The sequence below is a fragment of the Cyprinodon tularosa genome, unplaced genomic scaffold (assembly GCF_016077235.1).
Source record: "Cyprinodon tularosa strain WSP-4 unplaced genomic scaffold, ASM1607723v1 ctg431, whole genome shotgun sequence".
NCBI classification, from domain to species: Eukaryota; Metazoa; Chordata; class Actinopteri; order Cyprinodontiformes; family Cyprinodontidae; genus Cyprinodon; species Cyprinodon tularosa.
Window position 1 is genome coordinate 486,048 of NW_024039154.1, and position 144,179 is coordinate 630,226.

Genomic DNA, 144,179 nt, shown 5'->3' on the forward strand with positions numbered 1-144,179 from the left:
AATGTATCAAAACTGCAAGCAGCAAAACAGACTCTCAGAGACTTAGCAGCCTTCTTAGATTTAAAAGTGTTATCTTGACTCCTTTAAATGACATTAAACAAAGCTAAATACATATCTGACCATAAAAACACAGAGCAAGTGTTTTCTTGTGGTCTCGGTCAAAAAGCGATGTAAAACTTGTGGGACGGAAGACAGTGATGTTTTTAAAGTTTAGCCTTGATTTCCAAAACATTTCTGACTACCCCAACCAATATTCTCCAGATACACAGTATTTATATTGTAAAAACACTGGACAGTACAGTATTTTTATTTGTTTGTTTTCTTAAAAGTGTCACTTATTCTGTTATTTTTATACACTTTTCTGAGGTCCACATTGTGTGACCACGCTTGCTGTAACCTTTTGCTGCTGCTGTAACGCCACCATTTCCCCATTGTGGGACAATGGAGGGATTTTCTATTCTAATCTCTAATTTTTAGAGCTTGGGCAATTCATGAGATTGAGGCATAGTACCAACGCTTACAAAAAACTTTTACAGATAGTTGTTTGAATCTATTGTCATTTGATAGACAATTAAAGAATGTTAACGTTAACTTTTACAGTTCCTGTAGTTTAATCTCTTCTGAGTTTCTGGACTTTCCTACTTTCATGGTTAATGGCTCAGTTAGCACTATTGATTACACCATTTACTTCACTCTGTGTGATGAATTTACAGGATATTAAAGTTTCACTTCCTGAAAAACGGTAAGTAAAAAAAATCATATCATGGCATTCTAATGTTTGGACATGACATTGTCTAAAATCTTTTAAAACGATTATTTAAAAAAACCTGCAGACTGTAGCAGGCAACATTCAGCTTATGGTAAACTTAGAGTAGCACAATATATTAATCCACAGTGATCGCCACAATATAAACATTAATAACACCGTACCAAACTGATTTGATTTAATAATTGGAAGACTTTTGTTTTTTTAGGTTACCTTGGCTTATGCTTTGCATGCAAATAAAGTACTTGTCAGTTTGCATGGACTCTCTGTGCCCTTGATCTCCACAACTGCTATAGATTTTAGAGAACAAGTTGCTAAAGCTCACAGAGTGATATAGACAGCATCTTAATTGAAAATAAAGAACAGAGGAACAATGCTAGATCATTTCTACCATAATCTTCAATAATCTTCATATTGCATAGTTCCTAATGCTGTGCATCACCATTTTTACTACCCACATACTTATTTTTTTCTATTTAATCAACGCAGGTTGTTTGCTGCATTGTTGAACACATATAGGAATCTGAATTATACGGTCATAGCATCTTACTAGATTTAACGTTTTGAAAATCCACTGCCTGAGAGTCTGTTCGTATTGATTTAACCTTCTCTGTCCACTTCTCTTACATTTTATAAATGGGAGAAACAACAGTTCTCTAAATCTTTGCTAAATTCCCTTCAGTCACTGTTGTGATAGCAAATGTTTGAGTTTTTTTGTTTCATCTGTGTAATCGATGCCTTGGCTCATTATGTGTGCATCAAGGAGACGAACAAAGTCAGTGGTTATTTGGGGAAATGTACCTGCAATCAAAACATTCTTTCTTATCCAGATTTTCTGCAGCTCAGGCAATCTACGCCGTCAATCTCCAGTCCCGATTTGACTAAAGGTTAAACAGCGAAGACGGCACAGATTTCTGCTGCCAGCTGAACAGACTGCACATCGGTGGAGCATAATTATGTAATCAGGAGAGTACATCAGAGCCTCTGGCAAACTGACTTGTCAGCGTGTGACCTCTGAACATGGATAAATAAAAAAAGCCTATTTTGGGATTTCATCTGATACTTAAAATTATATTTTCTCATTATTTGTTTCAAGCTTGGAGGAGGAACAGGAGAGGCTATTATTTCAATAGGTCAAAATAACTTAGCTTAACCTTAAAAGCCCATATGCTGTTAAAGCTGTTTGGAGACGCAAAGCCACCTTTTATCCAATTGTTAAGGTCAAGATGTTAATGTAGAAAGCCTCTCTCTGGTGCAACAGTTAATAGCTGCCCCCCCGCTTGCCTCACCCCCTTTACCAAACAGTGCCTTTGTGAGCCTGTTCGCCAAATAGCTGAACTATCGGGGTCTCTTGACTGGAGTTATTTTCTTCAGCACCCCTCAGTGAAACCTTTGCACCAAGAGGTCAGGAGAAGCTGCTCACCTCTAAGGCCTTACCGGGAATTATTAGCGTCCACTCAATTTTTGCCCTTTTCAAAAGTCAGCTGGAGGCTCTCAGATGAGTTCGAGCTGACAGCAGGAGAACAGCCTCGATCTTAAAAATGAGTAGCTCAGGAGTTTCAAGCTGCCCACGAGAGAATGGCAACAAATGACCAAATAGATAGGCCATTTCTGATTCCAGTCAGGTTTTTTTGTTATCCTCTTCATTTCCTTCTTTGCTCATCCTTTAGACTTTCTGTTTTAGATTCCTTCCTTTCAGATGTTAGTATAGGAGCTCTATTGATCAGCTCTCTGCCAAAGCATGGCAGACAGATTAAATCATCTGACCCCAGCTTGGTCTATGCCAGCATTGAGGACTCTTAGACAGGTGCATCTTCCCCCTCCTAAACTAATGCTGAGATTCATCTAGAGCTGTGAATGCTCATCACGTTTTTGCCTTCCTACCAACAGCCTAATAGATGCTTTAGTTAAACTGTTGGACCATCCACTTCAAGCATAACATTAATTCTGAAAGGCGAGTTTTTCCTCCACAGTGTTGCCCACATGTACTCAGAAAGAGAAGAAAGTAAAGATTTGTTGTTATTTTTATACATAGAAAACTAAAAAACAAAATGTACTTAATACACTAGATTGGTATTAAACTGAATTTTCTCTTTGCTGCAACTGATTGATAAATTAGAGAAGGAGCAAAATCTTTTCAATGCTTTGGTTGGCATATTTTAAAAAGATTTCTATCAAGGAAAATATACAAGCAGCTTTCAGATAGTTAAATTAGGCTTTCATGATTAACAGTTTCCCTATCAAAATGTTTGCCAATATTTAGAGCATCTGTATGATCTGGATACAATATAGTCAAAGAGCAACTTGATGTTTTTTAGTTTAAATACACAAAGTGAAAACTTTATCAATTTATATTTACTTTCCCTGAAAACCTCATTGCATAACATGAAAAGATAATTGTAACAAAAACATGTTTAGATATAAACAGTCACGCTAAATGTACTTGAAATTTGTTTAACTCTTGTCTTTGACACCCTCAGATGGGGGAGTGAGAACAAAGGATCATTGTTAAGGACGCTGTATGTTCACAGAGCGCTGAATCTCAGCAAAGTAATGGAAAGTTAGGAGGAAGGAAAGGTATGGCATAAAAAAGGTGCACAAACAACTTGGATAGCTACAGCAGAAGACTAAAGAACAAAAGATCAAAGGTAGGAGGGATGCTGATGAGTCTGGGACTGGAGATGGACTCTGTGATTCAAGATAGATCCGATGAAATGTGCCTCTTCCGGACCAGGACGAAAGAGACTTGCATTGTTGGTTGTGTAAAGTTTTTTTTTTTTTTTTTTTTTTTAAAGAAGGTTTGTGTATTTTCCTATGAAATCAAGGTACTAGAGTTAAAAGGGAGAAGAGATACAGAACCCCAGCTGCTTAATGGTCCAATGAAGATTCCATCTGCTGCTGTTGGTCCACTGTCTTACCAAGTCCATATTCAGCAGAGCCATCTATCCAGATATTTTACATCACTTTATGCCTTCTCTGCTAACAAACTTCAGGGAATTGTTGATTTCATAATTTTTTGCAGGACTTGGCACATCCTCAGAATGTTGAAAGGATCAGTATCCACATTAAATATTTTTTCTTTTTTCCTATAGATTTCTAAACTGCTAAATAAAAAAAATGTATTATTGTATGTGTTATCCATTTATGCAAGTTTAAACCACCTGAATAAACTATTTGATTATATTTTATTTTATTCAGATGTAGCAAAAGATGTTTTGCTTTCATTTACTTTAAGATAAAAATCTGGTTAATTCTGCTTTCCAACACTGCTAATGTAAAACTATTGGTTTTAGGAACTGATGTAAAATTCCTCGTCATGTCTAAGGCATAAGCATGGGATATAGTTTTCTATCAGAAACCCATAAACAGGATGGCATATGAAATCTGTGGCTGCAGACTGTCTACTTATGTGACACACGCTTACAAAGAATGATTACACAATTAACCAAGCACAGCACGCTCCATCGAGCAAAATAAAAACCATGATTTGTATATGACTCATTGTGACTCATGACTATGATTGTTCCCTGGGAAATAAAAAAAGGAGGAGGATACTACACAATTCTGCAAATTATTTTTAGTCTAATAGGAAAATATCACCAGCTGCTTTCACAGAGACTCACTCAAACTGCTTTTCACCCTCTTTACAATTTTAATAAAATGTCTAACTGGCATCATCAAGGCCTTGCCAAGAAATTGAACAAATGCCATATTGTTCCTTTAACAATACTTGTTCTTCTGTGCTGTGTTCAGAATTGAATTATTCAAAGCAGGCGTGAAATAAGGATGATAAATCACCAAGTATTTCCTCCTCTTGACCAAATTCGGAATCAGAATGTAGCAGACTCCCGTTTGTTTCCCTGCAAATGCCCCAAGGCCAGCACAGAGTGGCTGAGTCTAGCGATATGTCAAACAACCCACAATGGCATTTAGAAATCTAACTTTGTTTTTCCCCAATCATTTTTTTTTTCTTCTTCACTGAACCATTTTGTTTGCATGGTTCTGGACATGTAACCACCAGGCTGGGTCCAATCAGCCTGACAGGATAGAAGCTGCAGCTGTGCTTCTCTCCACCTGAGCGCTAGGAACCAAAATCCCTAAGAAACATGACTGCCGGCGGTGCCATCGATTTCTAACCATCCTATGAGGTGCATTAAACCCCTGAGTGTGCTCCCAGGTCACAGCTCAGAAAGCTCCCACTGGTTTCCCTTTCATTGCAGGATGAACAAGGGAGCCTAATGCCAGCTGGCTTGCCTGCCTGAAGCTTTTTACCCACATACTCCATCAAAGTGTGGTGTGGTAATTAGACAGGGTTAATGCCAAGCCAAGTCACAGGTGCCTATTCATTATCTGATAGCTTGATTAGAACGTGTCCCACAGGAAGTACAAATGAAAGGGTTCAGGTGTCATTCTCAGGTATTTGGCTTTTCACGATTCTCTGCCTCATCAGTGGTGCGTTTTAAACAGCACATCCCTCCCCGTCTTTGGGAGCCAGCTTATTCTCTTTTAGAATCACGTGCTGGACACATCACACATGGCTCATTGTTCTGCACAGTCCACTGATCAGAAAAAGGATGGACTAAACAGTCTGGAGGAATTGCATTGATCATCAGTCCAATTCCTCTGATATTGGCCTCAAGTCGATGAAGAGAGAATGGGGCAGCCCGAAAATCTATTCTTTAAGGTCAGGATTCCCGTTTGGGAAATAGGTTACAATATAAGTGGGGGTGGGTAAGTAAATGGAAAAACAAATTAAGAAAGTGATCCATTAATATTTGCGACTGCCATGCGTTTAGAAGTACAAGATGACTCAATTACAGTGAAGTGGGTTTGAATGAGTTTCTTGAGCTGTTGAAAAAAAAAAAAAGTATCAGGGAAGCTTAGAGCGGGCAAAATTGTTTCACAATAAGAAGATTTGCGGCTCAAAGTTGTGATTCATTCTTCCTGCAAACATAAAAAGATAAACTTGCTGCTTTTTTTTTTTCTTCATTCTACTGTGTATAATATTTTTTCTCTAAACAGTCGTAAGGGAATTCAATTACATCAGAAATAAGGAATAAATGGTCAAAAATGGAACAGTTATTATAAAACTGCAATATAAATGGAAGAAGAAGTTTCCCATTAAAGAATATATCTCCTGCTATGCATTGCCTTGCATAAGTATTCATAGGTCTTAAACTTTGTCACAACTTGGCCCATAACTTCAATTAATTGTGAACAAACACAACAAAGTAGTACATAACAGTGAAAGGTAAAGCACACAAATTGTTTAAAGTAGATGTTTTTTTTTATACTAATAAGAATATTTTCATAGTGAATTCCAAAAAGTCAGTTTTTATCACTTTCAATATTCTGTTGTTAGCTGAGCTTTTGTGCACCAGTCTCAGCCCTCTATAGCCTCTAACTAGTTTTCTTCCCAGGTGTGCCTGTGTTTAGCTCCTTTAATCATCTGATGAATTCTAAACAGCTCCAATATCCTTGCAAAACAAAGGCTTTAACTTGCTGTGATGCTTCTTGAGTGTAGTGTACTATGGGGATGATGTTTTCAGAGTGATGTGCAGTGTTTGTGCTCTGGAACACATTTGGTTTGGGAGCTAAAAAAATGATTTATTGGTCCGATTTGATCAGTCAACCATATTGTACATGTTTGCTCCCAAATTGTTTTGAAAAACATTAAATAAGATGCATCTTAGCTTTATTCACACAACAGCTCTGATCTTTGAGTAAGACCAGCAGAACCTACTCCCTTACCTTTCTGCTGGGTTTTTTGGTGACAAGGATGTGGATTTACAATAGGGAGCTTCCAAAAATAATATGTTGCAAGACTATAGTTACCCTTAATTTGAGAAGGTAAGATGATTTGCCAATAGAATTAATATTTTTACATTTGGATATTATGCACTTGAAATAAGACAATCTTATTCCATTGGTACAGCATCTCACCTACTTAATTCGACAAAGAAAATGCACAAATTTTAAGAAAAATTGGTTTATTTCAATTTTTTGCAGTGTGAAGTTAGAGTAATAGAGCTCGACAGACATTAAGTGTTTCTGTATTTTATGTGCCAATGAAATTTGTGGTTATAAATTGATAGATTGTAAAAAGTTATAACTGATAGGAGTGTTTTTGTAGGGAACTGCAAATCATCGAATTTTATTTTTTCCTTCAACATTTCTAAAACATCTTCGAGGAGTGCTTCATAAGATATATATATATATATATATAAAAAAAAAAAAAAAAAAAAAAAAAAAAAAACTACTTCCCTGCACACTTTTGCTAGAAAAGCTACCTGGAGATGCGAGCAGAAACCTGCTTACCATTTTTTTGACTAATCCTGAGCTTGTACTAAAATGACTCATTATAGCCATTGACTGATATATAAGTGAAAACAGCGGCTCAGGATGCTTCTGGTGAGCATCCTGCTGCAAACACACAGATGAATACTGATGAACAGTGCAGTATATCAAATGAGAAAAATGAAGCACAGCGAACAGGGGAGGAGCTGTATTCCTAGCACGCATTTGCAGAGTGAAGACTTCAAGTGCTTGTCATGTTTAGTTTAAACTGAATACGTCACAATCAGAGTTAATCAGTAATTCTGCAACAATAAAGGACTAATTCATACAGTGGCAAAGAATAAACAGCTACACCAGACACACAGCCTGATGTGTAAATATACAACACCTGAAACATCAGTATGGTAATAGATGCACTGCTGGATGCATTAGCATATTAATGAGAATTTGGTTTCAGGAGGCAATGGGTCTCAGCAAATGTGAGTGCTTACGTGGAACTTGAGCTTTAGTTGGTGTGCAGAATTGAATCATTGTGAAATGGTTTGTTTGGGATATCTCAAAAAAAAAGAAGGAAAAAAAAAAAAGGCTTGTGTTTGCTTCCCCGTCACAGGTGAGTTATTATTCAAGCATCCTTATCTGTAAGTTAAGCCCCTTCGGGCCAAACATAATGAGGTGCTCCACAACATGATCGCAGTAACGCAGCATGGGGAGAGCTTATAAGGGAGTTCAAGTTGATTTCTAATCAGCATCAGCAAAGTAGAGGTATGTAAAGAAAGAGGGGACCAATGCCAGTGCTGCCATTTTCAAGAAAGACAAACCTCTAGATAAAGGATTTTTTTGAACAACTGAACAAAAAAAAGACAAAATCTCTTCTTATTTGAGCATAAGTGTCCTGTTGAATGGTGACTACACCTCTCTCCTCTGTGTGTTTGCCTTATCAATTAACATGACGACAGGTGCACAAACGAGACAATTACCAATCCTTTCATATCCTGGGTTTTCATCACAACCTGTCCCTTGCCATTTCTCTCCTAATACTCTCTTAATACCCCCACCACCTTTTTTTTTTTATTTATTTTTTTACCTCATCTGGATTTTCAACCTCTCCTCAGAACACGTCCTTTCCATCTCCTCTCTGCTTCACTGCAGCAGAGTGACAGGCTGAAGGGGGAAAAAAAAAGGGAAGAGGCATGTCAAACTGTGTGGCTTCTTCCTGCCTTACACTTGGATACACAATGCATAACCAGTTATAATACTACAACAGGTAGCAGCAAGCCTGAAGAAAGTAACATTATTGCTGCAGAGATTTGTGTGGGATCCTTCTCTTCTTGCTGTGAGGGGTAATAAGATATTTAGATGTTGCTGGGGCCAATGATTTCCCAAACTAGAGTGAAATGTGTTTGGAAAATCAAAAAGGCACCCTGGGTTATTTAAAACACTGATGTCACTGCAGGTTTTGGGGTGGGTCTTGCTTATAGAAGAGTTTAATGGTGGAAGTTTGCCACCTGCTGGTAATGAGCATCACCTTCTCTGCCTTCCTTCCTTGAAGTGGCTGAATATTTTCTCAGAAGTGCTTCATTTATCTGACATGGGTAAACATGAGGAAGTTCCTGTTTGATGTCAATAAACAGGCTGTCAAAGTTACAAAAATGAAGCTTCAAACGTAAAAAAACAAACAAAGATTACTTATCTGTCATCCAGTTTACTCTTACTGATCTGATTATAACAGCTTAAAGAAAATGTTCACATCGTTTTAAGTATAAAACGAAAGCTAATTTAAACTTATTTTAAATAACCAATCAAAAAACTAAATGTTACTATATGGATTTAAACAGATTAAACTCCTAAAATGAGTCCCATGCATTTGCGTGGTTAGAAATCTACTTTTTTCTATTAAACTTGAATATGACATAAAGATCAATAACAAAAAAAATTAAAAATCTATTGCAGAAATGTGGGCAGAGGAGCCGAGTTGACAATTGTCCAACAGACTGTCATCAACCCTCATAATATCATTTGTAAAGAAGCTGGCTTTGCAGAAATTGCTGCAACATGTTGTCGTTTTCTTAAGTTAATGGGAAGTAAACGACATGGAAGGTTCTATCTCTTGAGTTTCTGTACAAATTGATGTCATTTTCACAAGTAAGATTGGTTTAAGCTCCAGACCAATGAAGGTAGTGTCATCTGCAAACTTCAGGGGTTTCCGCTGGGAATCAGCCAGATGCATACTGGGACAGAGGAAAAGGAGAGGCTACATTGCATTGTGCTGATGGTTCTTGGTTGGGGGAAGAAAGCTGTTGATGTAATGATAGGGGAAGGCTGGAGGTGGAGGATGTGTGTGAGGATATTTGTTGTTGAAGTCCCAAACCAAAGGCATCACCTGCTAATCCGCTTGCCTGCTAAGCAATCTGCAGGGGCTCCAGTATGGAGCCTGGTATGTACTTCAGATGCTTCAGCACCAGAACCGTCATTACCAAAGACGTCATCATGACAGGCCAGTAGCCCTTCCAACCCAATGCAACCTTACACAGCTCAGGATGACTGGGTCATCGTAAAAGCCATTTGCTCAGTACAGGTTCTTATGCATTAGAGAGAGAAATCAGCCTGTAGGAGGCTATTTACATTTTTCTCTGTAATCTTACACCCAGGCAAAGACGGGGAGTATGGGGTTCACCAAGTAGAGAGCTTTATTTGCGCATAAGATATGGAAAAGTTGGTGGGATATGTGAAAAGCTAGTTTTCAAACTTGTAGAATAAGCTGTCAACATAATCAGTTCATATAGCTAGTGATGCCTTATGACCATTTCAAGCTGATTTCATGTAACCTGCTCAGAATCCATTTTCTAGCTTTTTCAGCCCAAAAGACTAATGTAGATTCTGGTTTGGTTCCAGCAGAACAAGGCAATTGGCCACATTTCCATTAGGACCATTATCTACGTTAAAGACCATGGAATCACTGTGCTACATAGACTGGAGTTTATAACTGACCCAGACGCCACAGAAAATCTATTGAGAATTTTAAGAGGTGCAGAAGAGACCAGACCAGCCTGAGGTCCCTGAACGCCTCAGCCTAACCCTTAGGCTCAGCTCCTTCATGTAACGGCGCACTGCTACAGCAGAATGGATTATACAGCACAAGGTCATACTTCACTATGGCCAAGATATTTGTATTTCATTTTGGAATTCTCTCACAAAATGTATTCCTTTTTACCATTTGTTGAATGATAAAATAAAAATGTAGAAAATTGCTTGAAAACAATTGGTGTTAAATAATCTGAATGTTTCAGTTTTTTTATTCAGTTACGTAAATATCTTTGCTTTTATGCTCCAATATACTGAAGTGAACCAGTACAGAACGTGGAAAAAAACAGATGGAGTCCAGAAAAAGTCATTCTGTTCAAATGATATGCCATACCTACTTCAATTACCCTATATGCCTCTGAAGAGCTGAAGTCAAGTCTGCAGTGAATAGAAAATATATACCATCTTCTATTTGCCTTACACCGAAATGTAATAACTGTAAAATTCAATCTCAAGTAAGATGATTTGACTGCTCAATCGAGATTGTAGGAACAGTCAAACTCAGATATATCAGCTTTGGAATATAAAGTCTAATACATACCTAGGATATTTTAAAATGGCATATAATAAAATAAGTCATGTGAGAATATATATAAAAAAAAACAGGTTCTTACTGAGGAAAATATGATGGTGGCTGCTATGTGTGAAGAATTGTAGTATTGTTAAAATACCTACTAATATTACATGTGAGGGAAATGTTCTTACCTCAGAATTGACTCCAGGGGAGTAAGCTTGATACAACTGCTGTTTCTCTGCTCAAACACACCTGAATGAAACAGCATATCAAGTTCTGCAGCTATGCTAATGGAACATTTATTACATTCAGGTGTGATGAAGCAGGGCAACAAAGAGATGGTAAAAACAAAGAATTCCCTCTGCAGCAGTTTTAACAATCAAAGTTCTGGAACTATTGAATCTAAACTAAGAGGACAAAACCGCACAAACCAAACAACACAGGAAAAATACAAAAATTTAAGGCAAAATTAAGTGAATTATTAAAAAAACAAAACCTATATGCTTTATTTAGAAAGGCCATGTACTTTCCTTGTTCCATAACTGGACATGTTTCCCTTCTTTGTGGAATAATTTAACCCAATCAACACACAGAAATTAAGATGGACTGAGAGCAAAGAAAACCAGCAGTGACTCTTAAAGGTCCAGTGTCCTTCATCTTTTACATTTTCATCATGTTTGCTCAGCTGTCAAAAACTTTGCAAGAGCCTGCTAATGACCAGCTAGGCTAGGGCGGCACTCCTGTGTTAAAGCAGGGAGATGTGAAAAAGACAAATTTAAAATATACAGTTTGCATCTATCAGGTAGCTAGTTAGCAGAAAAATCTAACTGTACCATAAAAATTGACCCAAAATACCTCAATTATTAAAAACTTAACCATTTTTTTTGGTTTGTTTTTTTCCCCCAATCCACTGGGTGTAATAAATGGATCAAAATACTTACTTGCCAGATCCTTACATTTTGTTTTCCAAAGTATAATTTGACTGTGAAAAGACATAACCCAGATAAGATCAACTGTTTTTTTATATTCTTTTTTGTTTCTGCATTTTTTTTAATTCTTTTCCTTTATTTTAATCATGTAAAGCACTTTGCATTGTCTTTGTACTGAATTGTGCTATACAAATAAATTTGCCTTGCCTTACTATATTTAAATTGATCTATCTATAGATTTAAAAGAAAAAAAACTTCAAATAAAGGGAAATTTTGTTATAAGAAAACAGAATTTTGAAGTGGAGATTTATAGATGTGCACAGGATAGAGGAAAGAGCATGCTATACCAGTGTGTTATAAACTAGTGGACATTTAAGGGTGATACGGTAAAACATGGTGTCAGATGAAGCTATGGGAATGCAGGGATAATTATTAACTCCCTATAGTCCAAGCTGGTTTAAAAACTAAAACCATTAATCATCTGCTAAGCACACAGCAGAGAAGAAACTAAATTTCTGCAGTTAGAGACATCAGTTTAAAATTACCGAGAATATTGGATTTAACATTCCTCATAGGAAGACAACTAATGTGGCTTCCCTCTTACTGAGTGTAAAGAGATAATGCTTTTTAATTTACTACCTTTCCTGCTGAACAGATATAGATGAGCTCGTTTCCAGCTCTAACAAAGTGGCTAAACAATTAAAAAGAAATCGTTCAGCTAAATATGCTCATTTGAGCATAAATAACTGAATGGTAGGACTGTTGCATAGCAGCAAGCAGGTCTCCGTTTTAAACCACTCAACATGTTCCCCCTGTGCATGGGCTGGGCTCCAGTTCTCAAAGCCCCAAAACATCGCTGTTAACGGCTGTTTGAATGAGTTTCTGTTCCCCCACTGATGGACAGATGATAGGTTGAGGGTGCACCGCATCTCTCACCCAATTACTGCTGGAAAATGTACAGACAATAAGGAAATCTAATCTGATATCACTATAGATATTTGGCCACGTGACTGTTATATGAAGAAGTCGACATGAAGAAATTTACATATAATATGACTTATCTGCGTTATCTCATACATAATATACAAAAACACAGCAGATAAAACACGTACTGATACGTTATAACTTGTAACCATATGTTTTACACTAGTGTCAAACCCCATGTGAGCGAGGGAAACTATATCATCAACCTGACAAACCAGACAAAGCAGCCCGCAGTAATTATAGCTTGTCTCTGTAATTTAAATTTGATTAGCTTATCTGAATGTTTCCTGATAACTTTGCATATAATTCAAAAATGTTTGACAGTGGTGTCTTTATAAAGACAGCTACCCAGTACATCATAATTACTTTCTCACGATTGATTATTTTCCCATTAGTAAAGGTGTCATTCTAAAATAATCCAACAAATAAAATCTATCAGTAACAATGAGTGAAACATGTACTTGAAATATGAAATCAATTTAGTGGCTGAAAAGTATTCAGATCCCTTGTAGCTTTACATGTTTTGAACATAAACTTTTATACATTTTGATCGGCCTCTTTGTGAAACAAATCTGGAAAAAGAGAGTAATTAGTTTGAAGCAGCTTCTCTTATGATTTTATAATAAAGAATACGAAGTTGTCTGATTTGTATATAAATAATTTAAGTTTAAACCTGGGCTATGTAAGAAAAAACATAGTAGGAGCATTGTAGGAGATGCAGAAAATGTGAAAGATGACTTAATAAGACAAGACTAGTGGACTTATTAAAAAACGATACCATTAACATAAAAATAGTTCCGCAAATTGTACTATAAAGCATGGTAGTTGCAGCTTAATGCTGCGGGTCCACTTTTTTTTAGCAGTAATTGGTCAATGAGAGCTGATGGGAAGGTAGTTATACATATAGCAGGATTCTGACCATTAAAAAGACTTGATAATGTGGCATCGGCTTTCAGTGAAAACAGGAAAATTATCACTAAACAGAGATATATATAGGGTTTTCAAAATATTAGAGCAGCCTTTTCAAATCCACACCTTTATGGACTTAAAGATATGTGGCAAGACATGAAAAATTATCCCAAATACTATTTCAAGATGCAGAAAGCTGGTAGAGACCAACCAGAAGTGTTGAAGCTACAATTAAAATGAAAGAATCAACGCTTTGTCTTCAACTCTACCATTATACAATACTCTGCTGGTTAGTAACACATCTCCCAATAAAATTCAACACCATTTGTAACTAATGTGACAAAATGTGAAAAATAAAACCACATATTACTACATTATCACACCAATATAAGGCAGTTCTGATGAAAAAATAAATATTTAGACAATTTTTGTCATCGTTTCATGGCATTTTTTACTTTATTTTGTAAAGTTATGCATAACCTTCCAACTTGATCATTGTACGCTATATGTTGAACTTCATGACATTATTAGAATTTAGGGCAGTCAGATCAGTATCTCCAACAGAAGCAGAGAGAAAGCAGCATTTCTATCAGGAGCTGATACAAAGAGGGCATGACTGCTCCTTGTAAGAGAGGGTAGCAGGGCGAGATATTCAGAGGCACAACAGGAAGCATGACATATAGATTGTAGGAAGGGAGAAATAAGCAGGAAAGCCACTGGAAGAAGAAAGTAATGACACCCAAAGAAGTTTACAGGGGTGGGGGGATGGAGTAATATGCAAAAAAAGAGAAAAGGATGAGGGGAACGAGAAAGAAGTCAGTACAGAAATGCAAAAGGACCAGATCAGAGCCTACAGACTCTTCATTCTAGTTAACATCAAACCAGAATTTCTATTAAATATTAAGTTTTTAACAATGTTCATGAGTTTTAATACACTGGATTTATCCATCACTAGTGCAACTCTGGCCTCTATCAGTCTGAATATAGTGCTGCCACTCATCCAGATACACTAGAGTGCTGGTATGCGAGCGTGCACTCACGCCAACCATGTGTAACCAAAGCAGGAGAAGCAGCTGAAACGGTAACACCATGGTCAAAAGCATGCACGCAATCTGAAACACTTAAAAAAGAAAAATAAAAGAACAAAAAAAAATAAAATAAATACATCTTGGGAATAAAAAAAAAAATCTTAATACATTATCTTAAAATTTTCCTTTTCTTGTTCGCGTTTCATATATATATATTCTAAACACACATCTTTGTACATTTTGGTATAAGTTCTCTCTTGCCGGGAGTTTAGAGGGGAAAGATGGGTGTTCAACGATAGAAGGGGGTTGAGGTTTTTTCTTTTTTTAGGGGGGGTAGGGCAATCCCACTTCCCTGATTGCCTTGTGCTGAGAAAGGAATGGCATGGCACCGCACAGATGAATTCTCCCTTCGAAAACGTTCGCTCCACATTTAAGTCTATCATTCCCCGTAGGGACTGTGGGTGATGGGAAAAAAACAAAACAACAAGAGCTCAGCAGTCGATGGACAAGCTTATAGGACGTCCAGAAAGTCCAGGACTGGAGGAGAGAGAACAGACGGCGAGCCGGTATTTCTTCCATGGAACCAGAGCCAAACGCTGCGCCGCTCACGTCCACACTATCTTTTATCTGATTAAAAAAAGATTAAAAAAACATAAAACAAAATTAAGAAAATGGAAAAACAAAATAATGAATAGAAGTGAAGGATTTACAGATAAATGCAAATACCTTTGTTTCCATCTGTGTCTGATCTCTCTGTCCTTTGGTGTATTAGATTATTGTACTTGGTCTCGACCTCCTGTAAGAGGGGGAAAGATTGCTATGTCAGTCAATGTTTGTGTTCGTCTTTAAGCCTGCTGTTAAAACAGCCTTCCTATAGTTATCAGCTAATTTCTGAGGTCGAAAAAGACTGAATAATTAATAAATGAATGATTGACTGATAAATGAATAAAGGAAAGGAGGGCTATCTTCATCAATGGATGAATTAAATTGTTAGGCAGATTAGTGGGAAACAAAAATGGGTGGAAAGATAAGATTATAGAAATACTTTTTTTTATTGGGGTACTTTTTAATACCCACATAAACAAACGCTCACATTTATTAGGCAGACCCAAAGGATAGATTTTTTAATCTTTGAAAGAGCCCGGATTAAAATAATGAGTTAAGGATTTGGAGATAATGTAATGAGGTGTATTATTAAGTACCTTTAAATAGCTGAGGTTGGTCTGAAGATTTCTAAGGTGAGACAACACCTGTCTGCTGAAAGTGGAGAGACTGCCGAACTGTGATGTGGAAGAAAATCTCAAATTGATGCCAGAGTCGGCAGCACAGCCTTGGGAGGTTCTCAGCTGTTTCCCTGGGGTTGATCCCAGCATGTCGTCATCAGTGTTGCTCTCCCCTTGGCCGCCGTAACCCTCCAGGACTAAACATGCTGCAGGCGGAATCAAAAGAAGGGATTAGAAAGATCTTTCCGGCACACTTGAAATGTTGCTCCAATTTCCTGCCCGTACCATCCTCTTCAGGAGAATCAAAGAATCCAGTGTCTCCTGATCCCAGGTCCTGAGCCAGGTCTTCTGCTTTAGAGCTGCTGTTTTCAGAGCCGTTGTGAACCATCACCTTTGTGCGGTTATCTGTCGGGGTCCTCAAAGAGGTGGTCCTGAGGAGACGGACTCCTGTGGAACGTTTGGTTTGCTGTGCAGCTTCCTGGGACATCAACTGGTTCACCAGGACTTGTTTTAATGCAGCCACTGAGGAAACAGGGAATAATTAATAACTCAATCTTTATAGTTATGTGCTTGTACACAATGAATTCGATACACTTACGTGTTTTTAGTGCTTCGTCAGCCCTTGAGGGAAACACGTCAAATGAGTCTCCTTCTCTGTCAGCTTCCGATACTTGAAAAGGGATCTCTGGTTCCAAAAAACCTTCTTCTTCCTCTTCCTCCCCATCTGCCCTCAATTCCTCAAATGGGTTACCACCAGGCAGGGTACTCTGCAGTGCACTTCTAGAAGCTGGGCTGCTCTCTATGTCTAAAAATGAAGGAATCCAGTTATCGGGGGGAAATCCAAACATCTGGAGGTGCACTAGAGCCAAGCGGGTTGAGTTACCTGTGGACTGCGTGCTGCCAGTGGATGTGCGGTCTCGTTCTCTGCTCAGTCTGGAAACGCCTGCTGTAATGATCTCCACTCCGTCTCTCTCTCCACTAACAAAAGCATAGAAAAGTAACTTAGAGACAAGCTGAAACCTTGAGCCATGACTATATTATAGAGCAATGAAGCCTACTCAGTCTGAGGTAACGGTATGATGCTGTGAGGTTTGACTTTCATATGATCCGCTCTTTGTGAGATCAGAGCTTGCCATCTTGTGTAGAAGAAGAAAAAACAAACAGCTTTAGTTCGATAAACAACTGGTGCAAAAAAGTCAACTTGATCAACAGGAAGGAAACTGTTCTCACGTTTTTTGATCTGAGACCGTGGGCGCCATTAACTCGTAGATTTGTGCGCCGTTGTCAGACATGGAGAGAACGAAGAAGGACTTGTTGTCTGCCAGGAAAGAGAAAGACTTTAAGGAGAGGGTTTTAACCTCTTAACATCCACCTCATTTTGGGTATCTTCACCTATTTAGCATACCCAAATGGAAAAGCAAATAACTTAGGAACTGTAAGCCCAAATAAAATGTGCAATACATTATTTGAAAGCCAACACCCTCTAGTTTCCCTTATATATAAATTAAAATTGGGTGACTAGAACACAGACCAACCTGCATTAGTTCAAACATGACTCAAAGTTGTTGTTTTTTTATTCTCGGAAATTATAGGTATTTTTTGTACAGCAGTAATAAAGACATTCTTGAGAAAATGCAGGTTTTATTGTATTAAATTTGTTCTACATCATGTCAACCACCAATGCAGACAATTTCAGACCTCTAGCTATAACAGTTCCAGAGCTGTGGGGTATGGAACTTTTGGTGTCAGCTTGCAGCTGCGTGCAATGGCTCTACCTGCTGGTAAAAATTTTACCGGTGGAATTGTATTCTTTTTATGCCGGCGACCAGGTGGGTTTTAAGAGGTTAATGTACATACCTAAGAACCTTAAGTAAATCATTTTTTTTCAACCACAAGCCTCAATATATTGCAACAGGATTGCTTTAAAATATGCTTTTACAATTAGCCCCATTACCTCCAATTAAATAAAATCAAACTTCTTTTTAAAGTTACCCGAAAACTTGATTTAGTAAATAAAATGACCTTGTTTGTAATATGAATTTAAACGTAAAAATAAATAGATGCAAACCGCTCCCTTGTAAGGGCACGAGGAACCAGGCAGACATGAACATATCCTGGCCTAAAGGCAAGATACTATACCAACACTAAGACTAGCCCCATTTACACTAGCCTTTTGAAACCATGCCAACAACAGGCCGAGCACGGTAACCAAGATAACTGATAAATGTAAATGGAAAGCAATTGAATTGAACCATGGCAAACACAACTGAACAACTCTAAATCTAGTAGTTCAACAGTAGGGCTCACAATCGGGCTCGGTACGATTCAGTTGTGGCTCCATTCTCTGATAACAAAGAGTGCATGAGCAGACCGTCATCTCCCATTTACAATCAGCTGAATCATTTGCGGGTTTTCTGGCATGTCCAGCTTTGCAACTCACAGCTCTCTTCACCTGTTCACAACACAAACCTCTTCTCAGCCTATTAACAATAAATGGCATCAAAAGAGTGTGGTGCGGCATGGGATGATGCCAAGACTGAGGCTATCATTGAAATTTCGGCGGAGGACACTGTAAGGCACATGAGTTCCTAAATGTTATGGGCACAGCCATTTTGTTTGCTTAATTCCCGCCTTTAGAGTTGTAGTATAGTGGACCGCCGATAGGAGGCGAGGAACCGTGCTAGCGTGAATGGTCGTAAGGACCAAGCACAGCACGGCTAACCGATCCAAGCTCGATCCGCTCGATATATATATATATATATATATATATATATATATATATTAGTGGTGTCAAAATTATTGCGTTATTATCGCCTTAACGCGAGGCCATTTTAACGGCGATAATTTTTTTAACGTGAGATTAACGCTATGGGGTTTTATGGTACAATTTTCCAAGTACATCCCGCTGCAGCCTGCGGGAAGGCGGGGCTATTTTCCCCCAGTCTATGCATTTCTCATAGGCTTCAAGAGCGGAGCTCCTCAAGGAAAAAAGACGCTCATACACTGGGTGACGCTAGTGCCTTTTCTTTAAGCCCCACCACCAACAAACAAGTTGAGTGTCTGGTGCCTAGTAGCAACCTGAAATACGCTGAGAAAACAGATTACTGAGGTGAAATGGAATCTGCTACGGCACGCTTGCTGTCTGTGTACGCAACAGGTCGGTATCGGGTGTGTGTGTGTGTGTGTGTGTGGGTGGGTGGGTGTGTGTGTGTTCTCATTTTTGTTAAGAGTCTGAAAAGTAACTTTCATAGACTACCTCCATCTAGTGATGTCGGTCTATTGATTTTGATGTATTGATTGAAAATTGTTCATTATTATCTTGGTTAATTAACATCTAATGTTAACTGTACTGCATTTTATAGCAGCAGGGTAAAATGCTTGTCTTTGTTCAAAAGACTGTATTAACTGTAAAGACTGTCTTTTACATCAGCCTGTTTTCAGGGCCTTTTTTTGGCTACATATTTGTTATTTTTTGCTACATGCCTCCCCATCTTCTTGCCATATGTTTCTATGGCATAAATCAGTATCTGTGACCTGTTCTCATTTAAAAAAAAAGAACATTGGCACAAACCTAGCCTGTATGTATTTTTTGTATGTCATCCAGAGTATTTAAATGATTTTCAATCAGAAAAAAAATTTGCGATTAAAATGCGATTAATCGCGAGTTAACTCAGGCATTGATGCGATTAATCGCGATTAAAAAAATTTAATCGATTGACAGCACTAATATATATATATATATATATTCATACATACTTCAATCAAGCAAAAATACTCAAAAATAGTCCCAATAACATACATTATTACGAAAAGGTTCAACCGACATAAGCCAAAGCCAGTAGATGATGATCTCTAAAGACAGGGTCCAATACTAAATCAGAGAACTATACCTTCAGGTTTCAGTAGCAGAAATTGTAAACTGACCTGTGGCCACAGAGCGCACCAGAACAGTGTTGAGCTTAATGATGGGGCTGAAGATATGTTTTGTATCTGAGGTGCCCGCCAGGATTTTGCTGTGGCACTTGAGGATCAGACGCTCATCTTGTTTCTGTAGCAGAACAAGAATATCCTCCAGGAGGAGCGTGTACAGCTCTAAAAGTAAAAGAAAGGATCACTTTCAAACACAAGCAATGGTGAACAGAAGATGTGATCTATGAGGGATACATTAATATTTATATCTCAAGAAAGCAATCAGAGCAGACCAATAGTCTTGTCCTTATTCATTTTCCATGTTAGAGAGCCCTCGTGAATCAGCGTCTTCTTGGTCAAATCCAGGTTCTGATGGATGAAAAGCAGGAAAAAGAAAGAGATCTTAGGAATGAGTTCTGAGTACTTTACAGTGCAAATGTTCTAGAGAGCGCATGTAGGTGGACAGCAAACAAATGCATATAAAGTGAAGCGAATGCTCACCTTTAGCTCAAGGATCATAGGGTTATCTGTCTGCTTTAGAGAGGAGAGGTCCAATCTCCTCTGATAGTCCTCTAATCTCTATAGGAAAAAAAACAAACAAAAACGGGATAAAATAAGAGAAAGAAACAAAAATAGAGAAAATATTATTTCTAAGACGGATGCTGCTTCTGCTGCAGAATCTAAAAGGCTTCAAGGACACCTAACATGATAATAATAACTAAACAACCCACCTGTTTGTCCTCAGACTCTTTTAAAGCCTGGTTGACGTGACTGAGGATCTTTCTACAGCAATCAGCTGCCTGCTTAACTTTATACTTCTCCACTGGATCATCTGAAAAATATTAAGACATCAAGGAGTGAGGATTCTGGTTCCTGGGGGAGCTGTCGGACAAATTGATACTTCCTGTGTCCATTAACGCCCTATAATTCTTAAAAATTATGATAAAGCATGGGAGGCATTATGCTCCTGTAAGAGCTGGTCATCCTTTATCATTAAGGCTTTCTCCTGGTGTGAGACCCGAGCTCCTGTTAAGAATAGAGGACAGCTTAAATAATGAGTGCCACATTTCCGGAAATGTGAACTCACTCTCCAGAACCATTAAAATAATAATCTTCCCATTAGTCTCAGTAATTCATTAATAGTCAGTATGTTGCAGCACACAGTATTATCTATTGCTGATCCTCTGAAGGTCTAGAGCTGGTTCTCAATATTAATGGTGTTTTAAACACTAATTTCTTTTGCGCTTATTTTTGTGAGTTATTCAAATAGGATGAGACATAAAATAGGACATTTAAATAAACTTATATGCAAAGAGAAAGTACAATAAACACATTCATGAGTGGTCAAACTTTAAATATTAAACCCTGCTTGGTGATTTATTAAAATCGGGATCAGTCATAAATAATTTCAGATGTTTACTTCTATCAGTATTAATTGGATTTCTCTGGATTTATTATCTTAAGTAACATTTAGTGTGATTTTTAATCTTGGAAATTCTTAGCAGATCTCAAATAACACCTTTTTCTTGTGCCAATTTATATATATTTTACATATACAGTCTAGTGATTTGTGTGTGCTGTGTTGACTTGATATAAAATATTGAAGTCAAACTTATCAAAGAAAAAAAACAGCTGTAATCAGGTAAACCAACTCATTAAAGCAACCTGAGTGAGGAAAATTGCCTCACAAACACACAGGACTTGGAAAAAAAAGCTGGCTCGTTGGTCAGCAGTACTCCACCTGTGTACTTGACTATGTTGTCTAGCAGCAGGGGGTACTTGGTGAGCCGCAACATTTCTACAGGAATGATGTCCTTTAGCTGCAGTCGGCGACACTGTCTGTTACTCTCAGCCTCCTAAAAACAAAAATACTAAAAGTCAGGGATCCCTACCCAGTTAAATGTATTCCATAGTAGCGATATGATGGGAAATATCACACGTACCTGAATGAATGAGGTGAACCTTGAGTCTTTCTTCTGCTTGGTCTTGATGATCTCCAGTGCAAACGGCTGGTTACTGCAAAACGTCCCCACTGCCTGCTTGATCTTCTCCTCTTCGGCACCGCTGAACTGTTAACACCATAATCCAACACAGGAGAGCAGAGATGGAGACTGGTGGTCAGAACGATTTGTACTGGAAATCTCTTCCATGAGTAGCTGACTCCAAAGCATGACTTTTATGCTCTCTTTGCACAGACAGCTTAAGTTCTAATGTGGACTAGATCAATGCTCAGACCTTGGGGGACCATTTAGCTTCCTTATCTCCCCAGAGAGAGGATTCAAACAAGCCTGCCATTGGATATTTGGTTACCTCACATCAAATTTGTCTGAGCATGATACTGAGCTGTGTAGATGTCAGCCAAATCTAGGGCATCTTCTGACATGCCCATTTACTGTGAAATGAGGCAGTTCCTTTTGACTTATGGGTTTGTTTCTGTTGGAGTTGTTTGAGAGAATTTTTTTTCACAGTCCCTTAATGAACTTTACTATGACAGAACAACACAAAGTAGAAGATATTTGCAAAGCTGAAGGGTTTCTATGTTGTAAATCTGGGTTGCATCTATATTTACCCCACTTTTCTCTTTATATTACCCCGTTTACACTACCCTTAAAAAACTGAGCCGAGACCGGTCCGAGCTCAGTAACTGAGATAACTTGTCGTGTGTGAACGGAAACAACCTGAACTGAACCGAGATAGACATAACCGGACCGCGCTAACTGCAGACCAGTTCCCGAGGTGGGTTCGGCTCGGTTTTTTCCTGGCTCGGTTCTCTGATAACAAGAGCGCATGAGCAGAACGCGTCATCGCCGACTGGCTGAACATGCCGATTCCCACTCCATTGAAGTACATCTGCGCAAGGTTGCCGTCTTCGCCTGACCCACCGCAAACACGGAAGTACAGCAATAATAATCAAGCATAACTTTCTGAATGTGACGGGCGCCGCCATTTTGATTTGCTTGATTCCCTCCTCCTTCGTCTTCTTCTTCTTGGGTTTTACGGCGGTTGACAAACAGCGTTTGGTGCATTACCGCCACCAGCTGCTTGAGTCCCTCCTTCAATCCTAGCAGTAATACCGCACATCGTCACTATGAGGCGAGGAGTCGAGATAACCGAGATAAGTGTGACGTGTGAACGGTCGTCAAAACTGAGCTTGGCCTGGTTACCGATCCAAGCTCGGACCGGTCTGGGCCTGGATCGGTTTTTCAAGGGTAGTGTAAATGGGGCTTATGTAAATCAGAGACTTAGCCCAGAGGCAGGCCATGGAAGATCTGTTGAGATCAACAGCTCATGTTTTTCTAAGGGCCAACATTAGTCATGCATCTGGTGGTGGAAGTATCATGATTGGAGGATGTATTTCTTTAGCAGGGACAGGAGGCCTGTGATCCTGAGATAAGATTGTTCTTCCAACAGGACAACTACCCTAAAGTTACAACCAGAGCAACAACGGTCTGTTCTACAGTGAAGCACACTTAAGTCAAGACAGAGTCAAAATCCAAACCTAAGGCAACCTAAGGCATAGCATATAAACAGCATGAAAAAACAGGCAGAGTTGGCTTGCATATGCAAATACTCCAGTGTCTAGATGGTCCATATGTAGTGGATATTGCAGCTGTGTCATTATATTGGTACCTCTAACCTAACCAGAACCTTTTGGAATACATTGCTCTGCCTAGATATGACCTAAATCAAATGTGTCATAACAGATGCTAAAGGTTAAAATGATGCCATAACAACACCTAAAAACTTTCAAATATATAAAGTGAATGTTTACATGGTATAAACAAGAATTTCAATGAGGATGAATAAAGACAACATAGTTCTAACTTAATTTCTGTACTCACCCATGAGAGCAAGTCATCGCCTTTCAGATCAATTACTGAAGACTCATTTCTCTTTCGAACGGCCATCATTCGCTCAAATATTGAAACTGAAATTCAAAGACAATCAGCTAAGTGGGATTCTTTATAAATCAAAGTGATAATACAGCAGGTGTTTCTATTTTAGAGCGTACCATGCAGCTGTAGAACCTCTTCCAGGTTAGTGAAGATGTTCTTGATGTCAGCAGGAGGAAGGATTGCATCTTTGGAAAGCTTCTGGTAGAAAACATGGTCCAAAACTCTCAGCATCCGTACATGTGCACGCTCTGTGTAAAACAACTCTGTGGAGAGAAAGACAGGAGTTAGGCGGATGATGGCATAGACACTTCAACGTAATGCTTTGGTGGGTAATTAGGAGTAAATGTGCACCATTTTCATATTCAATGTCTTAAAATGACTCCCAGAAGTATTTATACCTCTTGAGCTTACATTTTGTTGCAATGCTAACACAAACTTAGAAAAGTGTTAGGTGGAAGATAAATTATAAATCAGATAATGCATAAGTCCAAGGAACAATGGCAACAGGTCCGACTTAATGTCGGCAATGCCAGCCAAATTCCTGATCCGTACAGAGGTGGTATGTAAACTTGGAACGCCCTGACCATCATGCAATGGTGAAAGTGCATGTCAGCCAAAACAGTCCAAAAACATCCAGAGACCTGGCGTAGTCAAGGCGGATCTCATTCAACCCCAAAGCCTTTCTGCCATGGAGTTTTCTGGCCACCTCGGTGACCTCAGCCCGGGTGAGTCCTACTCCAAGCACCCAGTCTCTGCCTCTGCCAGGTAAGGCATGTCAACTGCACTGAGGAAATCCTCAAAGTATTCCCTCTACAGTCCAACAATGTCCTCAGTCAAGGTCAGCAGCTTCTGCTTCCACTTAAAGTGTTAGGGAAGCTCTACTTCCCCTTTGCCAGAATTGCTTTAAGGCTGAAGTTCTCAGCAGTGGCATGCTTGGCTTCACGACACATGCTTGCTGCCTCAGGAGTCCCACAAGCAACAGGCACTGCAGCCCAAATGACCACAGCTATAGGCAGTCGAATCGACAATGGAGGCAGAGAAGATGGTTCACTCGAATTTAATGTCCCAAGCCTTTCCTAAGGGAAGCTATCCTGGAGTTGGTAGGTGAATAGGTCCCCAACCAAGGGCTCCACCAGATTTACCCAGCAGACCCTAGCTATTTGCTTGGATTTGCCGATTCTGTCCAGCTTCCTCCTCTTTCAGCCTATCCAACTCACCGCTAGATGGTATTGGAGAACAGCTCCGCCCCTCTCCACCCAAATGTCCAAGACACACAGCAAAGGTCAGAAGATACAACTATAAAGTCATTCATCAACCTCTGGCCTAGGGTGCCCTGGTGCAAAGTGCTTCAATGGACATTCTTATGCCTGAACATGCTGTTTATTATAGAAAATCCATGACTTTCACAGAGAACCAATGATAAAACGCAACATAGGTTATAACTGGGGGTCTGTTCCTCATTATCTCACCCCTTTGAGTGTCACTGTGATTTCCGATATGGATGTTGAAGTCCCCCAGCAAAATGCTTAAAAACCCCAAGAGGGGATTCCCCTCTTCCTGAAAGTGCAGGGAATGTGACTCTTTCCTCCACAAGGTTGAACTCCATTTGACGGCCAAGTTGGGGAGATGGATATAAACCATCCCCATTATATAATATTTATTAGAGAATAAAAATTTATGTAATGACATTTTAAAAGAAAATGGAACCCCTCTGTTGAGATTTTCTGAATATCCCCCCATTATTGCCTTAATAATAGAATAAACTCATTGTTTATGTAACGGCCATAGAGGAAGGTGGTTTTAGAGCTGCAGGTTTGGGAGGCCTTAGTGTAATAAATGAAAACCAAATAAAATGCATCAAAGTTTGTTAACCAAATATGAACAGGGCCACATGATATAAATACTTCTGTAAAAGCACTTAATGTACCCACCATTTATAACTTCCTGTCTCTTAATCTCTTGAGGCTGGAGCCCTGCAAGGATCTCTCGTCCCACCAGCTGCTGCCAGTTGGGGGGATCAAGTTCTGAGTCGGTACCCTGATCATCCTCACTCTGGACATCACCCACACCCAAACCCTCAAGCCTAGAAGAAAGCGGTATATTTTTATTTCTCTCTTTAATTTTCAGATTAATTCAAGGCACAAAAGTCATACAGATCTGCTACACTCACCTTCTAACTGCCTTTGGTGTTCCGTCATGAGCTCTAAGGAACAAGTAATTAAATAAATCAGTGACAAAAAAAAAACATCTATAATTCTTTCTTAATTCTTACACATGTTAACATACCTATCATTTTCTCTGTCATCCTCTTGTAACTGCTCCAAGCTATAAGGCTCCATGTGTAAAGCAGAATATGCTAATCGATCCAGAGGATCCGGCTGTAGGCCATCACTCAACCGGGAGGGGGCTGATGTTGGAGTCCCACCTAAAACACACATTTAATCTCATTAATAAACCAGCAAAATGTTAGAGTCCATACTAAAACCACTTTCTGAAATCTATTAAACAAATTAGCTTTTCCTTAACTTGGACTTTTCAAGGCGCTCACATGGAAAGGTAACTTAAACAACAAAAAGGTTGCTGACACTGTTTAAAAAACATTAAACATAAAAAAACAATCACTGATGATGACATTATTTAACCAAATTTTCATACGAACCCATTTCTTACTTTTCAGCTAACCTCGGTGAAAATATTAATTCTGTCAATTACATTCAGCATTGACTTCCCTGTAAAAGGAACAACATACAACTGAGATTACCTAAAGCTCTTTCTCACAGGCATAAACTCCTGGAGTTATGAGGCTCATTACACAGTAGTAACATTATTTCATTTAAAGTGTTTAACTAATTTTAATTAATCACAAACAGGGACACATAACCAGAGATGTACATTCCCCCAGCTACATGCAGGAGCACTCTCTGTCAGCAAACTCCATAACAGTGTTCCATAATGTTTGGACTGACTCAACATAAACAGTTACGTGTAATGGCTTTAGCAGTTGAACAATTGCTTGCTGAAAATGATGCTATATAACTTTACCACTTACATTTCTTTCAACTGTCCTCTAAACAGAAGTAATCAGAACAGTAAACTTGAAATCTGTTCTAGTCATGCAGGTCCACCCATCTAAGTACATTTAATTTGCTTTTAAAAACTATACATGCTATGAAACAAACACTGATATTATAAATGAGACTTCATTTTTTATTGCACTCTGTACTCTAACTTCGACAAAATTTATATTCAAACTATTGAATCGGAAGGTGAAAATATCCCGCTAGGGACAAAGCCTCCCTGCGTTCATTGATGTCAATTAAGAATTATTTTTCAAACCCACAGTGGATCCGCAAAAAAGAAAGACAGAAGCACTGGGTTAAAACATTAGGTGGGATAGAGCCTGTGTGTATCAAAGGAGAGACTTTAGAAGAGATGCGTGGAGGGCCGGAGTCAAACTGCTCCCTAGGACTACAAAGAAGAAAGACTGGTGGCTAACATGAACTCAAATTACTATCATTAACTGCTGTCGTCAAAGGGTTTTAAGTATTTTAGTAGAATTGTTAATATGCCAGCTTTTGATTTGTTTTCATTAGAATAGGACAACTTATTTATATTTTATAAAAGACAGAGAGCAGAGGGGCACCAGAAGGTTGTAAGATAGATATAAAGCTTAAATGTATTATTTTGTTTTACATTGCAATCTCTACTACACCTTTAAGCTAATCCTGTTAAATCACCAGAAAACAGCTGTATAAACATGTTAAAATGTGTTGAATAAACAGTCTAGTGTTAATCCAGCAGAACACTTTTTTAAAGGTAGAAGAATATGTTCACACCTCTAAAAGTCTTTCATAATATTTCCTAAAGTCTAATAGAGGGATGCAAGAAGAGGACCGATACAATGATTAACAATGAAGTGGATGAAGACTTTTTTTTTTTATAAACTGATACAGCTAAATCAATGTTTTGAGCATCTCATAGAGATCAGGCCGATAGCTCAACCAGAAGACTGAGTACACTATTCCTACAATAAATGGTAAAAAGCTATCCCCACATTGTGCTGGGAGGATAAATCTTCAGAAAATAAGCTAGTGAGACTTGATAAGAAGTGGATGGAGTTAAATACAAATCAAAACAGAATAGAATGGCAACGATAAAGTAGAGACCTAAATCTAAAGCAAAATCTGTGGCAGCTCATGCTGGTCAATTCATGAACTATAGAAAACCTTATATCTTTGTCTCACTTACAATTATGTTTGTGATGTTCATCGAGACTAAACAAATCTAAGATACTTAAAGAAGCACCATATATTACTCACATTCAAGTTTTTGATTATTTTTAATGACTAATTTATTATGTGGTTTTCAAATCATGATAGTGTCTTTCTTCTAAAGATTGTAAAATGTAGCTTTATTGTGAGTAATAAAAATATTTATTAGTGTTGGACAGTGGTGTCAAAAATACACATTTGTTACATAAGTAGCAGTATAGATAGTGTAGATTAAAAACACTCTGGTAAAAGTTGAAGTATTAACTTGACCTCTTTACTCAAGTAAAAGTGAAAAAGTATGTGCTCCAAAAACTACTTAAATTATAAAATTATAAAGTAACCTTTAAAAAAAACAGCCAGATGCCACTATATGAATTGAAAGCTAAATTTTTTCAACTATTTCGTAAAATTCCTTTGAGATAGGGCCAAAGATGAGGGAGGTCCTGTTGGTCTCCGCCTCCATTTCCGAAACGCTCTCGCCTGTGTCCGACCTTTCAGACATTTTGGCATCTTTTTCTGAATCCAACATTGTAGCATGGCATTCACGTTTGCAGTTTGAAGAACACCTGCTTGCTTCTGATGATTTCCTTTAGCCAACCAATGAGTGTTTGCCTTATATGACTCATCCAATTACACTAGTTTTCACTAGATGTGACTTCACTAGATGATGGCCAACATGACATGAAATAAATATTTATAAACATTAAACCGAAGCAAGACTAACAAGTAAGATTTGTTTTAAAAATGTAAGGAAAAGAAAGTATGGATACTTGTGTGAAAATGTAATGAGTAGAAGTCAGAAGTAGGACGAAAAATAAGTAATGGAGTTAAGTATAGATACCTAAAAAGTGTACTTAAGTACAGTAACAAAGTATTTGTACTTTGTTACTTGACAACTCTGGTGTTGGATAATAAATCAAAAGTTTCTTATACAACATGTGGTTGGTACTGGTCAGTATTTATCTGACTGGAGCAGCCTATTAAGCTCTGCAGGTAAGCCCAATTAGAGCATTTCATCAGACCAGTGAACTACGAAAGACAATGTAAACTGTTAACCTTATACCAGACTTATGCCACCTTAATGGAAACATTTCCATATGAGGGCAAATGCTGCTTTTTGGGTTGTCACAATACTAAAAGTAAACACTCAATATCGATACCCTGGAAAATATTCAATACCCAATACAATGTTTAATATCATGGGGATAAGAAATGCTAAGTAGTGAAAGGCACAAAAATATGTTAATTAACATAAAAAACTCATCCAATCTCAACATTAAACATGCTTAAGTTAAATACATGTGCATATAAATGCTAATTAAATCACCAAAAATACAACAGAATCTGACAACATTTAAAGGTTGTTTCAGTTATTAGTCTAATAATGTGCAAATATTCCAGAAATCTAAAAGCAACAATATTAAAAAATATATACAAACATCTGTATTTAGGACTGACAACATTCCAAATTAGTACTGCATCCAGATACAGCATTTAAGTATTGATAGTTGTCAGAGTATAGATACTTTGGAAAACTCTAGTGCTTACATACTTAATAATTAGCTATATTTTAAATAAATGATTATCGAAAGCCTTTCGGAAGAGTCATAGAAATGTCTTAAAAACTGGTTTTAAATATTTCAGACTTTTCAAAAGTGAAGGATGTTTTATTCTTAATAAATAAAGACGATTAATCTTTATTATTCTAATAAATAAGTTAAGCTTACCATTATCAGCATCTCTGCTTGTGTCAACACTGTGCGTGGTGCTACTTGTAGATGAGACAGACAGGGAATGAGTGAGTTCTGGGCCCTCAGTGGACTGGCTGCCCCTCAGTCGACTGCCATCCATTTGATCGACTGCCCCCAATGTCGGCTGGGAGAGCTGTTTCTGAGGCTTGGGGCGATTGTCTGGGGCTTTACCTGCTGTGTTAGGGTTGTAAAAAAAAAGAAAATGTAAATAAGAGTGTTCTTTTTAGCCATTTTACAGCCAACACCAAAAAAATATGAATAGTTTTTAAAAGCTACACAGATTCTTTTTTTTTCTTATGATCATTAAATAATATTACACATTTCCAGTTGTGGGCCAGTTAGTTAAATTATTTCAATTTGTTAAATCAAAGTTTGAGTAGAGAAATTTTTCTTTCTGAAATTTAAATAAAATATATTACAATTATCATGCTGCTTTTTAATGTAATGATTTGGCTCAAATGCTGTTGGCTTCCTTCCACAATTTTCCTCAATAGTCTACAGAAATTTAGAAAAGTCTACAGAACATCACACATTATACAACCCCTCTAGTGTATTTCCTATGGGATACATTTCAACACTTTGTGATAGCCACTCTAAAACATTAAGCTTGTTATTTTAAGCCGTTATGTAATTTAGGCCAAGCAACACAAAGGTGAACACAGTGTATTAAAAAAAAAAAAAAAAAACTTAGAACAGGTTGGATCCACTCAAGGGCCACTGCAAAAGCAGTAAATCTAAGTAAGTCAATTTTTCTTGAAATAAGTGAATGTTGTCTTGAATTAAAGAGGTAAGTTTGACTCTTTTCCAATGGAATAATACTATCTACATTTGAAATAAGAAAAATAAACTGTATTGTGTTATTTTTTATCCATAATATCCAATTATCTTAATTTAAGTGTAAATAAACAAATTTGATTGGCAGATCTACTCAAAATCACTCATTTTAAGACATTTTTACTTATTTGTTTTTGCACTGGGTACACAGCATCAACGAAGACGATGTAGTGCATATGTCATGCCCTTGGTGGCGCTATAACACAGAATCACACCCAAACCATTTACCAAAACAATTGGCATGCACAGAAGCTGTGACATGGTGGTGAAGAGGCGAATGCAGGTTATAGAGATGGACTGAGCTACAATGTCATTATAGAATGGCATCATTTTTATAGAGTGAAACATGACAATGGCATATTTGCACTCTGCCCCGGTTCCAAAAATAACTGATAATGTTCTCCTAAAATGCAGACTCCATTTGGATACATAGCTTCAATGACAAAATATTTTTGCGGCTACACACCTAACCCCATAAATGTGTCGATAGGGCCTAATTAAGATGATTATAGTCATTGTTCGTCTGAAAGAGGTATGATTTTGTCATTGCTCGTCTGAAAGAGCTATTTGTAAACAAGGTTCAAATGTGGGGCTAATGTCTTGCCATTTGCCTCCTGCAGCTTAACACCCTCCACAGCATGTGCTGCAAATTCCACGTTTGGATGCTGCTTTCTGGCTTTTATATCTCTATTTTCTTTCTAAATCTAACACAGTTCGTTTTCATCAAATACATCCTCTATGCTTAATCAGACTGAAGGACATCGTTTTAAAAGCAGAGGTCTTTGTAACGGAGTGAAAATTAAAAATCTAATTTTTCTTTTATAGTGATGGATTTTTCCTTTCTAAGTTGCCTTAAACCAAGGTGGTAGAGGACTTCTTCCCCATAGATAAGAACGCTACTTTCTCTTTGATAGACATTGTCACAAGTTCTTGTGTTTTTGTTCCAATGAACACTAAAACATGGTTTACCTGGGAACACAGAACCAGGCTACTGTGGCCGTCCAAGGGACCAAAAAGCTGGGTAGTCTTAAGAAAACCCCTGAATAGTAGAAAAAAGGGTTTCTGCTTGCTAGTGAGTAAGAAGATTCAATTCTGAGGGCAATGGGAGAAGGTAATGTGGTTAAATTTATCATGTGCAAAGGTGTTTCAGGGTAGGAAGAGACACATTTAGGAAAGCATCCTTGATGCCAAGAACCTACCAAACCGGTATTTGGTGGTGATGCTATAATCTGGAGTTGCCAGATTATTCTACCAAGCATTTTGTTCCTCACAGAATTTCTTCAGATGGCATTCACAGGATTAATCAAGCTCAAATTGAGCAAGAGAGACTAAAGATATTTGGGATGTTTTGAAGAAGAATGTGCTTATCGGTTCAATTTGCCCTTCAACTTTACAAATTCTTGGCCAAAAATGAATGCAGAATTGGGTAATGGAGCTTTGCCACTACACATTAGAAGCTTAGAAAAGCAAGGAAAAAGGACTCCCATTTTTTTTTTTTTTACACTTGCACACTTCAAAATTTCCAGACAATTAAAAACACAAACTTCTAAAACGTCCCTCCCTTCTTTGTCTAGCATTTAGCAGATCTAAATAATTTTGATAACCCTGAAAGAAACACTCACCGGATGCTGATTCAATACGGCTGGGTCGACGTTGAGGTACAAGATTTAAAAACTTCTTTTTGACGTCACCTTCTTTATCTGTCTTAATACTTTTCTGCAGCTTCTCGAAAAAAAAAGAAATATAGTCACTTGGCTGATAGAGAAGAATGTTATATATGGTGGACGCACATGTAGTACCTTCATTTTAGGGAAAAGGCGATTCAGACCCCGTTTGGACTCCAGATTTCGAGGCTCCTTCACCCTCACTCCAAGGTGCTTCATGTATGTATAGATAACAATCTGTATCGTAGTGCTAATAAAAAATAAAAAGAGTTAATCTGGGAGTCTTGTTAAAAAAAAATTAGTTGATGCTTAATTGTGAAAAGCACATGTATCCATATTGTGACTTATGCCATATGTCACCCCAGTCCTTCTCATACAATTTCCAGACAACCCATCTGCGCTGTGCTGAGACCATATGGCATTTGAAACAAGAGTGTTTTAATCAGTCACACTTCTGAATTATTTAATATCAACATGCTGCATTAATTACATGTTCTCTTTAAGAGTCTGCTGCAGGGCCTGATTTGTTAACTGTGGGAGGCGCAGAGTGAAGATTTGAGGACACAAAGGAATGTGTCAGAGATGTTAAGTCTCCTTGGGACAAACATCATAGACATATGGTCTAAAGTTAATGAATTACTGCTTCAGACATGTTGCTTTTAACCGAGGTCTGATAATTTCGCCAAATCCAAGTATTTAGTCACAGAAGTCATTGAAGTACAGGACTTTTTAAGTTTAAGACCCATTTTTTCATAAAAACGAAACAACAAACCTATAAACAACCATTAATTAAGAAATATGTCATTTAAACATGTGACAGAACGAGATTACTTACCATTTGTCTTCCTCTGTGGTCTGAGTAGTTAAACCGAAAGATCTGCAACATGTTTGAAAATAAACAGCTTAAAGACATCATCACTACATATTATATCTGCTTAATAATAACCATGTGAATTTAAATCTAAATTTTTTGTTTCCAGTCAGAAGTTTACCATTCACCCATCTTCTGAATTTTATGTCATTAATGTCTTTATAATCCTTAACTTTAATAGTTTGTTTTCCAGGACAGAATGATTACACAACAAAACAACTTTTACAATAACTGGGTGCACAACATGAACTGATGTTTCCAAATCCCACCTCCACTACATGAATAGGTGCAGATAAATAGTCTATTGGTTAGAGCATAGAGTTTGGAATCCTGATGTTCTGAGAAGGAGCTCCACTCCCACAGACTGCCACTCTGGGTCTCTGAGGGAGACCCTTAACCCCGCACTGCTCCACGGGCGCCCCACAATGGCAGCCTACTGCTCCCCAAGGGGATGGATTAAATGCAAGGTAAATTTCTCCGATGTGAGAGCAATAAAGTTCAATTAATGATCAGTTATCAAATATAAAAGGCTCACATATGTGAACATATGGACCTTAATCTAGGAGTAAGGTAAAGAATCTATACCGTATTTTAGCTTGAAAATATGAAGAATTATTAATGTCTTATAAATGCTCTTAATTTCCTGCAGATGGTAATTTCTATTTGAAATGCAACTCACCCAAAAATCTTTTTACTATAGACACTTGATCTATAGTATATTTTATTTCGCTTTTTTTTTTTTGTCTGATATGTTTCAGCTCCACAATAGTTTTGTGTAGAAACTATTTAAGTGCTGCTCTAAGTGCCTGAAGGGTCTAATTATTCTAAATGGTGCATGCTGGTGGAGGCTTTCATCATCATAGACCTGCATTAAAAAATACAAATAACTCGAACATATGACCCCATAGCAAGGCTTCCTGTCCTATGCTGCTTTGACAGGACTGGCTTCAGGCATCTCTGGATCAGCACCTGGAAGCAAACAGCTTGAACTGATAAAGCTTTGCCCCACTGGGCTCCACAAAGCCGTCCTGAACCTCCAAAGTCGGAAGTGGGGTGGAAAAATTCTCCACCTTACAAGAACCATCAATGGCCAAACCATTGTTCCCCCCAGACTTACTCTCCATGCTAAAATAATAAAAAGCTAGCCTCAGCTTGCTCCCAAGTTCTGACTAAAACCCAGCTAAACTCCCACTACTGATCCCTACAATTAGCCCTTCTGCTGAGGGCCTCTCAGCACTTACTGCTTTGACATTTTCAAAAATTTGTGTGGAGAGGGGTGAGGCTTTTAAACCATCACACTTTAACAGTAGAACAAGAATTTGTTTCACAGTCTCTATTGGAATCACTGAAATAAGCTTTAAGCGAACTTAAGATTGTAGACTAATGCAGCGTTCACACCAAAGCATTTTGAGCATCAAAAATGCTTCTAATGCCTTCTGCATTTTGAAACCAGATGCTCTATGCTCTGGGCATTGAGCTGCTCTGTTCTTTCCCTTGCACCAAACTTCAAAACGTGCACCAAACTTCAAAACATGCAACGCTTTTTCTCTACAAATATTGTAAATATTTTTAAATGAACTATAAGTATATATATATTTGAACCTGTATGTATAATTTTGAATCCCTTCTGGAGAAAATGTATTAATAATTAATTTCTGCTTTTCTAAGGTGTTTGATTGTCTTGTTGTGTGATCTTTTCAACCTGGAGAAGGAACATTGCAGAACATTCAGATCCCTAAATGTATACTTCATGATGGCTGCATGTAAACCTCCGAGCAGAACTTGATGCATACGTGTGAATATATCTACATGAATTTCCCCAATGTGGGAAAATAAACAGATTTTCTATTCTTTTTTTTATTCTATTCTATTCTATGAGAGACTTACAGGATATCATCTATTTTGGAGATGATGTTTTCAGCGTATGAACGTTCCCGCTCAAGAGTTACACGATCACGGACTCTTTCTTGGTCCAGTCTTGCCAGCTCAGCTTCAGCCACCGTTAGGCCCATACTACGCTTCTGCCTGAAATATCAAAACATTAATATTTTAATCTATGGGTTGCTGTTAAAATGGACAATGTTATAAGCTGTGGTCACATTTCAATGCCAAAATGAAGTAGCCAGAATCAGGGGCAAAGCAGCCTCATATGTGTCCATAAAGTAACCTATTTGTACTTTGAGATAAACAATTTGCAATCTAAGGTTTAAAAACAATTTACAGAAAAAAATGCCTCTTTAAAAAAAAAGGAAAAAGAAAACACATTTTAAAGTTGCCATGTTTACCTAAAATCCTCCAGGTTCTTCTCAACTTCAGCTTGCAAAGAGTCCTGCAGTGTTTGAACATGTTGCCTATTTATTTCCTCTGGTATTAGCTCTGTCCGCCGCCGGTCTTCAAAAAACAAACAAACCCCAAAGCGATACCCAAAAAAATAAGGTTAACAGAACAAAGAAAATAAAAACCACAAAACAAAATATCCCAAATGTGACACACTTACCAAGATCAGAGGAAACAGATTCTGGAACAGGAACCTTTAAATTCTGCAACAGAAAAAGGTTTTAAAACCAAGGAGTTGGTAGTGTATAAAAAAAAAAAAAAAATGGAAGTTTTAGAAGAGAATGTGGAAAATTCAGACAATAATGTTAGGAAATACTGGTAGCATTCAACAACTTAAAAAAAAAAAACGTAGACTCACTGCTCCTCGATCCATAAAAAAAGTGTGAAGGTCCAGGAAAACCCGTCTGGTCTCTTTGGAGTTGGTCTGCTTATAGAGCTCCGCATAGAGGTAGCACAACTGAGAATGGGACATTAGGACTGATTTAGAGGACGCCAGGCCACAGAGAAACAGATAATTACTATATTTAGAAGAGTCTTACCACAGGAGCAGGTTCAAACTGAGTGATGACATGATGAAGGAAGGCTGCGAGGTGCGCAGGGCGGGACTTGAGCTGCTCAATGCTGTTAAAGCTGTCACACTGGCCGTTGGTCTAAAAACACAAACTCAATTTACTTTTCGGTATATGAGGAGTAATTATGTTTGACAAATGTTAACATTAATCTCTTAAAATCCAACCTGATCTTGGTCTCGAATAAAATCATCATCTTCAGCTCCGATAATGTGGGAGATAACGCGAGAAGACGATGGACTGCTGAATGCGGTGGGTGACAGAGAGTCCTGCAAATACATGCATTCATCATTGGAATAAATCTCATTTTTATTTTAGGTTATTAAATATCTATTAGAGGATAAAATGAGGATATAAACATGGGTGCACTAGGTCTAATTTATGCAGAGTTTCTCTGATTACCACATCAACATTTAACTATAGGCTGAAGTAAATAGATACCACTAGGTCTAACACATCACAAATATAACAATGGCTACCATACTCATGATTCATCCACTGAAAAAGAAAAGCAAAGGACCATTCTAAGTGTGATACGTGTTTGCTAAAACATTCCTGAAGGGATTGACTTTTTACATTCTATTATTGATGATAGATAATATTATAATTAATGAATAAACAACATTTAGTCATTTGGACAGAGCCTCTTTGCAGAAAATGCTCACAACCTACAGTGCCTGAAATCTTAAAGGTCAGAGTGCAAAGGTAAGGAAATAAGAAAACAGAAATGTATTATAACTTGATATCATCACTATCACTGTTTAGCAATATCATTGTCATCAAAAAGGTTTTCTAATATTCGTGCAGCCTTACATACCCCCGGCAATACTATTTCAGTGAATAAGTATTAACTTGCTAAAGATGTTGCTTTACTAAGAAAAGTAGGGCTGCAACTAAGTATTATTTTGCAAATCGATTAATTTGTTGATTATTTTTTCTATTAATCGATTAATAATCAGATAGCCAAAGGTTCCTTAAAGAAGACTTTTTACGAAATTAAACCAGGTGAAACCCAAACTTTTCCACTTGAGGCGTTCTGGATAGAGCATACTGACAGATATTTTTTAGATTTTTTTCATCTTAAATGTTTATATATTTTTTTTACAGTGTTGGTGTAATTACTCCTCTAATTGGGTTGCTCTTAAGGCCTGTTTTACAGTCTCTATACTCCAGTTAACGATAACTGATTAAATAATTGATAAAAATCCTTTTACACATCTCAAATTGAGTACTTAGGAAGAAGAATCCATCTTTTAAAATATTATTTATAGTTAAAGCAAAGCCGCATAATTTCTGTTGCAAGTATTAGTTTAATTTGAGATATATTAAATTAATATTTAGGTCAATATACAGCATGGCACATGATGATGCTCCATTTGGGCTACCCTTCTCAATAACTTAAAGATCGGTCCTGTGGATAAATGAGTCATGTGACTCATGGCAGTCTGAGCTGTTCTTTTAGGAAATAAAACAGGTATGACACTTACCTGATCAGACATGTTTTTGTTTCTCTGATGCAGGATTTAATCTAGAGGGATGAATTTGGTTTTGTATTTACAAGTAACTCCATGATTTCTGAATTGGCTGGACTAAAGTTGTCTGCTATCAGTTTCCAAACTGCAGAGACAGATAGTGCAGTGTTGCCAGTTTCTTTCATAGTGTTATATTTGGAGGTTACAGGTCTGGCGCCCCTAGTGGCTACAAGTTACAAAGTACTGCTTAAATGACAATAATGGATGAATGCAAACTCATCACGAAAGTATACATTTGACAAATACCAACATATAAACTCTCAATACTCTTAAAAACACATTTGTTTAGGATTGACTTCGACTGTTCTAGTTAAACAGTTCAACTGAAACATCATTAGTTCAACTTTTTTTATTTTCTTTAGTCCAACTGTTTTTAATATTCTTTTCTGTTTCTGCATTTTTTCCCCTACTTGCTTTGATTTACTTTTATTTTCCTATATTTTAATCATGTAAAGCACTTTGCATTGTCTTTGTACTAAATTGTGCTATACAAATAAATTTGCCTTGCCTAATAAAAATGAAAAAGCGTTCAAACACAGTTTAAATACCAGGTCAGTGGTATCCTCGATCTCTGGGGAGTGGCAAGAGTTGAAGCTGTTTCGGGGTGTGCTCTTTGGGCTGGGGCAGGAGAAATCTTTAGGACAATGGCTGTCTGGAGATGCTGGTCCGAACGTATGTGACATCTGGAAACATTAAACAAACATTCAAAAAAAATGTGTAAGTATTTTATTTTATTTTTTTCAAAAAGAATCACAAAAAGACCCCAGTTATATAATACATTTAATTTGTTTTTAGTCAAACTAACATATGAAAGCAAAGCTAATGAACATTTTGCATGATGAGTGGCAGTCAGTACTTACAGGAGAGCTGCTCCACGGCAGATCTGTGCTGCTGTCTACTCGAGGGGTATGTGTGCGATCCGTTTCATATATGCTTCTGTCGTCCGCATCGCCACTTGAAACAGCCTCCTGAAGATCCATGCAAGATTTGGAAAAGTTTTGAACAATTAAAGATGGCCCACTATCAACATAATGAAATATACCGATGTTAACAAAATAATGAGAAAGTAGACTTATTGCACTTCCAGAATCTAATTTCACAAAACGCAGCAGACTAACAAGCAGAAACACTCTAAATAACACATACAAGATATAAAACACTCTGCCATGCAGACACAAAAGACTGGCTTCCCACAGAGGAAGCCTAATCCTCTGATGAGATTAGGATTAATGTTTGTCTGGAATTATCCCCAAATGTGCTACAAAAATTATTCAAAGATTGTGAGGATATTTCTGGTAGATGCGTGTTAGTGGATTTCCTCTTTTCTAGGCTAAATTTGGAAGCTGGTACCTGTGTTGTTCCAGTGGCCTTGAAGAGCTGACCCTGCAGCTGAGGAATGTGTTTTTTAGCATCCTGGATGTCTTTCAGTAGTTTGGGGTTGGGGTTCCTGCTGTACTCCTCTTTCAAAGCCTAGACAGCGTGAGAGGAGTGACCGGAACAAAGGAAAGATTTCAGATATTTGTACACAAATAAACACAAAAAGTACTTTGCAAAAGTATTTGCACAACCTTTCAAATGGTGAAGTTTATTTGATCTAACTATGCAATAAAATAGCACACAACTGTAAATCTGACAATAATGCACTGTTTTCATTTTTTTGCTAATAAAAACATGTAAAATGTGAAGAACTTTCCAATTCAGCCCTATCAGGCAGCTACATAGAACATTTTGTTGCAGTTCCAACTCTCAGTCTTGTAAATATGGATCTAGAACTTTGCACACCAACAAAATGTTGCCCAATCTTTTGTTAGGATAACTATACACACTACCTTTCCCAAAACACTTGCAAAGTGTTTTGGGAAAGTTAGGTGAAGGAACACTTGCAAAAGAGATCAGGCGCAATCAGACTGAATAGATAGTGTATTATACCCCTTTCCCGCTGGCCAAAAAACCTGATTAAACCTGGGAACAATTGGCTTTTAGACTTAGACAACTTTTATTGTCATTTTGTATGTACAGAGTGTGTACAAAACGAAACATTTCCATTACTTAAAGATATGCAGTGATCAAATGTAAACTGTAAAAAGGATGCAAAAAAAGCATTGATATGGAAGTTCACAGCATTAAATATATACGTTGCAATATGCAGAATTTTGGATTGGTGTTATCAGTGTGATGTGGAGTGATTCTTAACGTGATTAAGAGTTTTCTCAACAGTTCAGCTGTCTGATTATGGTGGGGAAGAAGCTGTTTTGGAATCTGCTGGCCCTGCATCAAATGCTGCAAAGCCTCTTCCCAGAGGGCAGCAGGGGGAACAGTCCATGGTGGGAGTGTGAGGGGTCATTGTTGATGTTATCGGCTCGACACACGCAACATCATAAATGACCCCTGACACCAGTGGGAACAGCTCGCTGACACGTGTTGACCTGGGTCAAACGACTCATCAAGCGACTGGTGGTACAATCGCCTCGGTTCTGATTGGCATGCTGTGGGAAAATCAGACCCAGGTTGACCCGCTACATTACATGATACGATTGAGCAAAACTGCGCCAATCGCTTCTGATCTAACAAGCCGAAATAACTCTGTTTATATTGCATAAAGAACATGAAAGAGGGATTTGGACAGATAACAGAGCGAAACAATAAAGCACACTGACTACGCCCTGGCTTCTTTACATGTTGATCTCCATTGTTTACTTTTGTGATTTCTGTCGCACTGCTGGCAGCATCAACGTGATGGTGTCACCAGACATGCAGTGATGGTGGGACAGAGGGCGTGCACATTGCCAGCGAGGGGTGAGACATGGCTTTTTTTGTTAGTTGGAAGGGAGCCAAAGACCGATTGTTAGTAGGTCGACCCATGTTTTAAAAACCTGGTCTTTTCAGTGGGGAAGAGGCTTTTGTGACCATGAGCTTTTAGGTCTGTTTCAACTGCAATTTTGTCTGAACTTTGACTGGACATTTCAGGACACATAAATGTTGGGTTTATGTTTCAGCTACTGGGCTTTTATTTCCCCCCTAACAGCCCATCAGTTGATGGGGTGGCAACTGTAAGTCAGCTTTCTCTTCCATAGGGGTTAAATTTGTGTCTGAACCCCCCCCCTATCAAAAGTGGGACGTATAAAGTCGCACTAAATTCATCTGCTTCAAAGGCATGGGGTCACACCACTCGCAACTCTCTGCAACTGTGCTTCAGCTGTTCTGAGTAAGGTAGCAGTTTGACAGGATAGTAAGGAGTCTGACGGGAAAAAAGACACAATCGGAAAGTAAAATATATCCGCTTCAGGGAAAATAAAAAACAAAATCCCTGAATCATAAGGTAAACCAGCCAGGTTTGTTCCCATAAAGGTTCATGTAGAAACACAGAGGACACATTCTGTGTGTGTAGCAATCGGGGCTGACATGAAGATTAACAGTTAATAAAACACTCCAACAAACAGTGTACATACTCGTGGTAGGAGTTCAGAACTGTAGAAAACAGATAGAAACAGCAATCCTCTTTTAACTTGTTAGAGTAGCAAATACAGTTTAACCTTTGCTACCTGCCTTGTTTAAACCTACATACTGTCCTTTGAATGCTCAATCTCCCGCATCTGTTGGGTTCATAGGAGGACCCTCTATGCAATCAGTAGGACAGACACTAATAAAACATATAGAAGCAAATTTTATTCAATTTTGGATGATGAACAGAACAGTGAATGATTGTGTGATAGTAGCTGAGCTTCCATCAAAATGAGATGGGAATTTTAAGCAGACTTTTAAAAGGTCTAAGAAAAAATAAGCGCAAATTAGATGTGTTTTCATCAAGTGGAGCAAAAACACAAGGCAATGCAAAGGGTAAAAATGTAATAAATTGGCTGTAATCGCTTGGCTGTAGTAAAGAGGAAGAAGAGTTAGCAAGCTAGTGCGTAGCACTGATCAGTGATGGACATTTTTAATAAATACGTTGAAATCAGGTAAGGTTTATATACTTTATCATGTCAGCTACCATTAGCAACAGTTCATAGACATCGAGACAGAAGCTAGGGCTGGGCGATAATTCAATAACGATATATATCGATCGATAGACGTGTGGCGCAATAGAAAAAAAGAGGGTCGATAAAAGTTCGATAAAAAAGAAACGCAGTTTTCCTTCCTTCTCATTGTAGCCTAGCATGTAGGTTTATGCTAGTCGCTACTTCCTCCCAACCAATCACAATCGCGGACCCAGGCATGCCGTCACCAAGTGCCGCCCTCTCAAACCACAACACAGAGCACATGAAGATGCAGCAAGGAGAGTCGGAGGAAATTGTTCTAAAGAAGGGTTTTTGTAGTTCGGCAGTCTGGCAGTATTTCGGTCATGGCAAGTCGGACCAAAAACAAACCACAGTCATCTGGAAAATGTGTCGGGAACCAGTGAAAACGAAGTCTGATAACGCAACCAACTTTTTTTTTTTTTTTATCGTCTCTCTCAGCCGCTCACAGCCGCAGGAGTACGAGCTGTGTAGGCCCCGACGCGGCTCTCCTCCGAGGAATCTTCGGAAAATATATATATATTTTCAGTTCTGGGCAGTTTCCCACGTAGTTCTAACAATTGAGAGAAAAATGCTGAGGGGCCAGAAACTTCAAAGTAATAACTCAGGTTAAAGCAGGAAACGGGGGCGGCGGTGGGGGGGCATTTATTTATTTGTTATATTTATTTTGGTCACTTTAGTTTATTATTTGTCAGTATTTAATAACATAACTCAGGTCTCTTAAGTTATTTTTCTTTAAAACAATTCTGTTATGGTTAAAAAAGTTAGTTAAATAAAGATTTAATTCGAAGTCTGTGTTTGTGTTTTTTATTAAAATTAAATCATTTAGCAATATTATAAAAGTCAAGGCAGAGCTGCACATAAAATATGGTTTCAAATCTTTTCAATAATTATCGATATCGATCAATATGCATTTTTTTTTATCGATAAGCTTTTTTTCTATATCGCCCAGCCCTAGTTCAGTATAAATCATGTTAAGTCAGACTATTAGTAAATGGCACAAAGACATTTAATAGGAACTTTAAAAACAAAACAAAAAAACAATGAGATAGATACATTATTCACAATGGCTCTATTCAAGAGCTGTGCAAAAAGTTAGGTGAAGGAGCCCACTGCCCAGGAAACATACAAGCGTTAAAGTAAAAGACAGTAGATAATAGACATTGTTATGCAAACCTGCAGATCCTGCTGTTCTTTTGAGAACTTCTTTTGCATAACATCAGTCTTCTGGTTGCAGCCGCTGCTGTTTTCCTCCTAAGGGTTAAACAGAGTAGCAACTGATGAGCCTATATCTGTTTATTGAGGCTAACCTGTATTTAAGATTATTTGAGGAAAGCACATAAGCAAATATGATAAACATGTATTTTTCGTACCCATGAAGGGTGTAAGGGGGGAAGGCGGTCCTGAGGACTATAGGGGCGCTCTGCTGCAGGAGAGTTTGGGGAGGATAAGCTAACACCCAAGATGTCAGGTTCTGCTTCAGGCAAAGGGATCTGGGCGAGCCCTGGAGGGCGTCCCAAAACCGTGAGGGCCACATAGGAGCCCGCTGGAACGAGAAACCAGATGAATTACACAATGTCATCTTCAGCTTTATTCTATTAAAAATGTTTGGTAAAATTGGTCTGGAGGAACTAACATTTGATAAGCTTCACTACTTCTGTGTGATTAGAATGTGTAACAAGGGTCCCGTTAACCTGGAAGACAACAGTGGCATAACAGTGAAAATTCAAATGACATGGGGGAAAAAAATACATGCAAAGCCGATCCCAAGTGTTTGACAAAGAAAATGAAAACATAAAATGACACCCAATGTCCAGAAGATGGCAGCATACCACTGCTTTACCCAACCAAGACCCATATTTATCAATTTCTTTAACATTACATTACCTTGATGATCCTGTCTCCTGTCTGAACACCTGCCCGCATTGCAGCCCCGTCTGGCAAGCACAGAAAAAAGCATTGATTTGTCTCAAGGGGCAGGACAGAGACAGAACAAATAAAAGAAAAACATTTATTTTAAAGGAAGGGAAAACAAATGTCTTCACAGGTAAATTGTTGATATTTCTACACAATGAATACTAAATATTGCCTCGATAGCCCAGATGTGGCAAAGGGCCTATTTTGGAAGCCCATAACAGTAGTTATATTACAAGTAAGACCTGTTTCACAGCTCCACCCCAAACAAAGGGATTTAGGCATGAGACGGGTTATTATGGGAGCCACGTCTGACTCTACACCCAAGAGGGTGAAGCTGGAGAAGTTTTTAAATCCCAAAAAACAAAACAAAAAAAACAACAAGGCTTGTCAATGGCCTATAACTGCAGCATAGAAAACACTGTGGGTAAACATGCAACCATTAAACACAGCTATTATGTATTAGTATATATGCAGAATGCTTCTGAAGCATTGTTGTTTTTTTTTTCTTTAGGGCAGACCTAATAATGAGGAACAGAAAGAAGAGTTTCAATGTCTGCAGCACTGTTTTCCTTACAGTCTACTACAAACTAATGGATCACCTGTTTAAAATGGAAAAACATGCATCTTTTTGTTTATAAATGAAATATTCATTATAATAGTCACTGAAAGTTTTCTTAAAATCGAGCTAACACTTATTGGAGAAAATAATCACAACTTGCATGAAAAGGTGCCATGTTTATATAGCCCCCTGGTAGGTGAAATATATTCATGTAGCACCTTTAGCAGCTGTGAAAATTATACACAAAAACAAATAGTACTGAGAAATAAAAAAAAAGTGGTGTAGCTGTATAAGACTGTTTTTAACTGGTTCTTTAAAAAGTGAGTAGTTTATGCAGTGTAAGGAAAGTGGTAGGGATAGCCAGAGGGCTGAAAATCACAGTCTTCAAGAGTTTTAAAACAATCCATAACTCAATTTCAAAATGTTCCTTAAAAAGCACATTTAGAAGAAATTTCATTGATGCACGCTTAAAATATATTCCTAATCCCTAATTGTGCGGTTTGCATCAGAAAGAACCCAACATCCTTGCGCTCCTGAATGCACCTCTACATAGAAATAACATGTAAACCGCTTGTTTTGTTTGTGGTCCCATTAGATGCCGTCTACATGCTGACTGATTGTCTGGGAGAAAAATACTTTACCGTTCTGTCATCACGAATGTAAACAGGAGTGGTGTGAAACTAAAATCCCAACTATAAATAAAGAACGGCAGAGTGAGAAAGCAGCATGCCCTCTGTTAAGTACAGTGAAAGATTTGTTGCTGGTGAGGGTATCTTTAATTTCAAAAAGCCTTGGGAACCTCGTTAGAACATAAGGCATAACCTACATAAAATCTGATCACTTCAGACAGAAAACCAAGAGTTTGCTTTCATGGGTATAAATAATTCAATATAAAAGAACAAAAAAGAAATCAATAAAGAAATTGTCCAAAAGACAAACCAAAAACAGGAAGGCTGACATTCGTCTTTGGGGATCTCTGTTCACAGCCCTAAATCCTACAGAAAACTGAGGTATAAACTGAAAAAAAAAGATGGCATAGAGGACTGTGTCTGATGGCTTTGAGATACTGACAGTAGCAAACGACACTAAGATGAGTCTTATCAGGAAACCTTGGTTGATTACTATATGACTCATCATGGGCATTTTAATGCAGCATCTAGACTTGATCCATGGAAAATGACTCCTTTAGCACATAGCCTAGTCTGTTTCTCAGCAGCAATCGGAGGTCTTATATCCAACTCTAAGTGTGTTTCTATCTTTATACAAAAGACAGGGGAAGCTGGTTTTTGTATGGCCTTAGAAACGGGAGCACATTAGGTAAACCAGAACAGACAAGCCTTGATAACAGGGCAACAAAAACCATAAAAGAGTTCCTTCCTTTTCTTTTTTCGGACACGACAGCTTGTGCTTTTTTTAGAGGTCGACAGCAGGACTACATCACCATCTACAGGCACTCAGAAACTATAAGCACTGACTCAGAAGCATTCTACAAAAAAAGTGAAGATAAAATAATATAATGCAGACTGATTTTAAGTTCAAGACTTATGACTCATCCCAGTCATCAGTTTGATACCGAAGTTTAAACGATATTTTGTGAAACTGATGTTTCAACATATATTTTAATGTGAAGGTATATAGCTCACAACTTGCCATTGTACAATAGGATCTGGCTTTTCTTACTTTTAAGAGGAACACTAAACTTTACCTTCTTTGACCAGCTGCACAAACACAGGGTTGTCACCACTGACAGTGAGCCCAAAGCCATTTTCATCTTTCTGGATGATCACACATCGTTGGACCAGACCTGTAAAGTGAGACAGGACAGAAAATACAAGACAGCATGTTCACAAAGATGAGGAAGTCCATGAAAGACGGTACTTTTTACTTCAACATTCTGAGGTTAACAAATAGGAAAGTTAATTTTGGTTAAGTTTCACATCCCTTTGAACAAACAAAAAGAAAATACCAAAATTTGTGTTTGTTCCTCCTACTCTATTAGTCATAGTGAAATCTGTCTTAAAGGGAAATCCATGTAACCAGATGGGCATGAACTGTAGAGCTGTTGGTGAGCAATGTTTTTAAACAGCTGATATGTAAACATACACATTCTTATAGCATCCAGAAGTTAAGACTCAGGGTTAAAACAATCGGATAAATTAGTTATTGAAATAATGATCTAATCTATTGATCTGATAATAATTAGCTAGAATTGACAAACTAAGACAACATTTGATGAAAGGACAAACAAACCACTCAGAGTGGTAAGCTAACCAAGTACATTTTTAGCTATTAACTATCCTCCTAAAATATGCTATGATATGTTTATTTTTTAGGTTCAAACACTTGTTAACTGAGACTTGTTAATTTGAAAAGAAATATAATAATTGCTACATAAACTGATTAATAAAGTAATGAAAAGCTGCTGCCCTACTCTGGATAAGAGAGTAGATAATAACAATTGCTTCATGCCAATAGTTAGGAATGGGAAAACTAATAATTCTTAACATGTTTTAGTATCAAGGTAAGACTATGTCCATTCAGTCCAGAAAACAAACATTTTTTTAAGGAGATATTTTTGCAAGTTTTTGTTCACCTTGAACTTTTTCACATTTTGTCACCATCAACCAGAATTTTCTAATGACAGAACAATAAATTAAGCGTTCTCCTTATGGTGCGTTCACACGTAACGTGGTCTGGACGTCAAAGCATCTGATACACATACAAAAGTTCAAAAATCTGAACTTTTGCAGCTTGACACGAAGCGTTAAACCAATCAGAAAAGCTAATCTAGGTGTTTTTTGGGGAGACAGACTATATGCGAGCAGTTATCACATATGAACACATAATAAAAGTAAATAAATATAATCCATTCTTCTGGTTTTAAAAAGCCAGAAGAATGGATTGTTATGTATAAGAAAAAGAGAGCAATCTCTGATCATTATTACTCTACTGAAACATTGTTTATGAACTATTGCGAAACAGTAAATACCTACATTCCCTAAACATATTAAAACCTGCTGGCAAAAAATTATTTTATATTGTGGGTACTTTAAAGTTTTTACCTCAACCCATATTTTCACTTCCAGCCTCTACAAACAGCAATGGGAGAACCCCGACAGCCTGGCCGGCTACAGAGACCTTTGGCTGGGGAGGCCCAAGCTGCCCCCTTGCATATCTGCTGCTCCGAACAAGAACCAGATTTTTTAGTAAGATCATAATCTTGATGAACTTACTGCACATGGGATGTTTGGAGGTGGACTTTCTCACTTAAAAACTTGTTAAAACTATTTTTCCACCTCATCAAAGTAAATAAAGCTAAGCTGCTCTCTAGCTTGTAACAACAGAACAGAGCAGATAAGCAACAAGTGCGTTGAAGCGTCAAAGCATCTTGACCAGCGCTTGACCCAGTGTCCCAAGTTTTGGCTTTTAAGTGTATTTGACATCCAAAAAGTATTCGGTGTGAACGCATCATTAGATCTTTTTTTTTGTTTATTACTAATAAAATTCAATAAGTTCTGCATTTATGCATATTCATTTTGCAAAATCACATCAATTTGGTTATTTTACCACCTGAACAGGGTTTGATGTAAACTACTTAAGAAAAAAGCAAATCAGCTTCTATCTACAAATAGTGTTCAACTGAATGGTCTTTTCTGACCAGCTAACCAACCTTCACATGTTTAATGTCACCTACGTAGCTTGTAACAACTGCAAATTCTTATGGCTTTCAATTTAGGTGGACGAGCACATTCTGGTGGGTTTGCAGACCCTAAACCTGCTTTAAATATCTCTGCAACTATTATATCAGACTTGCCTGGCTTTTTTATTGGGTCTTTATAAAAATATTTGCTCACTGATACCCTTACAGAGTTATTATACTGAGGTTAAACTACATACAGGTAAAGGCTTAATTCCTACAGAGGAAAGTTGAAGGCAGTTATTAACAATGACTTTTGTTAATAAGGGATGTCAAGGTAAAGGGGGACAAAAATAGACAAAGTGCTTTAGATTTTTCCTTCCAATTCACAGTTATTTATTACTTGGTGTAGATCTATAACAAAGCAATCCCTATGGCTTATATTGAGGTCTCTCACAGCAACATGGCAAAATATGACAAAGTTCAAATTGTTTTTAGAATTTTGCAAGGAACCTTATCCAGAGATCAGAGATTAAAAGGGAATGTTACCTTGCAGGTTTTTCCCCCCTTGCTTTGTTTCATGGCTACTGTGAAAAGAGATTAGAGCTTATCCTATATGTGGTTGACTAGAGCCAGACTAGCAAGAACGCCAATAAGAACGTTCCTCATATAAACACAAAAAATAAATCAAAAGACAATCTTTTTTTTGGTTTTTGAAACAAGAAATGAGCTTAATTTCTCATCTGTATTCATCTTTTAAGAAGCTGGTGTTAAACTTAAATTATTTTATCCGGTGTTTGCAAGATTTTAAAGTCAGTGCAGCAACAACAATAATGATGTTCGTCAATAAGGGTTATTTGGAGGTTTACAGATGGGAGGGGGGAGCAGCGACTACAAAGAGGGGGGCTAGGGAGCCAAATGGTGCAGTCTGGGGTTGGGGGGTTAAGTAGAGCTGAAAGAACAGGGGGAAGGGTAAGGGTGAGAGGACAGGGGTGTCAGGGACGCGGATAATGCCATTTGGGTCATAGAGCTGGTGTGAATCTGCCCATAGATTTAAATTGAAATTTTAAACATCTTCAGGTGGCGTGAAAGATAAGAGCGAAGGATTTGGGATGGGTCTCGTAATTACTGCTCAGGTTAAACCATTTTAGTTCATGCATTATTCAGAAGTTCAACTTGTATGTAATCGGCAACCTTTATTCAGACGCATGGAAATGTCCTCGAGGGAATAAACTAACCTTTAAAACAGCTGAGCTGCACTCAGAATAACAATGCCAAAAGGAAGAGATCAGAATCAATAAAATCTGGCTAACAAAAATCAGGCACTTTTTTCATTAGCTCTGAAACAGAATGTTTAAACATTTTCATTTTCTTTTATTTCCATCAATCCTTCAGCGTATTTTATTGCAGGAGGAAGCACATGGTGGAAAACGCAGACAAAATACACCCATGCTTTCCTAATATCGTCAGGAATGTTTTATCTTCATAAAGCATTTTCTAGAAAGCTAATGGAACGCGGTCATTGCAAGCTGGCCTATCTGACAGCAGTTTAAACAATGTGTCAGTGTCCTGAATGCGATGTCAATGCGGGCTATTACTATGAGTCATTTCATTAGAAATCTCAAACTGACTGACTGTGTGGGCCATTACGCTGTTGAAACAGACTCCCGGCTGATGTGACAGTCATGAGAGGCCAGCTGAGAAGAGTTAACACTGACACCACAGGGATGATGGCGCTCCATAATGACCCTGTTAGCGTGGATTCAGGAAACGAGCCATCACAACAACTGAGGGCTCCGTTTTACCCTGGGTATGGGACCCCGTCAACAAAAAAACATACAAAAGTTTCTCAGTGTCATAGTAATTGCACAAAAATGTAAATAAAGAACGACATTTATCCCTACTGCTGCTAAAATAATGCAGTATTACACCGAAAATAAAGCTTACTATATAGAATATTAAGACTTTCTCACATATTAGCAGCTCAGCTAGTTGAGATGTCAGTTCCAGAAGCCAGTTATGTGTTTGGTCATAGCTTACTTCTTTAACACCCATTAGATGGATTAATAGGCCGTCACTGTGTATTTTCCGCAGAGTGACTTTTGTTCCAACCGAATATATTTTTCAAATAACCAAATTTCTCCTGCTCTAAAGGTAAGATGAAGGATCTCCCTTTCAGCCAGGAGACAGGCAGTGCGTAGAAACATTTTAAAGAATGGCAGATCTCTGTTACTGTCCCATGCAAGCTGAGTAAACTCCTGCCACTCTGGCGTTTTCTATGGCATTTAATTTGAAGCAATTAAATCACAGGAAGTGCATGAGACAAACAATCTATTTTAGGACCCTAGGGTATGTGGATACGCTGCGGTAAGCAGTGCCTATTATACAAAGTATTAACATTTTAAATGAAAAAAAAAACAAAAACGTAAACATGTGAACTAATCCTGGATTAAACTATACAAAATACCCAGGATCCCATACAGTGTTATTTATATATTTATATATAAACAACTTAATCCCAGTTTAAATGTTTCGACTAGGCTTGAAATGGTGATAACCACTTCTAGGACTAAGTCCTATGGAGCTGGGTCATGAGCTGCAACACTGACCTCCCGCTGAGCCATTGTTTATGGTTGTTGTGTAATAATCTACCACACATCCTTCTGGTCCAGATACTTTCACTATTTCATTTAAACCTTATTATTATTTGTCTACACATATTATCTATCTATCTATCTATCTATCTATCTATCTATCTATCTATCTATCTATCTATCTATCTATCTATCTATCTATCTATCTATCTATCCTTTTATATAGCATATATTTATATCTGCTTTTTTCTGTTTTTATCAGGAGCTTTGTGATAATGCACACAAGCATGCATGGTGAATGTGCAGTTGAATAACATCAAAATCTGTCTAATGTAATTTAGCATTTTTATTTAAGGTTGTCATGTTATAAGACTCCCATACCTCCCCCTAGCAGTCAGCCACAGATAGGGTCTAAGATTAAAGTATTTTTAGTTGCGTGTGCCTCAATAAATTATTTGTTAATCACTCGCTGGCATAATACTCAACGTTTTGGTTTACAAAGTCTGTAAATCACATGCTTATGTAACTTATCTCTTGGGCTTATCCCTTGATTTAGTGTCCAGCCTCAGATTTTCCGCACGCAGGCCAACATTTACATTTTCAAAAAGTATTTTTTTTTTCTATCGGCAACTTCACACCAGGACCCTAATACCAGGGATTTCACCATGAAACGTCTTACCACAGGACTCGGGCTTTCCCTCTGCAAGCACACTGCTGTTGCCACTCGTCTCCACCACCAGAGCTTCTGCTCACAGCCCCCAACAGACAGCACAGCAGCACACAAAAACGTAAAAAAAATAAACGACAACCAACACATAAAAAGGAAACACAACAAAGGAGAGAAAAAAAATGATGAGGAAGAAACAATGATGGAAGAAGAAAAAAAACTAAATGAGCAAAAGGGCAGTTAAAAAAAACAATCAGTTTGAATTGAAGAGACAAGTCACTAAAGGGTTTCCTTTTGAAAATATAAAAGTCTACATCTGTGCGATGTAGAATCCACTGCCCATTACTACAGGTCATAACACTCCAAAAATCATGATCAACAAACTTAAATCAAGAGAACAGTTCATGCAACATGCAGAAACAACAAAGACATGAGGAAACCAACAGCATGCAAACATGCTACGACATTTTTTAAAATGAACAGTGTCCTTAAATAAAGGGGAAAATGTTGATGTAAATGTCATATAGCTTTAACCCTCCTTGCCCATAGTGGATTATATTCAATAATCATATCATTTCAGATGTAAAGAAAAAAAATGATTTGCAGTGACACAAAATAAAACCCAGTGGTTATGTTGAGACATACTTGTACGGCTGCATCATACAGAGATAAGCTGCCATGCACTACAGAGGATTTTCTTTTTTGTTTTGAAAACAGAGGTTTTAATCATATCTTCCAATGTGCTGTGCTGATTGCTGTCAAAGTCACCATGTCATGTGCTGGAACCTCAACAGTCTTACCCTGCAAATATGTGGGGTGTGAGTTTGGAAGAGACATAGAGGTTTTTCCGTGTCCTTCACATACAGTGGGATGAAAACAATATTTTTACCTCAAAGAATTTCTTATATATTTTTTTATATTTGGCAACAAGCTCCGAGCCTTTCACTTTACTATGGAACATCGACATGTTACGGGGAAGCTGGAATCAAAACCCAGTAATTTTGAAAGATTACTAATATTCTCACTGGCCACAGTCACCAAGTCATACATCACTTCAATGATAAGGTTGAACAAACTCTTCATAAGAAGATCTGTTAAAGTATCATTTCTGCAAGGCCACCTATTATTCAAAACTTCAAATAAATAGATTGAAATAAGATATATGTAATTTAATTTATTGTGTGTATGAGGTTTTGTCTCTAAATAATTATCACAAATAAATAATTTAGATTTTCAGCGGGTTCAAATATTGCACCTTGTCCAAATACAAGCTTAAGTTTTTTTCATGATTTTGTCCCTAAAACTTTTCAAATAATTATAATTTTGACTTAACTGGAGCCCTTTTTGTGGGACTTTACATGTTTCTCTTAACTCCAAGTATAAGCTTACACAAAGTGATTAAAGCATAAGTCCTGTTTAACCATGCATTCTTTCAAATGGTTAACAACATATTTTACTCAACAGGCTTGTGCCTGTTAGAGAGAGGAAAAGCTGGGACTGAGAGGAACACTCAGAGGCAGTCACAAGACCTGAGACTGTAGAAGAGCAAAGCCTGAAAATCAGACTAAAGTTACCTGTAGGGTCAAACTCATTGGAGGGAAGTGAGGTTTTGTCGCTTTTAGGTTTCTTGTCTGGGGGATGGTCCTTACTGAGAATGCTGCTGGTTCTGAGGAGAGATCGACATTGTGTGAGAAACAATTTAAGAACAAGAAACATGTTCTACAAAAAAAGTATTGATGTGCATTCAGCCTCCTTTAATCTGACACTCATAAATAAACTCAAATACAACCTACTGTTGTATTTGAAAAGAACAGAGTATTATTTAGAGAAGTAGTCAAGAGGCACATGATAACACTGGAGGAGCTATAAACACACTGATCAGTTAAACCAAGCGATGATGTAGAACCATCTATTTCTTGTGCAATCTGAAATCCTCAAGAAGACTGCAATTTTAAAAGGATTAACTAGCTTGGTTTTTATATTTATTAAGCAATAAAACATGTAACGTGTGTATACAGATACTATGGTCTGCTCTTTCTTGGCTTGCATGCAATGTGCTACGCGTGATGGCAAACATACTATACATCAATCCCCCCACATTGAAATAGGGTAGATGCAGGATCATGCTGTGGGTATGTTTGTCTCCCTGATATTGTGATATTGTATTTTCTTCATATCATCCAGCCCTAGTAGAAATAAACCCAATAATATTTGCAGTTGAAAATGCAGGTAAAGATGTTGGGTAGAATAGATAATTATGCAACCAACGCTCAGGTTATTATTTGCGAAGAAAACAGCCTGGAAACCATTTGTCAATTTCATTCAATGTCACAATCATGCACTATCATTGTTTGGCTCTATCACATGAAATTTTCATCAGATAAAGTAAACTTTGTGGCTGAAACATGACATGTATGTACATATATCTGTGCTAATATCCTGGATAGGCACGAAAGTCAGGCAAGTGCATAACGGTTGTTCAATTCAGTGCAAAGAATGGTGTTACTCAAAGACTCTCCAGTGAATGAAGTGTCTACTGTATAATGTAAGAGTCAGGGAGGATGTGGAGCAACTCTGCTGAGAGCCCAGAAAAGAGCCCCACATAAAAGACATCCTAATGTAGAGATGCTATGGGACGAGTCTCCTGCTTGAACCATCTGAAGCCATGTATGGGTGGTTCTGCCTATGCTGGCCCCAACTGTGAAAGGCCACTGTTCACAATGTAAAGCAGTTATGGGCTGCCCATAGAAGAGGGACCCCTTTGTCCTGTGTGTGCATGCATTCATGAATGAGTGGGGGGTTGGTGGGGTGTGTTAGGTCTAAATGTTGAAGACTTCTATGTTTTACCACAGCAGGCAAAGTAAAAATGTTCTCTCATCTGAAGCTCTCTGTTTACACTAGTGGGTATAAGTGTTTAGGCAGACAACGCTGTCAAAAACATTCACATATCGATAAGAAGGTTTATTAAAAATCTTACCTTATTGCTTTCTTGGTAAACCTGTAAAGTAAATAGAACAATAATTAGACTTGTAACCTAAAAAAAACAAACAAATGACGAGCTATCTGAGCTGAGATAGGGCATATAAAAACCAAGACGGCATTCACATTTACTCTAAAGGGTCATACAGTGGTAAACATGATAATCCTGATCAAACATCAGAGTTCTTCAGCTGCAGATTAAAACCTTTCCAGGTCAAATCTCCTCTGCCTCTCAGATTTTTGCTTTGTGTGCGGCTGTTGCACTTTAATTCCTTGAAGGCACCCAAAATTCATTACAGTAAGCAGCAAGGGGTTTATACATGGACCGACAAAGCACTGAGCAGAAGGGAGAGATGGTCTTTTTGAAAGAATATACATAAATAAAACATGTATTCATTTAATAATACATTTATCTACAAAATAGAGTAGACTAGGATTTTTTAAAGAATGACAGTTAAAAATCGTAATATTACTCGAAAAAAAAAAATCCCTTGATGCTACATACGACAAGAACCTTAATCTCTATGCCTTCACAAACACTAAACTCTGTAGTTCAGTTAATTCAGATTCATTTTTACACTAAGGTTACCTGATTTTGATAAATAAATTGGACCTTAAACACTACAGAACAGCCATAGTTCAGGGAAGATAAAAAGAGTGGTACATATCCGAGGGCTTTTTTCTGGGGTGGATTTATCTCTGGTAATCTGATTTGACTCTTGTTCCTGGAGTTGAAGTGGTAAACATTTGACCAGTGTTGTATAGTAACAAAGTAAAAATACTTCACTACTGTACTTAAGTATATTTTGGAGTGCTTTACTTTCCAAGATTATACATTTTTTTTTAACTTTCACTTTTACTTCACTACATTTACAAACTTAATTGCATACTTTTACTCCGATCCATTTTTAATGTTTGGTTTAGTTACTAAGTAAAAAAAAAAAAAACACACACAAGCCATTTCAGATACTTTAAGACTTTTACTCAAGTAACATTTCAGTCAGTGACTTGGACTTTTACCAAAGTAATATTTTGGAGAGGTACTTGCTTTTACTTGACCCCGAGATTTCAGTACTTTGTGCAACACTGCATTTGACACCAACAAACAGTGTGTGGTGTAGCAGAGCAGCTCAATATATTAGGGATGCACGATATAATCGGCCCCCTATTGGTATCGGCCTGTATCGGCCTTAAAACTGAATATCGGACATCGGCCACCCCAACGATATTTAACCCGATATTTGATCAGCTTCTGAGTTTCTAAAGTCTAAAAAAAAAAGTATACTACTTCTTCTTCCTCAAAAACGTCTTTTTTACAGACTTAAAAACTTCTAAAGACAAGGGAAAAAATATTGATAGATAAAAATATCACAATATCTTCATATGCTGATATACTGCCATTTAAAAATTCCATATCAATCTCTTTTACTAATGAAATATTGCTATATGTCATCGTTATGCTACGAAATCCCCCCAAAATTCACAAAATTTTGCCATATTTTTGAATGTTGATATATTGACGCGGTATCGATCGATTTTACTAACAAAATCTCACAAGAATTTGCAAAATATCACGAGAGTTTGTAACAGAACGATGAATTTTCACGAGATTTTGAAAGTAAAATAGATCGATACCGCGTTTTTAAAAATCAATTTGATATCAGCATATGAAAATATATTTGAGTATATTATTTTTCAAAGTGTCAGAAATGGATAACAAAACTGCTATTTTCAATGAATACTTATTTTTGTCCAGCTTGAATATCGGTTACGATATCGGTTATCGGCTACATGAGTTTTAAAATCGGAAATCGGCCAAAATCCCAATATTGTGCATCCCTACAATATATCGATTCATAATCATCATAACAACATCAATATGTGCAATATCAAAATTATAAAGGATTGCTTGGACACCTTCTTAGGAGGAATACCATATTCGAGTGTCAGACATTTAAGGGCTCCGGATATTGATGAATTTGACCGGTTGCATGGAAACTGACAGCCCTTAATCTTCTCAAATTAAGTAAATCATTAGTGGCTGAGTTCTTAAGCACCAGAGGGGTGTTGGGAACATTGTTTGCAAAGAAAGATAAATGTCACCAAAAATGAAAAATAGTATTCAAAACACTTTTAAGGAAGGGAATCCTTAAAATTATTTCTGAAATCTTGTGACGATAAAAGTTCTCCAAGTCTAAGTAGTCTAAATCAAAATATTTCTACTCTCACTTTTTTGACTTAGTTACCCAGTTTTTCTGTATTAGCTGAACAAAGCGTGTCTCTTCACTCAGCTCACCTATTGCGTCTCTTGGTAGTTCTGCTCTTGTTATCACCCTGACATTCATCAAAAATGAGGATTCTAGTAGACTGTTAGGGACAATAGACAGCGGACTTGGACTCAGGGATTAAAATTGTGCAGCTTCAGACCACAGGACTGCAATTATATCACTAAGCTATGGCATTCAAACATGGCAGCACGGCCAAGCGTACATGTACGTTGTAATGTCCTGAATCATGACCTGTGTGCAGTCTATGGTGAGATTTTGTGTCACTCTGCTCAACTGTATTTACCAATCAGAGGCTATAAGGTGAAATTTAAACTTAGTTTTATTATTTATTACCCGAATCATTTAATTAATTTAACATAGATATTATCTGCAGGAATAAAAACATTCTGACATATTGTTTTGAATCTACACTTCAATTAAATATGATATGCCATGCAAAACTTTTCTAAAAGGTACTTATTGGAGTACGCAACCAACTTTTAGTGGTTAATAAATGCAATCTTTTAAATTAAAAAGCCAAGTGATGCAGCACAACGCTGCCCTAAAAACAGTCTTCCATAATGAGGAGGTCTTGCTGCTTACCAGCCCACATTAACTCTCTTTCTCCTTGTGACACTGAGTCTCATTCAGAGCCGTGCAGAGGCAGCTGAATGGCCTGTTTATGAAAATGCTTCAGACTGTAATAAGTTCCAGAGCTTCTAGCAGGAGAAAAAATAGCTTTAAGCAGTCCCCACCCTAGGAAACCTCTGACTTGGAAAGATGGAAAACCCAGCACATAAACACACACATGCACACTGAAATTTTTACAAGAGAAAGCAAGAGTTCTTGGTTGGTGGAACTGAGTTGGCAAATCTATGCTGCTCCTGGTTGATCACACAGGAATAAATGACTAACATGCAAGCTAAGTTCAAAGCTTTGTGACGAGTCAGGCTTTTTTTATTGTCTTTATTATCACAGACCGATGGAAAATAGATTTAGACAAGATGTGTTAAATCACAGACTTTAAATCAGTGTTTCCTGAGGAAAGCCTGACACTGACCACAGAAATTGCGCCTCTGCTTGTTTAGGAGAGCCTTAGTGCAGGACAAGTCATCAGTAAAAATGCTCACTCCCTTCCCCTGGTCTCTTATATATGGATACTGTATCAGTTTAATCCACAACTTAACCATACTGACCACCGATCAGAACAACTCCTCCCCCCAAAACAGATCGGAAACATTATATAACAAAATAAAACACGTAACAAAGTTAACATACACTGTACAAAAGAGACAAATTAAAGAATTGTTTGATTAGTTGTTCCCCTTAGTCTGGTTATATCAATACTAATATTTTCCCATCTAAACTTGAATTAGTCACAAGAAATCAGATATGGTTGCAACTATTGATTATTTTTCAAATCGATTAATCTCTTGATAATTTTTTCGATTAATCGATTAATAATGGGAAAGCCAAAGGTTCCTTAAAGAAGACGAAAATAACCAGGGAAAACCAACTTTTCCACTTGAGTTCTAAATAGAGCATATTGACATTTTTTTGCATCCCAAATGCAAAATGTTTAAATATTCTTTTATATTCGTATAATTGCTGCTTTAAATGGGTCGCTCTATCAGCTAAAGGCATGTTTTACAGTCTCTATACTCCAGTTAACGATTAATCGATCACTAAATTTGTTGATGATTGTTTCAATAATCGATTAATCACGATTAATCCGATTGTTTCGGCCCTAAAATCTGGGAAGTATAAGGAAGAGAAATTTTTTTTCCAATTTACCGATACCTGAACACCTCATCTGGTCAAGCAACTGTACACAAACACAAACACCATTAAAACATCTAGTGATAATACTGCTCACAAGGAAAATAGCTATTTAATTAAGTGAAAAATAGGTATAGCCCAGAGAACCAAAGCAAACTATAGGTGTTGATGCTAGCTGAGGTGCATCACTATTCATAGGGAACCGTATCACATAAAAGACATTTCACCCCAGCGCTGCGTGGTCATAGCCTGTAACATTATAAATGATCCCTCAAACCCCCAACATGGACAGTTCTCCCTGCTGCCCTCTAGGAACAGGCTTCGAAGCATCCGATGCAGGTCCAGCAGATTCCAAAACAGCTTCTTCCCCCCTACCATTAGACTGCTGAATGTTGAATAAAATGGGTGAAAAAAAGCACTGAATGTTGGAAAAACTGTAAATCATATTCCAGTCTTATATTCACTTTGATCACCAAGTTTACATTTTATCACTGCTGCACTTTAGAAATGGAAAGGTCTTGAGAGCTGTACTGAATGAAATTTTGTTTTGTATAAACTCTGTGTGTACAAAATGACAATAAAGTTTGTCTAAGTCTTAAGAACCAAATAGCTCTCAGGGAAAAGGACTTACTAAAATGAAAATATTTTACCAAAATAATCATTGTTGCATTTGAAGGAAAAATAGAGAAGCTCCCAAGCAGCATGTGAGGGTGCTTTGCTTGAGTTACTGGTGCACTCTACAAACCACATGGCATCAAAGGCAAATTAAATTATGGGGCAATATCAAACAACCCTCCAAAGACATCAGCCAAATTAAGGCTTAGGCATAACAGTTTCTATTTGGACAATGTCAATAATTTGTAGTAGGTATCACGAAGCTTCTGTCTCAATTTCATTTGTTGACAGAGTTAAAAAAGTGTCTGGAACCAGGTGGCCTACAAACCACGCTCAATTTCACAACAGTGAAACTAGGGCTGGGTGATATGGCTAAAAAATAAAATCTATATATTTTTAGTCATCTTGGACGATTACGATTTTAATTGTTTTTAATCGAAGTATTAAAAACTACATGCATGCATTTCAAAATAGGTTTACTTAATTAACAAATATATTGGGGCCTGTTACAAATATTTAGCCAACAATAAACATATTGTAAAAAAAAATGTAACGAATGTAAATATTAAATATAAAAAGAAATGTAAATATTCATAACATAAATTTTGTGCAAGTAACCCAAATGTTTACCCTACAATAATTGTACTGATTTTTTATTGGTAATGTACAACTATATATTCAGTGCAAGTGCAAGAAAAAAAGGGCTTCATTTACTGAAATATGCAATTTAACGAACAGTCAATAACTTGTATTGATCTTCTGGAAAGTCGGTGGTTTGTAAACAGCAGCTGTTAAGAGCCCAGGTCACAGCGATATAATGCACCGTTAAACTCATGTACGGCTGAAGAGATCGAATGGACCTAAGGACTGTATTAGTTGCAAATAACAAAGCAGAGTCTAGCTTTTCACAGAGCGCTTTTGTCGTGTTTCGTTCTACAGTTTTTGTAGCGCAAATATGACTCTGCGGGTCATATTTTGGATTACACTCTTTATGGTGTGAATGGGCACAATGTCCATCTCTATATGAACAGCTACAGTATTGGTCAACTGTTTCTTGCTTTAGAAAATGAGGCGGCCTTTGCTGGAGATGCAGAAACAACTAAAGGCCTATTTATGCTTCTGACGCATAGCCTCTGCAGCCGTCGTTGAACACCCTTAAAAAAAATCCTGACTACACGTCAGACGATTGCAAACCCACGCAGACCTTACGCGGTCCTCAAAAAGTACCTGTGATTGGTCCTTGGTATGCATTTCCGGCTGCCTGTGTGTTCGTCCTTCTCGATTTGGTGCCGGTGCGCACCATTTTTAAAAACCGAGGAACAACTACAATGAACAACTACGACAAAAGTTTAATCGGTCTTTTTGTCAACTCCATTAACAGAACATGTTCCTCTTTCATGTTTACCAACTCTAGATCCACCTCCATGACAATGATATCTTGCAGACATGCCATTGTTGTTTTGGAAGATAAACCGGCGCCAGCGAAGTTCTCGCGACCATCCGCTGAAGTTCTTCAAATTCTCAAATAGGCTCCCCCTTGCGCTTTGGCAGGAAACTGCTGAGCGTCCTTAGAAATTCCAGACCGACGGTGCAGAAGCGTAACAGCAAAACTGGTTCGTGACCAGACCCAATCAGCATTTGATGTGTGCGGTTGCAGAAGTATAATCTGCCCTTTAGTTGCACGCTCCTGTATTCTGCTCAACATCAGGCTTTATCAAAGCCGAACCACTTATGTATAATCCACAGTTCCTTTTCACTGTATCTCTCATCAGATTGAGCAGCGGCCATGGCGCAAGTAAACAGTGCAGCATGCCCACGACATGCTATCATGCTGCACTGTGGAAGGAGGAATGAGGTAGCGGAAATTAAGTAATTTCCACCTGGGATTATTAAAGTATGTCTGATTCTGAAGAAAATGCACAAGTAAATAATGGAGAAAAAGAGACTTACTCGATTTAATGATTTAGCAAAATATCAAACCGTTGACTGAATCGCGGACATTAATTAATCTATTGAATCGAATTATCACCCAGCCCTAAGTGAAATCCAAAAGGTTTGTCCAAAGGCACACAGTTTAAAAGGCAATTCCATACAACTTAATTAGGTCTGGTCAATTAATTGGATTTGCAATACAACAAAATGCTTTTCTCAAATCGCAGAGGTACTCGATTTTGCTAATCCATCCATCCATCCATTTTCTTACACGCTTGTCCCGAGTGGGGTCGCGAGGGGTGCTGGTGCCTATCTCCAGCAGTCAATGGGCAAGAGGCAGGGTACACCCTGGACAGGTCGCCAGTCCATCGCAGGGCAACATAGAGACACACAGGACAAACAACCATTCATGCACACCTAACAGTCATGTTTTTGGACAGTGGGAGGAAGCCGGAGTACCTGAAGAGAACCCAACGTGCTCAGGGAGAACATGCAAACTCCATGCAGAAAGACCCCGGGCCGGGAATCAAACCCAGAACCTTCTTGCTGAGCAGGCACTTGATTTTGCTAATTACATTTAATAAGAGTAAGACACCAACTCTGTCGCTCCAGCCCTTAAATATGCTTAAAGTGGGTCTGCTGCCACACCTAATGTAAGAGAGTTGCAGCAGATCAATGCATGTGACTCAAAGTAGCACGTTCCCATAAGAGCAACAGTTAATTCCTGCAGCAATGCATTCTGAACAAGCAAACTTTCAAGGTCATAAAAACGATGAAACCCAGGGGTAAAACACTTACATGCTCACGGTTAGTACATAGGAAAATATAAATAAAATTGCAATATTGGTAAAAAAAAAATTACGATTATGGTTTTTGGCAAAAACATTTATCTAAATTAGCTGTAATTATTAAACAAAATATTATCTTTCTGGCATTTAGAAAATCCAAATGACTTTGGAGATGCAGCAAACATCCAAGAGAAAAGGTTCATAAGTCAGAGTAGAATACACATTTTTTTAGGATGGTGGAAATATTTCCTCCAATAAAGGACAATATAATGATTTAAAAAGATGATAAAAAAAATAAATATGTTTCCTGTGTTCCTTTTCAAGGAACATCATCAATACACTAATGATGGACGGTCATAAATCTGCGGGATAACAAAAACAATAATATTCATGCTTGATTATTAGACCAAAAGTCGCATAATAACTGACAAAATATCTCACAAAGATCAAACACACACACTTGTTTGATATTCACTGCGGTCAAGTATCTTCTCGGTCCAAACTGCCATCCCAAATCCATGAGAGAAGCCATATATTGACTCCCAAGTTAATGCAACCGAGTAGGGTCATTAATCTTTGAGCTACAGTGAAGAAACCTGATGCACTGCTTGATGGGAACCTTGATCGAAGACCATTAGAAAAGAGTAGCCTATTTAAAAAAAAATCACACACCAATCACATTATTTGATGTAGATCCCTCCCAGCAAAATCAGAAGAGCACCTCAACCGATCAATGAGCCAATCAGAAAGACTCAGCAACAGTCAGAGAGCAGAGATGGGGCACCAGCTGCTTCACAAGCCACATCCACCTACCGTGCATCTCCTTTGTTTGGAAAATACTAACCTCCCTTAATGTAGGTCACATGATAGGCCTCAATTCATGCACTAGCCCGGCTAACAGACATATTGGATCATTTGACTGAATAAAGGCAAGGGAAAAAATAATATACATTTAACTGAGCAAAGCACTTAAGATTTTAAAGAATGAAAAATCAGCCTGTTAGGTTATTTATCTTTAAAATTCTGATTAAATCACAAACAGTTTATGTGTAGTTTTGAGTACTCTATTTCATTTATCAAGCATTTCTATAAATGACAGAGACTAACACTTTTTATGCATTAAATACAAAATTACCCAAAATAAACTAAAGGATAGCCTACAGCATAACTAGGACTCCCCTTAACAAGAACACATGGATCAAGGGTGGGTAGTTAATTTCTCCTGAGGCTAATGTAAGTAACTATGATTGTTATTCTACATATAATTTTTCTCTATAGTTAGTAACAGTAGTAATTCAAACTTAAAAAAATTGTGATATTCTATACTGAAAACTGACACATTATATTATCTTCCAATTAATAAATATGTATTAAAATCAATAACTAAAATACAAAGATCATGTTCCTATACTTGTTTGTATTTTAAGTTAAATTAGTATTAATAAAGCCTAAATCTCTAAAAAAAATAAAAAATAAAAATGCAGTCTGTTCTCTACAACCAGACAGACATCACCATATATATTGATTGTGATCTCATGGTTTAAAGTAATAAGAGTGCCTATCAAGTCAGCTCAACATATTATTGCCAAGCAAAATGTGTTTCAGGCTTTGTCATGAATATTAATAAGTACACTGATACTGCAGAGATGTCAATGATTGTGCAGTCTTTTACAAAGAAGTAACAGCTTTATTTCACACGCAATATTCCATATCATTTTGAGGCGGCGCTGCCATAATAACCAGGATGTGACTGATGTGACTAACCATATGGAGAAATGTAAGCAGTGACCTTTAATATAAAAGCATTATATCCAGATTGCTGTGTAAAATAAAAACTTGGTGTTAGTTTCATATTTTGTATCGGCACACAGAGGGTCATCTGGCACAAATTTGATATCAAGATAAATGCTTTGTATTCCATTTAAACTGTAAGTATATATACAAATATCTAGTTTGTGGAAGAGGTAACTGCAGGACTCAGAGCTAGATACCTTTTGCATACCAAATTTAATAATATCTTCAAGATGATCATAGTAAAGGGTGTCATGTGGGAGTTTTATGAAGCAGGTCCAAAGTAAAACTAATTCAGGGCCCAGTGAGGATGTCACCATTCTGAGGGAATCTAGAACGGTGTATTTTTTGGGGTTTGTCTTACAGGTGCAAAGGAAGAGGACATTTTGCAAAATTTCTCACAAATGAGAACAGCGGAAATTGAAAAGCTGTCAAATTAAGGGGAAGTAACAAGTTTAACTGTTAAAAGCTATATTATACATACTTTTTTTCTATAGGTTGAAAGATTACTTTTGTGGTGGGCATAGCAGAGCAGCTTTGCAAAGTGCTGCATGTTATGGTGCCTGAGGGCCAGGTTCAGAATAAACTAGTCCGAGTAGTATCAACTCCATCATTTATTACAGAAAACCCCCATATCCACATAACATGGAAATAATGTGGTTATTCACATATCCATCGGATTACTATGAGGATGATCTTGAGATATTTAACTGTAAAACTGTTCACACAGTTAAAAGTTTTTGTCTGAAACTATCATAGAAAATACTCCATATCATTAAATAAATAGGAAATAAAACAGCTCTTTACATATTAAACAAATTATGAGCCTGGGCATAAACACTAAAACATAATAAAACAATTACACTGAAAGTATCTTCAGATTTTGAGTTATATAAAATATAACTTAAAAATCATACAGCCCCAGCAACTAGCTACATTATTGATACCTTATAGATTGAAAAGTTAACCCTGGATAATATCCAATAATTGAGGATATGCAATCTGAAAAGCTTTGTTTGGCTGATAAAAAGTTTGAACATTGCCTTTAAGCAGGTGTTAAGAAATATTTTTTCACTAGGCTCACTTTTCTGTTTTCAAAGGTTTTTATTTTCTGATATAATATTCTAATCTTACGTTTTTTTTTTGTTTTTTAACATAAGATACAGACTAAAAATCAGAATAATTTTCAGAGTGCCAAACGATATGACCAAAACCTTTATTGCACCGAGGGTTCATACAGAAATTAGTTACTCTAATTTAATGCGTTCTTATATTCCTTTGAATAATTTTAATGTCATCAACAAGTACCCATGACGAGAGAGAGGGGGACTCTAAAATAATCTGTGTATTTTAAGTACTGTGAGAAGATTTTAAGACATTGCACTATAAATGAAATGGAACTGAATTGGAAATGTCTGGAAACAGCGGATACAGAAACGCATGATACAAAAATGACAATGAATGTGAAATGCTACAGAACATGGTACATATGGTACAATTTATTACGTTTTTATTTTTTATTTTTCCAGAAAAGAGGATTAAAACATGCGACTCAGTAGGTTCTTTCCATTCGAGTTCTGACTCATCATTTAGCCGGGCAAACATTGTGCGATTGTTGCATGCATCTGCTGCTCACGCTGTAATACTAAATGCAGGGTTTAGTCGTACAGTGTGAGCAGCAGCTCACGATTTATGTTCGGCCCGACGCTCTGATGCGATCTACCTGCTCACACTGTACGACTAAAAACTACGCCGGATTCAGCTCGGCAGTGAGATGGAGCTGCTCTTTAGCTCTCTATCCGGAAGCCAAACAAATAGAAGAGGGATGTTAAGCTCACTATAGTGAACCGCGCCACCTTGTGCAATTTTGTGCAGAGGGTCCTAGAAAGAAAGGGCAACGCCGTATTTGGAATAAGGACCATCGAGGTCCATCAATTTTGCAGACGGAGCTGCATTTCACTCACTGCATCCTGCCACACTGCTGTGTTTACATCTGAGAGGAAGAATAAAAAGAAAACTCCTTCTTTGCCCATGCGGCCCTGAGCGATTTGCCCAAGACGGTCGGGAGAAAATCAAACATGTTTGATATTCTCCCGACCTCACAATTCCTGATTGGGAGGTGGTAATGATAGGCTGCTCGCCGCTCGTAGCCTCCTGTACACTACACGACTCACGATCAGGCTGAAAGTCAGCCCAATCGGAAAATTATTGCACGCCTGGAAAATCGCCCCTAAAATCACAGTGTATGCTGGGCTTTTTTCAGTTCACCACATTTGTCCTTGTACCTCCCTCTTAGAGTATTAGATTTGTTAGCATTTGAGCCATAATTGTGCTTGATTTATTTTCCACAGGTGAAAATTTGGCCATTTCTGAATCTGGAAATATTGCCTGGAACAACTTGGATACACCTCCAATAGAAGCGTGTGGTGTTGCATGGCTGTCTTCAGAGCACTGCATGCAATGCTGCATTGGATCCAAATATATCATGTATATCCAAAAATATTGTAAGGGTGCTTGCTCCAGCTGGTGCTGTGCTGCACCACATTGATTACAGAAAAGAAACTTGACATTATCAGCTGCTGTCCGCCCCTTTTAGCTGATCTGTGGCTGTAGGACTGTAACCTGACAACAGCCAGATGCATGTCTCGCTCCGCCCAGCTCCACTCACATACATCTGGGAACCCGCTCATTGAAAGTGATTTCCCCAACCGAATTTATGGTCTGGCCAATCAGGACGCAGGGTGGGTGTGTCCTGGAGTGGAGAAGCGACCGTGAGATTCCAACAACAGTGGCGGCTCGCATTGAGGAAGCAAGCGTTAGCATTGATGCTGCTATTTCTTCTGTGTTGTCCAATCTATCTGATATTGTTTCATTAAAAGAACATCAGAGAACGGCTTTGAAGGCTTTTGTTGGTGGAAACGATGTTTTCGCCCTTCTCCCGACCGGATTTGGCAAGAGCTTGATCTACCAAATGGCTCCTCCTCTCACAGCGTCACGGGTTAGCTTCAGTGTGAGTGGTTGAAATAGCACGTCAATAAAGATGACAGACAAGTGGCTTATCCAATCATATGCAAGGAGTTTTGATAAGGCCCAGCCTTCAGTAAAGGCAATTCCTATGGCGGGTTCCCAGATGTATGTGAGTGGAGCTGGGCGGAGCGAGACATGCATCTGGCTGTTGTCAGGTTAGTAGGACTGCAAGTGAGATCGTAAAGCATTGAAACCCATTGTGCCAAGCTTTATTCTTCTTTTTTTTTTTCTTTACCGTCGACAGGCTGCAGCCATGTCCCGGATTCCTTATTTTCAAGCCATTTTTGTTGAAATTTGCATTTTCACCATTCTCTAGCCTTTTCTCTGCTCCAGCCATTATGCTTCTTTTCCAAAAAAGCTGCTTTACGACCAACTGGAAGGAGGAACCAAATATATCTGATATATCTATCCAAACAGTTTTTATAAACATTTTTTTTTAATTTAAGGTAATCTCAATGCTACTAATAATAACATTTACTGAATTTTAATGCCCTTCAAGTTATTCATTTCTTAAAATTGGATTTAATGACTTAATGATCCGCAGAAAGCCTGTCAGTAAGTATAAATTTCAGTCCATCGATAAAAACAAAACAAAACACAACACCTGGAAGGTTAATCAGTTGCAAATGCTATAATCAAATACTGTAATGTATATTTAAATATGAGAAATGTGTTTAAAAGTCATAATACCATTGTTGAACAAAATTGCATCTTGATATATCAATATTGAATGATTGCCTTCCCCTAATATCGATAACATAGAGGTTTGAAAACATCTAAGTCTATATGAGGTATTTCACTTTAGTGACTTGAGTTACCGAAATAAACAAACTTCTCAATAAGACCAGTTTATTGAATATGATGCATATTCACAGTAAAAAGGTTAAAGAATTAACTTTTATTTCTAACATTCTCCTTGTCAGACTCAGGGATAGTTTATGTTTTTGAGATAGTGACCAAACTCAAGCAAACATGTTTGATTTTGGTTTCATAGAAACCCACTACTTCACTGATTTTATTTAATAAACAAATTAATTTGCTAATTAAATTGGTTATAGCAGCTAACAGAAGCTGCATAAAAAAAATTAAAAAATCTCTCACATCAATCGATCTTTAGGCATTCATATCAGAATCAATTTAGAATGGGATTTTTTTTATTTTAACACAGCTCTTTATAAAATAAATTACGTTCCGTACGTTGCAGGTGGCCACCGCTAATCATAGTCTGCCCTACTGATACATGAATGCCAAATGTGGCTTCACTAATTGGGAGGACAAAGGAACCAATAAAAACAAGCATAGAGACAGGGAGTAAGTTTTAAATGTGTAGCTCCCCTTTAAACTTTGCTCAAATGTTCAAAATTTCACAAGCAAAAGATGCTGGAGTTGTAAAAATTTTCTTTTCGCAGCTTTGGACTCCCAGTGACAGCACACAGTTAGTATATGGTGATATGCGTGCTTCCAACAGCGAAATAATATTTTAAGGCATGATGGTTATCTTGAAAACTGACTGCACAGACGATGTTTTGAGTTTGATTAAAAATATATTAAAACTACTTTTTACCCGCTTATCACAGCAAATGACAGTAATGGCCCCTGCATCAAATGCTGCGAAGTATTCGATGCTGGACCTGCTGGTTCTGCAACAGCGTTTCCCCCACTGCCATAAGATAGTAAAACTGCTAAAACTCCAATCAAGCCACAAATCGAGACTCTGCATCACATTTGTAAAAATCATATGTGCACTACATTGCAAATTTTCAAGTCCTTTTAAATAGAACTCAACTCAATGTTTCTACTGCATTTTGCACCATATTCTTCTGATCACTGCTGCACTTTATAAATGGGAAAGTTCATTCCACTTCTGTAACCTGCTCATTCGTAGTTGAAATGCTGTATGCATCTAAATTTCGTTTTGTATACACTGTATGAAAATAAAAGTTTGTCTAAGTCTTAAAGTGTACTAGCATCAAAAACATCCTGTGCTTTTTTATGCTGAATGCTTAAGCGGATTGTTTGAACATAATATTGTACCTAAAATTGATCTCATGTCTTCCTTATGAAATTCCCACCTTTAGTGAAGCACACATACTTTCTATTATCAGGACTAAAGTTGGGTTTTTCACAAACACAAAAAGTTAGCTGCATTCTACCTTAAAATGCAGGAAATAGCATTTCAGAGAGTCTAAATTTCAAAATTCTCCAGGGGAGGATACCCCCGTGAGGTATACCAAGGTGTTGAAATATTCCTAGCTAAAAGCCTGCTTACTATTCACTAGTACCCCCCACCTTTGTTTTCTGCAGAAATGTGTTATGACTGGTCAGCATGGGGGCAATGGGGCTTTAGATCCATTAGCCTCATGAGGATTCAAGACCATACCACTAAGCGAAAACACACAGGGGTGCAGGCAGGTGCAGCTGTCAGGAATTTTTATTATGCCTGCATAAAAATCAGCAGTTCATCTATTTGATGAATGTGTATTTTTGTGTTGTCTTTATTTGCACCAAAAACAAAACTGATCTAGAAGAATTTTTAAACAGAACTATGATTTTTAATGTAGAAAACAATCCAAAGTAAAGTATGTGAGTAAAAAACTTTGTTTAATTTTTTTTTAAATCACCATTTTTACTACAGAGGTAGTTTTTAACTGTATTCATGTTAAGTCAACCAGAAAGGGCTATGCTTTTGATATATTAATGTTGGAGGTTTTTTTTTTTAGCTCCAGATGCATCCTTTTTTTTTTTTCTAAAGAGGAACTGAATGTTTTTCATTTTTTTTCGTTTGTTCCTATTACTCATAATATAATCTTGGGTAATTAAGCATACAGTCTGCAGACTGGGAAATTTCTTTCCCCGATTACTTAATTAATCAATAAAACAATAGATCACTTAAATGGTTGTTTGTTACAGCCCTAATTAAATGCAAAATATTGGCACAGTCTTGTGAATTCACCTAGAGTCCTTGTCCCATAGCTGGTACATTAGTAAATTGTACTGTAATGTTTATTGCTTACACTTGTTGCTATGTTGCGTCATAACATTACAAATTGACAAGTCGTGTGAAAGTAAAGCCTTCCTATTTTATATAATATTTTCATCTTCTAAATATCTTCTCTGATGGCCAAGCAGTGTTTTAGATTGCAGAAGACATACAAATCTACAAAAGTCAACTGCAAACTTTTTTTAAATCAACATCTGATTAATTAGGCTACTCAGCTTACTGAAATCCTCTGATGCTACAGCATTAGGATACTCAGAACAAGGGCCTCTTCCTGCATTGGCCTACTAAATGTGCAGGGAGTGAGTAAGGCATAAAGAAGGCAGACTCAGAACAGACAGCAGAAGGGAGGGGCAGCGCTGCAGCGGGTTTGGGCTTGAATGCTTCATTGAGGTTTGGTGTTTAGATGGAAAACTGTGGCAGAGCTGGGCCAACTGCTGCAAAAGTGGTAGCAAGAGAAGCTGGTAGGAACAGAGAGAGAAAAGGGAGGGTGGGGGAGAAGGACAGTCTGTTTTATGAAAGAAGAACTTGAGCACATTTTGATTCTGGCAAGTTAGTGACGCTTTTAACTGAGAAAGGGGAAAGTATGCAAAGTAAAAGACTAACGCAAAAGAGGAACCGTTAAAAGTAAGACGCAAATCAATCTAGACCACAAAAAAAAACTAAGACACTCTGGAAAAAGAAGTCTGTTAAATTTTACAATTACTCACAGACCTCTACTGTCACAAAAACACTTGAACAGACCCGGTCAAAAAAAAAAAAAAAAAAAAAAAAAAAAAAAAGTAGGCCTCTAAAGCCATTTCAAAGGCTTGGGACTTCAATTCACTAAAATTAGAACCATTGTCCAAAAATGTGGGAAACAAGCAGCGGTGTGTGTCCATATCATCTGGAGTGCAACCAACAGAACATTTATCAAGCAAACTTCAACAATCAAACATATAAGTACAGTAAGAGGGAGGGAGAACGTCATAAATAAATAAGGTGGTTGATGGGCTGCTTTTCCTCTATCAGGGCCTGTACAACTTGACAGGCCCATGAAATCCTCTCTTTGTCAGTTACTAGTTATCCAACTGTAACACCTAGCTGAAGTGGGTAGATGATCATATCTATTATAGCTGTTGTGTAATTAAATGTGATGGATAATCTCAAGTTTTTAATTTTACAAAAAGTATAAAGAGATGAGAACCCTAAAATGCTTAAACATACTAGCACAGTATTCAGCCAGAAAGGCCAGAAACAGACAGCTTTTGCAGATGCCCCCAGGCTGCAGAGCTTAGACTAAGGTGTGTCTATTCCAATATCACATCTGAGCACATCATGAGATGATGGAATAGACTGGGGAAACTTGGCAAACTGCATTTTCAATCTTTGTGCATGGTGTGGCATCCTCAGCTTATTTGTGCTGAGCAATGCCTGTTAGGCTGCCAAGCTAGTACCTCATAGGGGCTCGCAATCCAGGCTCTTCCACCAACCAACAATTGACAGCACCTCCTAAAACAGACCTCTGACTCTGTACTATAGATGCAATGATACAGTCTGATTGAGGCTGGCAGCAAGCCCAGGAGAGAGAACATAAACACAGACACAATTATCTGATCTTTATACCTGAGTCACACTAAAAGGATGCAGACAACCATGCTGCCCGAGTGACGTCACATCTTTCCACTCCCTGTAAGTAAAAAGTTATCTCGCCCTACAGTAATGTTCCTTTTAAAAAAACACATATTCCAAAATATAACATAAAGAACTTTCTGTACCTTTTCACCGCCTCCTGATCTTGCACTGTCTATTGCAACATAATTTTAAGGAACAAAGGGACTAAATAAGCACATGAGACAGAAAATGCGAGGGAGGTGCAGTGTGTGTTAAAGAAACAAGACCAATAGCTTTTTAGCTCGAGCTACAGCCTCAGGGGGGAATTTGTGCCCTTTCTGCCCCAATAAACCTCATCGGGATTCCTGACATGAGGGCCAGGGGATAAACATTTCTTCACGCTATGCTGTCTGCTGTCCTCAAGCACTCGGAAAGGAAAAAAGGTGTTAGACTGTCTGAATCGCTGATGATTCCTGAGCCCTGCAACAAACAGCTGAACACAATGCTAATCAATGAGAGAGTGCTCTAAGCTAATCCTCGCTTAACATGTTTTCTGTGCTACTTTGGATTTTTGGTTGTTTTTTTTTTAAATAATTCAATCGGGGTGCTTAAGATCACCATGTCTAGCTAATTAATACACGCACTCAGAAGCACCTGAAAACAAGAAATTTAATTTCAAATAGAAAACACATAGTTATAGTTTCTAATTTGATAGTATTTACAAAATTAAATGCATCACAGGTGAAAATGTCCAGCATTTTGTTGTTTATAGCATAAAATATTTCCCAAAGGTAGCAGACAACCCAAAATTCCTCATTTGGTCACATGACCCACTGAGGGATCCTGTGACTTCAGTTTAGTCAGGAAGTAGTCATTTTAATGAGCAAGTAAATTGCAGATATGATGGAGTTTTTTCTTTTGACGAGGACAAATACAAAGAAATCAGAGTCTTAGTGGTTGTATTAATGCCCGCTGGTTTAATCAGCGCTACTAAATGTTCTATGATTTTATGCAGAGCCGGTGGAAGTTCATTATCTTTCAGAACATTTTCCATATGGTTCTGTTTTATTAGTTTAAACCAGAGTCTAACCTTTTGTTTGAATAGGGGATTTGGATTGGTTCTGTGATGGCAGTTCTGGATAGCAGGCTGTGCCTGGACAGGAGGGAAGGCAGTCTCTCGGTAACCCGATCGCAGCGTGCGGTCCAAGAACGGGGTACTTTCTGCTGTTGGGGAGGGAAACATTGCCCTTCGGATGTGGTTTTTAACCCAGTTCGCCTCATGGCTCTGGGCCGGCGGGGTTTGAGCTGTGGGTCTCCGCCTGCGGCAACTGACTGTTATCCATTGTGGTTCTTGTTGCTCTGGAACACGGACCAAAATGATATGGAAATGCGTCTGGAGCTGCGGCTATACTTAAATGTGCAACTAGCTAAGTTTCGTTGTTATACTTCACAAAAAATAAACAATGCTTCATCATCAGCGTTATTGCCATAAGGCACTTTATTAAAGCTATCCAAGAGAGGGAACAAGCCCTTGCAACTTTCGTATATTGAATCCAACTGATACTCTGAGAGGATGTTTGACTACACTGACGTCACAGCTGGGGATCGCTAGAGGCGCCGAGCATACTGTAAAATTCTCTCACTTGGGACATTTTTAGCGTAATTTAGATCAGCCACATAGAGAAAAGAAAGGATAATCTACCATCACACACGATTCAACTGCTCTCGACGCACTCCTTTCTTTTTTACCTTTAAGCCTCTTTCCCCAAGCACTTATTGAATAAGTGAAACTCTGATGCAAATGTTACTAAAGCCCGGGACACACCGTATCCGATTTTGCAACCGATCTGACAGAAGATCGCATCGGACGAGGTCATGTTTAGTGCTCATTGAGAGTTAATGGGAAGGATCACACCAGACACAACTTTCTGCAAAGGGGCTTTCATGGCTCCGACTGAGATAGCCCCCAGATCTGTTGCACCTGATGCCCCCTCACCATACTGCTCCACCTGAAGCCAAGGTTCAACCATCAGCCGGAATCTCCTCTCCAGCACCCAGGTAAAGGACTTACCAAGGATGCTGATTAGTGTAATTGCCCCATAGTTTGCAACCACCCTCCTTTTTCATGCAGGGGAACCACCACCCCAGTGTGCTAATCCAGGGGCACTGCGCCGGACCTCCACGTAATTTTGAAGAAGTAAGTCAGCCAATTAAGCCTGATATCCAGAGCTCTAAGGTACGGTACTAGGAGCGGATCTCGTCCCCCCCGAAGCCTTGTCACCATGGAGTTACATGATCTGCAACTGTACCTTACCGCCTTGTGGAAAGGACGAAAAAGACTGGAATTAGTTAGAGGAGGAGCTATATCTCTGTTTACATCAGCTGCTGCAATGTTGTTTACAAGAGTTATCATGGGGACAAACACGTGCAATTTTAATTGCAATTGTTATTTAATGTAAATAATGCAATTGCGGAAAATTAACATTTTTGATATTAGCAAAATATTCAGTGCATGTTTTTGAAATATCATTTTGTATTAATTGTTTATATGTTGTTTTGTATTTTTTTTCATTCCAAGACTCAAACTTCTCATTACTTTAAAAGCGCAAAAGTTCAAATGAAAGTGTTTAGGATTAGCTGCCTTGCACTTGCACATTTTGACAGAGCGAGGGAGATCTACTGCATACAGGACCTCTGCAGGCGCTGATAAGACATATAGGTGATAGTTTTTTATAATCAGCAACAAAAGACAGGGATTGCGGATTGATCATATTGATCACATACTTTTTCACCAAAAAAGAAGGAACAATCTTATTTTACTTTGAACAACAGAATTTATTTTTTTCTTAGACTTAGACACATTTTATTAAGATTTTTGTATAAACGCAGTGTATACAAAGGGAAATGTAATTTAGTAAAGACATAAGACAGTGTGGGAGAAAAGAAAATGGCGCAAAAAATCCATTGATATGGAAATTTTTGTGTAGAAGCACTAATATATAAGGTGCAAATATGCAGTGTCTTTGGTTTGGTTTTATCAGAGTGATGCAAAGTCTGTGACATGATTTGGGGTTTTTCGACAGATCAGCAGTCTAATGGCGGTGGGGAAGAAGCTGTCGTTCTTAGTTGTGGCACTTATTATTTTTGTTATCTTCCCTGCTGCTTATGATTTATTATTTCTTAAGAATCAAACGTATTTTACAAATATTAATTACTATACTATTTTGCAGAAATTGACCTGTATTGCTAAAATTTTAGTCATCTTATTTATTACATATGAAATACTTATTACTTAAAAAAAAAAAAAAAACATAAAATATTTAACTGAAAATGAAACACATCATTTTATAAGAAGATCCCAAAAGAAGATTTCAGGGATAGTTTAATGGGCAAAGAAAAATCACTGCTATTTAGGTGCATTTAAAGCATTGTTTTCCCAAACTCAACAATGACTATTACTATTACCTTTCCATAGAGCAGGAACTATTGCTAAAGGAAAATGTGCCCAGTGTTATCAACATTTTTATAAACAGTAATAGAATCTAAAATCATAGTCATAATTAAGGATACTCATTGTGTTTAAATCATGACATCCTACTTTACCCAAACTGTTACTCTTCTTTTGGCAGCATGCTAAATTATCAGAGGCATTTATCCTCTTTCATCCCTGTAGCTTGTCACATTGCCGAAACTGTAAGCTGTTCCTGCAAGTTTAAAAGTCTGCTTCCATGGTGATTACGTCCAGAAAAAAACAAAAAACAAAACAAAACATATGCAACACAAATTGCGTTGTTAAACCCTTTCCCTAAAGGCAGACAGAAAAAAAAAACTTTAATGACCCCGATTTATCATCCAATATGAAGAACGACGTTTGTTAGAAGCTCTTTATCTCGGATTCCTTGTTTTGATTCCGCTTCTTATTCATTTTTATTCTTTTGGGTAGAAGGATCATAACAGTTTACATCTTTTTATGGGTGGATAACCAGAGCTCTATCTGGATTAAATGTTTTGAACTTGTCAATGAAGTTTTACTTCTCAGACATCTAACTTTACAAAAACGTCTATAAAATTACACACTATATCAAACCTATGAACTCCAAAATGAATCTCATGAATTTTTTCCCCCCAAAGTTTCATTTTTACATGGAGTGTTCTGTTTGACAATTGCATTAAAACATATTTACATATATCCAGTGTCTGTTGCTGCAGATACTTACGCAGTGTGACAATTTTATTATTTTATTTACCCGATTCTTACTACGGTGAGATGGAAGATTTAAAATCCTGACCAAGGTTAAATCATCAGAGTCATTCTCCGCACATCAATTTCACTCTATTGGACATGGAAGTACTGAAGAACGATCCGGAGTCATTTTGGTTCAGAAACAGGGTTTTGTTACATGAAAGAGATGCCAAATGAACTAAAACAAATAACGGATGAAGTTACATTTAAAATGATTCATATGTGGGGCAAATCTCTGGCTGTGCTCTGACCCTTGCTAACATAATCCCATCACTAGTGTCGCACGTAGCCAATTAGCCATCTTTTTAATAAACGTTAAGACATACTTTTGAATGCCGATGCACATATGAATTGTTTTACACACACTTCTGTCGATTTTTCTTTGCTGATATTATGCAGGTCACCATACTGGGCATGGAAGCTAGGAATCAAAAATAAGAAAAAAAAAATCGAACCAAATGGGAGAATTGAAAGGTTAAAATCAGATCTAACTGATTATTGATTTTCACTGCCCAAGATAGCTAGACCCCTGGTCTATTCTGAGGGGATCTATGCAGGAATTTAACGAGAATGTCTTCAATCAAATGGGATGAGAGACAGGGCAGCCATGTAAAATACATTTGAGGAAAATACTAAGTAAAATCTCTGAATCGCAAGGAAAACCAGGAGGACTCTGCTCCATGTAGGTTCGTGTGGAAACACAGTCAAACCTACTGAGATAGCAAATAGAGGGTGCCAAATTGCACATGATATAGGTTAGCAAGTTGTGGTTGATCTACAAAGATTGCTGCACGGATGTAAAGACATGCAAGCTGCAATTAAAAAAAGCAGACTGGGTTTGACACGGGAGGTTTGAGAGGGGTCGTAAAAGAAACATTAGGTTTAGAAAGATCAAATAACTGCAATGGTGCAGAAGTTTTTTAGTGCAAGGGCTGAATTGCCCCCTGCGTATGGTTTTACCTCTCACAGTTAATTGAAATATTTAAAAATTGAACTTAGCCACATTTTTTGCCCCCAAATAGAAACAATCCCTTAAAAAAACTATTTACAATACTGAAAATGGTAACAAAAGTTTCAGTTAGATTTAGAAGAAAGTACATTTTCTAGTAACAAATGAAAATAAAATGGGCAACAACTTCTTGGTTCTCAACGTTTTTGATTGTTGTTTTGTGCATATCTTAAAAAAGCACGTTTTTTAAATAATCACTTTCACTTAAATGTAGTTAGATAAATGTTCTAGGAAATTACATTGTATATCTTTTAATAGACTGACACTGGACTATTAAAAAACCTCTACCAACCTCTAAAATTAGAAGGAATGATAAACTAGTGACACCTCTATTGTCACGTCAGATAATCAAAATAGTAGTCTTTAAATAAAATCAACATGACTACATTTCATATGTTAAATGACCAAGAACAATGTCTGCTCAAATATTCTACAAGAAAATATTACATTTTTATGCAACCTTTAGATTATTTAGAGTACTTTTAATTACCTGTACTTTTCTACAAGTAATTTCATTTCAGATTTGGAATAGTACTTAAGCTCTATATCGATTAACTTCCTAAGTTCCCCTGAATCAGCCGAAACAGAGAGCGTAACTCTAACAGCACTGCTGATACAGGTTTTGTACATTTAAAAGCTTAAACGTTGCATCAACCATCAACCATCCATTTCTATTAGTTTCAGCTAAAAGTAGAGCAGATGAGCAAACATAAATACTAAAGGTCAAATAAAAATGTAATCATGTTCAGAGGAAAATTATCTTCTAATATTAGGTTTACGATGCCAGCTTTGCTGTACTGTACAATCAGCCAAGCAAAAGGGCTAAAAGTCATTGTTAAAGACAAGGCGAAAGCAGAGTTTAAGGTCATGAACTGTAAATGGACATGTGAAGACGTAACACTTGAACAAGACAACTCTCTCTCACTCCTTGTCCCTCTTTTATCCATTGTTTTGGTCTTTTATGGAGTGAAAGCAATTTCTAGGCCCTGAAGCTCTTTTAGTTAACAAGACAGGATCGTAAGAGGTGTCCAGAGGCATCAACATCACAACACTAGCTGATAGACCCCAAACTCCTCAGGCAGTCAGTGCCCTGACTAATGCCCATTCTTTAACATCACCACCCCTCAGGCAGGGCTTAAATTTTAAATCTCTGTCATCCTAATCCTTTTTCGCAGCTTTGTCTGCTTCTCTTGTCAGACTCCATTTTAATGCTAAATTTAAATGGAAATGGATGTAAACACTTGTCACTCATTGCTGGTTTAATTTGGTAGACCCTATATATCGATCTACACTCATTCAGAAATATACTGGATATAAAAAAAAAAAACATTTGGGAAAAGACTGAAAGGATATGTGCAAATGTCACTTCCACACTTCATCAAATAGAGAGGGCTTCTATCTGCTGCTTGTTGGTTTCAACTTAGCATGGTGTTGTTGATTTTACCCTGTGAGTCACGGTGCTTTATTTATTATGGAAAGCTGAACAGAGCTGCTGGTGTCCCCTCATGGACCATATTTTCCAGAGATGCTTTCAGTTCAAGAAATCTAGGGCCTACGACTGGGTCGCAGTCGTCATAGCTGTGCATGTCACATGGTTTAGCATCACAATGCTGCTGAACGCGCCTCTACATAGGGATAACATATAAATTCATCGCTAAAGTAATAATACTACTTTGGAATGTAATGCACTTAATATCTAAACAAATCGCAAAGTGCTACGTTGTAGAACAGGTAAGTGCTAAATAAAAAGCCTTATATGGAGGGCATGACAAATAAAAATTAAAAGATAAAATAATCAAAGACAATAAAAAAAGGGGAAGAGTTCAATTAAAAGCTCTCCTAAAAAGGTGGGTTTTAAGGCCACGTTTAAAACCACAGTCTGTGAGGTCCTCAGGTGGCCAGGGAGAGCGTTCCACTGCCTGGGAGCAGCTGAAAAGAAAGCCCGATATCCCATTGTACGAAGCTTCGTCCTTGGTGGTTTCAGCAGATATGTTGCAGTAGATCGGAGGTAACGTGTTGAGGTCTGTGGGGTGAGAAGTTCCTTAAAGTATGGTGGGGCATCACCATGGATACACTCGTAGGCAAGAGTTATAATTAGGGCTGTGAATCTTTGGGATTCCCACGATCAGATTTAGAATCAATTCTGGGGTCCACAATTCGAATTTTTCCCAATTCTTTTAAATCCAAACGATTCGATTCAGAAACGATTAATTTTCGATTCAAAACTATTCAAAATGATTCTCTCTGACATACCGTGGCTCAACAGTCTTCATGAATTTTAGGCCGTCTCCCCCCACTGCACCGTATGGTCGAAGGTCTTTTGCGATAAAACAAGCGATGGATTTTGTTATCTTCTTTGCCCGTTCACAATTATGTGGCAGTTTTTCAAAGTGGTGAAGTGTGTGCTGGTCGTGTTGGCACTGTCTTTACTGAATTATCCAATTCTACCAACAACTCTGGGTGATGTCATTCGAGATGAGAGCGGGGATTTGAAGTACTCCCGAAATACTTAACTTTACCGTTGCAATCTCTGCAAATCGCATGAGACATGTCAAGCCCTTTCTTACCCGGGCCGGGTTGAAGGTAAAATCCAAAGTGTTTCCAAATGGTTGCTTTTAAAGACCGCAGAGGCCGTTGAATTTCTTTTTCTTTGTCCTTCAGCGGCAACAAACACAGTAGCTCACACAACACTACACACCACTCTGTAGCCTGCTAGGCTAACGCTTTAATACATGTGCATAGCTCACGCCGCTTATTGGTTTCGCCAAACACTACGGTGCCTGATAAGGCACATCCGCACCCACAAAAAAAAAAAACGTTTTTTAAGAAAATGAGAATGGATTCTGAATCTTCAAATGTTAGAAACACGATCTTAGCTCAAATTTATTTTTTTCTTCACCCCTAGTTAAAATAATGCAATAGTTAAAAAAAAATTGCCCCAGACACTATTAATATATATAGACTGACAGTTGTCATCAATGTATTTCAGTGTAGCGGGGAATTACGCTGAAATTTGGCATTTTTTGCACTGATATTAGGGTGGTATGCTAATTTTCTATTAGTGTATCGGCCCTTTGACTGACATCTGAGCTCCTTCTCCAAAAGATCTTGCCAGTGCATTTCAGTGCAAAATCTGGTTTTGTTAAAAGATGTCAAATGTTGCTGAAAATGGGACAATAAACTGTTTTTTAATCAGCATAATGACAGTGGAAACTGTTTTAAAACACATCTGACATAAACCTTTTTTGAGGCCCTAGAGTCACTGCTATAAAAATCATGGACCTCTGGACTCTGTCATCGACTCGAACTCAGCTCGATTTCGCCTTCAGGCAGGTGAACACACGTGTTCTCTCCCCGCCATCGGACAGAGAGAGTAACCTTTGAAGTTTGATTCCCAAACGGCTGGTCAGCCAAGCCGAACCTGCTGATGGTCAGAGTGTTTCCTTTTGTTCCCTTCTTACCAATAAACACAGAATGTGACATCACCTGAATTTGAATGTCAACATAAGTTAGTTGTTAGGGTAATAAAGCTAAATTTGGAGATGGCTCATATGATGACGCACATGTGAATTTTATTTTTACTCTTTAATCTTCCTAAAAACATGTTTTGTTTTTTTCAGTCAGTGTACCAAATTAAGATGTATGTACTGTGACAGTCGATTAAAAACTTTTTGCCAATTACTACAACTTAGTGAAGTAATTCAATAAACAAGACAGCTATTGAAATAAAGGACAATGGCTAAAAATGACTTCATTAAATAGATAAAATGGCACTGACAGTCTAAACTTTCACAGAGACAGTATGCAACATCAGTTCATCAGAAACCTTTGGATGCATCCCTTGGCCATCACTTCTGAACCAAACCATTGAATCCTCTCATCAATATCCAGGTGTTCTGAGGAAGTAATGAATCTATACAAACTGCAGCTCTTGATGACTGTGGTTGGGTATCCCTTTATGAGCTTAAACAGCTATAAAATACTAGCTTTAACCAGCATCTCACGTGCTGTACTGAATCACTGGAAATGTTTAGAATAGGCCTAATTTCCAGCCGTCATTCATCAGCTGATAAAAATGTTGGATATCAACCCTTCACAGAAGGAATAATCTAATCAAATGAAAAATATTTAGATTAAAATGCGCTATTATCTTTAGTACCTTACATTGAACCTTTTGCACCGCTTTTCAGTGCTTTAAACGATCTCTATACACTTGCTTTAATGCACACTTCAGTGGAGCTGAAGAAGCTCTTTTATTATCAGCACTGACTTGATGGAATGAAAGGATGCTGCATTATCAGGGACGGTTGCCAAAGGCAGGAAGTGCATACCAGCAAGCCAAGCTGTCAGAACCACTCATGGAAACATTTATCATGAGGAACCAAACGGCACTGCAGCAAAACGCACTTAAACTTCAATTCTGTGTTATTGTTAAAAAGGGCTGAGACCACCACTTTTGAGTCATCCTTACTCAAGATGCACTTTCTTACACGACTATACATGCAATTGATTTATTTTTTTTCTGACTTATTTCATCTGGAAAGGGTTTATTCTTGTAATGAACAATAAAATAGGTGCACATTTACAGACAAGAAAAGGCACTTTCAGACTTCTATGACCAAAGGTTGCAGTAATGTGCAGAGGAAAGGTTACTGTAGTAGTTTGCTTGCACTGAAAACTATTGTTTACAACCAGGGATGTCAACAGCATCAGCTTCCGGGAGGACCTCGGGAGGGAGGCGGTGGGAAATTGTGGAGATCAGCAGAACTCTGTGACAAAGAGCTAACAAGCACACTAAACTGAGCCCAGCGGCTGAGGGCCTGATACATGTGAGAAGCAAACTGCTGTAAAAGCCAACACTGCTAAAAACAGAGGCAGTGAAATGTTGCAGGTGAAGCAAGAGGAAGCAAGGGAAATGCAGCCTCGTCGACTGTATTTTCACATACACCCTAGCGAGCAGCTGCATCCTACACAGCAGCAAGAGTAACAACTTTTGCTGCCGTGTAGATTTGGGCATAAAAGCCCAAATGTAAAATCTATTACTTAACTCACTTAACACAACAAGTTACATCCATTTCCATGTTTTTTGTTGGTCATACAATTTTTAAAACTCCAAAACTAGTGTGGCAAAGAGCTCGATAGAGCCTATACACAATTACTACAGAAAAAAGGTGATAATGTTCTGTAATGCAAGCTGACAACCATCATTTGACATTGTAGAAGAAGAGGCAGATGTTTTTTCTAAAATGCCAAGAGCATGAAAAAACAAAGCAAGAAAGACTATAACAGAGACCATTTCAATAAGACACAAAGGGATGTAATCGACAATAAATCCCCATGTCTGTTAGAAACCAAAACAGTCAGCTGATTGGGTTATGTGACGGCACGCTCAATTTTGCTGAGGTAGGTCTCTTGTAGTTCTGCACTGTGATGAGAAACTTTAGCTCATTTCCCACTTTAACAGTAAAACTCCAACCATGGAGTGTTGTCATCGCTAGCTGCAATTATATGGACACAAATAATCAGATTGAAGGCCTAATCAGATCAAAAATGTTTCATGTAAACATGTCAGACTACAGATTCTATCCGATTCGTTCCAATTGGGAAAGAAATTTCATTCTTTAAGAGATTTTATTTTGCTGATCGCCAATCTGATTGGTATCCATGTACACACTCCTTCAGATCTTTGGAGTAACATAATCTCCCCTGGGCATATGTGCAATGTTAGCATGACGTTTTTCTCTTTAGTAACCTTCCTCCACTGCCTCCTGGTTCTTGGTCAAGTAGGTGGAACTAAAGGTAATATACGCAAGAACTTGCCATCCTCCTCTATACCCCTGTAGCAAAGAAGTGTTAACAAAAGGAACTGAAGAAGGTGAAATCAGGTACCAAAGGTTGAGGATGAGCAGATCATTTTAGTTAGTGTTCATGTAAACAGAGATTTTAAAATTCTGTAGCTGGTGTGAATATGATTACCCAACAGCAAACTTTTAGGCCGTTATATATATACTGTAGATATAAAAAAAAAACATATTCTCTCTTATTAATTCTTCCAAATTCATCTTAGGTTAGCTTTACAGGTTGCAATGTCGCTGATTCTAGATATAGACCTCTCCTGGTATGCTTGAAGTTTCCGTTTTCTGAGAATTTTAAGCCAAAGATACAGATTTAGATTAGCAAAATCTAGCCCCAAATCTAGAGGTTGCATGTGTATTCTGCTTAAAATAAAAAGAAAGTTAAAACTGGTTACTACTGATTGCTGTTTTAAAACTACAGTCGCCAACCTGCAAGTAAACCTGTATGTAAAGATGTTGGCTGCAGGCTGCCTGCCAAAGCAGATAACCCGATTAAACAGACAATTGAAAGTTACCAGGTTTTACCCTATAGTGCTAAACAGCGTAGAATATCGACGGCCGTACCAACCCGGGGCAAGCTAAACAGTCACATAAAACCCATCTGACAAGCCACACACACATACACAAGAGGGAGCACACATAATAAAATAGCACTTTAATTGCAGTTGGTGCCAGCCACTGTTGCCATCATGTCAGTGGGGGAAGGGGGTCAAGTAAAATGGGTTGGGCTTTAGCCTCCAGCTCAAAGCCACGAGGATATTTCACATCCCAACCTGTGCAATAAGCTCCCCTCTGTTCCAAGTTCACAAACACATTCCAGGAAGCTTGGCCTGATCTTCTTGCAGGTATGTGGGATTCAAGGAGGGAGGAAGGCTTGATGTAACCCACCAGCTTCACTTCTCTCTTTCACTGTCAGTGTACATCAGATTGAGAACAGTAACCTCCTTATTCCCTAAAGGTGCAAACCTCACAGAGGAATTCATTCTTGTGGGGATGTCCACAGACTGTATCTCGGTGTCGTGAAACACACCGATAGCTTTATTTTATTTAGCCCAAAGAGCATGCTATTTAGCCCTCTGGTTTAACCTTTGATTTTAGAAAGACAGCTGCCAAGATAAAGCGATTACTTCATCCAGCCGAGGTTTTATTTAAATCCAGAGATTGCATTAATAGGTGTAGGAGAGGGTTAGCTTTAAAGGCTTAGGGGTAATAGTGATGTTGAAAGGTGTACGTGGATCAGGGACGACTGTTTCCTTGCACAGACACACGAAGGCCATCTCAATCACTTGACAACTGCCCCCTCATTGGAAAGAACTCTGTTACCAATGCTTTTCAGTGGTATAATAACTCAGCTAGGGCTGCAACTAACGATTATTTTAAAAATCGATGAATCGGACGATTATTTTTTCGATTAATCGATGAATCGGACAAAAAATATTTTTTATATTAACCTCTTTATTCCAAAATAAACATTTTAGACAGAACAAACAAGCACACAAGTACAGGTTGCTCGTTAACTGTACTGGTGCAATATGAAAAATAAATGTTTGTGTTAAAACTACGCAAACTCACATGAGAAATGTAGCTGTACATCCACAAAATATAGGCTACTTTGTTTCATAAAGCGCAAAAAAAGACATTTTTGTTTTTAAAAGCCCCTAAGGGGTTCAAACAAATTAGTTTTTTTAGACTAGAAGAGTTCTGCCTTTTAAGACAGGAAAGTATAGCAGTTAAAGTTGCTGCTTGAGAAAATACTGAACCATAGAGATATAAATAGCCCTGTGATTCAATTATAAATTGTATTTGGAATAAAAATGAGAGAACTAGGGGTGGTAAAACACACATCCTCCAAAGACAGATATTTACATGGGAATGTGGCAGATAATTAATTGACATATTACTGATCTTGCTGGATTTAATTCTGCTTTACTTCCATAAATTGCAGGATCTTCTTTACTTTAACTTTGCCAGAAGATTTAAACTTTAAAATCCTTGCCCTCATAATTTGCAAGTTAATTTATTTATAAAGAAAATATAAACGCTGCTTAAGCTAATTCAAATGAAATCAAAGGTAAAATAAGTAGCCAACCTTATCACTGTCTGTAACCTACTAACACGGTAAGGAAAGCATCAGATGAGCTACCTGAGAAACTAACGTTACGTTTCCCCACTTTAAAACCAAACAAACATGGTGGTTCCGTGCCATGTTAATTTCTTTTGAAAAAAGTTGCATGTTACGACTTTTTTCGCTTTACAAAGCGCAGGCTATTTTAATTATTGTGATCAATTTGCGCCATCAATCCCGGTGCATGCGCGCTTCATTTGCAGTCTGGACGCTGAGGCTGACTGCAGCGCTGAGAGGGACTCCTGCGGGAAAAGGCGGTTGGGGTGGGGGAGGCGCCCCACGGCAGAGTAGGAACGATACATGCTTTCACGTAAGAGTCTCCAAAAGCCGCCAGTGACACCGAAAAAAGTCGCCAGATTTGTCGCTAGAACGCTTTTTTGAAAAATAGTCGCTGGAGGGGTCTGAAAAGTCGCTGAGTTGGCAACACTGCACCTGCGGCGCTGACTCGCTCTGCCTTTTTTTTTTTTTCTTCCTCTTTCAGTCAAGAGGCAGTGATGACGGCGCGGCGGATGACGCAATAATCGCGCGACACAACTAATCGATGATGAAATTCGTTGCCAACGCTTTTAAAAGTCGATTTTTATCGATTTTATCGATTCGTTGTTGCAGCCCTAAACTCAGCTACTAATGAGCATGTCAACACAGAGTGATCAGCATTAGGCATGCATAGTATGTACAAATCCACAGTCAGGTTGAAATACTAGAAAATCGGTTCTTAGACATTTCTTGTAAAAAAAAAAAAAAAACATGAAAAAACCCAGAAGATAGTGTGTTTTCCAGGAAACATTATACCGACAGGAGTCATTTAGCAAGACAAGGACTTTTTTACCGTTTATGTCAAAAAAAAAACACCAATCAGCCAGAGATCTGAACCTGTCATCAGCAGGTCAAAAACTATATAATAGTTTTTCCCCCCCTGCATGATTATTATAACCACAGAAACTAAGGACTTCCAAAGTATGTAATCTCTAAATAAATAAGTTAACAGTATGCACTTTGATTAACTTTTTGATTGGACTAAAAAAATCAGGAAACAGGACAAGATGTTTCTATTGATATTAGGTGCAATAATCCTTTAAAAAACCTAATTAAATTGATTAAAATCTTAAAATGTAATTCTTAAAGCTAGATAGAATTATCAGTGTATTTCTAATAAAAGCCTTATTATCTAATGACGCTGCATCCGTTCTTGATAGGTTGAAGGATACAGTTTTATCATGAAATACTTAAGTGATCTATTGATATTAAATCATTGTCCAGCCTTATTCTGGATATTAGTGATTAAGTTTGCTCACTTTCACTACTTCTGATTCTTGGGACATAATAAAAAATTCTGCTTATTGTTGTGTTACATTTTGTTAACAACCTTGAACCCTACAATAAACAATTATGATGGTTCTCTTATGAGCAATCAATAAAGCAGAAAGCTGCTTCAGGGTTCATTTTAGTAACACAAGGGCGGCAGGGAGGGACGATGATGTCATGTGGGAACTATCAGAAGATCCTCCTTTATTGCTCATGAACTGTTTGAGAAAAGCTTTCAGACAAAAACAAAGGTATTTCAGTTAACAATTGATAAATGAATTGAACTAAAAGTTGATTAAGCTTATCGGGAAACTAATTATTGACAAGCAGACAAAACAAAAAGTTTTACAATTTAGTCAAGAGGCTCTTTCCATTTACATTAGGGCCTAAAGTTTTTTTTACTACGCTGAATTAAAAAAAAATACATAGTACATCATTATAAGTTAAAAAATTTATTTTGCCAGCCATATTGAATAATCGCCACATAAACCAAAAAAATCCTTTCTTACCCCTTATTAAGCTAAACATATTTAGAAGATATAAAAACACAAGAATCTAATAGGGTACTAAATAAAGGGCAAATAAATATGTGAAACACATGATTTACAGCGGAGGTCTTCAACAGGGGGTCTGGGGCCCCTAGGGGGTCCACGGAGGTACTGCATGGGGGTCCCAAAAGTTTTGGTTGTTAAGATTTGTTTTGTTTTTTTATTATTCCCCCTGAAATTTTTTCTTTAAATACACAATAACATCAATTAAACACACTGTAGTAAACATATAAATGGAGGCAGAAGATGTCTTTCAGTCATCAATGCACACATTCGGCATCACACAGGAGCTCTTTCAAGCTGGGCACCATTTCATTCAAAACACCTGTCCCATCAACCAGGAATCCGAATCAGAAATACTTTAATAATCCCAGAAAGAAATTACTTTCGTTACCTTAGTCCATATGTAATAGAGTGACTATACGACCAGTTTGATATAACACAATTTCATACAATGTATATAATTGAGCGGTCTCTGCTCCATCTTGCCATCTGTTTGGGGGTCCTTGGCCTGGAAAACGTTGAAGACCCCTGATTTACAGTGTACAGAGATGTAAAACTGTCACTCCGACATGCTCTCAGACCATTTGCCTCTTTGTTTAAATGAAGCAGATGGTATATGTGATGTAGCTCTGTTTTTAGTGTAATCAGTGCTATTAGCAGAGTCTTTAAGTAGGGGCCTAAATGGTCGCTATTTAGGGGACAAGGAGTTTATCGAATGGCAATATTTACAAACAGAACAGCAAAAAGTCTGTCTGCAGCCTTGTTTCAATCAAAAAGTGAAAATATTACTGGACCAGACTCTAGTAGGTTAATTCAGGTTTCTGCTTGTCACTAACCGGTCCATCCTGGAAGCACAATCTATTCTGAGAATGTGATATCAGCTCATTTGCGCATCTAGATATACATCCAGGTCGCCCTCGATTGTATTTTGTTAAAAAGACCTAAATGATGTTTTCCCTCCCCAAAAATAGTAAACGTGCTAAAACATAATGTGTTAAAGGTTAATAATGTATCTCCTGAGAAAATAAATGCCTCAAAATCCTTTCTTTTTTATCACTCATCTCTGCCTGATCTGCACAGGAGATGGGATCCTACACAACTTCTGGTGGCTAACTTTTTCAGCTTTGGATTTAAACATAAATCTAGTCTTTTTGAGTTTTATGTTTTCGTTTCGTTTAACGGTGTGGTATATAGTGCGTAATCTAAAGAAAGAAACAACTAAAATGCAGATTAACACGGTTTAATCGTGTTTTGCTGGACTGCTCTGAGCATGTCCCATCATGACGTAATAGAAGCAGTTTAATGAAGAAATTGTAAAAAACATCAAAATTGTCTCACAAAAGTAATAAAACATTTTTAAAGACGTGTATTAGCATTCTTTGGTGAGTTAAACATAGAAATAAGTAATTTTAGCACCATCATTACATTCTTTATGGACACCCGGTAGTGACACTGCTCCAGCATTCCTTCTACTGTAATTACCAGTAAGACTTTATTTAAGAATAAACTGCAGCGCCCCTAGTGGACGGCGGTGACATCAAAACACAGGGAAATTCTCTCTAAGCCTATGTCATCAAATAATCAGATGGAACAATTTTTTGTCTAACAAAACAATGATTGACAGTTAATTGTAAGCTGATTAGTTGTTTACATTCGTAATTTCAGTGCATCCTGTTTGTTGACACATTTATAAACAGTAAATGAGGAAGTTCCTAGTTCTTGTGTTAAATGAAACCCACCTCAGGCAATCAGTGAAAAAATACATTCTGATTTGTTGATTTCTAAAACTCAAATAACTGATGGCAGTTTCTTTTGATTACCTCTAAAGGCTGCTATAGTAACACCAGAAGCAAACAACCATAGTTTGATAAACCTGACCCTAGAAGGTCTAATAATTGATGTGTGTGTGCAGACATTACCTGTCAGTCGAGCTGAACTGTGTGTCACTCATTGGGCTTCCGGTTCTAGATTTGCAGAAAATTATATCCCATTAACATTTTCCAGAGCTTGGTGACCTGACTTCCTGGAGTATCCTTCTCTGGCATTCGTCTGTAAAGTAGGCGAGGATTTTGTAGATGATGCTCAGAATCAGCTCCCTTTGGGAAATCCTGGCTGTTTGCAAGGCAGGTCCCACGATTAGATAAAAAAAGAACTAAAATAAAAAGATAAAACACTGACAGGTGGTCCTGTTTACAGGTAATCCTCGTCCAAACCAAAACAGCAGCAGTGACCTTACAGTGTCGAGATTTATTTTATTTTTTAACAGCAATAATAATTATAAAAAAAAAAAATCCAGCTTGCACAACTTGCCGTGCAAATGTGAACTCGTTGGGTAAATCTTTTTTTTTTTTATTCACATCCCCAAATGTTCCGCCGGTGTAGAAAACGTGTAAACAATCCAGACACCCTTCGGCCCAGCGATGTAGTCCGTCTGCCACCACCCCTCGCTTCGATTACGAGTTGGCCTCGGTGCCTAAATGATCTTTAAAGATGCTGGAAATTCCTGCAGTCCCATTCGGTATTCCCTTTTTTTCCCCCAAGAAATGCCTGCCTGTGGCTGCGGGGTCGACTCTCCCTCGATCATGAGAATCGCTCAGTAGCGAGTATAGCGCGTTAACAAGTTAGCAAAAAGCAACTGCGGCTAAATGTTGAGATTTAAAAACAAAAAGAAAACAAAAGCGGCTTAAGGTGATCATATTCATATACAAATGAAATGAAATGCGGTTGTTTTCCTGAAATCATTTCTCATGGTAGTAAGAAGTAATCTCGACTGCTAACATCAAGCACAACAGATGAGCCCTTTCAGCAAAAAGAAAAAAAAACTTTGCTTCGTGTGAGCTCTTGCTCCAAACTAAGCAAACTCCTGTTCACTGTGAGACGAGCGAGCCGCGACGGAAAATATGTAACAACACCTCTCCTGAGTCCCGAGTAGCTCGTCTCGGTGCTGCAAAGTCTCCCAGGAGCAAAGAGAAAACCCAGCAGAGTCGGTTAGCACCGCGCTACGTCGCTTCTTGACTCCATGTTTCCAGAATTCAGCTTGTTTCTCGGCAGAATCCCCCCTCCTCCTCCCTCCGTGGATGAGAACGGGTTAGCTTCGCGACCAGCTAACGGGACACTAACAGTCGCTCCTCTGTGAAATTAAAAAGCCACACAAAGCTTCCGAAGGGGACTAAAAGTTTGGGTAAACGTGAAAAAAGGCGCTGTTTTCCGATGATAGACGGAGCTTGTGAAAGAGCATAACTTGAGGAAAGATAGAGAGAGAAGAAATCCCACTTTCCGCCGCTAGCAACGCCCTAGCCTGCTACCAGTTGGAGTCCAGTAGCGCTTCCACTGACCACTTCCGGCTGGAGAATATGGGAAAATATTACGACGTTACAAACCATCGCCATAAGATTGCCTAAGCGACTACTATTGGTGCGGCTATGAGTAATAACAATGTAATATCAGTTTCCATATTATATAAATCATTCCTCCTAAAGGCCTTAAGGCATTGATAAAAGGCAGGCTGAATATATGTGTAACTGTTCTCCAAAAAGAAGGGTTTTAATACTACAATTCAGTGACGTAGATTTTAAAAAACAGGCTTCATAAAAATAATTATTTTATGCATTTATTTTTTGCATGCTTTTGTACGGAAGATGATTAGGGCCACTGAATAAAGTTAAAAGTTAACTGATTTTTACATTTCATTTCAGTATGAGAGAAAAAAGTCACAATTCTGACTTAAATCTCCGAATTCTGACTTTAATCTCAGAATTCTGACTTTAATATTAGAATTATGACTGAATTCTGACAGCTAACAAACATGTTAGCATCAAGCCGTAGCTATGTCTGTTTTAAAAACTAAACTAGCTCTCTTGTTTTAATCACTTTCTGCTCTTCCATTAATGAAATAGCATCACTGGGAACCCCCCAGGCACATAAAAAGTCGCCTAATTCCATAATTTTCCACCAATGTGTTACTGGCCCTCCCAAACAACTCACATCTTTGTCGGTGAAGCTGAGTGCTCCCACATCTCTTCTTTCATGGTGCCCATCTACATTAAGATCCAAAATTCTGAGATTAAAGTCAGAATTCTGAGATAAAAGTCAGGATTCTGACTTTTTTCTCATATTAAACTGAATTTTTTTTTTTTTGGCCCTAATCCTCTTCCGTACTTTTGACATGATAAAGGAATCTATATTTAAATGTGTCCATGTTGTTGTTTTTTTTTAGTTTTGTTGGAAAAAGTTAATCTTTTAGAGCAAGCATTTGATTTAGTATACTGTTATTAGCATTTTAAATTCCTGTAAACTTATGGAAAAATAAAGGATGTTTTGAAAAATGCAACTTTTTTTTTCTCATGAAAATGAAGAGGGAAAAAAAAGATCTGGTCTGATTTACTATATAAAATCTGAGATTTTATTTTTAGCCATATCGCTAAAAAAAATAAAATAAAGTTTATTGTTTTATTTTCACAAATATATTATATTAAGTAGCCTACAAGCTTGTTCCTTTTTTTTTTATTAATTTTAATATAAACAAGCTGAGTAAAATTATCTTAATAATTACAATTTAATTAGATGAATAAAGCATATTTTAAAAACTGGTTGTAGTTGAACTAATTTATAAATCTATCTCTAAACAGTCAAGTTTACATTTCTATTCAGAAATAAAGATTGATATCTACCAAGAATAACATTTAAATGTAAAAAATGTTCACAAAAGTTTATATTTTTCCCATCCTAACAGTTAAGTTAGTACAATAATAAAAAAAAAATGTACTTTTTCTTTACTCCTATCAAACTGATCACATTTAAAACATTAAAATGGCATGCAGATAATTTAAAATAGAAATAAACATGAGTTTCAGTATTATGCTTGAAAAATATTCAAACTGAATATATGTAAACAGTTATTCAGCATACACTGGTTTTATGCTTAAAGAAAATGGCAACTTTAGTGCTTATAATACTTTTAGAAAATAAACTAGACTTGACAATTAGTGTCTGCAAAACATCTGGAACAAGAGAGTATTATATAGCTCTACCACTTCTCCTTTGAGGGGGTCAACCTCACTCAAATTTAAAGCAATAATGCGAAGCTCAAAGATGACAGGGAAGACTCCAATTGATCTTAAGGTTTAGTTCAGCATCCAAGTCAAAACACTGTAAAAAACAATTGTTAAATGAATTTTACAAGAGCAACAAAAAACAACTTTTTCTGTGCTTGTGCACGTCAATAGGATATGCCTACGTTTTCTCTAAATATTCAAATTCTTAACAAAATCCAATTGTCTTCCCTCATGTTACTCAGACGCATGACCTCATCTACTTACCTGACCAAATGGACTTAACTCAGGTAGCGGTTAGACCATTCATTAAGAGTGACAGTAGTAAACCCAGTTGAAAAGCCCAAAGATCATCATCTATTATGACAAAAAAGATGTGATGCAGTATGACTGTATTTGTCCCGTAAACAGTAATCAAGCCTGCAGCAGATGCGTGTAAATGTCACTTTTTCAATGCTTGCTGAATAAGGGCAATTATAATCAATTAAGATTAATTCAGCAACATTAAATCATACAGAGTAGGATTTTTGGTGTATTCTGGTGTATTCAAGAAAATATAATCCAAATGCAGAATGCTTTTTGAAAAATATATCAGTATGCTTAATGAAAATTATAATTTTTATAAATATTTAAAACCAGTTATTGTGATGGTTTTCTGTTTTTTCTTTTCAAGGTTACTTGAAAGCAGCAAACAGATATCAAAAATATATATTGTAACAATTCAAAATAGACATAACAGGAAATATTGTGCAGTTATAAAAAAATATTAGTGAAGAAAAAATCTTTTAGAGGATCTACAAGAACACTCACCAATATTTTTTTCCATGTGTGCTCATGAGAAAAATCTGTATTTAAAACTAGAAATTCAGAATTTTTGGCCCATCCTTGACTAGAAAAACACAGAGGTAAGGCTTAGAAGTAATGTAAAGGTAAAAAGGGATTGTGCCTAAATCTTTTACTTGTTGAGTGCATCTCGATACGCTGCATTTTCGTAGATAATGTTAAAAAAGGGATTAAATTAAGCCAATTTCAGCTGGAATTTCAGCTTTTTTACTACATGCATAAAAAAAAAAATTTTAAATTTTTGAAAGACTGTCCTGAATGGAAAAAAAAAAAAAAATCAACGTCCCAGTTTGTATTTGTGCCCTCAAGAGGATCAGAGTAAGTGAAACGTAAATGGAATGGCACCATCATGTGGACACTTGTTGTAACTTCAGTCCATATTAACATATCAGATGCTGGTTCACTTGCAATTGATTTTCCTTAATAGACATTTTTTTTTATTCTAAATAAGGAATAAAAAGATATAATAGGATCTGTCAACAATGTTCTCATTGTACAGTCTATTGTCGGAGCGTTTAGACTACAGCACAAGAGTAAAACAAAAACAAAGGGCAGTGCATTTAGATAAGGCACAGAGCAGTTATGTTTGTACCTTTGACAGAGGCAGTTTGTAAAGTTTAATAATGTGTGATATTATCAGGAGACAAACAAACGAGCTACTTTTTAACAAACAGCAGCAATGCAACAGAATAGTTCATGATTATATTCCTCAGAACAAAGATAACAATTTTTAACAACATCTATGCCTATGGCTCGTTTACCTTCCTTGGCATGGGACAGTGCTGTACGCTCAGAACTTATATTATATCCCATATCTTGTATTTTGCAGACAGAAGCTGCTTCTTGTAAAGATTCACCAACAGAGCGGAGGTGTTAAAAAGTAACTGAAATCAAATTCTGACACATGGTTTGCAATAATTTCAACTATTGGCAAACAATAAAGAAACCTGACGTTTAAACAAATATTCAGTGCAAATGAACTGGAACATATTAGAACAAAATACTATTTGTCCAAATTAGCTATCCTGTTTTGCTTCATTGCAACTAAAAACTGTTTTCAAAAGACGTTTAGGAATAAAACTTCAAAAAATATTTCAGGGTGATTCTCCCTTATACTTCACCTGCTTTTTGTCTAAGTACCCAGCATTGTCAGTGTAAAACTATGTTACAAACATTTCTCTGCACATGAAAAAAAGTTATCTGAAGGTTTTGCTCTGGATTGATGTTTGAAACTTGACTGCTTCTATAAAAGTGCTTTGGTTTTCAGTGATCATTACGAATGTGTTGTTTGCACCATTGAAGTAACAGTTTTCTGGTACAAAGAAGTTTAAATAAACTTAAGTTCTTACAAAATACACACATTTTAGACTTCAATAAATGGTAAACAAGACCCTTTTATCAATCTATCAGTGCAGGAATTTGATCTTCCTGTATAAGAACTATTGAAGTCTACAGTAAAAAACTGATATGAAGTCAGGTACACAGATTTTATCTAAAGACTCAGATGCCAGTTAGTCCATCTTCCCATCATGACCATTAGCTGTGACCATCTCCTTTCGGACTCTCTGTTTTTGCCAACTCTTGCTCTTCCGTATTGTGAAGCGAACAATGTCCACCATGAAGGCCCAGGACAGAGCATACATGGCCACTCCTCCACACTTGATGAAGAATCTGGGTCTTGGGGAGATCAGCTCACAGTACAGCATTGTGCCTCCCACAAAGATTCGCATCACAACAAACAGCAGCACGAACAGGACGTCCACAGCGTCCCCGAGCCGAGTCTCGTAGTGTCCCGTCTGCTTGAGGAACCAGCGTGTTTGCAAGAGGGGGTTGGTGATTTCGCTGCCGAAGAGAACAGCGCAACCCTCGATGCCAGACTCGCCCAACCACAGGGTCAGCAGGATTCCCAGGATGCTCATGGTGTGGTGGGCCAGCATGACGGCTCCCTCAGTGCGGAAGAACACACACCAGGCCATGTCAAAGATGAAGTAGCCCAAACTGATCATCAAGGCACTTATCTGTAGAGGGGTGTTCTTGGTGCCTGACATCAAGAAACAGATCATTACAAATAATTATCACTTGTAAAAGGAACTAATTAAATCTGAGGGAGAAAAAAAGCTATATTTAGCTTTAACATTTTGCAAAGAGAACACCATATTGGTTTCCTACCTGGGTAAGTGAACGGCCACGGTCCATCTACGTATCCTATGTACGCTGTGATGCAAACCGCAACGATGCCATGCACCAGAGTGACGAGGCGACAGTTCCATTCGTAGCTCCTGGACCCGTTGATGGTGCACAAAATGAAGTAAAAAGATGCCCAGCAGCACAGACAGAGAAGTGCAAAAACTACAAGCAGTTCCATCGTTTCGACTGAAGACAAAACCCAAAAGAAAATGCTGGGAAAAAAAAAATACAGAGACTAAATAAGCATTTATCCTCCTTTAAATGACTTAGCAATGGCAGCAAACAATGCAAGAAGGCAGATGTCACCCTCTGTAATATCACTTACAGTAGCGAGGGGCAGAAATGCCATCCAAAGGCTTGAACTGTGCAGCCTTTGTAAATCACCAACAAGTAGCCTTTGCTTGAACTATAATAGTACTATAGTCAGGAGGCTGAGGGTCTGATGGGGTGAGGGGGACGTCTCTGCTCCTGCTGTGACGTTTGTGCTAGGTGGTGAGACCATTGGAGATGGACAGAACCACCCTCTAAGGAGGAGAACAAGATGTTCACTAAACTGGGGGCCTTAGAAGCTGCTTTCCAAACGGGCAGAGAGGTTACCAGGCAAAGAGCCTCAGACAGGATCCCATGAGGAAAATAAAATCTCTTGGCTGCTGTCTAATGACATTTGAACTTTAAAAAACAGTATAAATCATCCAAAACAAAACTGTTTCTATCTTGTTTGGTCTGGATCTAATAGTCACACACCAGACAATTTTTTTTTGATTATTTTATATTGCTAGTGTTTAGTTTGCTTTCTCATTAAAAACTGATTTATTAATAAAAACAGAACAAATGTTGCTGGAACCACAAAATATAATTATAAAATACATTTTTTTCATTACAACCAATAAAATCTATTAATGTCTAATCAACATGTAGCAGGGAATAACTGTGCAATGACACTGATTAGATTTTAAGATCATTGAGACAAAAAAAAAAAGCATAAAAGTTTTTAAGAAGTCTACAACAGGGTTGGGTTATTAAACAATATCTTAAGTTTCATTATATCCTATAGATTATGACGCAACGGGAAACATACTGAGACAGACTGAGACTCCATGGTGACTGTGAGGAGTAAAATGCATCTAAACTCTTAGACATTGGTTAATAGCACACATCTTTTTTTTTTTTCCAGCTGATTTTTTATTGTCATTACACTGTCACAAGTACAGAGCAACAAAATTCACTCTCTGCTGCCCTTAGAGAGCAGTGGGCTGCCATTGTGTGGTTCCCAGGGAGCAGTGTGGGGTTTAGAGTCCTTGCTCAGGGACCCAGAGTGTCAGTTTGTGAGAGTGGGACTTGAACTAAGATCCTCTGGATTCCAAGTGCAATGCACCAACCACTAGGCCACCACTCCCTCTACTGTTGCTACCTTTTTTCCCCCTCTGAGCAATCTCTGTGATCAAATGCTGATATCAGGTCTATGTTGGTGTCAGTCAGTACTTTAAGCTGCATTAACAGCATAATATTAATATCCAAAAAGACAGGATCCTCCTGGTGAAGTTGGTGGTGGCAGCATCTTATTGTTGGGATGCTTTTCCAAAGCAAAAGTTAGAGTTAATAGTTGGAAGAAAGTGTGTTGCAAAGGACCTGCGATTGGAGAGGTTTACCTTCCAGCAGGACAATAACCTTAAACCAAAAGCCATATTGACTGTGGAATGGTTTATTTTAAAGCATACGGCACTGCAGAATGGTCCAAAACAAAAAAATCCACTAGAGGATTAGATTTTTTCAGTCTCTAAAAGTAAAAAGATCGTTTAGACAAGCTGTTTTAGAAAGTTTTGTTGTTCAAAATGTATATTTTTCCTTCTGTTTCACAAGATGCACCATTTCCTGTTTGTGTTTCGCACAAAATCCCAATCAGTATGTGGTTGTAACATATGAGAAAGTTAAATACTTCTGCAAGGCGTTGTTAATAATAGGCAAAAAAACTGCTATAGATCTACCCAAGATATAGAATACATTTAATTTATGCTGCACTTTTCATCAAGAAGACCTCAAAGTACTACAAAAAAGAAAAGCATAAAAAAAATACATAAAAAATACAAATATATTTGGATAATCTCATTTGGTCTGTATAGCAATTCTCCCATTTACAGGCACAACCCACAGAGATGTATTATTGTTAAATAAACAGGTTAAATAGAATCTAACTACCTGCAACTACAAAACATTTGTTGATGTTTCAATTTTTTTTTGTAGACACAAATGAATGCTACGTGTTGTAAAATTATATGTCAATTACAGGTCATGGAGGACTAATAATTATGTTTAAAGAAATTAGATCCTGCCTAAGTAAAAAAAAACTAAACAAGAAGCTTCCTACATTTAATCATATGTATATGTAATGACATAATAGCCATGAGATGGAGCCAACGAACGAAGAGAAATGGAACAAATATTGTTTTTCTAGTTATATCAGCTGCTCAAAGCATCTGTTATTAGAGCCACACTAACTGAGTCGCACACATTCATACAAACATACGCACATCTGGTGGATCTGTGCCCAGAGGCACATTGAAATGTGGAAGGAGAAAGCAGCAGTCAAACCCACAACTTGCAAGAGACAATCACCCCTAAGGGCACAATGTTTCTATGCAATGATTTATATTGTTTTATTAGGTTGGACTCAAACAATTATCTCATCTCTACATTCCGGGGTTTTTCAATGGAGATAAAACCAAATAGATCTTACGGGTGGTCTAACTTGAGCAATAATGTCTTTTGCAGTTTCCATAACTTCCTAACTGCATTCGCTTTTTTCCCCCACGAAATGTCAATGTGAAAAATGTCAAAATTTAAATTTTTTCACATATGATGAAAATGTTTTAATGGTTATCGCATTTGCTGTCAGACTTTAAGACACAAAAAAGGATTAAATTTATGAAGCAGATATTTTCAAAGTGGTTAGGCTTTTAGATTTGTAATCAGCAAAGAACAAGATGAACTGAAACTGGATGGACGGATAAAAGAAACAGTAATGGTTTTCTCAAACCTGGGACGTACTTAATTAAAACTTCACACTTTTCCACACGGAGAAAGAACCATTTTGTCTCGGTACATCACATCCCTCTCTGAATATTCTGTTAGTCCTTACCCTAGAGAGGACAATTGATGTTATAAATATGTAATTTAGTTCACCAAGCTTTTTTTTGTTTGTTTGTCTTATCCACTAGAACAAGATAAAGATATAAGTTAAGATTAACTTTATTTTCCCAAAGGAAATTTGATTTGGGTACAGACTGCTACATAGTCCAAACTATGTGTCACACTGCATTCACACATAAAAACGCAGTTATAAAAAAATATATATAAAAAAAATCCATTATAAGTAAATAAATAAATACATATATACATAAGGAAGCATGTTACATTATTACATTCCCAATAAAAAAAATTTGAAAAAAAAAGTATAAAAACCCTTCTTTAAAAAAAATCTGTTATGTGAGATAATAAATGCATTCCACAATTTCTTCAAATCAAAGAATCTTTATCTCCTTTAATGTTTTCAGCCTATTCATCAGTTGTCCCAGACAGACATGTACTTAAGTCTGTATTTAATATTAAATATAAAGATATAAATAAAATATAAAAAAAACATCAGTTTCCAAAAATGCGACCCCATCTTGACCTGTAGAAATCTAACAGCTATATTTAAAGCTGGATAAAAACACTTGAGGTGTTGAGAACATGCCGTTTCCATGACAACCTAATGGAAGACCGGATTTAGTGACAAACTGAAGTAAAATTAAAGGCTTCTTTTTTTCACCTTAGCGGTAAAAATTGTGCAGCAGTCGCTGACGTCCGCTGGTAGAGAGGAGAATTAACTGGAACTAGTCATTAGGATGCTTTTTCAACCTGATCCCCGGGTGGTTTGGATAGCAAGCTAACCAGCTGTAGCAGGCTAACGTTACACAGAATATGAAGCGCTTTCTTCTGCTTTAGCAAACATACAAAATGTGATTACCTTTTTGTTAAGCATCAGGCGGTCTCTGTGGTCCCATTCAGCTCGCTGCTGATGTTTTCTACGGCAGACTGGTATAAAACATTAGCTGCTATTTGCTGTCCTTTATGCTGCTCTGTTGGCAACAGCCCTCATCAGCATCCTCTGGTTCTTATTGAGTACTAAAAATATACTGCGTGGGATTTGACATAAAATTAGGTTGGGTGCTCCGAATACAAATTATCGAACCACAGCATGTTAAAAGATGATTGCAGGATTTTTGAATATATCACAAAAACGTTTTTTTTTAATCCCCGGACTGGCAAGAACTTAAATCAATTTCTCAGAACTACGCTGACACCTTGTGGTCAACAGGTTGAATTGCAACCTAAGTGGAGAAATCAATTCAAAAATCTCCTCATTCCCCTTAGAGGGCCTCCGAATGATCATGCCTGCCCACTGACAACCTCACTGTCACCATCTACAAGCAGGGTAAAAGTAAATAACCCCTCAGGTTTGTTACCAAGAAAAAGCAATCAAACAGTTCGACAATTAGTCAATAGTTAATCATTTCACTCACAAAAATTACTAAAGTTAGAAGAAATTAACAAGTCATGCAAAGAAAGTAAGGACCAGATGGGCAGTGAAAAGATAAGGGTTAGTAATGATTAGAGATGCAAATGTATCAGTTTGTGCCTAGGCAGTTTTTAAAATGGCATTGTATACAGATAAAAACAAAAAGATAAAAACAGGAGGCTGAAAAACCCAGGGTCAGGTCACAGAATTGTTTTTAATTCTCCAGCCTGTTTATAAAAGCTGACCCAGCTATCTGCTGCTCCGGTTTTGTCAGGGCCTCTGAGCAATATGTTTGATAGGATTACTCTTCTGTTATGTCCCCAGAGCTCCTTCTAAATCCTGTAAAAAATGCAAATCATATTGTGACATCAAAAACTATTCTAGATCATTTCGAAATGCACCATACACACCCTACCTTACATGCATTCCACATATAGGACAGACAGGCCACATAAAGTTTGTTTAATCCATTAGTATCAATTTTGATCGATCTTCATGGTGGAATTTTCCCCAATTTCAACAAAAATCATAATTTCTTCATTAGTCCGGTCTTAAGACCTCTGCAACAGTGCTTTTCAGCCTAATTTTAGGATATCGTTAAACTACATGTGCACATTTATAGAAACCCAAGATGTATTTGCTCATGTTAGACATCAAAATAAGTTTTCACACCCAATGGTTTCTATAGCCCCTCTGAGCAATTTCTCTGTCCTCAGATGTATAAAAAGCTTCAGCTCACTTCAGAAAATCACAACACAGCCAAAGTGTTTTAACATTAAAAACACTGGAGACATTTTGTAAGGAATCTCCTAACCTTTTTGTTGTTGCTGCTGCAGGCTGTGGAGTTTTTTCCGTCGGAGGCTCTGTTGTTTTGCTTCCAGGTCACGGGTGGAAATGCCAATTGTTAAATATGGATGTAAGGTCCCCCTATAGACAGATGCGCCTCGGAACTTCCCTATCGGTTCTTTACCTGGGAGCAAGTTATTTACTACTCTTAACTCAAACTGGGTAAAACCATATAAAAAGGACTATAAAAACAGGAGTAAAAAAGTTTATTCCAGGTCAGGTTGTTACAGGACAGAGAGATTGCTTGGAGGTAGCACAGCTGTGGGCTCAAAAAACGTCAGCGAGCATCCGGCAAAGGCTGAGCCCCAAACAAGGTCATCTCCTCCTTCTTATACCTCATGGGTCCATGTTTTGCATCAGGTGGAAGCTTAGCTGTCCATATCAGAAAATGACACGTCATCCATGACCTGACCCTTCATGCATCTTGCCTCTTTACCCCAGGATTACACATAGCTCTCCTTTATCAGTCCAGCCCCAAGATGTGCCCATATGCTGTGTATTTTTAAAGACGCAAAGGCTGCCCTGATTAGATGGCCTCCGTACACACAGTGACATCCACCATGTGAAGGAAGGCCTTCTACTCTGTCTAATCTGGCTAACAAAGTAACAATACACATGATGTATGAAGAATAAACCTAATAGTGGCTTTAACAAACAAAAGAAACACTTGTGAATTTTGTCGATTAATAATAATAAAGGGGAAAAAAAATCTTGTTCCTTTAAATGGAAATTTTACAAATAAAAGCAACCCTATCGTTATATATACATTTTCATAAAAATAAAACTTTTTCTTTATGTTTTTTCCTCAAAATTAATTCAATTTCTTTTTGTTAAACTGAATTGTATAATTTATACACAATAACTGTTTTATTGTGTTTAGAAGATCACATTCATTTTACTTCTGAGGCCAAACTTTCCTCTCAAAGAAAGCTCACTCCCAGAATTGAGAGGCAGTGATGTATTTCTATTGGTCTGCATGCACATAGCAACATTTTACCAGGCTTGGAGGAAATTGTTTAAGTTTAAAAATACAAAAATAGGGGAGACATTTTGTCTGGGTTAGATTGGGGTTGAGAAGACCCAGATGCAGAGGGGCTAAGGTGATTTCTTGCAGTTTAATAGTAAACACAAACAATTGAGGCAAAAGTAAAAAAAAAATCCAACTAAAAATGTAACACAGACCAGAACCATGGAGACATCAGGGGGAAACAATCACAAGGAGCCATGGGAATATGAGGTATGACGACAGCAACGACGAGTGACAGCATAGGGACAGTATATATGGCTAACTGAACAAAGGCAGGGCTAACGAGCTGATAAGGAGCAGGTGTGAGTGGAGAGCAGTCTAGGAAGGAGCTAGGGAAAAGGAGACCAACACAAGAGGGCAACAAATAAAAACCAAATAACTCATATATATCCAGAAAATACAACAAAATATGAATTAAACCAATAAAACTAGAAAACATGGAGCAAAGTAAAGCATAACAGAACCAAGACCATGACACGTTTAAGCCTTATTTTTCAGAGAAGATTAATGTAAAAAAAATAAATAATTTTAGCTTCTCTAATTATCATTTAAGAATCCATTGTGGTACCTCTTTTCACTCCAGGTTTACAACATATTTGTGAAATCTATTTTGAATATTTCATTTGGGACAAGATTGCACCTAGAACTAACATGAATAAAAGATGGTTTCTTGGAGAAATAGAGGGAGTATGGCTTTCCCTGTACAATCATTTGTTTAAAATGTCTGTATAAGTCAAATAAAAAAACAAAGAAGTACTCTCAATAATTGAGGTAGAACTAGGGAGTATTTTAGACATTCATCCCATTGTTCAACTGATAACAATTTATATTTAAAAAGCCAGTATTAGTACATGCAAAAGCAATATTAACATATAAACAGGATGTACTGTGCAGCAAATGTATTCTTCATGGAGATTCAACCTCTCTGTAACCATTGCTGACTGTTGGAGAAAAAGTATTTCACTAGCCTTGTGCTTAAGTATAGAAAAAAACAAGTATTTTTTGGAAAAATATAAGGTTGGATATCATATTGTTCATAATAATTTCAAGCATAAATAGTAAATAATTTTATATATACATCCAATATCAAAAGCAAAACTTCCTGGTTTCACAAATTATTTAACAGTATAGCAAACCATAAATGTAAAAGTCAGAGAATAACCCGATCGAGGGACCTTGGCTGAACTATAAATAAGGATATTTAGTTCAAATACTGTCAAATAACTGGAAAAGTCATAGCGAGTCTGGGGGAAAATTTGATGTATAATAGGATAATGCAGAGATTTTATTTTACTCCATCAATGCTTTACAGAACTACTTCCCAATAATTCATGCTGAAAATGTCAAGAAAAGCCAGGAACTTTCATGCAGGCCATCTGGAAATGTAAGTAAATCTTCCATCATAGAATTAATAATAAAACCATAGGGAAGTGAGTAGGTAATTAGACTCAAATAAGCAAAGCACAGTGATGCAGGAGGTGTTCAGGGGTGCCAGAATAATCCTAAGATTATAGTCTCATTCTACTCTAGATAATAAAAAAAGGCTTTGGGTTTTTTTCTGAAAGGATATTCATATGAACACATTCTGGCAAAGCTATTCCATGATGCAAAAAAGGTGTCTATATTCTTCCCAACAATTCTGTTTCTGCCATTCAAAAGCATCCAAACAGCATAATGTTGCTACCACCAAGTATTTTGTCTAATATTATCAAAGTAGTTTCTTCTGCAAATTTGGATGTCGTTTTTTTTTTTTTTTGGGCTGTGTCATAAATGTTAGACATGTGGAGCACATGGCTGCTAGTTCTATTATCTCCCTGACTTTTTTAATCAACATTTGATTCATAATCATCATGTTTGCTCACAGATGTTTGCTTGAAAAACGTTCAGAGAACAGCTGTAAAAAACGTTAAACACTCCGTTTACTGCATTAGGTTTCTTCTGAACCCAGATGGTTATAATGGTTTTTATTTAGGGGCATCATGGTAAAGCATACAGGGTACAGATTCATGCCACACTAATCAGATCATTTGATTTTTCTTTCTTTTCACTATCACATAAAATCTCAATGAAAAAAAATTCTGTGAGATTTGCTGCAGAAATATCACAAAATATTAAGATTTTAGAAGCCACATCTGTCGATTTGAAGTCTGCAAACCGAACTTTTAGTTTTTCACAAATAAATCAATTAACATCTATTAATTTAACTAAAAGCTAACATAGATGAACTAAATCCAATTTGCTACCTTTGCTATTCATTACTGCACTCTCTTTCACTTATATGCTAAAAATGACCAAAAATGCACACATTTTTTAATGCAGTGCAAAATGATTTTATTGAAACAACATAAGTACAACATCTCTATGTGATACAATACCTAAATTGCTTCATCTTCCTCTCAACAACAACTATTTACAACAATTCAAAATCCTCTTCCATAGAAAAATATGTTCAACCATTCAATCTACAATTACATTGCAAAAATTACAGTGGAAATGTTAAGGCACTTGATAATCACAAAAGGCCACAGTGAAAATTTTTTCACTTATTTGGTTCTTTAGTTAGCAGGAGATGCCAACAACAACAAAATGATACAAACCAAACGTTTGTATGGTAGTTAAAGACCACGATAGAGGTAAGACAATATAAAACCTTAGTTCAACATACTGCTGTGGACATCACAGATGGACATAGCTTAAGTTGGTCCCATGAGTTCAAGCATTCTTGAATTATGCATGTAATGACCAAAGATTTAAATGTATAAATAAAATATTTAAGTGGTGGCATTAAAAACACAAAACAAAATAAACAACAATTACAAACAAAGAACTAAAAACGATTGATTGTGGAACCTATACCTGAATCTACCAGAAGATGGCAGTAAAGATTACCAAAACAAACTAATGAGTTTGGTTTTTAGGAGAAAAAAATTAAAAGTTTTACTTTTGTCATATTGAGGTTATTTAGAACTTTTTTTAGAAGTATACCTGCAGGAATGGGGTGGAAAGAAAGGAAGAAAGGCGGTAGAGCAAAGACATGCTGGAAAGAAAGACATTTTATATCTGCATAAAGAGTATTCAAGGAGTTAGAAGTATCTAAGAAAAATATTTTTTTCTGGAGGATCTGTTGTTTAGATAGGTGTAAGATGTAAGAGCTTGTTCAATGCAATGCAAGAAAAAGTGTAAAGAAAACACAAACATTTAGAGCATTTTAACAAGATAATACAATAGGCCTAGATGATTGAAGCCACTGCTGGTCTTTGTGAACCTGATTACGTGATGTAAACAGGAGCTTAAACATGAGCTTAAACTGGCCATAAATGTTTATTTTCACAGAACTTTATAGCAAAAAAAAAAAATTCCACCATCGTTATGATCCTTTTAAAAGCGTGGGACTTGTTTGTTCCTCAGCTGGTTTTTCATTCCCTACGAATACATCGATCGGCTTTGTGCACATTGAGCCTGTGTGAGAGGTCACTCCTGTTGTCTTGTGTCTTTTTCCCAAATAATTCTTCTTTAATAGGCACTCAAGTGTAAGTTTTTTTTGGCAAGGTAATGATGAGGATCATTTTAATGTGTCGTTGTGAGAGTTCAGGCAAATGTCCTTCCTTTATCAACAGAGGTTGGAACTTGAATAGATCTCCTTTCTGTTATAAAAGATTAATTTATCATCTCTTCGTCCCACAGACAGAGCTGTTTCTGGGGAACGTAGTAGGTAAAATGGTAGCCCTTGCTGCAACTCCTGATGCCACATTTGTAGCTGCTGCCTTTGCCTGTGCCATCCCGACTGCGGCAGTACTTCAGCATACATGGGTACCACTCCAGTCGCAGGCCATACGTGCAGAGACATGGCTGCCACAAGTCTTTAGTAGAATGACAGGCCTGAAAGCTGGGTGTCTCTGTTGTCTGAGGCAGGACCTCAAATATTGAGCCGTCTACCCCTGCAACAAAAAAAAGCAAGTCTTGTCAACATGAGTAAAGCAAAAGCATGCCATCAGAAAGTGTGAAGCTATTCCCTTGTGTTTTCCCTCAGATTACTGTATTGAGCTGGAGAGGGCAAACAAAGTGGGTAAAAAAAGAGGGCAGATGGTGGGGTAAGAGGGGAGCTTTGTCATGTTAAAGAGACGCTTGTGTGATTCCCTCTGAAAATGATGGCGCTTGTTGAACCATGACCATCAAGGGGGCTTTCTTTCAAAGCTGTCAATGAAAGAAGGTGCTGTCAAAATGATTCTCTACAGCTTTGACAAGTAGTTTCCATTGCTGTTAAAAACCAATTTCTCATCTAAAATCCGAGGCAAATTCAAAATATATATATAAAAAATCCTGAAATAATTCAGAAAGAAACAAATTAAAGGGGACTAATTCATGTATTATTGAAAGATCCAATACCTTTCTCAGACCAGTATTTCACATCTGTCTCCCTGGTGTAAATGGCCTCATGGGCTTCACTGCACATGTTGTGGATGTGGGAGCTGAGTTGCAAGGCTCGGCTGAGGTTCACTGAGGCGCTCATCGTCAGCTGCTCCAGGCCTTTTCGCTCCTCTGCCAGGCGAATGACATGAGGATTTTTCTGGGAGCATTAAAAAACAGGAGCATAAAGAAACAAAAAAAATGTATACTTCATTGATTTTTAATTAACAGTAATACTCAAGGTTTCTTCTGATTTAATGCAAATGTGTTTATAACAATGCAATATAAAAACAGGAAGGAAGGAAGGAAGGAAGGAAGGAAGGAAGGAAGGAAGGAAGGAAGGAAGGAAGGAAGGAAGGAAGGAAGGAAGGGAATTTTAAGAAATTAAAAAGAAAAGTTATAAGATAAGGAAAGGACCAAGGGGAGGAAAGAGAGAAAGGTAGCACAACAGATTACCAAGATAGAAAGGAAGGAAAGCAGTCAGACAATGAGGCATAATACAACCTGGACACAACATTTTTTCCATATTCTCATTTACCTTTTGGGACCCCGTATGGTGAAATCAGATTCCCTACGTTTTCAGACTGCCTTGGAAGGGTGTATTTACCCCAGAAGTAGAACTTAAGAACTCAAAATCAACCAGGGGTCTAACAATACATTTACCTCACAAGATACTACAATACATTGGGTCATCAGGTCACTGTTAACAAAGTGTCTAAAAATGTTTTAGTAATTTTTAAACGTCTTTGTTTCTATCCAGACACAATTTTGGTATAAACCAGTAGGAACTTTTTCTGACGTAACTTAATGTAAATTACGTTCAATTTAGTTTCAAGAAAAACTAAATATTTCCTTTGTAAAAGATGTAGTAAGAGAATAATCCACTTCTATAGGTATATTTAATAAATAAGTGATATGTTAATTTTTACTACATGTGAACAGAGTCAGAAAGTGACTTCATCCATTTTGTCATACCTGTCTGAGACGGGCCATGGACTCACTGGGGATGATCTCATTGCGGTTGAGGCGAGAGATGAAGCACAGCGCCTGGTACTGGTTCTGCCCTCTCTCTAGCTCGCCCAGGATCAGCGCTCGGAATATCTTCACTTCCTGCAAGAGGCCAGGGAGGATGAACAAATAAACAGACGGCTCATGAAGGACAGTGAGGCGGATTGCAATAAATTATTGCTAATAGATGCAGCCCATACAGCTAATTATTTTTCTTTCCACTGCAGGGCTTTTCCAGTAATTCAAAGTAATTCAACATGTTGAATCAAAGTAATTCAACATGTTGAGATCCAAGATGTTCAAACAACTGTCTGGCTAAAATAAAAAGAATAAAAAGGGGTTTGCGTTTATAGTGCCAATAAAGCCTGTTGATATTTTTATCGTCTGTAGGCCTGCCAAGTGTTGCTATGAAGCAGCTCTGGTTATTTGCAGTGTCAAATTAAGCTCACAAGGTTTAAAACAGGCCGTTTTATATGTTGTTTTATACAGGGCTGGATCTGTAAAAAAAAAAAAAGTGCAGATAGAGAAAGATCAAACTGTTTAAAAAAATAAACAACGTTTATTTTGGCACATCTAAGACAGATTTGGCACCAAACCCAAGACTATAAAGAGTTATCCAAAGCATGATGGGAAGCTCAAATAGCAGAGAGAGCAGAGCAGCAGACCTGTCCTTCTATTCATCAGACCCCCACCCTGTGGGGCTCCAAAGCACAGCCCCAAACACCCCTCCTCCACTTTTCACACACCCCTCTGAAACAAACAGGCTGCTGCAGAGTAGCACTCTCAAGGCTTTCAGAGGAACTATGGAATAGATAAACAGTGCATAGATGACCCTGCAGCACTTTCCTTAAGCTCTTTGGTCTTTCCTTCCTGTTGAGTAACCAATTTCAACAACAGCAATTCATCCCCTCTTAAAAGTCTGAGCAAGTTTTGACAAAAACCTTTGCACGACCACCAGTTCCTCATTCTGAGGACCAATTTTGCCAGTGAACGGAACTCCTGGCAGGCTTACAGTACAAGCGGGAGTATTACACAAGTGTTCATGTGATACCTTCTGCCCTTTGGAAAAGAAAACCTACCAAGCAAATATTGATTACATCTCTGTGTGCTGGCCCAGAGACGGTCGAAAAACTGCAGTAACACAGACAGAAAATTAGAAACCTCAGCTCTTTCCATGCGGAGATAATAATAAGACAAAAGCTTGAATGATTAAAGAGGATGTCAAGACTGGAGGAGCCACGCATATATCACAGTGTGATATAAGGAAGAGAGTGTACAATGCTCACACTGGGGAAGAGCAAGTTAAAATACATGTGAGGAACACAGAAGACATGAGTTAGAGACCTCCCATATTGCAGAGACTTGGTGCAGCAGAGCCCCACTGTTTGAGTAGGAAGAGGGAGAAACGGTTGTGTATTTGCCCCAGGGTTTTCTGGGTAATTACAGAGAAGCAAGGCAGTTTCACCAAAGAAACGTCTGTAAAATAGACTTCATGCTTTAAGTCTAGTGTATGAGAGTTCCTACTACACTTTGATGTTCTGTGTCCTGATTAATGATTGCCTACTTGTGCAAAGGAACAATGGTGCTGACTTTGGCAAAACCTTTCATTGATCATTCACATCAAAATCTCCTCTGAGAATAAGAAAACAACCTCTCAGTGTAGAAGGATGACATCTGAAACAAGTAATTGATTTAAGTCGGGCATACACTGTATGATTTTTTTGCCCTTTTCGGGGCGATTCTCCAGCTGTCTGAGAATTTTTTAGATCGGGCCGAGTTTTAGCCTCCTCCTGCGTCCTGCGTTGTGTAGTATACAGGCTGTAACGAGGGGCAATTAGCCTCACGATCACCTCCCGATCAGGAATTGTAACGTAATGAGAGAATCAAACATGTTCGAAATTCTGTTGGCGAGGTGTTCGTGGGTAAATCTAACTGTTGAAGCAGAGCTACAAGCCGATTTACCAGAACCTCGAGCACTGCGCATGTGCAAACAGGGGAGTTCCTCTTCTTCTTCTCCCAGGAATCCAACCAGCGCCATCTCTCAGCGCCAAGTCTGACATGTGGTTTTTGGACGTACAGTGTGAGCAGGTAGATGGAATCAGAGCATCAGGCAGCACACTAAGAACATACATTGTGAGCTGTGAACTTTTAAACCCTGCAGTTTCGTCTTACAGTTTGAGCTGTAGCTGAGAACAATGATTGAAAATATCACACAGTGTATGCCCGGCTTTACACTGGAGTTCAAGGTAGAGACAAAACACAACTGCTACACCTGAGTGCCTTATGGAAAGTACAGTAGATGGAATGAGGAATTGCATAGTCCATAAAAGCCAAACAGAGATGATTGTGTGTAGTTTCACGAAAGGTTTTGCTTCACTCCTTTACAACTAAGTCTATTTACTTCATCTGTCAATAAACTGACCCAGTATAATCTATATTTTGACAAAGTAAAAAAAAGGAAAACAGCACATTGACTCTTATTTCCTGTGTATAAGTGGAGCCACACACTAAGGTAAGAGTCTAACATGTTGAATTCTGATATAAGATTTCATCTGCCTCGTAGACGAGTCCGGTATTCATACTTTATTCAGCTTTATTTGGGACTGGGTAAGAATGTCATGAACCCTACACCTCAGTTACTGACGAGAGGGGTATCCCTGTCGCATCAGTATCAGATGCGCAGGGGACTTGACCAATTGTCAATATGTGACGAGTTGGGAGTGAGACTTTATTGTGTAGTCAGTTATGTGAATGGGGTGATGGGGATGTTCTAAACTTATACACTCTGGAAACAAGGTTTAAATATAATAAGTTTAGAGGGCGCTTCTTGTAGACGAGACTCCCTATCCGATCAAGAAGTTTGCTGAATATATCCAAATCAAACGTTGTCTGGACGGGGGCTAAGTTGGCAACATATAGTGTGGTCCAGCGATTATTGTCTTAGCCTAGTGGTTAGAGCAGTGCATTTGTGCTCTGACATGGTTATAAGTACCCGGTTTGAATACCACAGTCTCCACTCCCCTGATCAAAACCGTTAACCCCTGATTGCTCCCCGGGCCCCACACAATGGCAGCTCACTGCTCCCCAAGGGGATGGGTCAAAATGCAGAGAACGAATTTCCCAATTGTGGGACAGTAAAGGGATTTACATTTACATAAACGTGAAGAAATCCACACTTTCAGTCGGCTCAGATGGCTTTCACATTTATAGTCTGTGCCAATCATTGGGTAATTGCATTGATTGATTTGGGGGCAGTATTGCACAAATCGAGAATTAAAAGTAAAAAGAACAACTTAAAAAAACACTGTGTCATAGAATGTCAGGGACCAAAGTCAAATAATCCATCCCTTCTGATCAAATACTTGTTTGTACACTTTGTTCCATAACCTATATTCTCCTGGTGTCCTCCTAATGCTTCTTACATAACATCTTCTCTTTCTGCTTTTTGTAAACTGGGACCCAGCACATGTTCACAATGCAAGTCCTCAGATAAGCTGTGCTGAGACCAGCAGTTGTAACTGTGCCCATGTACAGCTCTCTGCTTCGTTCCAAGCTCCAGGATGGGTTCATGCCATCGGGATCCAGTCCAGATACTGTAAAAAGTGTTCCGAAGGTTTGGTGTGAAAGCACTGTATAGGATTCGGCAGGAAGCATGTGTGGTTTAACATATGTGTCAATTTAATTATCATCGGGCAGCGTTGCTGCCTCAATGAAAACAGATGTTTTGGCACTTTGCTGCTCTGGAACACTCAAGGCAGAGAAAAGGCATTATTAATGATGTTACTGAAGCTATTGCTGCTTTGCATGAATAGGTCATTTACAGGCAGAGTGATGTCCATAATTCTATGAAGAGTGAGAATTATCGCAAGCGGAAAAACATTCAAGACAGCTGCTAAATTTCCAAAGAGTAGAAAACCAGTTGTTTTTATATCTGAACGGACACGGACACTTAATTTATTTTAGTCCTTGTAAAGACTTTATGAGCTTTTTTTAAATAATTTGCAGCAATACAAATAATAATATGAGTAAATATGCATTCATTCTTAAGGACTAGTATATATATATATATATATATATATATATATATATATATATATATATATATATATATATATATATATATATATATATATATATACACACACACAGGAATGGAATGTTTCACCTACTTTGTTGTTTTTTTGATTGTGCAGTCTCTTAGTTATTCTACATTTACTGTTTATTAATAACTACTTAATATTAGAAAAACATGCCTACATTTATTTACATCTAAGCTTATTTGTACATTCAACATGGTATAAATATGTCCAGTAATCAGAACAATAGATAGCATAATGTGCATCCATCCATCATACAGCAACACAGAGACACAGCATTACAATGAAGCTTGTACACACGCATACCTAGGGACCATTTATAGAGATAAATTAATCTAACAGACGTGTTTTGGGGCCTTGGGACTAAAGGCTGCTGCACAGTCCACAAGAACCATGACTTTTTATTCGTATTCATCATAATAATAAAAATAATAATAATGAATTTTATTTATAACGCACTTTACATTTGACTTCAAATCTCAAAGTGCTAAATGAGGTTGCAAGTTCAAGAAAAAGTGTCATTCTGCTAAAGAGTATTCATACTCCATGAGAAGCTCAGTTGCCGAAGCCCAGCCCACAGTAATACAAGTCACTAAAGATCAATTGAAAGTGACGAGAAAAACAATGGAGTAACAATGAGCAAGCAGGACAAGCAGAGAGCCGAATATAAAGGAGCAGACAGAAATAAGAGATCCTGGTGTATTCTGGCACTATTTAGAGAGATGGCAAACACAGGAGGTGTTTGGTGCTATGGAGGGGGTGGGAACTGTCCCACTAGGATCATTTACAGATGAAACACTGCGATTGAGCAGAAGCATCATGTTCAGTGACTTAAACTACCAGAGTTGAACCGTACGTGTTAAAGACCTCAGAACTCAGGCCCCTTGCAAACAAAGTCAAACATTTAAAGATGGCGCCAGGAGAAACCCTGGTGCCTGTTGATGTTACTTCTCTTTTAATGTGCATACCTATATCAGAGGTAGCGGAAACAGTCAGAAAACATCTTTAAAATACAGATTCACGGTCCAACACAGATAAGCGACCTCCTCGGGACAAGACTACACCACAGTACATCTACACCTTATGGACAAAGGACATTCTTTTGTGGACCAGAATGTTCACATTTTGGACAAAGAAAATAGGTGGTTTGAGAGGTGTGTGAAGGATCTACGTTAAGAAAGAGAAGAAAAACCAACCTTAAACAGAGGGGGTGGACTCAGATTTCAGCACTCAAAAACCTACAAAGCAGCGATAGAGTTGATTCCTTCCCACTATCATCACAACCCCCACCCCATTACAGGGGAACAGCACATCTTGTCTGTTCAGCCAGGCCAACAATTCCATCTAACGACCCCCTTTCAGAGAAATAGACAGGTACGGGGCATTGCAGTCCAACAAAGAACCATAACGACCCTATTCCTAAGGGGCGGACCCATTCATCTGGCTCAAGTTGCAAGTGGGATGTTTTCTTTGATCTGCGAAGGCCTAAAATCACACAGTGAATACGGTTGTTATATACAAATTACCTTTACATTCAGCTGACACACTGTAGTTAACTGATAATCAGAGTTCCTTAATAAAGTCATTTTGGACATAAATAAATAAACACTATTCAAACTAGAAAAAAATGTATGCATAGTGCCGATTTACAAAATATTGGTCAGGAGGAAATATTAACGTCTACTACAGTCATCATTAGAGCTGCTCATAGAGCTTGGAATTCTGAGGTTCTGAGTTCAAGCCCCACTCCCACAGACTGCCACTCTGGGTCTCTGAACAAGACTCTTGAACACACACTGCTCCACAGGTGCCCAACGATGGCAGCCCACTGCTCCCTAAGGGGATGGGTTAAATTCAGAGGTAAATTTCTACAGTATGAGATCAATAAAGTTACATTATTAACATAAACATGTTGAACAGAAGAAAGGAATACAACCTATGTACTTATTTACTGGTGTTATTTACTGGTGCATGGCAGCAGTTTTTACAACTTTGTACACCCTGCTGCCAGTGTAACAAAAAAGCATAACAACAACATGCTAGTAAAAATGGGATGGGGAAATGACAAAGGTTACTCTAAATAACCACTAATAAAACTCTAGAGTTAGGCAAAGCTGATAAGAACTACCCAAAAACCAAACATTATCTATAATTGCAGAGCCAGATTTTTTTAATATTCAAATGTCTCAAATTTTATACAAAATTAGTTTGATTTATTAAATGCACTGAATATTTTCATTAAAAATATATAAATCTGTTGTGAAAACAATGTAATAGCAGAACCTATATGTTATTTTCTTTCTTTTCGAGCGTATCTCTTAACCACTGCTAATAAAGTAACTATTGGAACATTTGATGTAATCTAGGAACAAAGTTTTTAATTAACAGTCTTAACTCAGTCTGTTCATTCAAACTCTTGGCTGATTTTCTAGTATTTAAGATACTGATGAATTATTTAAGGTTGTAGGGTCTGTAAAGCTTTTTCCCTTGAATTCTGTTTAGATAATAATCTCGCCTTGGTGGACTTGACCTGAGGCTTACCTTTGACCCACAATGACTTGGACTCATCTGCTCAATTCTAAGTTATTACATATACAACAGTGAAGCAATTTACAAATTCAGCTGAACTTCATAGTTACTACTCTTGCATATTACCACAGGAAAGAAAAATATACACTCTGAATGCAATCAAAAAATGATCTTAAAGAGTACGGCTGAAACAATTAATCTGATTAATTTCTATTAATTGATTATTGAAATAATCATCAACTAATTTAGTAATTGAATAATTGTTAGCTGGAGTATAGAGACTTCAAATATGCCTTTAGATGATGGAGCAACCCAATTAGAACAGTTATTACATCAAAACTATTTAAAAATATATAAAAACATCTTGCTTTTAAGATAGAAAAAAACTTTTTGTCTGTCAATATGCTCTATCCAGAACTCCTCAAGTGGAATAATTTCATTAAAAATGTTTTTTTGTTTCTTTTTAAGGAAAGTTTGGCTGCCCAATTATTTATCGATTCATCGAAAAAGTAATCCACAGATTAATCGATTTGCAAAGTAATCTTTAGTTGCAGCCCTATTAAAGAGAAACTGAAACTGTGTTTTTTTTTTTAGGTAAAATCTAAATTAATCTAAATCTTCCACCAAGCTCTGATCTGTGCATCTAGGATGAAATTAGCACACAGTTTTTACCACTTATAGCTATCCATCCATTATCTTACACGCTTGTCCCAATTGGGGTCGCGAGGGGTGCTGGTGCCTATCTATCCAGACTGCCTATCTGGGCAAGAGGCAGGGTACACCCTGGACAGGTCGCCAGTCGCCAGTCCATTGCAGGGCAACACAGAGACACACAGGACAAACAACCATTCACACACACACACACTCACACCTAAGGACAATTTAGAGTGGGAGTACCCGGCTGAAATGAGCTTCCTCCGCAGGGTGGCTGGGCTCTCCCTTAGAGATAGGGTGAGGAGCTCGGTCATTCGGGAGAGGCTCAGTGTAGAGCCGGTTCTCCTCCACATCGAGAGGAGTCAGTTGAGGTGGCTCGGACATCTTCTTCTGATGCCCCCTGGACGCCTCCCTCGGGAGGTGTTCCAGGCACGTCCCACTGGGAGGAGGCCCAGGGGACGGCCCAGGACACGCTGGAGAGACTACGTCTCTCGGCTGGCCTGGGAGCGCCTAGGGCTTCCCCCAGCAGAGCTGGAGGAGGTGTCTGCGGAGAGGGAAGTCTGGGAGTCTCTGCTTAGTCTGCTGCCCCCGCGACCCGGTTCCGGATAAAGCGGGAGACGACGAGTACGAGTACGAGTACCCGGAGAGAACCCACGCATGCCCAGGGAGAAAACTCCATGAAGTCCCTGGGCCGGGATTTGAACCCAGAGCAAACAAAATAAAGTAAAAGTGTAGGTAGCCATGCTTCGGTTTTCACAAATCATTAAATATTCCACAAATAAACGTGTGTATTATTTGGGCGCCGATTTAAGTTTTGCATGATTAAAAATTGTGCAAGCATGGTATAATATAATCTGCAACATCTATAATGAGTGCAATGCTCAAAATGAGTCAACGTGCTGTTCTTACTCAGTCCTTACATTTTGGATTTGATTTCATCCACATGGCACCAATATCAACATAAACAGAAGTACTGCATTCTATCCTCAACATATTTGTTGTAAAGAAAGACAGAAATTTTCCGTAGTTGAGTTACATTCTTCCTTCTGTATGCTGTAGACAGATGCTCTGTCTCTGAATCCCCGCCCCCTTTATATTTCACTTCAGCTGTGCAGTACACATGTGAACAGAAAACCCATAAAAGAAAACCAGACCAAACTGCGGGGAGTTTTTCCGAAGAATATCCAGAGATTGTGTAAAAAAAACTTAAGATTAAGGTCAGAGTCATGCTTCTTGGAGCACATTAATAGGACAAATCCTATCTTGTTGCAGTAAACCTCCAAATATTAAGGGTCTCGCATTGGTGGATGTAGTTCTAAATAAAGGAATCATTAACTGGAAAATGTAGAGCACACAACAGGCATTTACAATATGCCCTATATTGGGTAAAAGACACACCCATCAATTACTGCAATTTCACCAACCGAAAAAAAAAATTAAAGGCTTGCAGAAACAGTTTAGAGAAAATCACCAGGTATGGACATTAAGAATATAAAAAAAAAAATTGCCTTTTCTTTAAAAGAAAGCGAATGCCATAATCAAGAGGATGGCACAGCTACAGTTCTTTTCCCCAACTGGTGAAGCATAACTGTCAGCACAGTTATAAATAATCCACATAAGTACAGATTTTGTAACTTTGCTCGCTTATACCAGGACTTGCATTTGCAGACAAACTACCGCTGGATGCCAGCCAAACACATTCTGTATTTAGGCACCCTGACAAGTGGGACACACTAAGACCTGTTCCACAGGAGAGTTGGGGGGGCGGAGAGAGAGAGAGAGAGAGAGAGAGAGAGAGAGAGAGAGAGAGAGAGAGAGAGAGAGAGAGAGAGAGATTTAATGGTAGCTACCTTCACTGGGCCAGTTTATTTAAGAGTTCCACAAAAGCCCATTCACACACTGAAAGGGTTTCATTTACAGTGAGATTTCACTGCAAACCATCTAGTCAACCCAATCATCTGAAGTAATAAAAATGCAAAAAATGTGTGCATATCTTTTTGAGTTGCCAAACAACAAAACACAAGATCGCCCTTGTGCGTTAGGATCGTTATTCACATGTGGGCACAAACAGCGTACCAATGTCCGCCCCTGCAGAGGGTTTTCTTCCTGTTTTAAATCCCTTCTAACACCCCTGTGTGTTGATAAGGGCAGCGGAGAAGTACTGCGGGTCAGCCACGCATTAATGTGTCATTTCAGATCAATGTGGGTCTGTGAAGCCATTTTAACTCTGCTTCTTTCATTGACAATCAGGCTTTGCTAGATTTTACTTCTGTTTTCACAAAAAACATTGATTGTGTTTAACACTTTTAAAAAATCCAATAGATGATTTGATCTGTGAACTTTTTAGTTCTAAATTGGTCTCAACAGCTCTAAATGTCCCTTTTATTTGAAAAAGAAACAAAAAAAAAAAAAAAAAAAAAAACACACAGATTTATCTTGTTAGTTGGTCTCTGCCTTGGATTAAGAGAGGAGCCAGTCAAAGTGCACAGGTGTGGCCAAGGATTAAAGATCAGTTTGGGAGACAGTCGGAGATGAGGGCGGACAAAAGGAGAAGAGAAAAGCCACTGAGCTAAGAAATGCTTGAGTTGAAGTTAATTACAGATGCTCCAAAGGAAGGAATGTGGAGTCACATTTAGGGCTGGTCACACCTGGCTGCCAAAAGAACTAACCAATTAGTAAACAGAGTCAGTGAATGGACAATCAAAACACCGGAGGCCGTGGAAAGAAAGGCGTACCCTTTGGCTATTCTCCTGAAAGGAATTTTGCTGTGCTGTTAACAGGACCCAAGAAAGACAGTCATCACTGGCGTCAGACTTCTGTTTTTAGGACACACAAGCTTTACAAACTCACTACAGACCTCCTCGAGGGAACTGCATATTCATTTGCACACAGTCTGGATGCAATTAAACAGGCGACCAACAGTTTATGGAGACTTTTGCATTCAGGAAATTAGAGGAAGCCAAACAGCGAGTGCAAACAGGGAAGGAAATGAGGCAGATAGATAAGGAATATACAATAGGGATAGCAGCAGTTACGTTTGACCTCTTAACAGCAGTCTAAATCGTTCATATCATGTTTCAGGAAAACATTTATATCACGTTAAAAGATAATTGGAGTTAATTATAAAACAAATATCAAATAAAAACCCAAAAATTGATCTTGCTATACTAAAGAAGCATTGGAACTAAAATTACTTAAGATATTCATTAATATAGTTAGTTTTATCTATTTTACTGCTGAAATAAATTTTATTTTTGTAACTTTTTGATAAATAAAAGGCATTTAGTGACCCATTAATCTCAGCAAGCACCAAAAATGGAGGCATCTTTTATTCAACAAATGTAATGTTTTGTGTTTGTTTGTATGAATCTGAGGTTTTGGCACTACTGCTTTGTCCTTTACTATCAACAGTTGCTCGCTTTGTCCTCATAGGTAAGCTGAGCAATCCATATCATCGTTAAGAACAAATCTGGAATATCATCCTGTGCTGGTCTCTATGATATAGAGAAGCAAGATTGTTCCCCATCCTTCCCAGCTTTGTTAATGAACATCTGTCCTGTTCGTGGGAGGGGAACACAGGATATAGACACCAGCTGGGGTAAGAGGGCCTTGAGAGGAGAAGGCCACAACACAACCTTGATCCTTTATGAAAAATTACCTCATAAACAGTCAGATTTTTTTTTCTTTAAAGGTTACAGATTTTGTAACATCTCATCTAAAAGTTACACAGTGGAAACTTTATGTACTCTTAAGGGAACAAAGCTACAATCAGTCCATAATGTCAGCATTAAAACAAACCTCCAGGGAAGCTTTCAGGAATGTTCTCTAAATATTAGAGTAATAATCCTCAGTGAACATCAAGGAACCTTTAGGTGACGCTCTCTAAAGGTTCCAGTAATGTCTGAGTTTAATGGGGGTGTTTTGTAGGCTACTAATAGAAAACTTTAAAACACCCTTTCAGTAAAAGCTTTGCTTCATTTCATTTCTTTTATTCTGTATGTTAAAGGGACTGACACCTTCAAATACCATACCTTAATTAACAAAAGTCTAGTTCAATGATTGAAAGACAATTTTGCAATGACTAACCCTAAAAAAGCACCTACACTAAATCATCAACTGTACAAAAAGGTTGTGACATCTCAAGCAGAAATGTTTGACATGCTTTTTAATGCCTTGCACATAGATAATACCAAATTACCTTTGGATGACGTTTTAGTCACTCACTGATGATTCAACGTCACTTTATGCAACAGGAGTGTGGGAAACTTTCCATTGCACTACTGTATATTTGGGTCAGAAATGCTTCCTTGAACGGGTGACAGTTACTGGGAAGGACTTACAAGTTTGTGCAAGTGACAAAGTGAGACAGTGTTTCAGGTTTAAACAAGAGGCAAGGTGTGGCAAAAATGTATTAACCTGCAACTAATGTATACAGAAAAAAACACAGTTAGGCTTTCTTTTTAGGCAAAATTCAGGGTATGGATGGATTCCCCAGATGAATCCTCAAACATAAGATGGGCTGTTTGGTAAAGGTCAAAGTCCAAACTCAATGACACGCATCTACAAATAAGGAATGAGCATACAGCAAACGTGTGTATTACAGAGCACTGAAAGCTAACAAACCTGCCTTTCCACCCGTAATGTTCCGTTTGTCATGAGGGTGTGTGAAGGATCTCCAATTCATTTTAGCAGGAAACTCTTTGTTTAGTGTAGCTCTGTCCTTTGAAACTGTTCCAAAGGCACATCACAGAGAAATGACCTGGGAGAATTAGGTTGAACTGATACACAAGCCTTGATTTCTGAATGAATTGCAAATTAGTCTAACAACTCAAGCCCCGTCACCACAGAGCCATTGTTGACAAAATCCTGGCCCGTTTAACATTATAATGTGAGATGCTGTTAAGTGGTCTCTAGTCATATGTTGATACACGGACCCATCGTCACTGCAAAAGGTCATTCCTACAAAACACCAGTTAATGTGGTTTCAATCTCCAGGAAAAAATATGTGTGATATACAGTAGTCTTTTTCTGAATTTTGGACTAACCCAACAACTGTTAAGCACCGAACCCACCAAACAACATTTTGCGTCCAACCCAAAAGAAAATAGTGTCATAAGAGGTCAGCAAAATACTACGTGGGACGGTGCAGGACATGCAGTGCCTATAATAACCACTCCACAATGTTTATCACTGCGTTTTACTTTTCTTTAAACATATTATATTACAATACTGCGGAGATGGATCAAGAAGTTTGGCTTTGCTTTGTTGCTGTGTTGGCTGTTTTTTGTCTTTTTGTTTTATGACCTTATTAATCTAAACCAGACAAATGTGGGACATTGTTTCAGTGCATTCAAAGCTGCCTGGGAATCATTCACTGCATCAAAGCCGTGATCTCTGCTCCTGTAGTGTCAGCATAAAACCAAAATACAAAGTGAAATGAGATGGCTTAGATCACTCCACTAAAATACTCTGTTACTGGATTGTGGTGAAATAGTTCATAATGAATGCCAACAAATGCTTAAAATGTCAAAACTTGCCAACAAAATATGCTGTACATTCTGGTACTTGCAGTTTTTACCAAATACCCCCCCCAAAAAAACAAACAAACGAACAAAAACGATCAGCAGCGGCAAATCCCAGATGGTCTGGCTGGCTTTTCAAAAGTACAATTATAATCCTATGAACTGATTGCATGGATGCGGTTTTCAAGTGTATATTCACGCTTAAAAACATCTTAAAAACACTCATCACAGCAGGTTATGTAAAGCCACTCTCTTACTTGCACATTCTATCGTACACCAGAGTCCAGCGATCTACATCAGATACGTCTGCACACTATTTGCTTGAAGCAAATTGAGGGCATCAAAAAAATGCACTTGACTTCAATACATTCCAGATGACAAGTAGGACACGTTTTGACTCTCAAAGCCTGTTCTGTGTACATGCAAGTTTGTTACGACTTCTTTAAGACCTCTTTGGTTTTCCAGAACCCAATGAATGGGATTGGAACCAAGAGCAGGATGTATTAGGGGTGGACAATAACTCAGGAGATCAAAATGTGATATGATATTTCCAGGGTTTTAATATACATTACAGTCTATGTTTACACCTTTTATCCTTGACTGATGTCCAGATTTAGATTTATGAGTTTTGTGTTTTAAAGCAGATATTTCTAAAATGTTATATTGGAGGGGTTTCATAAATTTAAGTTTGTAAAGGATTGTAAAGGATTTTGCTGTGGACATTTCCGGCAGTATTTGTGAGGCTTTTATTTTTTGTTTGATTTTGTAATTATATTGTATTGACCAAAACAAAGAAATATATTGTGATATATATTTTGGCCATATCGTTAAGCCCTAGCATTATTTAATCATATCAGATAACAAGAAAAATTTGTATTTAAACGCTTTATTAAGTGCGACAAAAGATATCAAAATAAAATGTATGGAAATTAGAAAATTTTGATTATTTAATTATTTTACTTATCTAAATTTGTTTGCCTTAAGTGATGCAAATGGAAAGTGACACTACCTTTCATTTTTTTTTTTTAAATATTACACTCACAGCATTTTACTTGCTAATATTATTTAAATAAACACTTCTACTGGCACCTCTACTGGCAAATCAAAGAGCTGGTGCTGAGATGGCATCATTTTTTTGGCTGCTCCTTTGGTACGAGTCTTTGCTCAGAGAAACAGAAAGAATTTTAACACTTGAATAACTTCAGTAGAAAAGACCCATGAGTCATCAGTCTTTCCCGCTCCTTACATTCCTGCATTGATCAAACCCATTACTTGCTTATGAACGTAGAGTTCCATGAGCACAATCTGGTTTTACATCATCAAATATGCAAGACATGTCTGTTATTTTCATTCATAAGACACAGTATATGTTCAGCTTAAGGTCTTATACAGTGTAGAGGCCATGAATACTGTCAGCTGCAGAAGAAAAAAAGCAGATCTGTAATGGCAGAAGGGAAGCTTTTAGATTAAAACCACATTTCCCTTCTGCTGAGAAATATTACCGATGTATTTCATCTGAATTTTACAAACCTTTGGAGTTTTTCATTTGAGCCTACCCAATTTCAACAGCTCTTTTTTGCAAGAAACTAAGTTAAAAGCAATCGGCTATGGAAAGATCTTGTGTAACAGTTCCTATGTGATTTTAAGTGGAAATACAGCTCAGCTTTACTCAGCATGACTAAAAATGAGCTGGCAAAACCATATCATGCTTCCAATATGTCCTGATGCCCTGAGAACCAACAGCTCTCCAGGAGTTACAGTAAAGCTGATGTATGGGAGGACGTTGTTGCCCAGATAAACTTCAGACCCAACATCTCAGCTATTCTAAGAGTACTCCAGCATCTAATGCCAATTACATTTAATTCAGTCTGGTAAACCGCCATTGATTCCGGATGATGCTGGCTGCTGGACGAATCACAGCGCAAGAGGCGGGACTTTACGAGGCATGATTCTAAGCGCCAGAATTACCCATAATGCGGCAGCACTTTTCTGCTAGCATAACATCAAGCTGGTGACTGCAAAGAAGCAATGTTGCGATGAAAATTAAAAACGCATTCAGACCAAGACTTAAATGCTCTTATATGCTAGAAGAAATAATTCATTGGAGAGTTTCTTGAACGACTTGACATCTTTCACGGACTACAGAATTACAAAAACAGAGCGCATCACTTGGAGTTTTTATTTCATCTTTAGTTATCATCTTTAGATCCTGTTAGTCCGGCCTTTCACATCCAGCTTTAACAGTTCTTTACCAGGAAGATAAGCCGTGTATACATCGCATCAGTCTGGCTGGCCAGGCTATGTTTTTCCAATAATTTACCAAAAACTCAAGAATGAATGAGGCCTTCATTTTGTAAATGATTAAAGTGTTACTTCTTTAACCCATCCAGTCAATAAGGTATTTCATTTTACCTTAATTACTAAATGAACCTGTTAATTTAATCCCTAAAACACATACAAGAGATAAAGCCCCCTGAAAGAAACAATGCAACCCTTTTTGGTATCTCCTTGATCATATTTAGTTACTTAACAAAATTGTTGTATGTCCTACCTTGCTATAATAAAAAAAAAAAAAATGTTTAAAGTACCAACATATATTTAGGTAAATGTCAAAAAAGGGTTGCATTATTTTTTCAGTGCTTTGTACAAACCCTTTGTTTGACATTCTTGTTAAAATGTACTGATAATTTTCATCCCTGCTGTATATTTATGAAAGCTAGAGTTGGCATCTCATCTGACTTTCCATAAATCTTTTGAGATACTGGACAAGAATGGAATGGAAACCACATGCAAGAGTGAAGAGCGAAGAGGATAGATGGGGGGAGGTGGTGGTGTAAAAGGGGGAGATAAGAGAGGAGGAGGACTCTACAAGTGGAACAGATAAATCAACCAACGGAAAAGCAAAGTGATCTAAGAAGATTTATTGGCTTCCTTCAAACAAAACCACATGCAGACGGAAATATGGGCAATGGCACACAGCCTTGCAGCACCCACAGAAATGCTCCTGGTTTATTGATAAATAACCTCCCCCTCTCTGTTAGTTTATCACCAAAAATTTGACATGACAGCCTATTCTCTTTCAGTTCCAAATTAGCTGTTTTGGTTAGCAAAGCAGATGTGCAGATCTAAAAGGTCAGACATGCCCACTTAATCCTGGTAAATCTCCCCCCTTGCACATCTCGCCAGCCTGTCAGCTTCTGTGTGACAACAGCCATCACAGACACATGCCTTTCTGGCTTTTTTAAAGCTCTCCAAACAAGATTCAGATTTTTTTTTTTTTGCATCTCTGAGTGCTTATTGTCAACAAATAAACTATTTCCGTAAAAAAAAACTGAAGCGTTAGCAAAAATGGGACATGAGCTCATCTACTTTTAACAGAATTGGAAACGTAGCCACTTAACATCTGCTCCACACTGGTCCCTTTGGCTGCTGGGGTTTCTGTGGGCATCCACATCTGGGAAGAAACATCTGTCCTGGGTTCTACTAAAACATATGCTTTGATGGAAAGGGATGAATGAACCTTTCTACCAGAGCTTAGACATGGTTTTACAGTAAATTCTCCATGGGGTGGGTTTTATGCTTTGGGGCTAAGTTCTGTAAAAACTTAAATTTGTGGCCCATCATGCATGCTTCATGGAAATGATTTTGCTCATATTTCAGTTTGTAGCAATTGGAGATTTCAATAAAATCAGGGAAAAAAGAAGGACAAGAGTCTAGGATTTCAAGAACAATAGACAATTGCTTTCTGGTTTTCTGTCTTCTGTGAGGGCCAATATGAGAGGCATACCAACATAGAAAAGAGGTTTTCTTTTTTCATATGTTCAGACAAACACATCATACAGAACAAGTTCACAACTACTATAATAACAGTTTAATAAACTGATAAGAAAAAGATGTCATAAGGGCTAATAAAGGGGCTTAGTGTGGTATGTAACAGTATCTGTTTCTAAGCTTAGGGCTATCAGACAGCTTGCGACTTTAATTAAAATTCTGATTTTAGGTGATGTATTTAATTTTCCGACTGATATAAAACCCTGTTTTCCAGAACAAACTGGTTACAGCCTTTTATAAATATCTATATTTTTGTTACACTGTCCAGTCTGGCCATGTGGCATTAAAAATAATTGTCTTGATGCCAAAAAGAGCCCAACAGATTTTACTTTCACAAGTGGAGCAGTATGGCTATTGCCATAGTGTTCCACTTGTTTCATGCATAAAAATTGCTTTATTATAATTATAGGCTGTTTACAGCCTTATAAAGATCATGGGTGGCATGCCTTCACTTTTCATGCAGTAAAAGAGAAGTAAAGTCAAGGAGTGTTCAGTCGGCCAGCTTATGGCAGTGCGCAGCAACAGGTGGAGGAGGGGCAATGCAGCAAATTTAGAGTATATCTGTGATTTGTGCACTCTGACATCTCAGTAAATTGTCTCTATACTATTAGATATTTTAGATATGCATGTGCTTCAACTAAAAAGATGCACAGTAAAGCCTACACTAAACTACCTAATTTAAAGGGGTTTCAATTAAACTTTTGCTTTGGAAGGTCATACATTTAGTAAAATATAATAGTTTTTGAATAATGCTAACTATAGAGCGACCCTGTCTATGTAGATATAATAGAAATATAAAAACTTAAAACTAAAGATATTTATCTGGAAGAAAAAAATATTTGCAATGCATTAAATAGAGCCTACATTGATTAAATACCATGTGAATTTAGGTACCCAGAAGATTAAACAAAGAGATTTTTTTTAACATAATAAAATATGAACCTAGTCTCACCTGTTTAAAGTCTGCCATAAAGGTGATGAGGGTCCCATCCCCTTGTTTAAACTCCAGCGATATCGAGTCTCTCTCACTGTCCGCCTCCAACACCTCCTCGGTCACCAACCCGTCAGAGAGCCGGACTCGAACCCGCAGCTCTGAGCCCAATCCCAGGGTGAGCAGCAGCGCCAGGGCGCAGAGACGGACCAGCGCTCCAACAGAGGCGCAACTGGCAAACATCCCCAAAGACGCAAAACTGAACCCGACGGATCAAATAGTTGTGGCGAAATCTCAAGATCTGAGTTCATATCCTCCAACTGTCTCCCACACTTTTCTCCCCTCCACCTCCTTCAGCGTTAAGTTTTTTCCCCCATGTTTTTAAAGCTGCAGGTTTATGGGTCACTGCTCCATATGGTGCCGTGTGCGCCGATAGTTTCCAGAAGTGTAAACACAGTCATGGATCTCAGAGCCGCTGAGTAGAATCTGCGCTCCTCACTGCTGATAACTTTGTTCCATTGAAAAATCCTCTGCTCCGGTGCTGTGGAGATCATGCGCAGTCCACTCCCCCCACAAACTCTACTGACACGGTCCCACGTTCCTCCGGCTTTCTTTGCTTTGACTTGATACCTTTTCTCGCTTTTCTCTCCTCCTTCTGAATGCAGTGCCGTCACTTCCTGCCCGTAGGGTATCCCACTGATCGCCAGCCCTCCAAACTTTCTGCGTATGCGGTGTGAGTGAGGGAAAGAGGTGTTGGTAATAAACTCTTAAAGCCATAGGAACCTCTGAAAACCTTGCCCATCCCCCCTAAAAAAGGGTCTCATGTGATCTCTGGCACTCTGGCGAGTTTGCAAGACTAATAATACCCTAACAGAGATAACAACTGTTACTGGCAAATCACTGCTTTGTCGTTGTTGTTATTACCAAGCAAGCAGAAACGAAAGGTAAACTCTAACATGCAACTAGAGAGGAAAAATCAACAACAATAAAAACAGAGTGCATTGATAAAGTGTTCATAATCCTTTTTATTTTTTTAGTTTATGGTGCTACAACTGCAGGCTTCAGGGTACCATGTTTCAGATTGTATTGTTTTGGCAAATGTAATCTTAAAAGTGTGGCATGTATGTGTATTTAGTCCCTCTAAATTAATTTAGATTTTTTTTTTTCTTTAACAGTGTCTCTGGCGATGTGGCAATAAGAATAACTGCCTTGATGCCAAAAAAAGCCCAACAGATTTTGCTTTCACAAACAGCTTGATTTGTACATATATTACAATTCCTGCAAGGAGTATTACAGATTATATAGACACTGCAATGTAAGCAGAACAGAAAAAGAAAAACTGAAAAAAAAAACTGAGAAAAGATGAAAGAAAGAGGAGATGAAAGGGAGGAATGATAAAACTTTGATTTTCTTTTGACAGTTAGCCTTTGGGGGGATGTCTGTCAGATTAACAAAAGGAGACTTAAACTTTCTTTTTGTCACTCAGGTCAAGCTTAGTCACATTAGAAAGAGAGGAATATGATAAATGATTTTCTAATCTTATCTCCCCCTCTTAATTAGATTTAGGTCTGGACTTTGACTGTGCCATTCTTGATTGTAACCTTGCTCTAATCTAAACCCTTCTATTGTTTCTTTGCCAGAAAGTTTATGGTAGTTATCATACTGAAAGTAAAACCTCCTCAGCTGTGTGATTTATTTATGTATTTGCAACCTTCAGTGTTTATTGCAATATAAAAAATAATAATTGTTCTGTACTTTGCTTTGTCTATTGCCTTTAAATTCCTCAGCATACCATTAGTTCCTGCAGAATGCTGATATTAATCTTTGCATGCAAATCAGATGTGAGCAGAGGTGGTACCTATGGATCAGGGTTGAGGACAACTACCCTACTAGGCTTGTTGCAAATTTCAAAAGGACTTCTCAGGCATTTCTTTCAACCATGACCTTCTTCTTACCACATAAAGGCCAAATATGAGGATTACCCAACTAATAGTTTGGACTCTTCAACGGAAACTGTGGACTGCCAGAGCTCTTTAATGCTCTAACTAATACTTTGTTTTACTTGCCTGTATTTTACAACAGAATAGAAGTACCATTATTGTCAGAATAAAGGGGAAATTTGGGCAAGACAGTGCAGAAACAAGTAGAAAGAAGAAACATTACCAAATACTGAACAACATAAAAAATGACAGAATTATTCAAGTAAAATCTGTAAACCTTGAAACCTGCACAAAAAAATGAATAAAGAAAAACACTGAAGACAGAAATAAACTGTATTGTTGTCATAAAATGACATATTCATGTAAAAAAAAGAAATGTTTAAATTAAGAAAAGAAACAAGAGGTGTACAAAAAAACCTGTAAATAATCAATAATATCTTGATATATAGATTGATCAGATAACATTGATTAGATAACAAAAGAAAAATGGTAAACGCGATAAACGAGCAATGAGCCAAAAACTCTTCTTGATCAGTAAAAAAAACAAAACATAATAGTTTGGTTATAAACACTTATTGGGCCTGTTGTACACCAGGTGGTAGGAGCTGCAAGAGAACTCTCCTTTGCAATTAAGGTGCAACAGTTTCACTGCATGAGACCTTAAACTCTGCAGCTCCTTCTATTACAGTAGTGATGTTCTTTTCTAACAGTCATTCTTTCTTCTATTACTTGCATTGTACTCAGGGCTATCCAAGAGAGAGGTGGCCATTTAAATGAGCTTATGCAACTGCTTCCTCTTAGCTGCATATAAGCTGGCACTCCAACATAGTGAACCATAAAAGACAGCTGTGGGACGGCAGAGTCCCACTTTAAAATGCATGTCTCCTCAGCAGTATGGTCTGCATAGCCACTTTTTATAAAGAGCATCAGTGTTGTTATTGGCACACTACTGAATGTTCCCCAGAAGTGATGGATGGTAGTGAAAGTACAGGATAAATCAAAGAACGCGATCCTCGGCCCTACAATTTCAGGCTGGCTGGCCAACTGTATTACTCCAGTGACGAGCAGGAGGCCAACATGTTTAAGAGCCAGGCTCCAGGGTTTTCATCAGACACAAAGTTAATGTTCCTGCCACTAAATGCTGAGGTCCTAAAGAGTATGTGGTCTAAGCCCCTGGTACCACACAGGATGTTGTCCACAGCATTGGTACGTTCCCCAGCTTCATATTGCTGCTGAACACCTGTCTCATGATGCCACAGGTGATTTGTGCAGCACCTCTGGAACCTGAAGCTGATGCCATCTACCTTCCTCACCTTGATCTTACATGGTACATTCCTCACCTGGAGGGTTGAGAAAGGCAGGTCTTCAGATTTAAGATCTTTCAGATAAACCTTTACAGTTTTTCATTATGTAAGTTTAACCATGACAGAATCAAGATATTTGTAACAAAGCTTGACAATTATACAGAGCTTTCCGTTTTCCTTAGTAGTCACAGTGTTTGGTGTGGTGCGCCTGAATTACTGTTAAAAAAAAGTAATATGTAGTCAAAACAAACTTAATATTATAGTTTGAGTAACCACTGACCCAAACTTAAAGGTAATAGCTTTGCAATCTGGATACACAAATATTCCATTTTGTACTGATTTCTTTCTGTATAGTTAGGTGGACCTCAGACTATCACAATCTGAAAGATACATAATCATAAAAGTACATAAAAGTTCTCTATAGACAAATATTTCATTCAAATGTTAAAGCAATTGAAAAAAAATATATATCAACTACTTTGATGTTTTTAAAATATATCAACATAATGGTTTTGACCCTGTTCTAAGCAGTCATTTGCTGGAAAGTTGATCTCTGTTTTGTTAATTTAAAGATTATGTTATCTATACCCAAGGTCATGAACTTATTGTGAAAAGCATATAAAAAGCACATAAAAAGCTATAGTATCTCTTTGCACATACCCCGTCCATGACCATCTGCTGAAAAAAGCTGGAAGAATCCACAACATCTGTTTGGGAAATTAGAAAAAAAGATTTATTTTTTATTTTTAGGAAACTAAGTCAGAAAGAGCCCTACTAGGAACTCAATTTAGCTTAAACCCCCCACTTCCCAACCATTTCTTTCTAATTCTGCTAAATGTAAAAACTCAGACTACACAAGACACTTGCCTTTTCACAAAATATGTTCACCATGAAGCCACAAAGAGGAGGCTATTTCTAAATAGCCTCTGTTGGATTGTAATTGACCAATCTAGTTGCTCTCATTCAACGATCCTGCACAGAACTGAGCTATCATGATGTAACATGCATTTTAAATGCAAATACCTGATAGACTAAATGTTTCGGGAATTATTGCTTTTAATGATAAAATTATCAAGATTTTTAACAACTAAAAAAAGAAAGCCCCCCTTTTATCTTCTTGCATAGATTTTTTTATTTCAAGTTTTAAGTTCATGCAAAAGCTTTACAAAATTGATAAGAGAGCTGCCAAGGCTGATAAACGTTGCCTATCTGTGGTGAGATCTTAGATCTTCATAAAAGGGCAGAATGCCTTTTAAACATAACTGTATTTCCTCAAACTTTAACAGCCCCTCTTAACTTTGACATCCATGCAAACTTATCTCTATTAGCTGATCCATAACATTGAGGCTGAGACAGGCCCTTGTTTGGTGACCCCAAATGTGCCAACACCCCGAAGGGGGGGTTACTGGGGAAAGCAAACAGAGGGCTATATAGCAGAGCAAACATTGTTAGGTGAAACTTGGAGACGAAGCTTGTTCCTGGTTCCTGATAGGTTTAGGGCTTAGAAGTAATGCAAACACTCACTTTTGTCATGAAGTGTAGCTTAAGCAATCTCCAGCTATGTCTCTGTTAGGCCATCCATGCAGGTTAAGTTAGGACAAAGTAAAGTAATTAGATGCATTTCTCCATATTGTAAATTATACCTAACTTCATAACAGCAGCAGTGTAATTCCTATTACATAATCAACCACTAAATAGTGTTGTTTTCCCCTTTAATTCTCATGGTGTCACATGGAAACAAAATGTCGATTTGAAGGAACAAGCGCCTGTATTCCACTTCCATCAAATCAGTTTAAATGCATCCAGCGCAGTTCTAGCCAGGCTTTTAATAGCAGGTATTCAGAGTGAGAGCAAAAACCGACACAAGCTTAAGTGTACAGAGGAAGTTTATGATTAACAGCCATGTTGTCCTGTGGTAATTACTGGCACAATCTGTAGTGCATGGTTAACCATGTCTGGACTTTGCCTCTGTATTTCGTCCATCAGAAGAGTAGTTGCTGAGTAACTTTATTATGAAGAGGAGTAAATAGACATAAGATTCATATGAAATACATGTTTTCTTTTATTACTTTTTAATTCTCATAAAACTAGACAGCTTTAGGATTATGTAATGGCTGATGACAGCAGACATACCACAACTCTTTTGGGTTTGGTGTGTAATCACACTGCTCAAGCCTGCTTTCACATAAATGGCCAAAATAGTAATTTTAGCCAAACTGTTTTGATAGTTGAATTTATAATAAATGAGCATGGATCATGTAAAAACATTTATCTTACAGTTCCAATTAGAAGTGCAGATTTGCGGATGTGAAAGTGATTATTCTGTGATTTATCAGAAACGTTTACTGTCCAGGGTGATATTATTAAACAAAAAGCATGGGCAACAATAGCTAGGTGCAAAAGTTTCAATTTATCGTGATTTTTTTCTGGTAAGATCTTTGAAAATGGTGCTTGGTATACTAGAATGCCTTTTAGCTTGATTAGCAATAAAACCCTGTAGCATATGAGCCTTAAAATTGACAGCATTCATTGTAATGACCATTGGAACGATGGTAATTTGAAGGTATTTTGTGAAAATATAAAGAAAGGAATGTCAGGAAAGTCTTATTCAGATATTTGCAGAGGTCAATGGATCCTTTTTCAGGCAATATAGGAATCCATCCTTCTTCTTCTGCTTATCTGTAGGTCATGGTGGGGCTATACCTGTTTCCAGCAGTCTATGGGGAAAAAGCAGGGTACACCCTGACCAGATCACCAGTCTATAACAGGGAAGAGACATAGAACCATGAATGCAAATGTCTAAGTGCAATTAAGAGACACCAATTAATCTAACAGTCATTCTTTTGGAGTGTGAGGGGAAAGTGGAGTAGAGAGAACCCATGCATGCACAAGTAGAACATGCAAACTCCATGTAGAGAGTCACTAGGCTGCAAATCAAACCCAGGACCTGACTGCTGCAATACAGTGCTACAAACTGTGCCACTATGCAGTTCATAAAGATAACAATGGCAAAAATTGTAATGTAATTCAATTAAGTTCAATTCATTTTATTTATGTATACACCAATTCACAACACATGTAATCTCAAGGCACTTTACAGAGACTATTCATCAGTCAGATTGGTTAAAAGTGTCCTATCTAGGAAAAACCAGTTGATGGCATTGACACAATGACTCGAAACCAATCCCTCACACCAAGCATGCTTGTAGTAACGGTGGAGAGAAAAATAGAGAGAAGCAAAGGTACAAAAGGGAACTGCCAAGCAGCTCCACAGGCAGCCCCGTCCATTTTAGTTGTGTTGTTTTTAAAAAAATCAAAATTTATAATTATTGAAAGAAAAACATTTACACTGCAAGATTTTTGCCATTACATTGTGCATTTATGATTTTAGCAGTTTTCCATCATATTGGTTTGCCAGAGCAAACTATTCTGATGCAATCAAGATGGTTCCAAAACCAACAGTCTGATGGTATTTCACCTCTGCAGTCCTGCAGAATGAGAGCAGTCAGTGGGAAAGAGCCAAGCACTGTGGTTGATCACTGATCTTTCCCTTAAACAGAGTGTGTATGTGTTCTTGAGAGTGTGGTGTGTTTACACTGGGATTTCAGGAGCCAAAGCTGTTTCCCAGTCTTCTGATGATATTTTCATATCTGTGCCTCACTTATTTTCTTCTCTCAGTTTAACTGCCAATGTGTTAAAGCCAGCGACCAGTTGCTCACTGAGCTCCCTGCAGAAGTCTGACCAAGATATCCTCTTACACATTGTGGAGCTCAGGGGCCGCAATAAACCCTTTTGGAGCACAGGCTTGCATGGAGGAACAGAGAGCAAAGCTGAAAAACGATTTGGTTGCATACTAGAGACCTGATAGAAGAGTTTATTTTATTTTTTTAACTATGTAAGTACTATTTGTCCAAAGACTAACAGCATTGATTGGTCTTTTAATTACTTTTTATGAATGACAGTCAACATAAAACTAAATTAACTCTATAAAAAAAAAAAACAATTTGGTGTGCAAGTTTGAACTAATGCAGGATTTCCTTTAATCCACATGCAAACTCAACAATATTTGGATTTAATATCCTGTTGTGCAATAATCAGATATATAATGTCCTCCTCAGTGGGGCAGCAAATATGTTGTTTCATCAAATATTTTGCAGTTATATATTGTTCTGTGAACTCACACACAGCTGGCTGGGTTTTTGGAAAACCAATGAAAATGTGAATCAAGCTCATGATCAAACACATAACTTTGCACAAATATGGAATACATTCGCAAGAACTTCCATTCACAATATAAGAATTTCTTAACAAAAAAACCCCATTAAATTCCAATATATTTCAGTTAAAAATTGTTGATGCAAACAGTGAAACTTAACTAAACTAAGCCACCACGCATACAAAGGAAAAATAATGAAAAATTTCATACAATCCATAACTAAGTTTTCAATTGATCCTACTAACAATCGTTCCCTATTCTTGTGTTTCTGTCTTCAGTAAAATACCTCTGTACTATTTGAGTCTGATGCTGATGCTGTCATTAGTCACTGCTGCCACCCTCTGGTCTATTGAGGAACTTCTTGTTCCACCAAATACCTATCCATCCATCCATTTTCCCTCACGCTTATCCCTGCTGGGGTCGCGAGGGGTGCTACTGCCTATCTCCAGCTGGGCAAGAGGCAGGTCACTCCCTGGACAGGTTGCCAGTCTATCGCAGGGCAACACAGAGACAAACAGGACAAACAACCATTCACACACACTCACACCTAAGGAAAAATTTGGAGAAGCTAATTAACCTAACAGTCATTGTTCTGAACTGTGAGAGGAAGCTGGAGTTCCCGGAGAGAACACGTGCATGCACAGTGAGAAGATAAAAACTCCATGGAGAAAGATCCCAGGGCCGGAAATTGAACCCAGAACCTTCCTGCTGCAAGGCAGTAATGCTACTCACTGCACCACTGTGCAACCCACGCCAAATATCCCTATCACACAAAGTTAGAGAATATTTAAAAAAAGGTATCCTGTTCACAGACAGACAAATGCACACAGTCTACTAAAAACATAACATTTGACAGAGGTGAAAATGAGGGTATCCCAGTTTGGCATGGACTATGTTTGAAAAGTAAAGTTTATCTTGAAGAATTTGGGATGGGGTCAAATTAGCTTTTAACTAATTTAGACCATTTTGGAATATGTTCAAACCTATTCACAATGAACATTCTAGAGGTATATGAAGCCTTATTAAGTAAAATAATATTTTATCAAACTATAGGCAGACATGAGGAGACTCATCGCACTCTGGTCATATATGCGGAAACACAGATTTTAACATTATATAAGTCTTTATATTTTTTGGTGAAATAACGTTTGTTTTAGCTTTATGATTAAGAGCTGAATACATGTCTATATTGATTACCATGTGGTCACCATAAACTTCTTGTTAGTGTGCCTTACACAATAGTAAAAAATTGAATAATTAAAACTCACATGGTTTAGTTGGAAACTCTTCTTCGAAATTTTGCCATGCTTGTTACCTCTGGTGATCTCAGTTTTGCAAAAGGCTGAATTGTGTGCAGTATTCAGCAGCTTAGCATGTCAGGTCAGCAGTCCATTCCTCTCAGATGCTTCATTCTCTGGCATCACAAAGTTTCCTGTAAACTCAGGGAGAAATGTTGCAGTATGGCCTGTTTTTACAGAAATCTGGTTAAGAAATTAGCCACTTAGCCTTTAATGGTTCTCAAGATTCTTGTCCTTGGCTATCATGGTGTCTCCTGTAAGGTTTGGCAAAAAGAATTGATAATGGATTCAAACTGGTTGTAGCATTTCAATTGTCTCGAAATTGTTCATTTTACAATTTTTTTTCCTAATACCTAGTTTTTATGCCCGGTCTGCTGACTGTAAATAGAAGATGCCTAATGTCAGTGAAGAAGAATTCGCAGGAGTGGGTGTGCATCCATCTGTTTCTGCTTTATAATTCAAAAGTGTGGCTGCGCTGACCTCAGGATGAAAGCGTTGTCTTTGACCCACTGCACTTTTTTGTTCCCCTCCTCTAAATTTGTAACGTACCTTCTGTGGGGAGAGAGGAGCCTTTGTTATATTTTCTTACTCCTATTTTATGTATGTCATAAAGAAAACCAAGCTCATATCCTATATGTTCTGGATAGAATGAAAAGAACTTTAGGTGCAGAGCTGCCAAACCTATGAACTATTTTAAAAGTAACTTCATCCTTTTTAATTTTGTTACATTTAGGATCTGTTTCATATGATAAAACCCAATAAACTGAGCGACTGAGTATGAAATCACATCATTCCTCTGTCCAAAAAACTACCTCCACTTCTAGCGGAGTGGAATTGAGCTGCAGTTAGCTATGGTGAGGGTATAAATTCTGTCAGGATACCTTCCTGCTACACTGTTTATTCCTCAATCTTAGACACTCAGTGTCAGGGTTTGATGTTGGTTTGAGGACCCAAATGCAGAGGCAAGTAGGCAGAGGTTAATTTAGGTGGGTTTTAATGAGGTTTACAGGAACTGAGGCAGGAATCAAAAATCCAACAGAAATAACAGACGAACCAGAACCAGGGAGACATCAGGGGAAAACCAAACTCTAGGAGCCAGGGAGAGACGAGGTACGCAGACAGACGTTAGACGAGGATCCAGCAAACAGGAACTGAAGAGGGAGACTTTTAAAGGGGACAGAAACAAAGAGAGGGCTAACGAGGGGATTGAAAACAGGTGAGGGCAGGGCAGAAAACAGAGCTAGGGAAAGAGGACACAAGAGGGCAGCAGAGGACAACAAATGGAAAACCAAGAAAACAGGAACTAACAAACCAAGACTGTGACAGTACCCCCCACTTAAGGGCGGATTCCAGACGCCCTAAAATGTCTAGAAACAAAAACAACCCACCCAGGGTAGGTGGAGGGGGAACAAGGATGGAGGGCACGAAAACAAAACAGAGTCCAAAAAAACAAAAAACAACCCATCCAGGGTGGGCAAGGGCAACAAAAAGTCTCTAGAGGCAGACGAGGAAGAGTTTCTGGAGGCCGGCCGTGGGGCCGGAGGCGAGGCAGACGCTCTCGAGGCCGGACGTGGGTCAGGCGACGAAGGAGGACCTCTGGAGGAGGCCGGAGACGAAGGAGGGCCTCTGGAGGAGGCTGGCGACGAAGGAGGGCCTCTGGAGGATGACGTCTCCGTTGCTGCAGGAACCTGGGAGGAGGACGACGTCTCCATTGCTGCAGGAACCTCGGAGGAGGACGACGTCTCCGTTGCTGCAGGAACCTCGGAGGAGGACGACGTATCCGTTGCTGCAGGAACCTCGGAGGAGGACGACGTCTCCGTTGCTGCAGGAACATCGGAGGAGGACGCCGCCTCCGTTTCAGCAGGAAGCTCCGAGGAGGACGCCGCCTCCATTTCTGCGGCTCAGCAACAGGCTCAGAGGGGGCCGCCGACTGCGGCTCAGCAACAGGCTCGGAAGGGGCCGCCCACTGCGGCTCAGGAACAGGCTCGGAAGGGACCACCCACTGCGGCTCAGGAACAGACTCGGAAGGAACAGACTCGGAAGGGATCGCCCACTGCGGCTCAGGAACTGACTCGGAAGGGGCCGCCAACTGCAGCTCAGGTACAGCCTCCGAGGGGGCTTGGAGCGCCCGCAGAGGGCTCTTGGAGGCTTGGAGCGCCCGCAGAGGACTCTTGGAGGCTTGGAGCACCCGCTGAGGGGCTCTTGGAGCTAGGGAAACTGGAACGCTAACGGGCTCTGAACTGGGATCTGGCTGTGGGGAGCTGATGGAGGTGGCAGGAAAGGGAAAAGATCTTCCCTCTCCCCATAAAAGAAGCTCCAGAAGTCTGACTCTGGTATATGGGGAGCTCTGAGGAGTTTGAGGAAATCACTTGCCTGTGGTTCTGCTGAGTCCATCTTGTGGCTGGATCCTTCTGTCAGGGTTTGATGTTGGTTTGAGGACCCAAATGCAGAGGCAAGTAGGCAGAGGTGAATTTAGGTGGGTTTTAATGAGGTTTACAGGAACTGAGGCAGGAATCAAAAATCCAACAGAAATAACAGACGAACCAGAACCAGGGAATCATCAGGGGAAAACCAAACTCTAGGAGCCAGGGAGAGACGAGGTACGCAGACAGACGTTAGACGAGGATCCAGCAAACAGGAACTGAAGAGGGAGACTTTTAAAGGGGACAGAAACAAAGAGAGGGCTAATGAGGGGATTGAAAACAGGTGAGGGCAGAGCAGAAAACAGAGCTAGGGAAAGAGGACACAAGAGGGCAGCAGAGGACAACAAATGGAAAACCAAGAAAACAGGAACTAACAAACCAAGACTGTGACACTCAGCCTAGCACCACACTACAGCCAGAATCAGGTAAATAAAATAACTCAGTTGTCCTATATGGCATAAGTACCTACTGTATCAGAAATTGCATACATGTAAATGTGCTTTAATTAGGCTTTAAACAATAAAACACCATGTGAATAACTCTGTAAAAATTAATAAAACATATATTATTGGTAATAGGTTTGATATTTATTTTCTGGTTGAAAATAACTACAATAATGTGTTTTAACGTTTGCACAAAGTTAGATGTACAAGTAATCACATTTTATTGAGAAGCTCAGACTATTTCATACAGACAGAATTTTGGTTAGCCAGAGGAAGATTTTATTTATCTTCTATAGCTCATGACACATATTTGAGTTGCTCTTCTCAGCCTCATTTTAGTTTCTATTTTGTCTCAAATGTTTCTCCTAAAATTTACAAGGATAAATAAGGTAAGACTATATTTAGTCATGCTTGGGACTTGGGGGAGATGCTTTTCAGATTATATTTTACTGCTCAAAGCTTGCTCTTCTATTGGTCATGAGGTATAATCTCAGTCTCATTTTAGTTTCTATTTTATCTCATGTGTCTCTCCCAAAGTTCACTAGGAGAAATAAAGTGAGACAATAACATTACAGCACAGGAGTCATAGTTTGGATTTAAAGAGGATTCCTTAAAAAAGTTGAATTAACACATTCACACCCATTCACACGCACACGTAAAACTCAAAAATCCAAGGATCAACACTTGCAGTAAAGTCTTGGGTTTGAATCCCAACAAGGTTCTTTCTGCATAGAGCTTTTAAGTAAAGTAAAAAAAAAAAAAGAACATTATTGATCTCACATTGGGGAAATGTATATCTGCATTTAACCCATCCCCTTGGGGAGCAGTGGGCTGCCATTGTGCAGCGCCCGGGGAGCAGTGTGAGGTTAAGGGTCTTGCTCAGGGAGCCAGAGTGGCAGTCTGGGGGATCAAACTCCCAATCTCAGGATTCGATGCCCTATGCCCTAACCACTAGACTACCACCCCCCTATCAAACATGTATGGGTCACCTTTCTCCCACAGTTCACTATTCTTGCCTAATGCAAGTAAGGCATAGCCAATAAAGTAGCTTCTGAATATTCATGATTTAGCTCTTAATAATAACATTCAGTCTCATATTTTTGTTGTTATATTTACACGGATCTCCCAGAAATTGATGAAGATCCATTTTTTGTGTGTTGGCAACCAGATGTTCCTTTGTCATCGGTGTAGTACTGAAAGAAAAAACCTGGTAAAATAACATCTGCCGTTTCTCAGAAAGCATCACATTTTACCATATGGTTCCCCAATCCCACACAATTACTTGTTAGTACTCCATGGAAATTCCCATAAAGTTAATAACAGAGAGATGGGTTACAAATTCACCATGTGGGGAACAAAAAGCTCTTTTTGAATTGTAAAAACAAATAAACATGTTTGGGCTTATAGCTAGGAGCCTTAAAACCCCACAGTGAGAATCTTTCCTGGCAGAGTCCCAGCAGAAGATGAAAGGCAATCCTCTTCTAAACACAGGCGTAGGGAAGTATCATTTATCCTTCCCCATTATGGCAGGGTTAAGCTGTTACGATCTGATAGCTCAGGTTCGAGCTACCTTTTTTTTGTTTCCAGAAGATTCACATACAAATTCTTTGAGCCTGTTCTATATGCTTTTAGGGTTATTTGGAGACCTAAAACTCTTCATTTTTGCTTGTCTGAACATGTTTGGAAAAATTGTATTAGCCGTTTTACAAATGACAACAAACCACTTTTCTCTTGGAAAATTAATCTTACAGAGTTTCTGTAGTTCTTTGTTGTCTTCTGTGTCAGCTTAGTATCAAAATTGGTATCAAGTATCAAAATGTAATACTTTTGGTTTAACATTTATAATGTGTTGTTGGGAATAGATGGAGGCATCCTCTCCCTGAATCAGATGTTGTTGATTAATGTCTATGTTCTATAGAGTTAAATGACGCAGAACATCTGTTCAATTTGCTGCGTAGATCTACTTAATATTTAATTAATTGAACTCTCAGACTGCAGGGGTTGGAGGAAAATTGTACTAATTCACTTTGGGGGGATTTTAATAAGCTTGTAGGTAGTCATTCAGCGGTGAGTTTTTTTTTCTTTTTCCATTCGGTGTGTTTATATTGCCTCTGCTTTGGGTGAGTGGAGTGTTCAAGTCCACTCAGGATCTAACTCAGACAATCCCTAAAAGGGTTTAGGCAGGTATAGACATTGGATAAATGAGTGAATTTAACGCATTGTTTAAATTGCTAGGATAGGGATAAGGCCACGGATATTTAATTTCCCTTTGGGATTAACAAAGTATTTTTGAACTGTATTGAATTGAATTTGATTAAAGAACAAACTGATACCTAATGCATAAACTATATTTTGTAGGAAAGTTTTCCAAGTAAAAATCCATATGTTTGTCAATTCATGATTATATAAATCACCTCTATTCTGGGAAAAACTGCAAGAAGTATAAATATTCTTGCAGGGAATAAAATAGTATAATGCAAATTGTTTTTTTTTTGTGTATGTGTGTGTATTGTCTCTAGAAGATGACATTTAAAAAGAATGAGACATTTGGAGGAGTGTGCAGGAGACATAAAGGATCAAGAGCTGAGCTGTAATTTATAATCAATATGAGATTGTTTGAAGCAGCTGCACAGCAGGAAACCAAACCATGACGGCAAGCTTAACAAAATCCTGTTTTAAAATCATCTGATATAAATTCAAAAAATGGAAAGCATGAAATTATAACTGCTGATTGTTTTAGTTCAAGTAGTAAAGGTCTTTGGCTTTTTTGCAGTGCAAATTCACTATGCAGATTTTCCTCCAGTATGATTTACAAAGTTACTGATAGAAAGCATGATAAATACCAAACAGGCCTCAGTCACTCTGGGTCGGACAGAACAACTCTGATATCATCACCCTAAGCACAGGCTCCCCTCAGAGCTGCGTCCTGAGCCCCCTACTGTTCACCCTGATGACACATGACTGAGTTCCCATTTTCACCAACAATCACATCGAGAAGTTCGCAGACGACACCACGGTGGTGGGCCTCATCAGAGACGACAACGACCAGGACCACAGAAAGGAGGTGGAGCAGCTGGTGGACTGGTGTAAGAATAACAGCCTGATCCTGAACGTAAAGAAGAGGAAGGAGATCATTGACTTCAGGAAGAACCGGCCCGACCATCCTCCACTGCAAATCAACAGCTCAGCTGTAGAGGTGGTCAGTAGCACCAAATTCCTGGGGGTTCACATCACAGACAACCTCACCTGGAATGTAAACACCACCTCACTGGTCAAAAGGGAACAAAAGCGCTTGTACTTCCTGTGGGGGATGAAGAGAGCCCACTCATCCTCACAACCTTCTACAGAAGCACCATAGAGAGCGTTCTGACCAGCTGTCTCACTGTGTGGTGTGGAGGCTGCAGTGCCTCAGACTGGAAGAAATTGAGAGGAGTGGTGAGAAAAGCAAAGATGATCATTGAGGCTCCTCTCCACTGCTGAAAAGATATTTCATCCCAGCGCTGTGTCTCAACCTGTAACCTTACCAGTGACCCCTCATAACCCCAAAATGCACTGTTGTCTTCCTTCTGGGAAGATGCTACGCAGCATTCGATGCAGGTCAAGCAGATTCTGCAACAGTTTATTCCCCACTGCCATCAGACTGCTGAACTGTTGAAAAACTCAAAATCATGTCATAGAGTCAGCATCACACTAACACCAAACCAAAATACTGCATATTTGCACCATATGTAATAATGCTCTGAACTTCCATATCAATGTGTTTTTTGCACCATGTTTTTTTTTCTTTTTCTCCCACACTGTTTACATTTGATCACTGCTGCACTTTAAGGAATGGAAATATTCATTCACTGTCTGGAAAGCTATACTAAACAAAATATTGTTTGTGTAAGCTCTGTGTATGCAAAATGACAATAAAAGTTGATTGCAGTTTACCAAATACTGATTCACCTGAAGAAACCCCAAATCAACTTTAGTTTTGCATGTTAATGCATGAATTATGCCTTAAGGGTACCATGATTATCTTATTGTGCAGATTTGGACATTTCTGTATACATTTCTGCTTCCTTATCTGTTCTATAATTCTGCAATATTTAGCCCTAAATCTCTTAATGCTGCCCTCTATGGGTTGGCTGTTGAAAAGCATCCTATTTATTAAAGGGTACTTGTCTATGTAGCTTAGTACCTTTTTACATTACAGCGCTCTGTTCGGGTATAATTCTATAACTAGAGCAAGCATTGATCCATAGAGCTTCTTCTAATGGGTATTTTATCAACTATATGGTAAATCACAGGTACTTTAATTATTACTTTATATCTAATTCACTTTCATTCCCTTTTACTGAACAAATGACCCACTTAACCCTCTCTGCTTAGCCCTGCACTTGGCTGTCTCTGTACTGCTCAATTTGATGCAGTTTTACAATATTTGCCTTAGGGCAGGGTTATGCTTTTCCAATGAGTTTCATTATGCTTTAAGCTTCAGTGGAAGAGATCCTTATCTAGACGGACAAAAGGTCAGAATTTTAAATTATTTTCTATATTGGAATTTTAAAAAAGTGGAATCACCATGGGAGAATGCTTGGAATGTTATCTTACTGAAATACCCAGTAGTGACCCATTTTCAGTTTTTTGGCACAAGCCGTCATAAATTCTTCTAAAAGGCTTAGTCTCTGATTGTAGAAAGATTTCACAAAGCCATCGGATTCATGATGCTACAGGATTCCCAATAACTATTTCAATTCAGTTCGATAAAAAACATAAAACACTTGTTTTATTCCCAAATGGAATTTAAATTAAAGCAAATCATGGGCTTTTTTCACAGTGTCGTTACACTGCCAGCCTATCTCCAGTGAGTTTTTCAGCCTTCTTTAAATCTCTGTTCTTTAAGTCTCTTCTCATATGGTCAGAAAGCTGGGCAAAGAGTCGGGGAAATGATTCTGCAGCCGTGTTTCAGTGAAACATAATGCTGCATTATCGATATTCTGGCTGGGTCCTTGCTAGAGCTTGGAGTTCAGACTTGTTTCCTATAGGTCTTACATTGCCCATAATGACTGATTGAAGAGATGGTTTGGATTTTCTGGTCGTTTCTTTTCTCCTTGCTCCTGCTCTGCATCCTCAGCACCTCCTTTTCAACTTGGTTGCTACTTAGAGAAGTAATTGAAGTAATGATTCTGCCTTAGAGATGTTAATGGGTCTAAAAAAAATCCTTTGAATGATATGAGTAATAAATTCCCAGAGAAAAAAAAAAAGAAAACAGCAAAAAAGCTTTCAAGTGCACTGCAGATGCAAAAAGCTGAAGAATAAAACTCTGATCCGAAAATGGAGGAAGAAAAAGGGAAAAGAGGAGTAGAGCAAGAGCAATGCACAAACAAATGGTACTCAGCATTTTTTTCAAGGCCATGTTTTTTTTAAACAGTGGCATTCCAGATGAAACTATCCAGCTCTGAGGCCCAGTAATCTATTGCTTTTTGCTGAGCTTCATAAGATGCTTATGGTTCATTTAAACTTAAAGGTGTCATGTTGGTTTTTAGTTTTTTTTGTCAACATGCAGAATCACATAGAAAACCAGTGAATTTTAACGTTTAATTTACAAAGGCAACAAGAATCTAGAAGAAGAGAACTGCAGGAAGTCAGTTGAACTTTCTGGTTGGTCTGAGGAGAGAAAAAAGTCTGATCAGGAAGGAGGTGGTTGATGACAACTCATGACTGATTGATTTTCTTGCTTGAGAGATAAAGGGGTAGGTAGCATGGATCTGTAGGAGTTTGATTCAATTCAATTCAGTTTATTTATATAGCACCAAATCACAACACACGTCATCTCAAGGCACTTAACAATTCAACCAGATAATACAGTCAAATTGATTCAAAGATTTCTATCTAAGGAAAACCAGTTGATTGTATCGACTCATTGACTCGAAGGCAATCCTACACACCAAGCATGCTTGTAGCGACAGTGGAGAGGAAAACTCCCCTTTAACAGGATGAAATCTTCAGCATACCAGGCTCAGTGTGAGTGGCCATCTGCTGAGACCGACTGGTGTTCAAGGAGACAGAATAAGGCATACAGAAAGAAGCAGAGATCCAAAAGGCAACCGTAAACCAGCTCCACAGGCGGCCACGTCCACGAAACCCACACCACACTCCGAGTGAGGTCTCACATATGTAGAAGAAAACACATCCAGTCAGTCACAGTCAGAGAAACAAGACTACACTAAAAAAAAAAAGAAATTCAGATTTATCCCCCGAGTTCCAGGAGAACGTGAGGGAGATCAGTGAGCGTTTGTAACTGCAAGAGACATTGTGCTGGAAAACGGGCAAGTAGGTGATGAAGGCTGAGAGATGCTGCACACAGGTAGGGGTCTTTTCCATGAAGATCAGAGAAGAACTGTGGTTCCCTGGTTTTCTGGAACAATAACAGAGTCCGTAAAAGACATTCACAAGAAGAAATTTCAAAAAGAGAGATATTCCTGGTTTAGGTCTTTGACTGGAATACCATCAGGGATAAACATCCAGCAAAAAAGAGATGATACTTTGCCTCTTTATATACATGCTAGTCATCTTGATTTAGAAATGTTCTCAGGTGTGCAGTAACTTGGGTCAGCCCAGCCACCAGCAAAGTGCCTACCTGTGACAGGGAGCTCCCTCATCAAAGGAACAACAAAACCCCAAAGACCTGACTAGAAAAAGGCACTACAGTATTTTCTACATCTGTTAACCATTATCCTCATCTGTACAAAGTAAACCTCTCCAAAGTTTAGACAAATGCATATGCCTACTTTTGAGATGTTTGAAAGAAAAAGTTTTTTTTTTCTTTTTCTTTCAAAATTATTTGTCAGCATGATAATCAGATAATTATCTATGGTTGTGGTGCCTTGGAACAACTTTATGCTGCAGTTTCTTAGAGATAAATCTGAAAAAGTTTTCTTAACCGTTCTTGCTGTCCTCTTTACTGTCAAGATACTTTTGGCTCACATTTTTCCTTAAACTTTGCACTTTTTGCTGTAATGGTGCAGAAACAATCCTAAATGGCACCAGTATCAGTTTCAGGGAAGCAGCTTGTCTTTTAATATCTTTTCCCGTCTTATGAAAATCAACACATATGAGCCTTATGTTGATGACAAGTTCTCATATGAAATACAGAAATCGTCCTCTCTGTCACATCATTTTTAAACCCGAGAAACTAGAAGTAGACCATTAGAATTTCCTGAACACTCCAATCAATAGAGAATATAAAGCAGAGAGAAACTCACCAACAGGCTTTTTGGTTAGATTTATTTTGTGGGAATTATGGGTTTCCAAAAAAAAGTAGTTATTTGGATTGTTTTACATCCCTTCAGAAGTGTATTTGATTTAAATATTTTACACTGTAAGACATATCCCTAAATTGACAGTATAAAGTTATTGAATTTATTGAAGGAATTTTTAGATTTTTTAACTATTAATTTTTCTGTAAAAAAAAAACAAAACAAAAAAACAGTATTAAAAAAACGTATCTGTTTTTTACTGATTTTTTTTACAGTGTATTTTTAAGTGTGCAATATACTACTGCAATTAATAATTTATTTGAAGTGTTTTTACATATATTTTTTTATTTGAACCAGCTATTTTAAAGGTTGAAGTAAACCATTTAAGGCTATTTTCCTCTCAGAGAGAAGCTGTCATTACTTTTAATTAAGTAAAAAAAGCTCATAAAAAAATCCCTCTGAATAGAGACTTGCTTCAACTTAACCCAATGGACATCTGCGTTGAGGAAAATATTCAGGCACTATCTATTAGTGGTCTTTTCTTTTAACTGTTCTCCATACGTCCATCTGTCATTAAGCCGGCTCTGCTGCCCGAACAGGCCAGCTATTCATACAGATAAGAGGCCAGCGTAATTTCCATGTGGCCGTTGAGTCACGGCACGGCTGTTGATATTCTGCCAGCACAAGATCAAGATTTCTGCTCCAGATTATCCTGCTGTAAACAAACTGGTGCAGGTCTTTCCCTGAGCACATTTTCTGACATCTTTTAAGCCTTAGTCTGTTGTTGCTCTTTAATTAAGATCACATGTGTTCCCTTTGCTAGTTCCCTGTTCAAGCAGAGGTGATTAACTGTTCCATTTCTCCCAAGATCCAGCAAAACAGTGACAATACCAGCGTTTAACTGTTACATAAAGTGGATTTAGGATCTTATTAAGGAAGAGAGCTCAATGTTTTACTTATTTTAGAGGAACATGTAAATTATGCAATCATACATAAAATATAACATTTGATCTTTTGTAAACCATTTAAAATGTTAATCTATGATGCAATAACCACAGGGGTTATGATCACAAGACTTTTTTCTGCAGCCGTGTTTCTCCACAGCCCCAAACTTGCAACAAACAAAAATGTCTCCACATTTTTGGGTTGCTTTTAGCATGGCTTAGTTTTTTACTTAAAGATACAATCAGGTTACTATTTTAGGCTAAGAACAGCATGGACCTTTAATTGCCATGTATGAAATGTTTGCTACTAAACGAATCCACAGAACATATACAAAGTTCCTTACATGAGTATATGGTAAAAAAAATAAAAAATAAATAAAAATAAATACAGACCTCCCCACCAAAAAAAAAAGAGAAGAGAAAAGAAAAAAAAAACTGCAAACAGCTTCTGCAGGTTTGAGGTCAGGTCATTATGATAACATTTGTAACAAGATGAAGTAACTCTCTGTCAGCATGCGGGAGTCAAGGCAGTAAAGGATACAAACAAAAAGATGGTGGTATGCAGGTGAAGGACACATGAGACGAACTATATGCACAACACGTAATCAATCATATACCTTTGTTATATCTGATAGTTATAGAATGTATCTATTGAAAATTATATTCCAAAAAGAGTTTCCAGATGTTCAGGTATATAATGTTGCTGAATAAATGGTTCATGTTGTTATAAAACAGCAATGCATTAAAAATAAATAGAAACCACTTGATTCTGAAGAGGTTTGTTGGGAGCAACTTAGTCTTACATCCAATGTCTCACATCTGTACTCTTATTCAGAATATTGTATTGGTTTTCAACTAGCAGGGTAAACTACAGGGTATTTGCAGAAACTCAGACCAACTGCAATAAAGTATGTTTTCCTTTGTGTCTAGTGCCAGACAATATTTTTCTGCTCTTAACAAGGTACTTTTTGGGAACAGCTATAGTTATATATCTGTAATCTAAAACAATTTAGTGGTAGAATAAAGAAAAAGGGAATAAAACTATAATAGCAGCAGAATAAAAAAAAAGATAATAATAACATGGAACTATGGATTTAGGTGATGTGACTAGTCAGCCTTCCGTTGGACTTACATGTATAGTGTGTGCTGTTGGTATATGAGTATTGAAGGGTGATATTTTGCATTGGCATTTGCTTTTTCCTTTTTTTGCTTTTTCCTTTTAGCCCAATGTTGTGAACTGCATTCAAAAAGGATCCAAAAAGCGACT

The 144,179-nt window shown here is 37.9% G+C and overlaps 3 protein-coding genes across 5 annotated transcripts; all 3 read right to left on the minus strand.

Annotated features, from left to right (window-relative positions):
- Positions 1-13,905: 13,905 nt before the first annotated feature.
- Positions 13,906-88,938, minus strand: arhgef12a (Rho guanine nucleotide exchange factor (GEF) 12a). Of its 2 annotated transcripts, XM_038299619.1 has the most exons (41): positions 87,529-88,938; positions 53,730-53,750; positions 52,327-52,418; positions 50,765-50,830; positions 45,560-45,658; positions 43,266-43,315; positions 43,015-43,072; positions 42,752-42,924; positions 42,555-42,632; positions 38,716-38,835; positions 38,226-38,333; positions 37,914-38,048; positions 36,001-36,102; positions 35,804-35,914; positions 35,623-35,721; positions 35,425-35,467; positions 35,213-35,318; positions 34,815-34,952; positions 32,892-32,933; positions 32,192-32,306; positions 32,015-32,114; positions 29,535-29,732; positions 25,823-25,961; positions 25,707-25,739; positions 25,468-25,619; positions 23,653-23,799; positions 23,483-23,568; positions 21,584-21,709; positions 21,382-21,496; positions 20,372-20,472; positions 20,142-20,219; positions 19,934-20,009; positions 19,656-19,823; positions 16,962-17,049; positions 16,790-16,867; positions 16,615-16,709; positions 16,330-16,536; positions 16,017-16,253; positions 15,711-15,937; positions 15,235-15,304; positions 13,906-15,135 (listed from the first exon to the last, which is right to left on the minus strand). In XM_038299619.1, exons 1-41 carry the CDS (start codon positions 87,558-87,560, stop codon positions 15,125-15,127), a joined length of 4,320 nt encoding a protein of 1,439 aa, XP_038155547.1. In that variant the 5' UTR covers positions 87,561-88,938; the 3' UTR covers positions 13,906-15,124. The 2 variants fall into 2 exon arrangements, with proteins under 2 accessions (XP_038155547.1, XP_038155548.1); XM_038299620.1 differs by lacking the exon at positions 50,765-50,830 and having other exon boundaries at positions 87,529-88,937.
- Positions 88,939-92,639: 3,701 nt separating this feature from the next.
- Positions 92,640-98,002, minus strand: tlcd5a (TLC domain containing 5a). Of its 2 annotated transcripts, XM_038299618.1 has the most exons (4): positions 97,697-98,002; positions 94,016-94,214; positions 93,673-93,902; positions 92,640-93,544 (listed from the first exon to the last, which is right to left on the minus strand). In XM_038299618.1, the coding sequence occupies exons 3-4, from the start codon at positions 93,866-93,868 to the stop codon at positions 93,015-93,017; spliced, it is 726 nt and encodes a 241-aa protein (XP_038155546.1). In that variant the 5' UTR covers positions 93,869-93,902; positions 94,016-94,214; positions 97,697-98,002; the 3' UTR covers positions 92,640-93,014. The 2 variants fall into 2 exon arrangements, with proteins under 2 accessions (XP_038155546.1, XP_038155545.1); XM_038299617.1 differs by lacking the exon at positions 94,016-94,214 and having other exon boundaries at positions 97,697-98,001.
- Positions 98,003-103,619: 5,617 nt separating this feature from the next.
- Positions 103,620-123,808, minus strand: oafa (OAF homolog a (Drosophila)). The gene is made up of 4 exons (XM_038299625.1): positions 123,122-123,808; positions 105,504-105,638; positions 104,508-104,688; positions 103,620-104,059 (listed from the first exon to the last, which is right to left on the minus strand). Exons 1-4 carry the CDS (start codon positions 123,341-123,343, stop codon positions 103,779-103,781), a joined length of 819 nt encoding a protein of 272 aa, XP_038155553.1. The 5' UTR covers positions 123,344-123,808; the 3' UTR covers positions 103,620-103,778.
- Between the last annotated feature and the right edge of the window lie 20,371 nt (positions 123,809-144,179).

Excerpts from the sequence above, each read along its gene's own strand:
- arhgef12a (XM_038299619.1), bottom strand. The coding sequence starts at position 87,560 with ATGAGTGACACACAGTTCAGCTCGACTGACAG. Across the intron at positions 53,751-87,528 it reads CAGTTCAGCTCGACTGACAG|GTTTACCAAGAAAGCAATAA; the intron begins GTAATGTCTGCA and ends TTTACTTTACAG. Across the intron at positions 32,934-34,814 it reads TCCAAAATAGATGATATCCT|ATCTTTCGGTTTAACTACTC; the intron begins GTAAGTCTCTCA and ends AACATGTTGCAG.
- tlcd5a (XM_038299618.1), bottom strand. The coding sequence starts at position 93,868 with ATGGAACTGCTTGTAGTTTTTGCACTTCTCTGTCTGTGCTGCTGGGCA. Across the intron at positions 93,545-93,672 it reads GTGGCCGTTCACTTACCCAG|GCACCAAGAACACCCCTCTA; the intron begins GTAGGAAACCAA and ends TCTTGATGTCAG.
- oafa (XM_038299625.1), bottom strand. The coding sequence starts at position 123,343 with ATGTTTGCCAGTTGCGCCTCTGTTGGAGCGCTGGTCCGTCTCTGCGCC. Across the intron at positions 105,639-123,121 it reads TTATGGCAGACTTTAAACAG|GAAGTGAAGATATTCCGAGC; the intron begins GTGAGACTAGGT and ends GGCCTCTTGCAG. Across the intron at positions 104,060-104,507 it reads GAAATACTGGTCTGAGAAAG|GGGTAGACGGCTCAATATTT; the intron begins GTATTGGATCTT and ends TTTTTGTTGCAG.